The sequence below is a fragment of the Gracilinanus agilis genome, chromosome 1, assembly GCF_016433145.1.
Source record: "Gracilinanus agilis isolate LMUSP501 chromosome 1, AgileGrace, whole genome shotgun sequence".
Classification (NCBI taxonomy): domain Eukaryota; kingdom Metazoa; phylum Chordata; class Mammalia; order Didelphimorphia; family Didelphidae; genus Gracilinanus; species Gracilinanus agilis.
Window position 1 is genome coordinate 390740288 of NC_058130.1, and position 119380 is coordinate 390859667.

Below are 119380 nucleotides of genomic sequence, written 5' to 3' on the forward strand. Positions count from 1 at the left end.
ATTTATTGCCATATAATTGGGCAAAATAGTTTTTAATGATTGCCTTAATTTCCCCTTCATTAGAGGTGAGGTCTCCCTTTTCATCTTTGATACTATCAATTTGGTTTCATATGGGGATTTTAATAAAGTGCAAGATTAATATGAATTGAGAGAGCTATATAGCATGTAAAATAACTAATTTGACCTCGGTGCTCATGAAGTTACTCTCATGAACTTGTGCTTCTCTTAAATATAATCTAAGATTCTCATAAACTTGGGATAGATTAGCTTATCCAATTATGGTGTCCAAGGAGCTGTAGCATGCACAGTGGCCACACTCTAGTAAAATCATCTAGACAGATGCGTTGAAGGTAATCCATAGGTTTCAAACCCATTAATGAGTTAGAGGGATATCTACACCAAACATGTGAACACTTCCTCTGGAAGAACAGGCAGATGAGAACAATGTGTTTAATGTGTTTCAAAGGCCATGATGGAGGCTGAAGCAGGTACTAGGGAGTGCTTAGAGGTTGGTCAGACATTGAAGATTGTTGTTTTTAAAAATGATGATGGCAGATATTAAAAGGGAGAATAGTATTTTAATAAAAGCCATGCTGATAGAGATAAATCATTAGACCACGCACCTGTAAGTATTCAAACTCCCGCCTCAGCCATTTTACCTTTTCATACCTTCGCACACCCAGGTAGCTAAAGAGCAAGTGAGCGAGCCCATCCTCACTGCAGGAGTCTTATCCCCTCTCTTACATCATTACACTTCCTGTCTGCCGTGAGGAATCATGGGAAATGTAGTTTCAAGGTCCCCCACAGGTCCACAGAAGTTTGTCAAACACTATATTGAGGTTCAATCCTTCCAAATAGAACCCCAGGTGATTTTAACTAACACAAGATTCTAAGGTCATCCATTCCATCCAGGGATATTGCTAATCACCCTAACTTCTGCCCTGCCACTGGACTTTGAAGATCCTGGAAGAGAGAGTGAGGCTGATGGCTTGGTACAACTCTGACTCACTTAAATCCATCTCACTTCCAAGTTGAAACATCACCTCCTGATGTCACAGCTTGTCTCTGAAACATCAAAGGGAGATGGGATTAGTGCTAAAGAGACAGCATTAATGCCAAGCAGACCACCCTCTCCTACAGGCACCAAACCTTAAGGTCAAGCAAGGTTAAAACATGAGTTTACTCAATCTGACTCTGCACCTGTGGCTGACTTTGCACATGTTCATTGCAGGACCCATATTTGGTGGGAAGGGAGTTGGTTATAAAGTTTGAATACTTCTTTCTGCATTGATAGCAATGAGAAGTTTAACTTGAACCTGAAAACTGTATCTCCAAGATTAACAACATTTAAAGGAGCATATAGGTAAAATTCTAGCTCTGTCCCCCTCTCTCTGAGGAGAGAAGAGTGGCCAAGCTTCTGGCCCTAATTTCTTGCTCCTGGCAGGAATAAAAGTCTCTAGTGGAGAAGGGGTGGCGTAAGAAGGTCTATTCTGCATTCCTTTGAGCCACATGAAACTCCCATGCTACATGTGGGAGACATCTTTGAAGCAGAAAGATATAGAAATGCTGGAAGGCATCCAGAACAAATTTTGAAGTAATGCCAGAGGACAAACTGGGGATCTTTGTTTGGAGAAGACTTGAGGGTATTTGAAATGCCAGTCATATGGAAGGAGAATTTGATTGGTCCTATTTATTCCCCTTGGATCAGTGAACAGCAGGTAGAAGAAAATACAGTAGAAAACATTGGTGGAGTCAGAGAATCTGGGTTCAAATTCCTCATTTGGTATATGTTACCTATGTGACCACTTAATCTCCCTTAAAATGCTGTTTTCCTCTTCTGAGGATAACGTGAAAGGAAGACAAAGGAATATGCTGCAAAAGCTATAGAGATTACTATAATCAGTCTCTAAGCCAGTAGTTCCCAAACTTTTTTGGCCTACCGCCCCCTTTCCAGAAAAAAAAATGTTACTTAGCCACCTGGAAATTACTTTTTTTAAAATTTTAATAGCAATTAATAGGAAAGATAAATGCACCGGTGGCCATCACTGCTTCCCTGGATCACTGCAGCACCCACCAGGGGGCAGGAGCTCCACTTTGGCCATCACTGCTTTCTAAGCATTATCCTTTATTCTGCCTTAGTGTGTTTACTCCTTAAACACCCATGAAACACCTAGGCATGTATATTTCTTTGTGTCCATTTGTTCAGGTCAGCTTTGGGAGCAACAATGAAGACAGTGATCTTTCCTAGGGTGGAGCTTTTATTGTCTTTTTTTTTTTTAAACTGGGACCATAATCATGAGCCATTTATATATTTTATAATTACATTCCCAAGGGCAGAATTTAAAAGATTAGATTTTTCAGTCTTCCCCATCAGCTTGAGTCTAACTTTATGTTTTACTGTTTAACTCAAATGCCTGACTCCCTAAGAACAGTGGGATACTGGGGACTTCTGGAGTATGCTGGAGCCAGTTCTAAACAGGAGCCAGTTCATTGTTAAATTTTCAGGGTAATCTTTACTGATCAGGGCTTGATTGTTTAGACTTAAGAAAGTGTTAATAATGCAGATTAAATTTAATAGTGTGCCCTGACATTGCCTGCCTGCCAACTCCAGCCACTGTTAAACATTTATCATCACATCCTTAAATCCCTTCATATACTCAGCTGGAATACAACAGAAGTTTCAGGGAATGACATCATCACCAGACTGGAGATCTGGTGACTGTAGGTTAATAATAACAATAATAATAATAATAATAGTAATAGTAATAGTAATAGTAACTGACATTTATATAGTAATTTAATGCATGCAAAGGGCTTTACATCCATTATTTAATTTAAACCTCACACTATTTGTGAATATAATCTAGTTGCAGTGAGTCATATTGACATGGGCATTGTGCAGAGATGGCAGGGACCCTGTACCCCTTAACTCAGACAGGCTTCCCCCTTCCTGCCCTAGTGACTCCCGAGGCAAAGACCATTATCCTTGGACTTCCTTTAAGTTGAGATAGACAAAAGAGATACACATCTAGTACACATCTGGATAGCCTAAGCCCTGAGCATCTCAGACAGACCTGGCACTCACTCACTGAATGCCTGAGTGCAAGGAGTCACGAAAGGATACAAAAAGGCGAGAACTGAAACACTGGGGTGGGGGGTGTGGGCACCCTCCCAGTGTTGTTCCACTCATGCTGTCTTGCTGGTCATTAATCCTATCTTACTAATAAATCTTTCTTTTTACTTTTAAGCTAAGTTTGGAGTCCTCTCATTCTTGAGAAAAGTTTCCTTCCCGAACCCAGGGGTTCACCATTTGCACCCCTATAACAATATTTGTGCTTGATGTGAGGAAGTAGTTCCCCAAATGTCCAAGAATCACTAAGAATCATTGAGACATTTTCAAGTGTCTGTGAAGTCAAAACTATTTTAAATAATAACATTAAGATGTTATTTGCCTATTAAAATACTCCATTTTCCAACCACATTATGTCTTTGAGATCAGGTTATCCTCATATACTTCAACCAAAACAACGTGTTGCAACAGATTAAATGAAGAAGCATATAAGAATCTTAACTGTTTGGGCTAAGCCAAAATCAAAGATATTTTACAAGATATACAAAATAGTATCAATCACTTTTTTCACTATTAAAAAAAATGAAAACGTAATGGATTTATTATTGTTTTAAATGAATTAATAGATATTTACCCTGGGCAAGTCACTTGACCCCCATTGCCTACCCTTACCACTCTTCTAACTAGGAGCCAATACACAGAAGTTAAGGGTTTAAAATTTTAAAAAAAAAAGTAGATAGGCAAAGAAAAAGCATCAATAAAACATTTTTCAATGTTCAGAAGAAAACCAAAAAGTTTTTAAAGGCACTGACAAATGAGAGTTTTGTTAATACCTTGTTAAATTATATATATATATATATATGCATATATATGGGGGGGAAATGTTATTTACACATATATGGGGGGGGTGGAATGGAGAAGCTAAAACACTATTTATTGGACTCTGAACTGATACAACCATTTTGGACAACAATCTGGAATTTGCTCAGAAATATCTCTATCAGGTTTATTTTCTAAGGGACTAAGGAAAATGGAAAAGAAACTATATATTCTAAAATATTTATAACAGCTCTTTGTGGCAGCAAATAACTGGAAATTGAAGAGATGTCCATCAGTTGGGGAATGGCTATCCAAGTTGTGGTATATGATGGTGACAGAATACTACTGCACCATAAGAAATGACAAACAGGTCAAATTTGGAGTAAACGTGTAAAGACTGACATGAAATTATGAAGAGTGAACCGAGCAGAACCAAGAGAACATTGTATACAGCAACAGAAAGGTGGCTTGAAAAATGACTTGTGTATTTATACTTCCAGAAAAAGAACTGATAAATAAAAATAAGACATAGTTTTACCTATTCATACATCTTTTTGTCAAATGATGCCTTCTCTAAAGGAGGAGGGAAGGGAGAGAGTTAACCGGGGATTTAAATATAACAAACGAATTAATTAAAATTTTAAAACTTCTAACAATTCGAACTATTCAAAAGCGGAATGTTACCTCTGAAATCAGTGAGAGGTCTTCAAACACCTGTGAGATGACTGCCTATTGCAGTTGTGACAGAAATGATGTTTCTTTGACCCTAGAACTAAAAAGCTTCTAAGGTTGTCTGAAGCTGGCTCCCTACACCTTCAGGAAATTCTCTTCTTTGAGGGGTGTGTTCACTCTCCATGTGTCTAAGATCCTCAAAGGGGAAAAGGAAAGAAAAAAAAAAAACCTGAGGAGAAAGGGAAAGATGAAGCCCTCAACCAACATGGCGTCTCTAACGTCATTTGCCCTTCCTTTATCGCCAATAGAATTGTGGTTTGCAAGCCAGAACCCATTACGTTGACCAATTAGGTAATGCATGATGCAAGGAAGGTGATTAGAGCGAATGCCGCAAAGTGGTGTGGAGGTGGTGCTGGGACAGCTGTCACAAGAGGTGACCAGGATGGTTTTGGGTGAGTTTGAGTGGGGAAAAAGGGAGCATCTGGGACCTGGAGGGGAGAGCATCCTTTGCTAGAATCGGAATCTTATGATGAGGCCATGTTCAGGAAATTGGGGAGAGTAATAACCCTTGCTCATTCATTTAATATTTGCACCTACTGTGTGTAAGAATCAGTGAGCTGTATAAAGATAAATGAATTTTATAGTCCTTAAGGGACTATAATAAATAATAAATCACTTTAAAATTTGTAAAGCACTTTGCATGTATAATCCTCTGAGAACCTCACCACACAGCCTTGGTGAGATAAGTGCCATTATTACCTTAATTTTATAGGTCAGGAAACTGAAGCTCTTGAGATTTGCCCTGGTTATCCTGTAATCCATGTCCCTTTTGTTCCAAAACCAGGAAAAAAATATTTCTATAGAAGTACACAACTAAGGAGACTGTAGTAAGTGTCCCCAAAGTGGTACATGCTAAATGCTGGGGAAAATGAGAAGGCAGCCCTGCGCTCTTCATTTAAAGGGTGTAAGAACAGGGCCAGAAAAAGAAAACTGTGCCGGTTCTGGAGGTGATGGGGCTGCTGTGACGCAGGAGTTGTCTATCCTTTCTCCCTTTCTCCTGAGCGTGACAGTGCTGTAGTTTGGAAGATGTCGTTTGGAAGATGAAGTTTGGAAGATGATCTTAGCACATGCATGGCACGGAATAAGCAATTGACACGCTTTATTTTGTCACTTTCAGTTTTGTTTTTTAATTAGTTGCATTTATACTTGTTCTTACTTTGTAACAAAGTAAAACAATGACTTCATTTGAAAGGGAATGCAAACATTTTATATATGTAGCATGCTCCACCTTTCTATAAAAAAATGAACAGAAATCGATTATCTTTCCCTTCCACACTACCCATTTGGGGAAAAGAAAGACAAGAAAAAGTAAATTTCTGGTGACAAATTTTTAACAATCTTTGTTTATTGACTTGTGCGAGGGAGGAGCTGAAGAAGTGATCTTACTTTCCAGCCTTTAAAGGCAAAGACCTTTCGGTATTTGGGCTTTTTTGATTTTGTTTTAATGTTCGTGTTTTTATCTTTTGATGTGGCTCGCTCTCTCTCAACCTCTAGCGGGGTTGCTTGTGCATAAGAGAAACTCATTATTTCCATTCATTCAACTAGAACGTGTTAGGCGACTTGCTGCTTTTGCAGCTGGCCTTGTCCGCTGAGGTCTGTTTCAGTTCCTAGGATCTTGGTTGATTGGCTGGGCCTAGGGGCGATTCTCTCTTCTGCGGAGGAAGGGCGGGGCATCCACCGCAATTCGTGAACTAGGCTATCGGGATGCCCCGACCCCCTTTCCCCTAGTTTCCCAGGAAGGCTTAGTTTTTTCAGTTTCACTCAGCTATCTCCAGAAGACTATGTGGCGGTGAACTGGGAGCGCTTACTGAAAGGGGTCTACAACCTGGATGGGGGGGATGGGAGGGATTAGAGGATTGGGAGAGGGCGGGGCTCCGTTTCTGAGTTCCGGAATTCCCGGAAGTGACCTTTTCCCTGAGCTAACATGGCAGCTTTGGCTTCGGTTGCCATCACCTCTTGTCCAATGGAGCTGGGCTTCAGAGATGAATCACTAGGTGGCCGGGGCGGTGCCAATCTGATGCAACACATGGGAACGGAGATTATCCGGGAAGGAATAATCTCTGTTGCACGCTGTGGGTTGGGTTCGAGACTGGGCTGAAATGGCTCTAGAGGTGACCCACGCGGTGGCCGGGCTTGGGCTGGGTGAGTGCGGTGCCCGGGAGGAGTGGGGATACCATTCTAGGTCTCTGGGGAAGCCGGGCCGGCCCTAACACCTGTTTTCCCGGGACCCTGGGGATCTGGCGGGACTCAAAAGAGGGCTGGGGGTAGGTGGGCGTAATCCAACCTTAGGCCTGAAGGCAACTGCTGGCCCCGAAAGGAATCGGGCCTTGGCCACTCACTGCTGCATGCTCGGGGTCACTTTGATGCACCGCACCTCCCTCCCCCATACCTTCTCTAAGAACCCCCACCCCATTCCCAAGGAGAAATAGGTAATAATTGAAAACTAATTCATCCTGGGCCTCCGGGTGAATTCGTGATCAGTAGTTGAAATTTATTAGTCTTAGTGAGGTTTTTGTCTTTATAACATGGTCACATTTGTACCTGAAATGTATTTTGGGTCAGTGAGTGTACTCCTTTATGTTGTTGGTTGGCTTTAGGATTTAAACTTGGAAAGAATTGCAAAGAAGTTCTTGTTCAGTGCACATGATCTTAACTTTTTTGGTCTCATGGACACGTCTGGTCCATGGATCCCTTCTCAGAATAACTTTTTTTTAACGCATATAGCAAAATACATAAAATTGCAAAGGAAACCAGTTATTGAAGTACAGTGATCAAGATATAAAAAATAAACCAATTATATTGAAATAGTTATCAGGATGAAAAAGAGCAATTTCATGAACCTCAGGTTAAGAATCCTTGATCTAATACCCTGTTTTATTTTTTTCCCCTATTTTTCAATTAACAGGAATTTTAACTGATTTCCCTCACTCCCCCTGCCTCTTTAAAAGAAAAAAAAAAGAAAGAAAAGGAAAGCCCTTGTAACAAATATGCAGTCAAGCAAAACTGGTTTGTTCCATGTCCAAAAGTGTTATGTCTCATTCTACATTTATAGTCCATAACTTCTTTGTTAGGAGATGGGTAGCCTGGTTCATCATCTGTCCTCTGAAGTCATGGTTTTATCATTGCACTGATTTGAATTCCTAAGTCATTCAAGGTTGTTTGTCTATACAATATACAATAAAATATTTTTCTAGTTTGTTTCCCCTCTCTGTATATCAATTCAGACAATTCTTCTTAAATTCCCCTGAATATTTCTCAGTAATACTTCATTGAGTTAATATATAGTGGGTATTTTTTTAGTCATTTCCCAATTGATAGGTACCCCTTTGGTTTCCGTTTCTTTAAATGTTTCTCATTTTAAAGATTTGGGAGGGATTCCTAGAAAGGTTGTCACTTGTCAGTGACTTTAAATCAGAGAACTTGTAAGGAACAAATTGTCAGAATTTGAACCCAAGACCTTTGATTCCACATCCAATATTCTTCCCACTACATCAGGATGCAGGTAATATTGAAATATAAAGATTTTGTTAAAGAGGAGTGGTTTGAGGTAGTTATCATTGTAAATATTGTGCCTTTTCCCAATTAGTACTGTACTTATAAATGACAGCATATCTATTAAATTCATAAAGACGAAAGAGGATAATATAGTTGGAATAAGTACTTCATATCTGAAAGAACCATTGACAAGACAATTCTTTTCTCTTTTTTTAATTAACAGCAGAACTTTATGTCTCAGATCGAGAGGGAAGTGATGCAACTGGTGATGGAACAAAAGATAAACCTTTTAAAACAGGTTTAAAGGTATACTTTCTTTTCTCACTTAAAGTTGAATGATAGGGGCAACTAGGTGTCTCAGTGGACTGTGAGCCAGGTCTAGAGACAGGAGGTTCTAGGTTCAAATCTGGCCTCATACACTTCCTAGCTGTGTGACCCTGGACAAGTCACTTAACCCCCATTGCCTAGGCCTTACTACTCTTCTACCTTAGAACTCATACATAGTATTGATTCTAAGATGGAAGGTAAGGGTTTAAAAAAAAAAAAAGTTGAGTGATACCTGACACAATATTACAGTGGAAAGAAGAAGTGGACTGGACTTGAAGTCAGGAGAGTCCTGGATTCAGATCCTACCTCCAGCACTTGGCTGGTTGCATGACCTTTGTCAAATGTCTTAATCTCTCAAAACCTCAATTTCACAAGGTCTTTTTCAGAATCAAATGAATCAAAAGCTCTTCATGCTTTCTGTAAACTTGTTTCACCTTCCATTACTTCTTTTTTTTCCCTCTCTCTTTAAAGTTTGCATTACCTATAATCTGCTACTTTTTGATAAACTTTTTGGATGTAGCAATCCCTGAAAAGAGGACATATGTAATTATAAATTAATAATAACAATGACAACTCACAAGTTCACAAATAAACTTTGAAACAATCCTATGAAGTAATTTTGAAAGTATTAAGTTTGCAGTTCCCATTTTGCCATTACCAGTTTTTGATGTAATCTTGAGGTCTTATGCCAATTACTTTTTTTTTTTTTTAACCTTTACCTTCTGTCTTAGAATCAGTAATATGTGCTGCTTCCAAGACAGAAGAGCAGTAAGGACTAGGCAATTGGGGTTAAATGACTTGCCCAAGGTCACACAACTAGGAAGTATCTAAGGACAGTTTTGAACTCGGGACCTCCCATCTCTAGGCCTTTGAGCCATTAAGCCACCTAGCTGCCCCCTTCAATTACTCTTAAATCTGATTTTTAAAAAAGACTTAATGTATTATTGATTAAAGCGTAAAGGAATCTTAAAAGACATCTAGACTAATCTCATTTTTACAAATGAGAAGACTGAGTCTCAGAAGTTAAATGATTTGTGCATACTTATGCAACTTATTGGGGCAGCTAAGTTGTGAAGTGGATAGAATGCCTGCTCTAAAGTCAGATGGCCTCAGATGCTTAGTAACTGTGTGATTCTGGGCAGGAGGAGCTTAGACAAACAGGGTTAAGTGTTTTTCCTAGGGCTACACAGCTAATAAATGTCTGAGACTGGATTTAAACTCAGGAAGATGAGTTTTCCTGACTTTTGGCCAGGCATTCTATCCATTGTGCTGCCTAGCTATTTGGGGGGGGGAAATCATTAAAGTTAAATATTTTTTCCACACTGTTAGTATTTGGTCATTTAGTTAACGCCTCAATGCCCTTGTGAATATATCACCTGCAACATAAATCTTCTCTCTCATATATATATATACACATATGCGTGTGTATGTGTGTGTGTGTGTATAGTCTTACTGCATTGCTTATCTCTGTTCACTTACTTTAGTGCTATTTTTACTCTCTTTAATCATTTCAAGTTTTCTGATGTAAGGCCCAAATGTGATGGTTTCACCATCTTGATGAGAGAAATTAGTCAATCAGCAAGCATTTCTTCAGCACATTCTATGCCAGCCTCCAGGCAAGCTACTAGGAAGGAAAGTTCAAAGAAAATGATCCATATTTACAAGGAGATTAAATTTTAATGGGAGATCACAGTTGAAATAGTTTTTGCAAATCTTGCTTTTTTTTGTTTGTAGTCCTATTTCTGTTTTTTCCTCAAATGCCTTGGCATGTATTTGCTTAATAGGACATCTTACCAAGTTTTCCTTAGACTAATTTAACCCTCTGCTGTTTCTCTTTACTTTATGAGAGTATATTACTCATAATCATTTATCATCTTTCTTTTTGAGTTCTTACAGATGAATTTATCTCTAAACCTGGCATTGTCTCTCTACATTTGCCAAGTGAGTCAGATGTTTTCTGACCAAGATACTCTCTGGACTCATTTGGTCTTGTAATAAATATTTTAAATTAGTTTAACTTTTGGATAAAATTATAATAGTGTTTATAGCATTTTGTCAGTCATTTCCTGGTTTAAATTTTCAGTAGCTTTAGATAACTCAGGGTTAAATCACTTCCATTGTACAGCATTTTCTTTATAATTGTTCTTGTTTATCAACTCTAAGACAGAATTACAGAAAGGAGTAAGCAGTTGGGGTTAAGTGACTTGCCCAGGGTCAAATAGCTAAGAAGTTTTTGAGGCCAAATCTGAACCCAAGTCTTTTCAATTCCAGTCTTGGTGCTCTATCAACTCTGCTAACTAGTTGCCCCTTTCTCATATATTTCTCTTCATCCTTATCTCTTCCTACCTTTGAATTTAACTCACCAAAAGTCAAATTAAATGTTGATTTGATTTGGAGTGTCTTACCAAGTTCTTCATTAAATTTCTCTACCACTCTATCTCTAGCAACTGATACTGTTATATAACTTGGTAATTATTTTAATGTTGGTCTTTTTTGTAAATAGTTCTCCTTGGTACTGCAATATGTTGTGCCCAATATCCCATGAAATCATATTTCTTATAGTTTGGGGATATACAATAAAAGCCATTTTGCCACCTCAGCCCCTTTCTTTCTGTCTCCAAGTACCTTTAAGCCATCTTGCAATGTCCTTCTTTCCTGTTTTTATTTATAGTAAAGATGTCAGAATTGAGAGGATTCAACTCTTTTAGTAATCACATTAATTATTGGAAAAAATACTTCATTCAGAATACCAGCAGTCAAATTAAAGTGAATTGACTATGTGATTCTAAGCATCTGCTGCCCCTTTTCCCTCCACTCTTATCACTGTAACTACTGAAAAGGAAGAGTGCCAATCAGGACCTAAGGCCATTTTGTATTTTTTCATAATTTTTTGAGTTGCCACCGCCAAAATAGTTTCGTCACAAGGTGGTCACCTTACTGCTGACATACCCCAAACTGATGGTTTTCAAGAAAATCTCAACTTCAGGGATTTCTTCTATCCCAGTAGAACAGCTTCACCTTTTAAGTGTCTCATTAGTGAGAAGAGTTGAGTTCTCATGTAATATACCTAGTACAGAAATTATGTAGAGCAAGCACTCCTCAAACCACCTAGAATTGATTCGATAGATTCCTGTCATAGTAGCTTTTCTAATTGTGCCAATTAGTGGTCTCTTTCAAGGCTTTATGTGCATTCCAGACTAAAAAGAGAGTGTTGGCTTTATTTAAAACTCGCATCTCCTAAGTGGTATGGACAGTTAGCTGCTAGTCAGATCTGGGTAAGTCGTGTCAGAGAACTTTAGCCATAATGTACATTATAATCTAGCCATAATGCTCTGCTTTTAAAATTACCTCTTTATAACCTCTTACTTCCCAGAGCTCCCAATGCTCTGAGACATTATATTTGTCTGATGGACACGACTTAAGACTAGGCCTGACTTAGCATCTGAGTGTCCTTACTATCTAAGAGAGGCAAGCAGGTCTTAATTGGATAAGGCCAACACTGAATTTTTAGGCTGCCATCTGCATAAAGACTATTAGAAAAAGCACTGTCCTTAGAACAGGAGCTTATTGATTCCTTCCCAAACCATTTCCCTGAAGGATTGAAAAGAATTTCCAGGAGACAGAGAATTTAGCTAGAATTAAACACATATTAGGTGCAAAACATTGTACTAGATGCCAATGATAAAGAAAAAAACCAAAGCAATCTTGGCCCCCAAGGATAGAAATTAGACCTGTGATTTTATTGGTACAAATGAAGAAAATCCCTGTAACAACATAGGTTGGCATCTAATCTGCAAATTAGAGTCTTAGAGAGTTGCCTAGAGCACTAAATAGATAAATGACTTACTCAAAATCATATACTCAGGAGGTGTCAGAAACAAGACTTCTTGGCTCTAAGGCCAGTTCTCTATCCATTATACCACACTCTGTGCTTTCCAAAGTATATACATTTATTTTAAGATAGAGAATAATGGAAGCAAAGGAGAGATCCCTGATCAAAGTTTTTGGGGAATAATAGGGAACAAATTCACTTTGACCTGGAGGTATACAGAAGGGTAGGTGGAACATTTGGCACCTAAGCTTAGCCTTGGAGGAGGAAAAGAGATAGAAAAATAAAGATTAGGGAGAGCCTGAAGAGGTTGTTTCACTTCCTGGGAATAACCTGGGCATGGAGGTGATATATTGAGAGAAGAACTCATAGTCCTGCTTGATTGAAACATGGTTGTATAGGAGTGCCAGATGGGGGGCAGGTAGTGTGAAATATGCCTGGAAAAGGAGCAGCTAGATAAGTCTGGGCCTAGCTGTTTGATCCTGGATAAGTCACTTACCCCCAATTGCTCTGGAACCAATACTTAGTATTTATTCTAAGACAAAAGGTAAGGGTTAAAACTTGAAAATGAAAGGGAGAGAAAGACAGAGAGAGAATATGAGATGAATGACTGGAAATGTCATCCATGCTTTAGAAAGGTTATTTTGAAAGCTTTATGAATGCAAGATTGTTAAAAGGAGAACAATTAAAAGAGTCACACTCCAAGTGAGTACAATAAGGGTCTGAACCAAAGTTGCGTGGCAGCTGAGGGTCAGAGGAATGGAGGGAAAAGATGTTTTGGATCTTTGGAACTTGGGACCTGATTAGATATAATAACAGGGAAAGAAAAAAGAAATCAAAGATAACCCCAAGGTTTCAAACTTAATGGTCATTTTTGAACTTACAATTTTTAGAAGGAAGGCTCTTAATATTTCTTGATTAAATTAAGCAGTTATTTAAGAGTTTTCACAAATAATAAAATCTGTCTTCCAGGTAGTTGAGGTTGCTGGTTGAAGCATCTTTTAGAAAATGAGATGTTTATGTAGTTCTTAATAGGGAGGCAGTATGGTAGAGCAGAAAGAGTGCTGACAGGAATCCTCAGGGTTTTAATCCTGTGAGTCCATTGTCATTTAACCTTTATGAGCCAGAAGTTGTTGGTTTTTTTTCCTGGAATACTAATAACCATAGTATAGGGCTGTTTTTAGAATAAATAGAGATGATATAAATAACAGTTTGCAACTTTAACAGTTTGTAAATCTTTAAACTTCTATATAAAAATCAACTGGTATCAATTCTATAAACATGTCATGAATATTATTTCTAATATGATAGACCTCTCTTCTTTTTTTAAGGCTTTGATGACAGCAGGAAAGGAGCCATTTCCTACCATTTATGTGGATTCACAAAAAGAAAATGAGGTTGAGTATTTTAACATTCTGTCAAGTTTTTTCTTTTTAAAAAATTAGACTCCTAATGGACCTTCAAAATGTGCTTGTGCTTGTGCTTGTTTATCTACTTTTTAGAGATGGGACGTTATTTCCAAATCACAGCTGAAGAACATTAAAAAAATATGGCACAGGGAACGAATGAAGAATGAATCCCGAGAGCAAAAAGAGGTAAATAAAAAATGGGATGTCTTTCTTTCTGAAGCTTGGCAGTTAGAAGCTGTTTTCTAACAAGATGCTTTGTCTTTAACATTAGGCAGAAGACAATTTAAGAAGAGAAAGAAACCTAGAAGAAGCAAAGAAAATTACCATTAAACAGGATCCAAGTCTTCCAGAGGCAAAATGTGTAAGCAAAGTCAGATTGTTTCAAGTCTTTGGGGATCAGAAACACAAAGCTTCTTGTGCAACAAATGAATTTTTGTATGTTGAGTATCTTGAAGGGAAATGTAATTGATGAATATATTCCTTTTTAACTGTTTTCTTCATTGGCTTTTTAAATATGGGAGGAGATAGGTTTTTGAGTTAAAAAATAATTTTATCATTTAATAACCAGCATGCCTGATTTTGGAGGTGCACAGAATCAAATTGCTTTGATTCTTTTGATTCCTTCATTTCTGCTCTACTTATAGTGAAACAGCCCTCTCCAAGACTGCTAATGACCTCATTATTACTAAATCCAAAGACCTCTTTTCAATCGATTCTGAGTTCTGTAGAAAGCAAATAAGCTTATTTAGCTAGAACATAAGAGTATGTGAAGGGGGGGTAATTTAAAAAAAAAAATCCTAAACCTGGATAGGTGGGATGGAACCCTGATTATGGGGGCTTTAAATGCCTGACTTAGGAGTTGGCAGTTTGTCTAAGAAGCAGTAGGAAGCCACTGAAAATTTTTGATTAGGAATATCTTTGTGGTGATGTAAAGAATGAATTGGAGAGTAGATACCCAGGAGACAGATTGACCAATAAGGAGGCTATAGCAGTGGTTGTTGTAAGAAGTCACAAGGATTTGGGGGAGGTGAGGAAGGGGGGGAATTTGTGATTGCCTACAAGGGAATGGATGAGAGAGATGTTGGAGAGGTAGAAGTGACAACTCAGCAGCTGGTGGGAGATTTGGAGTGCTGGGAAGGGAACAAATCTAGGGTGATTCTGAGGTGGGAATCTCACATGAACCAGTATCTAGACAGAAGATAATGAGTTTCATTTTGAATATGTCGATTTTGAGGTTCTGATGGGACATCTGGGTGGGGAGGAGTATTTCTCACCTCTTTTCCGATCCCTTCTGTTCGACCTAAACAATTATAATAGCCTCCTATTGTTCTGGTCTCTTTCTCTCTCCTTTCATCCTTAAGACATTCAGCCAAGTTATCTTCTTATATGTTGTTTGATCATATTCTCCACCTAAAATTCTTCACTGGCTTTTTTCATTGCTTACTGAATGTTATTCCGGCATTCAAGGCTAGCCATATTGTAGCCATATTATTCCCCTACCATACTCTTATATTACAAACAAATTGGATTACCTACACACTTGTGTTATTGTTCTTGATTCTTTTTCTGTATCTTTATTCATGCCATGATCTATACCTGGAGTGAAATTCTGTTCAACCTTTTCTTCCACTCTAATCTCTTTCTGTTGAAATCATTCCCTTTTTTAAAGGTCATATATTTTTCTTTAAAAAAATTTTTCAATTACATGTAGAAACAATTTTTGACCATTGGTTTCTGACATTTTGCTATTCAGATTCTCTTCCTCCCTACCCCCATTCCTGAAAAAGTAAATAATCTGATATAGGTTATATCAGTGTTTTTATATAATCATATTTCCCATATTGTGACTAAAGATATATACCACACTTAAAATAAAAAACTCATGAAAGAAATAATGGCCTACTTTGATCTGCAGTCAAATTCTAAACAGTTCCTTCTTTGGTTGTGTATAACATTTAAAAAAAAAATTATTGCATCCCTTGAGGTTATCTTGGAACCTTGTCTTGCTGATGATATTTTAGTCCTTCACAATTTATCATCATACAATATTTCTGTTTCTGTATATTCTATTCTCCTGGTTCTACTCATTTCACTTTGCATCAATTTAAATAAGTCTTTCCAGGTTTTTCAGAACTCAACCTGTTCATCATTTCTTTTGGCACAGTGGTTTTCTGTTACAACCATATACTACAGCTTGTTCAGCCATTTCCCAGTTGATGGACACTTCCTCAGTTTCCAGTTCTTTGCAAGGCCATATCTTTTTCGTGAAGATTTCTCTGAGTATTCCATCTTCCTAAGCTGAAAGTGATCTTTTCCCTGCTGAAATTTTTATAGAATTTATTCTCCCTTGTATTATAGCTAATTGCATATGAAACTTTTTCCTTATGTTCTTTGAAAACTGAAATATGTTTTATTTCATCTTGGTGTTCCTGTTCCCTAGCACCTTCCCTTTCACACAGTGGGTATCTTATGGAATTTCATTGAATTACTCTGTGCTTGTTATATAATAGATTTTAACATAGTGGGCTGAAGGAATGTGTGTAACTAAGTAGTTTTCTTTTAATTTTTTTCTTGTTAGCAATTGAAGCATCTCTACCCACTCACCTCCTTAGTCCACCCCCCCCCATTTTTTCCTTGCCTTTTCATAAATTAAGAATCTCATATCTTTGTATACACTTTACCTCTACCATCTCCCCTATTGACAATCCTTGTACATAAGGTTCTAGCTGCCTAGTTGCTCATTTCCGTGTCTTGGAATCTATTTGTCATAATAATTAGCTCAGTGATATCAAAGAAAAAGTGCTATTCTGACCAAGGATTAATATTTTTGGTGCTTCATTAAACAAGTTCCTCTCTTATAATTTCAGGGAAGAAAAGTAATACTGAAACATTTTTAATATTTAGTCAATACAGAGAGGCCAGGGAAGAAACTTACATGTTTTAGGGATCTCTTGCAAATATGATCCATGTGACTAAAATTCCCAGATGGCTTTGATTTTGTTCCTTATTCTGGATTAGAAATCAAGAGAGCTAACTTGCAGTCTTACTTTTGCCACAAATAACTTTCTAAATTTTTTTTTAATTCTTTTTTTTTAAACCCTTACTTTCTATCTTGGAATCAATACTGCATATTGATTCCAAGGTTAAGTGACTTGCCCAGGGTCACACAGCTGGGAAGTGTCTGAGGTCAAATTTGAACCCAGGACCTCCCATCTCTAAGTCTGGTTCTCAATCCACTGAGTCACCCAGCTGCCCCCAATAACTTTAATCAATATTTTTTATCTTTTTCAGCTCTCAGTTTCTTCATCTGTAAAATAGGGATACTTGTTTTGTCTTCCTTTTTGCTGGTCTTAGAAGGATTGTAATGTGTTTCAACTTTATAGACTGAATTTCTGTGTTGTCATTTTCTTTGCTCTTTTCCACCCTCTCTCCCTTTTCTATCTATTTCTCTCTACTTTAATGAAATAGTTTTGAATATCATTTCTATTTTCTGACATCCCAGTAATTCTTGGATTTTATATTGCTTGTGGATTTTGTGATTCCATGGTTTGAATTGTTTGGTGGAAATTTGGGTTGTTATAAATTATGCATTTTCGTAATAAATTATAATTCTTTCTTGATAGGTAAAGATTTGTGCTTTAGAAGCACATCGAGGCCAACGTGTGAAGGTGTTTGGTTGGGTCCACAGGTTACGTAGGCAAGGTAAGTTGGAATACCTTGGCTTTTTAAAATTTTAAATCTTTGTACAAGGCTTATATCAGAGTAAAGAACATCTCAAAATTAACTTATGAACAATAGTAATAAACCTAGTACAGTGAGCTTTAGCTTGTCCCTTGTTACAAAAGGGTGTGATCTTGGACAAATTATAACTTCACTAAGCTTCAGTGTCCTCACCTGCAAAATGAGAAGGTTGGACTAGGTCAGGGGGTGTTTACGTGGAGTCCAGAGATAAATGCCTATTTTTTAAAATTGGACAACTATTTTAATATAATGGAATTTCCTTGTAAGCTTATATATTTTGCTCATTTAAAAACCTTATTCTGAGAAGGGATCTAGGCTTTCCTAGGCTGCATGATGCAAAAAAAGGTTATAATCTCCTGGACTAAAAGGTGGCCAAGTTCCCTTCCATTTGTAGAATTCTTTAAAATTGGCTTGATGTGTAACCTGAACCACATTTGCCTTCATTTATGAATCTGCCAGCTGTGAATGATAATTCTGACCTATTTAATCATACTTAATTACGAGTTTAATTTTGTTTTTAATAAGTATCACATAACATAAAAGATGTAAAAATGCTTTGAAAACATTGAAAACACTAATGTAAATGCAGTATGATGATATAGAAATGAATGGTTATTTATCCAAATGAAAGATGGGGAAAGTATGGTGACTCAGAAAGACCTGGGTTTATAAACTGCTACATAAAAAATGAACTATAAAGGTCTTAATAACATCTCTAAGGGAAAAAATTACTTTTCTTTTTTGTTTTTAGGGAAGAATTTAATGTTTCTTATATTAAGAGATGGTACAGGATATCTTCAATGTGTCTTGTCAGATGAACTGGTAATTTTTTTTATTCAATTTTTTATTAGCATAGAAAGAAATCTTAACAGTTATTTTAATCCTCTACTCGACCACTTACAATTTGCATTTTATGACTTTCAAGGTGATCTGTAGATTATTTTCTCTTTTATAAAAAATTACCTATCTTTAAAATATCTAACATTTTGTGTGGCAACTAGGGAAAGAATAGCTTTCAGCTTTTTAGAAAATTTTTTAAAAACCTACAAACTTGGAAGGAAAAGTTGAATTACACTTTGTTAAGAAATTGTTTCGGATTTATGAGAAAGAAAACTAGCCACATTCAGAGGAAGAACTGTGGGAGTAAAAACACAGAAGAAAAATAACTGCTTGAACACATGGGCTGATGGGGATATTACTGGGGATGTAGATGCTAAACGATAACTCTAGTCCAACTATCAATAGTATGGAATTAGGTCTTAATCAATGATACATGTAAAACCCAGTGGAATTGTGCATCGGCTACAAGGGGTTGGGGGAGAGGGAAAGAACATGAAATATGTAACTATGGGAAAATATTCAAAATAAAAATAAAGAAATTATTTTGAATAATGGGTGAAGTATCAGTTTTCCCTAAAAGCAGGGGTCGGCAACCTTTTTGGTCATGAGCGCCATAAACGCCACATTTTTTAAAATGTAATTTCATGAGAACCGTACAGTGCTCACAGTGCGCTCCTGTAACAGTGCCGGAAAAAAAATTGACTTTATGGCTCCTGCAGAAAGAGCCATATGTTGCCGACCCCTGCCTTAAAGAAAGGTTAATTATTCTCATTATTGGGTTTTTTTAGTACTTTAATTTTCCCAATTACACACAATAACAACTTTCAACATACAGTCTCTGAAATTACAAGATACAAATTGTCCCCCCCCCACCTTGGCAATGATAAGCAATTTGATCTGGGTTATGCATGTATTATCATGCAAAACTTCCATATTTGGCCATTGTTGTAAGAGAATACTCATATAAGACTAAAACCCAAAATAAAAATACAGAGCATTCCAACTCCAACAATTTCTCTGGAGGTGGATGGCATTCTTTTTCATAAATCCTTAAGAATTGTCCTGGATCACTAGATCATTACTGAGTGTAGCTGTCTTTCACAGTTTGATCATTGTACAATATTGTGGTTACTGTGTACAGTGTTCTCCTGGTTCTGCTTATTTTATTCTGTTCATGTAGATCTTTTCAGCTTTTCTGAAATCATCCTGCTCATTATTTCTTATAGCACAATAGTATTCCATCATCATATACCACAGTTTGTTCATCCATTCCCCAACTGGTGGATATTCCCACAATTTCCAATTCTTTGCCAACACAAAGAGCTGCTATAAATATTTTTGAACAAGTAGGACCTTTCTCCTTTTTTATAATCTCTTTGGAATACAGATCTAGTAGGTATTACTGGATTACAGGTTATGCACAATTTTATTGCCTTTTGGGCATAGTTCCAAATTGCCTTCCAGAATGGTTGGATCAGTTCACAACTTCACCAACAATGTATTAGTGTCCCAGTACTGCCATTTCCCCTCCAACATTTATCATTTTCCTTTACTGTCGTATTGGCCAGTTTGATAGCTGTGAGGCAGTACTTCAGAGTTGTTTTAATTTGCATTTCCCTAATTAAAAGGGATTTATAACATTTTTTAATTCTCATTATTTAAGATATTGTACTGTTGCTTTTGCATGTGAATTTAAGTACTCTAATTTGTCACAGTTTCTAGTCATATACATCCTCACATCGTTCCGATAATATAGATGCGACTCCACTCCATTTCCTCTAAAACAATAAACCATTTCTCTTAACATGAAAAATTTTTGCCTAACATTAAGAGTTAAGACACTGGCTGTTTTGTTCTGAATTTGAAAGAATTAGATTTGTTCCATAGAAAAGTAAATTGTTCATAAATAATACCTCTATATTCTTTATATGGTTATCTAGTTAAGTATGAGTAGAAGAATCTACTAAAAATGACTTTTCTTTTATAGTGTCAGTGTTACAATGGAGTGGTTTTGTCTACAGAAAGTAGTGTTGCAGTGTATGGAACACTCAATCTTACACCTGAAGGCAAGCAGGTAAGTGTGGAATTATTTATTGAAAACACCTTAAATAATTTTTAATTTAAAAAAACCTTCAAATATAATGATTAGATTTTAGTGTTTATTTTATAGTTAGACACATTAACAGCATTTAATTAGTTGACAATTGATAGAATAAAGCTTTTGGTGAGGGGAAAAAAATGTGGTTGATCAGCCACCAGAGGGAGCTCAGAGTCATAGATATTGGCAAGAAATATTTGAGAGAAGCAATTACATTTGTGTGGAAGATTGAATTTAAGGCATTAACATTTCTTTGCCAGGAGTATGATTGAAAAACAGTGGGCATTAGGATTTTTGTCCCAGTAACTATTTTCTTGCCTAATCATCTACACATTCACTTCCTTATTCCTTGTTCAGCTACTTTATAAAAGGGAGCACTTGCTTCTCTTAATGATTAGTAGGGGACTGATTTTTCATCATTTGTTTTGCATTGCAAACTATTTAAATATCTACATTTAAATTGTCTTTTCCAATTTTGTTGAATTTTAATGATTTTTTAAAACTATTATCCACAATGTGAAATGTTGTATGTAATCATCCTCAGAGTCAGGAAATCTTGACTTCAAATCACTGTCACATCTTGGCTTTTTGACCATGGAAAAGTCAGATGACTCTAAGACTATACGTTTAAAAAGAACATTGATAAAGGGGCAGCTAGGTGACTTGGTGGATTGAGAGCCAAGCCCAGAGACAGGAGGTTCTACATTCAAATATGACCTCAGACAAGTCCTAACTAACTATGTGACCCTTGGCAAGTCATTTAACCCCCATTGCTTATCCCTTACACTTGGAACAGATACTTGGTATTGATTTGGAGACAGAAGGTAAGAGTTTAAAAAAAAAGAAAGAAAGAAAGAACCTTGAATAGAGGGCATTACCTTTCTGGGAATTCCCCTTACTTCTGAAGTTGCAGGTTTGGGTCAACACCTTAATGAAAAATTTCCAAAATATTCACTAATAACCTAAATTAGGATTGTTGAATGGTCCAACATCTGTTTTGTTTTATAATTCTTTTCATTCTTTCCACCCCTGTATTCAAAATACACTTAAGGCACCAGGAGGCCATGAATTAAGCTGTGACTATTGGGAATTGATTGGCTTGGCCCCTGCTGGAGGAGCTGATAATCTGATAAATGAAGAGTCTGATGTAGATGTTCAGCTTAACAATAGGCATATGATGATCCGAGGAGAGAACATGTCCAAAATATTGAAAGTGCGTTCAGTAGTCACCGGATGCTTTAGAGATCACTTTTTTGATAGGGGATACTATGAAGTAAGTATAATATGCTTTTCTGTTGCATAAACTTCTGTTCTTAGAACATTTCAAGCTAGTTGTCATTTTAAATGGTTTTTTCAATGTCCGTTTTGCCTTTTTTTTTTTTTTTAACAGATCACTCCTCCAACATTAGTACAAACACAGGTGGAAGGTGGTTCCACACTTTTCAAACTTGACTATTTTGGAGAAGATGCATTTTTAACTCAGTCATCACAGCTATATTTGGAAACTTGTCTCCCAGCTTTAGGAGATGTCTTTTGTATTGCTCAATCATACAGAGCAGAACAGTCCAGGACACGAAGACACCTAGCAGAGTATGGGAATGCCATTTTCTTCTTTTTTATCTTTTCACAGGGAAAGGATTTTGCATGATATCTTTGTAGCGAGGCTAATATATAAAGGTTTATAATTTTAAATGGGAAATTTATGAAATTTTACTTACGATAGGAAAACATCAATTATGATACTCAGAGGTAGAATAGAAATGTATCCATTTGTTCACTATGACTTTATTCTCTAAGTTTTATAAAGAATAAGCAAGAGAAACAGGTAGACAGCATAGTGGTTATAGTGTTGATCTTTGGAGTTAGGAGGGCTTGGTTTTTAATCTGGCCTCAGATTCATCCTAGCTTTGTGACCCTGGACAAGTCACTTAACCCTGACTGCCTAGCCCTTTCTGGTCTTCTGGCTTAGAATTAATACTAAGATAGGAAGTAAGGGTTTTAAAAGAAGCAGCAGCAAGAAATTGCTTAGTTTAAGAAATCACAATATTAGAATTGAATAGTATGGTCACTGCTATTGAGATGTTACCTTCCTAGACAGTTTTCCATTAAAATTCCTTGGGTTAGAGAAAAATTTAAGTCAAAAGCCTAGTGGCCATGAAATCCTCTGGTGTCATCTTTTTCCTCAGATACACTCACATTGAAGCTGAGTGCCCTTTCCTGACTTTTGATGATCTCCTAAACCGTTTGGAAGACTTGGTTTGTGATGTAGTAGACAGGATCTTGAAATCACCTGCAGCAAGCTTATTATATGACCTCAATCCGGTATGCATTCTAGTGAAAGTAAATACTCAAAATTCTTTGTGTAGTAAATGTGTTTTGTGACATCTTATGTAGATAGATTGTTATGAGCTCAAACAGTTAAAGAATGAAATATTTTTAAGAACAAAAGGTAAAATTTTTTTGTGATAATTTGGTTTATATGAGTGTTCTTGAAATTTTATCCATCATGTATTTACCTGTTAGGTATTTATAACTGTTCTGTGAGCTATTAAATGTTTTAGAATTGTGGTGTGTGGGTTTTTTTTTTTAATAGCTTTAAGCAGTGCACAGATGCTACCTTTGCAGTTCTTCACATCTTTTAGCAATAGATTTACAACATCATTTTAAACCTAGATAATACCTGGAGACCTTCAGTAGTACTATTTGTCATTAGTAGGAAATCCTTACCCCTTTTTTTAGAATACATAGATGAATGTTACCAGCAAACTTGTAACAAGAGGCTCTTGTCAGTTTGCTTAACATGTTGACAACTGATTCTAGATTATTAGGAACCAACATGCCTTAATGGCTAATATCGAACTTCCCTAACTGCTCTGACTTGCTATCTTTGAACCAAGTAGCCTAGTTGGCTGGAGCATTAGACCAATTAGATTTGCTCAGAGGAAGGAACTTTTCCTTTGGCACAGATGGTCTCTGAGAGATGCACTTTTGTTCAGAATAAATCCACCTCTTTAGAACTCTGCTTTCATCCTTCATAAAATGAGTTGACCATTTAGGATCTCTGAAGTTCCTTCCTACATTAATGATCTTTGGCTGGGAACAATGGTTTTAGAAATTATTTTAAAATACTATGTGTTTTGTTTTTTCATTATAGACCTTCACCCCCCCCAAAAGACCTTTCAAACGGATGAACTATTCAGATGCTATTGTGTGGTTAAAGGAACATGATGTAAAGAAAGAGGATGGTACCTATTATGAATTTGGAGAGGTAAGAAATACTTTCCAGTCTCAAAACATCAGTGAATGAGAAGCATCTGCCTGGCTTTATCTTTTAAATTTTTTATCAGTGCTTCTGTCTTCTTTGTTCTTTTCTTCCTTTACATCAGCAGTATTTCCCTAGGACTTGATTCAGCCACTACCCATGATTCTCTGGGCTAAATGTAATAGCATTTGACCAATGTTCTTGTTTATTCGTTTCCTGAATTGTGAGGAAGAAAGAATAGGGTAGCTGCTGAACATGCAATGTGATGAGATGGTTATGAATAAGAGGCAAGAAATAGTAAGGACTTTTAAAATGAAAAGCCTGAGGAGGGGAGAAGAGATCAAATGGGGGAAGTGTCTGAGTCCCAGTGTCATGATTTTATCTAGAATCAGTCCTGGTCATATTGCTTAACATCATACCTTAAAGTTACTACCCCTACTCTGGCACCCTCCTCATCTAGCTTCATTTCTGCTCCTCACTTATCATCTTTAAAATAATTTATCTTTTAAGTTTACCAGGTGGTACATAAAAAGCCCCTGTTGTGTAGGGTTGACTTTTAAAATTTAATTTTTGAAATGCTCTCTTTATTATATTCTAGTTACAAATTTACACATAAGTTTTCCATGGTTCCATGATTCATTTTCTCTTCTTCCCCTCTTCTCTCCCGCCTCCTGGAGTTGACAAACAATTCCACTGGGTTATACATGTATTATCACCCAAAACCTGTTTCCATATTATTTATTTTTATAAGTAGGGTTGACTGTTTTAGATGAGATTTAATACTGTGTTTCATATCAACATCTAAATGACCTGACAGTTTCTTGTTGATTGTTAATCAAGGGTTAGCGGGGAAAGCTAAAAGTTCTAATGATTATATCACATATGCAGTATCATATATACATGGTAGTAACTGTTCTGCCAAGTCTTTACCAACATTAGCTACAGTTTCTTATTACAATTTGAATGTTTATATATCATGCACTGAAATACATATTCACATAACACAAAAGGATATATGTGAAAACTGATTAACATGTTTTATTATCATGTTTTTTTAGCCAGTTGTCTCATGTGTACTTTGTGCTTGTAAATATGCCACTTTGGATTACATGCTTTTTGGATGCCTCTTATTGCCAGCCAAAATGATACAAGTAAAGAGATGCAAATAACCATAAATGTTTACAGGTGCTTGTTTTTAATAATACACTTTCATATAAAGCAGTGATGTCCTGAGACCTTCACTGATTACTTAAGGCTCATGAAACTAATGAAACACTTTTACTTCAAAGCCAGATAAATTGGTCAACTCAATAATAACTGATATATCCATCCTCACTGGTTCCTAGTTTCTTGTCATATCGGGTTATATATATATAAACATACATATGAACATTTTTTTTCCTATTTCCCTGACTTCAGCAATATAGTGTCTGAATTCCTTTATAAATCGGGGAGGCAGATGTCTTCTTATTGTTTGATCAACTACTTCTTGAAGAATTTTGGAATATGTTAAAATTGCTTGCTTTGCAAGTGAGACTAACCCTTCCCTACTTTTTGTGACTTAGTATGTTGCATCAGTAGGACAAAGGCCTGGTGCAGAGGGAGAGAGCTCCTGGTGTCTTGTTGCATTTCTAGTTGTAAATGTTAATGAAGTCTTGTTTAACCTCAGGATATCCCAGAAGCCCCTGAGAGACTGATGACAGACACCATTAATGAACCAATCTTGCTGTGTCGATTTCCTGTAGAGATCAAGTCCTTCTATATGCAGCGATGTCCTGAGGATTCCCAGCTTACTGAATCTGTCAGTTGGTGATTCAAGTAGTATTAAGAGCCTTCTTTTTTAAAGGGGTGGGGACCACTATTTGGAATGCTATATAGCTTATTGTTTAAAACCACAAATATTTTATTCCCAACGTGAAATGATAAAATTGTTTCTGAAATTGTTTTTCTTAGCCATGGGGAAGTGATTTGTTTAATTTTAGGCCAGGAATGATCAAAATTAGCTTTAGAGGTGCTTTTTTTTTTTTAAACCCTTACCTTCCATCTTGGAGTCAATACTGTGTATTGGCTCCAAGGCAGAAGAGTGGTAAGGGTAGGCAATGGGGGTCAAGTGACTTGCCCAGGGTCACACAGCTGGGAAGTGTCTGAGGTCAGATTTGAACCTAGGACCTCCCATCTCTAGGCCTGACTCATTTCACTGAGCTACCCAGCTGCCCCCCTTTAGAGGTGCTTCTTAGGGGAATGTAGTTCTCGTTTTCATTTAAACTATAGATTAATACCAACTTTTTTTTAATTGTTAAGAAAATAATTTTAGTTTGCTTGCCTGGTAGCAGTAGACTTATGCAACTTCTTGTCCTTGGGGGTTTTTCTAGGTAGATGTGTTGATGCCAAATGTTGGTGAGATTGTGGGAGGTTCCATGCGTATCTGGGATAGTGAAGAACTGCTAAAGGGATATAAAAGAGAAGGCATTGATTCTACTCCCTACTACTGGTACACTGACCAGGTAGGTACACTTTTTAAAATTGTTTTATTTTTGTATCTTTTAACAAGAGTTCAGCGTAGCAAATTTATTTGATAGTTACCACAACTTGGTCAGCTTCCTTTTTTTTGGTCATATTTTATAAAATTGAACTTAGTGAAAGGTTTTATGTTTAGCTTAGGCATTTTCTACTTTCTAATTTATGATTTAGTATCTCTGTTATTGATGATGGCAAAGTGTTACCTCATATTTGAGCTTTGTTGGAATCATCAGGCTAGAAGTTACTTTTTTGATGAGGATAATTTACTTCCCCAAAATTACTGAAACCATTAGATTGGGATTTTTAAGATAGTTCACAAAGCCTTCATCTTTCTGTCGGTGGGCCTATTACATTCTTTCTCAATCTCTATAAAAATAATTCTTAATCTCTTACCTCTCTCTTCACAACAACTTTATGAGCTCCAGATAAAAACTTTTAGCTGCTTCTCTATCTATTCCTAGATTTCCTTCTGGCACCTCAACAACTTTTAAATTCTATTCTTCATCTTTGCCTGCAAAACTCACTGCTTTTCTGGACTTTGCTGTTTTTCTTAGTGTCACCTCTATACTTCTAACCCTAACTCCTCTGCATTCTTAAGACCTCAGAGTCATCTTCTGATTCCTCCTATTCTCCTGGCTGTTAATTCTATCTTTGCAAGTATCTATTGCATCTGTCCTCTTTTTGCCATTTCCAATATGACTCTACTCCGGGTCAGATCTTTGTTACTTCTCCCAAGACTAATTTAATGGCCTTGTAATTGTTTTATGTGCCTCTACCCTTCCCTTCTAAATGAACTTTCACACCACTCCTGGATTAATTTTAATGCATAAGGTTCTGACCAAATCACTGCATTCCTAAAAATTACCATTGGCTTCCTGTCATCCAAAAGACAAGGGCTAAGCCCTTTTATAACCTAGTTCCAGTTTATCTTTGTCTTTCTTCCATCTTCATCCAGCCAAATGAGACTTAGCTTCTTGAACACTTAAACTGTGCTTACCAGGTAGAACATGAAATGCCTCTGTTATATAGGGTTACATCATGCAGTATCCCATGCCTAGAATGGTCGTCATCTTTCCCTCATTTCCAAATATTTGAAATTCTAGCTATTCTTTTCCCTTTTTTAAAAACCCTTACCTTCAGTCCTAGCAACAACTTTAGGACAGAAGGGCAAGGGCTAGGCAAACCAGGTTAAATGACTTGTCCAGGGTCCCACAGCTAAGGAAGTGTCTGAGGTCAGTTTTGAAGCCAGATCCTCCTGACTCAGGCCTGGCACTCTATCCACTGAGCCACCTAGCTGCCCCTCCAGCTGTTCTTTAAAGCACATTTCAAATGCTACTTCTTCCATTGAAAACTCCCTGTTCTAAACCAGAAGTGAGCTTTCCTTCATGAACAGTCATAATCTCTGTAGAACAAACATAAGATTTGGAGTTATAGTTGGATTTGAGTCCAGGCCCAGTAATTTTCCAGCTGAATTATCTTGGACAAGTATTTCATTTCTCTGGGCTTTAGTTCCTCATCTCTACAATGAGATCCCTTCTAGCTCTAAATTCATGATCTTACATTCTTTTATGTACTTATAAAATACTGTGTTACAGCAATTTGTGCATATGTCTTCTCTACTAAATTAAAAGTTTTTTTTGAACATAGGTGCATGTCTTGGCTTTGTATCTCCTTCAGCACCTGACAATGTCTGTCTTTCACTTAGTCTTTATGAACATTTGCTATTTGTTGAATAAGATGAAATTAGAAAATTAACATTTAACTTTTTTCTTTTTTCTTTCTTTTTTTTAAATTTGTTTTTTTGACAGAGAAAATATGGTACATGCCCTCATGGAGGATATGGCTTGGGCTTGGAACGATTCTTAACTTGGATTTTGAACAGATACCACATCCGAGATGTGTGCCTGTACCCACGCTTCGTACAGCGCTGTAAGCCCTAACTGTCCAATGAATGACAGTAATAGGGAAGGGTATAGATGGCTTAATGAAAAAACATGACTGTCCATAAGGAAATGATCCATTTATTTTTTTGTCCCATTAGATTGTCACTGCTTCTGTGGTCTATTCTCATTGCCCTAAAATGGTCATAATTATTTGGGATATCCCAAAACCTCAAGTGATATTTATGTTGTCATTTTTAGAAAAATAATTGCCACAATTTACAAAATACAATTTACAAAAATTATTGTATTAGGAGAGAGATATTGTGGCATATTAGTATGCAGTTACTAATGTATTTCAGCCCTGATTATGGACTGTACAGGACCGTGTGTCTCATATACCATTTACCACTGACACCTGGTATTTCTATTTTATCCTAGTAACTTGAAGGTTTTTTTATATATTTTTTTTCTTTGCTACTGAAATTCTATGTTTTGTGATTTATGGCATCTTATTCTTTCAGTGGGTTAAGAACCAAAAGCTTGGAATAAAATTGATATCTAATTAGATTAACTAGATTGCTTTAATATAAATGTCATTCAGCTGTAGATACTGAAATAAAATGAGTCATTTTCTTCAGCTATGTATCCCCTTTATTATTGTCAGATAAGCATTCCAGAGTTTACATGCATTTAAACAATTTTATGTACTACAGAAATGAAAATATTTGCAGGATTTATCAAATTGTTTAGTAGAGGTCAAAAGGGAGAAAACAGTATGAACGCTATTTTGGGGATAGTTAAACAATTGGCAGGGTTTCTGTTCTTTTGTTCTGCTGAAGAGTCAGGCTGCTTCTCTTCTGGCATTTCCATAAATCATATGGAATAAATGAGTTCCCAAAGAATCTGAAGCCAGGATAGCAATATAGTAATTAACAATTAATAGAAATAGTTGCTTGAACTTTCTCATTATGTCTTGGATTCTAATCTGGGCCATCTTCTTCATTCACAGTGTACTTATTACTTCAGTTCAAATTTGGTCAATTAAAAATGCATGTCATATACACTCAGTTAACTGTAATCTTGGAAATCAATAAATGGCAACCCAGAGAAATATTTTGCTTGGATAGTTTTGTTTTTTTACACCTGAAAATCTCTTGCATTACCAGTATGCTGCTTGCATTTTGCTATTTTTCCCAAAGATGTCTTACATTTAATTTAGAGTATTAAAATGACAATATTGGCATTATTGGGAAAGGATAAATACCTAAAATGATGTGCTTCTAATTGCTTCTTTTTGTTATATGAATTGATTTAGATCTAATTTGTTGGTGTGATTTAGATACTAATTAAGCTTTATTTAATTTTGCAACTAAAAATAAAATTACTTGTGATGTTTTTGTAGTTCAAGAATTGAGATACTTTTTTAAACTTTTGTCTTGTATCTTGGTATCAATTCTAAAATAGAAGAGTGGCAAGGCTAGGCAATTGGTAGGTCACTTTTTGAGGGTCACACATCTAGGAAGTGAGAGGCCAAATTTGAAGCCAGATTCTCCTAACTCCAGGCCTGCTGCTGCTCTATCCACTGTGCTACCTTGCTGCCACAAGAATAGAAATACTTGTAATGATATAAATAACTTCTAGTGGATATTACTTTATTAGGGAATTCGTTTGAGTAATATTTAACTTGAAGAAGTGAGACCCAAATAGTGGATGTATACTTATGTTTTGGGTTTCATGAATCTAGCACAATATAAATAAGTGCTTAATAAATGTTTATTGAATTGAATTTAATGAATGAAACGAAAACAGAATTCGAATAACAGTCATGACATAATGGTTATGCTGGAGTCAGCAATACCCAATCCCATTCTGGAGTATTGTAACTAGGGCATGAATATAGGAAATAACAGGTCAGTGGCGAAGAGAGTTTGCCAGAGCAGCAGAAGGGGCCTTGGTTGCTCTTTCAAGAAGTAAAGACTGTAAAAATGGAAATTTTGAACCTTGGACTTCATCCCCCATAAATCCCTTATTCTTCCCAAAATTCCCTTTAATCTCTCCTGTGCCTCCACATTTGCATGATCACATTATTGTTTTATAGTTGGCTATAACTCCTCCCCCTTTCTCTTTGGTTCCTGGGAGGGAGCTGGTTAGTACCTTTTAGTTAGTCTCTTTTGTTAGTTTATTATTAATAAAATATTTATAAATATATTTAGTATTTTGCATATTAATTTTAATCTCCACAAAGCTATGGGATTAGACATAGGGCAAAGAGATAGAAGTGGGCAGCCAAGCCCAGGAATTAGTCATAAGGTCACTGATTGGTGGTAGAGCTTCACACTTTTAATAGTATACATGCTGATGTCAAATTGCTCTCCCTACCTCCTCCCTTCTTTCCTCATTGTCTTACTTGTCTTCCCCTTCACTTTGCCCTCAGTCCACTTTTCTGCCCTATTTTCCTCTCTCTGCTTCCTTTCTCTCCCAGAATCCCCTGGATGATTGCATGGTCAGTTCAGGCTTAAAAGTTTTTTTCATGATGAATGACATCATCATTTCATGGTGCCTTACTACTGATGAAGCCTCAAAATTAACTGGGACAGGATTGATTTGGCTATATCTGACTCCTAGATTCTGAGAGAAATAAAAAGGAACTGTATTTAAATTTTTGATGCTTCTTCTGGGTCCTCCATTATAAAAATTGTGCTATGTAACCTGGAGAGTGTTTGCATGTATAGTTTACTTCTACATTAACCAATGTGTTTGAGACAGGTGATTTGGGACAAGTTTGAGACTTTAGGCGTTAAAAAAAAGTTCAAAGAAATTCATTGTTGAACTTGGTTTTCTTAACACTACTAATCAGCTAGGTGACAAGAAGAGTGCCGGACCTAGAATCGGGAAGACCTGAGTTCAAGCCTAGCCTCAGATATTCACTAGCTATGTGACCTTGGGCAAGTGTAGGGTTAATGAAATTAAAAGATCTTCCAAATTTCCTGTGTATAGCCTCAAAGTGGACCAGGTAATCTTCCCTCAGGACATTAGCTGTGTTCCCAATGGAATAGGGAAGTATGTGATTATCTGGCAATTCTGGCCACATTCCCAGGAGGGGCAAAAGAAGCCCAGATTGTTGTAGGTCTGGAAAACGATATTGGAGCTAGAAAGCACAGATATTTTGCTGCCTCGAACCAGGCCAACTCCAGGTGGTAAGGTCTGATGCTGACTAGCTAAATGGTCATGCAAAGACTTGACTTCATGCCTTTTTTGTTCTGTTAAGATTAAAAATGATAAAGACATATAGTATAAGAGAAATTAGTAGTTTAATTAAAGCCATGGCCATGCTGGTAAAATATATATGACCACGCCTGACTATCTTTTAAATTTACCGCCGGAGCTCATCCTCACTCTCATAGGCCAGCCAGCCATCCAGGAAACCAAGAGGCCTTCTCTAGGCCCTCCTCTGAATTTAAACTGCCCCATACATGGAGGACGTCTGAAGTCCCCCCACCCAAAACCGGAAACCAGAAAACCCATTGGATCATGGAAATGTAGTCTCATAGTCCCCACGTGTCCATAGGAAATCTGCAACATACTTTTAAGTGGCATCTCCCTGAATTTAAAACAAACAGTTCTGAGGTCAATAAGCTAGCCCCTTCTACTGGCTCATGGGAGTCTCACCCGAGGAGAGACCAAATGGAATACCCGCAGCTGAAGTGAAGGGACTCTCCAGCTAGAAAAAACAGATATAGATGGTTCCTAAATTTGCTGATGGATTGTTAGATTCTTATGTAGCACTATATTTCTATTTTCCTATTGCACTCCTTGTCCCTCTCTCTCAATAAATCAATTAAGTCTCTTAGCTTAGTCTGAGTGTGCTTATTACACTATGCCAATCTGAACCAAAATTTAGCAGCTACAAACCTAAGTATTCCCCTTAGGAATACAGCAAGTCATTTAACCTCTACCTCGGTTTTCTCATCTGTAAAATGGTGATAATAGTAACTACCTACCAGGGCTGTTATGAGGAAAAATGAGATAATATTTGTAAAGTGCTTTGCAAACTTCAGAGCACTATAAATAAGCTAGTTATTACTATTACTTCCATTGCATAATAAAATTCAGCATGGCTAGAGCAGTGCATAAACACTAATTTGTAGTTTTCATGACTTGTCATGGCTCGTCTATACCTCTATCATTTCAAGGCATTGGCTAGATGGTCCTTCCTGAAGAATAGATAATGATGGTCTGGCATTTCTTGTTGCTGTGGAGATAGAGGAATATGGGTGGGCCCTTAGACTTGAGATATGAAGGATTTGAAGAGGGTCCTCAGAGCTCTAGGAAAGGAGAAAAACCAAAGAAGCAACCCTGACCTTCTGAAGATCTCATGACTATAAGAACTGGGTTATTTAATGTTTGGTATGATAATACATGTATAATCCAGATCAAATCTGCCAGCACCGGGAAGGGGAAAGGAAGGGAGGGAGGAAGATGAGTTCAATCATATAACTTGTGTGGAAGTTTGTTATTACTTGTAATTGCTAAAAAATAAAAAAAAATTTTTAACTTAAAAAAAAAAGAATTGAGTTATTTAACCTGGAAAGAATTTGCCTGTTTAGGCACTTCCTATAATTTGTACCCTGGAGAAGAATCTGGATAAAATGATCAGACAGCAGCATGAAGTCTGTGGAGAGGGAAATGGTTCAATCAGCTTCTACCTCTTACTAGCTGTGTGATGCAGGCCAAATCATTGAATATGCTTGCACCTCAATTTTCCCCATCTGTGAAATGTGGGTAATAGCACTTGTCTTAACTTACTGGGTATAGTATAGCATTGAACAACTCCAACTTTTTAAACAAGTAAGAAGGACTGGAGTGGGAAATATTCCTCTTCTAATTTCAGAAGAACTTCCTGGCATAAAAACACCTCCACAAAGAATGTTGTGGATAATCTGAAAGTTTGGGGAGTGTGTGAGATGGATATGCTCCAGGAAATACCTTAATGTGAAGTTTAGACAAATAACCTCTGTACCCCTAACCTGACTAGCTTGCATGTGAACTCAGGACTTGGGGTAACTGGGTAAGAGGATGGCTATGGCTACATACAATCTTTCCTCACTGTGATATGGATTCTGAAGCATCCCTGCCTTAACAAAGTTAAGTTTGCATTTTGGAGCTGTGGATCAGGTGATGAAGGCATGCAAATTACTTCTGCTTTACATGGCTACAGCTTCTTTTGCACTAAATTTTATCCCTTTTTCTGATTAAGGAGGATACAGCTGAGTAATCTAAATTTAGTTTGTGCAGCTCAGAGGTGCCAATCATGACAAGTAATGATTTCAGTTCCCCCCTCTCCCAAGGCACTGAGCTGAAACCAACAAATTCATTTTATTTAGGTCTGTGAGCTAAACTCACACACTGGGCCCTATCTGTGACAGGCAAGTGCTTTATCCACTAATTAAGTCACCCAGCCTCAGATAAATCCTCTGCTCTGCTGGGCTGCTTATCTGGAACTGCCCAGAGGCTCCTTTCATTCATATACATTTCTGTGTAGAAAGTGTATGTTTCTGCATAAATACTCCTAGGTAAATTTGGAAAATAGAAGTAAAACAATTATCCACTCTTTTAAAGAAGATCCTCACTAGAGTGTTTCAGGAACCTTAGAAGGATGAGTCTTAGTGAGTGTGGTGGTTGTTTTTTTTTTTTTTTTTAATTTCGCCTATATCTCAATGCACATTGCAGCTTATTTTCTCTGGAATTATCTCATTTATATACACACACACACACACACACACACACACAGTAGTGTAGTGTGGTGTGGTGTTGCAGTCAGAATCTGGGTTCAGATTCAGCCAGCTTACTGCCTGTTTGACATTGGGAAGCCATTTAAACTGTGGGGGTCAGTTTGATTTTCTTCAGTTGGGTCCAACCCTTCTTGACCCCACTTGGGGTTTTCTTGGCAAAGATCCTGGGGTGGTTTGACCTTTCCTTTTCTACTTCATTTGACAGTTGAGGAAATTGAGGCAAATAGGTGCCTTCCCTTGAGTCACACAACTACAAAGTGTCTGAGGCCAGATTTGAACCTAGGAAGATGAGTCCTCTTGACTCTTGGCCTAGAGCAGGGGTCGGCAACATATGGCTCGAGAGCCATATCTGGCTCTTTCTGCAGGAGCCATAAAGCCAATTTTTTTTCACGTGCTGTTACAGGAGCGCACTGTGAGCACTGTAAGGCTCTCAGGAAATTACATTTTAAAAAATGTGGTGTTTATGGTTCTCATGGCCAAAAAGGTTGCTGACCCCTGGCCTAGAGCTTTAACTATGACACCACTTAGCTGCCAGCACCTGGGTTCCCTCATCTGTGAAACAAAAGGTATCCCTTTCTTCTCTAAAGCCTTTGTAGTTCTAAATCTAGGAATATGCGTGTTTTGGCATTTTTTTAGCTTTTTATCATTCTGCTCTTCTCAATGCTATCATTATCTATTATTTATAGACTACAGAGTTGCTGTTAGTTTTCTAAAGAAACTGATTTTACTCTTAGGAATGGAAAGTTACTTATTACTAAGCTGATCTGACACTTAGCACAATGTCTGGCATAGAATAGGCACTTAATATTATGTTTATTTTACTGACAAATTCATCCATATGGTGGTATGAACTTCCTATATTTGTACCCTTAAGATGAGACATATGTAAGGAAAAGCACACATTTAGATATATATCGAAATTTTGCACAGGTCAAGTATAAAGAAATGCAGTGAATAGAGTGCTGGGCCTGGAGTCAAGAAGACTTGAGTTCAAATTTGGCTGTGTGACTGGCCAAGTTACTTGCCTCTTTGCCTCAGTTTCCTCCTCTGCAAAAGGAGCTGGAAAAGCAAATGGCAAACCATTCCAGAATCTTTGTCAAGAAAACCCCAAATGGGATCATGAAGAGTCAGACCCAACTGAGACCCCTGAAAACAACTTGGTAGCCCGATGAGCTAATTAAAATAGATGGGTTTGAGGAGCATCCGTGATCTTATTTGATCCTTATACCAATGCTATGGGGTTAGGTAGTGCAGCCATTGCTATTCCCCAGCCCATATGTCCGGGTGAGGAGGCAGGCTCAGGCTAAAGGACCTTCATGGCGGGTCTGGCCCACCACCCCAGCCAGGCTTTCCTGGCTCCCAGGGTACTTCTCCTCCCCTCCTCCCCCCCATTAGTGACTGCCTTCTCCTAAGGGCAAAGCACCTTTCTGTGAGAGGAGAGGTGTGTCTTCTAGGTGAAAAGGAATGAATTCATTTCCACATGTCACATAGCCGTCCTCATGTGTCACGCTATCAACATCTTGATGGATGGAAATAACGACTCAATTCTCAGCACAGCTGTCATGCCCATATTCCTTAAGCCCAGTGCTGACCATGCCGCCCCCTGCCCCAAAAACCCCAGCGGCTCGGGCTCTGGGATAAAATACGAAACCTCCTTTGGAATGGGAAGCCCTCGGCAATTGGCTTCCAACCCATCTTTTCGGAAATTCCGGCCAAACCGGCCCATTTGCCGTCCCTTCCGTCTCCATACTGCTGGACAGCCTTGGAATGGGGTTTTCTGATTCCAAGTTCTCCCTCTTTGTCGCACACCTTCTTATAGAAAGCCTTGTTTGACCTACTTGTTAGTTCGCATTCCCTTCTTACTGCCTTTATGTAAGTTTTATATTTTCCTCTGGACCCCTAGCCCTCCGGGAGAATGACTTTGAGGGGAGGAAGTGTGTTTTAGTGGGGGGTGGGGAGGGCGGGGTTGTTTGGAGGAGTGTGCGCGCTCGCGTATGCGTGCGCTCGCTCGCTCGCACACGTGTTAGTGTATTAATGTGGGTTTTATTTGCGTGTGCGTGCGCGCGCTCGCACGCGTGTTAGTGTATTAATGTGGGTTTTATTTGCGTGTGCGTGCACGCGCTCTCGTGTGTTACTGTTAGTATATTAGTGTGTTTTGCTTATGAGTGTGTGAGTGTGAATGTGTGTGTGTGTTCCTAGCACTTTGCCCTTAAATTCTTGTTGAATTAAAGGTTGGGATTTAAAATGAATAAAAACGAAAGCATATCAACAAAATCCACAGAAAGAGTAATGTAATTTATAAATATAAGTGCTAAATGAATAAATTTAAGCTTTCAGTGAATTCATATTCATTTTTTTAAATGGGGGATTTAGGGGATGGAGAGCCAAGCCTAGAGAAAGGAGGTCCTGGGTTTAAATCTGATCTCAAACACTTCCCAGCTATGTGACCGGGGGCATTGCTAGCTCTTATCCTTCTTCTGCCTTGGAACAAACACACAGTATTGATTCTAAGAGGGAAGGGATGGTTTTAAAAACAAATAAATTAATAAACAAACAAATAAATAAGTGCATGAAATAATGAGAAATGAAATGAGCAGAACCAATTGAATTTTGTATATGATAACATCAATATTGTCCAGAATAAATATGAATGACTAAGCTATTCTTAGTTATATGAATATTCAAATAACTAGAAACGACCTAAGAAAGAAGAGGCTCTTTCTAGAGAAATAATCGATATATAAAACTATGTACAGTATTATAGAGTTTCTCATATATATCTGTGTCAAATGTTGGCCTTCTCTAGTGGTGGGGGTGAGAGGGAGGGAGAGAAAGAAGGAAATAGTTTGTAACTCAAATGTAATAAAATAAATATTAACAAAAAAGAATATGAAAGTAATTTATTTTAAAAATTCAATACAATTTTTTAAAAGTTCTCCCTAAAAAAGTTCTTAATTTCTTTTCTCTTAATGTTGACTGAAAGTTTTTAGCATATATTAGCCTTTCCCGCTTCATTATTAACTTGATAAAAAAAAACAAGCCTAAAATGCAAGCAAACCACTGAGTTCCACTGAAATTTTCCTCAATTTTTGCATACTCACCGATCATTATGGCATCTGTGTGATAGATAGTCAAAAGACAAGCATTATCTTCCCTTGACAGGAAGGGGAATGTAGCCAAAGATAGAATATTCAACTTATCCAGGACCTTCCAGATGTGGCTAAATGAAGAGAGAATTTAGACTCTCAATTTCCTCTTACTCTCTAATTTTCTGGCTTTAGACATATTGCTTCTTCTGATGCTGAATCTGAAAATAGGTAAAAGATTTCATAGCAAGAAAACACATCCCTCATACTAGAAAAACTATGAAAGAACAATAAAAAAAATTAGTTGAATCTTAGCTAACAGATGTAGTTTTGGTAATGAAATATAGGAAAACTGAATTTTTTGAAAATAATTATCATTCTCCATTTCTCAGAGCAACAATCCTATAGAATTTCTATTTGATTGTACCCTTAGATAATGACAAAGACTTGCCCTTTTATTTGGGGCTCCCACTGGAGCAGAAATAATCATTTTTAGAAAACTGAATAATTTGATCAGCACTTCAGCTATTTAAGTACAGAACAGAATACACATACACACATCTATATTGGGAGTGATCTTAGAGGGACACAATAGCATTGAGGAGGACTGGGAAAAACTAGAAAGGTGGGATTTTAGCTGAGACTTTAAAGAATAATATAGAATAATTAAGGGAGCAATGAGACATCACAGTGTACCAGGAAGACTTACTTACCTGAGAGGGAGCATAGCTGGGGGAAATCAGGAAAGGCTTTGCAGCAAGGGATATTGTTGGAGCTGAACCTTGAAAGAAGACCAATCCTCTGAGAAGCAGAGATGAGAAAGGCATTGCAGGGAAGGCAATTTATCCAAAGGCACAAAGGAAGAAGATGACATGTCAGATCTAGAAAGCAGCTAGTCAATCTAGTTTGGTTGGAAAGTAGAATGTGTGAAGAATGGCATTTAATCATATCTTGGTATGTAACCTTGAGCTTAGTGGAATCTGTCAGTTTTCAGCTGGTTAGTATGATTTTTAAGAGCCCAGGATCATCTGCATACTAAGATGAGGCATTAGATTAGGACTTGGTTGATTAATCAGCAAGCATTTATTAAGCATTTCCTATGAGTCAGGAAAAGGCAGCCTAGGGTAGCACAGTGCATAGAGTGCCAGGCCTTGAGTCAGGAAGACTTATTTTCCTGAGTTCAACTCTGGCCCTAGATACTTACTGGCCATGTGACCTTGGGCAAGTCACTTAACTCTGCCTGTAAAATGAGCTAGAGAAGAAAATGGCAAACCAGTCCAGTATCTTTGCCAAGGGGGGGAAAAAAAAAATACCTGGGTCCCAAAGAATCAGACACAACTGAAAACAACTGAAAAAAAATCAGACAAAACTGAAAACACTACAAATAGGTACAAAGTTAAAAATGAAAGTCTCATGTAGAACAAGTGTTCTTACCCTGAGATCTATAGATCCTCAGGGAGAATGGTCAGGGGCCACATGGACTTGGGGGAGAAATACATCTAATCCTTTGTATTTTACTGGGGTAGCGAGGTGGTTCAGTGGATAGAGCACTGGTCTTAAAGTCAGGAATATATCCGAGTTCAAATCCAGTCTCAGACACATATTAGCTGTCTGACTCTGGGCAAGTCACTCAATCCCTCTTTGCCTCAGTTCCTCAAAAATAAAATGGGGGCATCCTGAAGAAGGAAATGGCAAAACAATCTTGCCAAGAAAATTCCATAGACTTTTGTCACATATTTTTGTCATAGTCAAAAATGACTGAACAGCAAAATGTATGTTTTTATATGTATCCAAAAATTATTCTGAAAAGGAGTCTATAGGCTTTACCATAGCCGTAAAGGTCCAGGACTCTAAAGACAGTTAAGAACTTCCGACATAGAAGATGGTACTTGAGTTGGACTTTGAAGGAAACTAGGGATTCTCAGGGGGTATTGAACATTCTAGGCATGGGTGACAGCAGGGTGCAATGACCCAAATTTAGGATGAGGGGTGCCATTTGTGAGGAATAGTAACAAAGCCAGTTTGGCTGAACTAAAGAGTTTTGGTAGAGGAGTTATGTATTGTTTCCACCTTTAAGTAATAGCCACTGGAGTTAAGTAATGGATATGAGACCAAACAAAAGTGATAAGTGAGTCACAGATTGAGAGTTCTTTAGTGATTCCCCCTTCTTCCCAAAGTCAAAGGAGATTTCAGTACACAATGTAGATAGTCTAACAGGATTTATGGGCAGATATCAATAAGGTTTATGCAGGCTGAGGAAGCATGTGGTTGAACTGCTGATTAATGATATTTCACCTGTGAGTACAGTTCAGTCCTCTAGCCATTTGGATATAATACCCAAAGATGCCATCCTGGGATTTGCCATTGACTGATGGCTTCAACTTTTGAGTTCAGCTGCTGTTGTTCAACAAAATGTAACTTGAACTGTTTGTTCATCCTATGATTGATCAGCATTCACTTCAGCATGGACTCGGAGTATTTTTAATTCATGCAAAGTATGGTGGATTGAGGCAATTATCTAGATCTTAGGCAAAAATACCTCTTTTACTGAATGTATATCCAAGTAATGGAAACAATAGCATTCTGAGGGTTTTTTTTTTTTTTGGATATTTGCCCCAGTTTTCTATTTCTCCTTCACACCATACTGTTTATAATCTGTGTGCTTGAAGAGAAGAATCTAGGCAAAACAATCATACAATATGAGGAGCTCTTCAAAGAGGAATGATTGATTGCTGCCTCTTCCATTTACTAATTGTGTGACTGAGGCAGATTACTTAATATCTCTGAGCCTTGGTTTCCTCATTAGCAAAATGAGGGTGATAATTGTCCACTATACTACTGGCTATTTTGATATCATTTTATGATAATGCATTTAAGAGGCTTTGCAAATGTCAGCTATTATTCTAGCTGTTAATATTTGCCAGAGACCTTAAAATCAAAAGAACCTAATAATTATTTTCTTTTTTTGCAGTTTAAAAAGGTATTTAATCAAAACTGTTATATGAGGTAGGCAGTACAAATATTAATAATAACGGCCAATGTTTATATAACTTTTTAAGGTTTACAAAGCACCTTACAAATATCACATTTGATCCTCATTACAACTTTGCAAGTTAGATGTTATTATTAGCCCCTTTTTACAGAGGAGGAAACTGAGGTAGGCAATATTTAAGCGATTTGCCCAGTGTGACATAGCTGTGTCTGAGTGTTTGAGGCTGTCACATAGTGTCTGAGGTTGATTTGAATTCAGATCTTTCTGACTCCAAGTACATCACTCAGTGTATTATGCCATATAGCTGCCTTAGTATTTTTCTTTTCATTTCTCTCTTTTTTTGTTGTTGTTACATGTAGAAACAATTTTTGCCAAATGTTTTCTGACATTTCAGGATTCAGGTTTTCTCCCTCTCTCCCTTTCTTCATGCCCATTAAATAGTCTGATATAGAATATACTAGTGTTTTCATTTAACACACATGTCATATCTCATTGTTCACGTCATGCTAGAAGACACATGTCACATATATAAAAAATTCATGAAGGAAATAAAGTGTAAGATGGTGTGCTTTGGTCTGCAATGAGACTCTAACAGTTCTTTTTTGGCTGGGGGTAGCATTTTTTGTCCTAGGTCCCTTTTGGCTATCACAGGAACTTGTTTTCCTGATAGTGGTTTAGACTTTCACAGTTGATCATTGTATAATATTTATGTTACTAGAGACATTGTTCTCCTGGTTCTGCTCACTTTACATCAGTTCATATAATCTTTCCATGTCTTTCTGAACTTGGTCTGTTCATCATTTCTTATGGAGCAATTGTATTCCATTACAGCCATATGCTACACTTGTTCACCCATTCTCCAAATGATAGACAACCCTTCAATTTTCAATTCTTTTAAATTATAAAGAGAGTTCCAAAAAATATTTTGGTATGGGTAGGTCCTTTCCCCTTGTCTCTGATATCTTTGGGATACAAATCCAGTAGTGGCATTGCTGGGTCAAAGGATATGGATAGTTTTGTGAACCGCTGAGCCTAGTTCCATATTGCTTTCAAGGATGGTTATATCAGTTCACAGCTCCACCAACAGTGTATCAGTGTCCGGATCTTCTCACACTCCCTCCCCCCATTTATTGGTTTCCTTTTTTTTTTTTTGGTCTTGTTAGCTAATCTGGTAGGCGTGAGGCAGTACCTCAGAGTTGTTTTAATTTGCATTTCTCTAATCAGTGGTGATTTGGAACATTTTTCATGTAACTATAGTTTTAATTTCTTCCTCTGAGAACTTCCTGTTCATATTCTTTGACCATTTTTCTCTTAAGTCCCTCAGGATCGTCCTGGATCACTGCATTGCTGTCAATAGCAAAGTCAGTAACATTTGATTAACATCCCACAATGTTTCAGTTACTGTGTATGATGTTCTCTTGGTTCTGCTCATTTCGCTCTGCAATCAGTCCACACAGGTCTTTCCAGGTCTTTAGAACCTTGAAATTATTGATGTTTGAGAGTGCAAAGAGAATGAGCTCTTAGGTCAAAGGATTTTTGTTTAAACACTGCCTCTATTGCATAGGAATTATGTGATATTGGGTAAGTCAATCTCTCCGATCCTCAGTTTCTTCAAGTATTAAATGAAAAAGTGAGAACAGATACCTAGACGGTGTTTTGGAAAAAAGGCTAGATCTGGAGGTGGGAAGACCCCAGTTCGAATTTTGCCGGAGACACTTATCAGCTGACGTCCTGGGCAAGTCACATAACCTATGTTTTCCTCATCTATAAAATGGTAATAATAATAGCATCTACTTCTCAGAGCTGTGAGACTTCTTAGCTAGGTGACGCTGGGAAAATCACTTAACCTGTTTGTCTCAGTTTTCCTTATCAGTAAAATGGTAATAATGACACTTACCTCCAGGGTAATTGTAAGGATCAAAGGTATCCGACTGGCAGTACCTGGTGTAAATGTTTGTTGTTGTTGTTGTTGTTGTTGTTGTTGTTGTTGTTGTTGTTGTTNCTGGTGTAAATTGTTGTTGTTGTTGTTGTTGTTGTTGTTGTTGTTGTTGTTGTTGTTGTTCTTGTTATTATTATTATTATTATTATTGCCTTTGAGGCACTTCCCAGCTCTCAATCTATAATTGGTGATTTTATTGAATAATAAAGTATGCCTAGACCTTTATCGGAGTCAACAACGCGGGGAGAGACTGGCTTTGGAGTCAGAGGGCCCGAGTTCAAACTTGTATGATCTTTGCTAATTTATTTAACTCAATTCCTTAACTGTAAAATGAGGGCGTCGGACTGGCTACCCTCTGGGGTCCTTTAAAACCGTTAGATACCTAACGCGATCCGGGAAATGCAATCTTATCTTTCCAGCTCTACTACTTCGCGTTCTCCGCAGGCAGATGTAAAAGGGGTGGATCCTGGAGCTGTCCCCGCCCCCAGCTTCCTTCGGCCCCACCCCTCCTCGGGACCCAGGGCAGATTTGGGGCAGTTTCCTCTCCTGTGTAGCAGAGTGCGCCGCATCTCAGCAGGGTGTCTAGCGGAGCGAGCCAGAGTCCGGGGCTGGGAGGGCCGAACGCGCGTGCGCACAGGAGCCGCCCGGGGAACGGGGCGCTGTGTGGGCTCTGCTGAACGACGAAAAGCTTCCACTTAGCACCAATATGGCCGCTGCCGCCCGCTTCTTGGGTCCGCGTAAGTGCATCTCGGGCCGCGTCGCCCTGGTCGTGGCTGTAGTCACGAGTCGCGAGTATCGTGATAGCAGGAAGGGAGGATCTTGAACGTCTCCTAAGGCTCCGCTTGTGGGGAGGGTAGCCCTGGGACGGAAGTCTTGGGGTTCAGGGGGCGGGCGTAGTCCAGGTTCTGGGGTTCCCATCCGGAATATCGATGAGATAGCGCTGCGCAGTGAGCGCGGGCTCAGGATACGTGGTTCTGGGTTCGAGTTCTGCCTGTAACGCTTAACTCCTGGGAAACCGGGAAAGGCTTTCACTCTAGCTGGGCCTTGGTTTCCTCTACAAAATGAAAATAGTGTTGCATTCCTGCCAGATCGCGCTGTCATCCTGGGGCAACCTTGGCTGAAGCTCAGATTCAACTCCTCCCCTAACAAACAGGCATAGATTTAACGTCTATTGGCGCTACTTACACAGAAAAGGGCAAAAACTCGGACTCTCCTCATGGAGCTTGCAGTCTAAAAAAAAGGAACAGCATGTACAGGAAAGAGAAATGACAGCCCCAGTAGAGATGAAGAACAATCATATTGGGGAAGGCATAGCTTGTAGGGAATTTGATTTTAGTCATTAAGGAAGACAGGGGAATTCCCGGAGGTGGTGAAGAGGAAGATCATTGCCTCTGGCTAGGGGCACAGCTGGGGAAAAGGCTGGGAGATGGGAGATGGAGTATTATATGAGCAAGCAGCCCAGGATGGGTGTGTTTTTTGTGTGGTGAGGAGAGAGGAATAAAAAACAAGGTACAAAACTTCCAGAATAGTAAAAAGAGGCCTGGTCATAAAGGAGAGAGAAAACTTGATGTTTGTGGGAGCCAGTGGGGTTTATTGAAGCCTTATCTATAGAAATAAGGGCTTCTACCTTTTGGGGAGGAAATCCAGAGAAAAATGCAAGTGGTGTGATGCAAGGGGCTGACTCCACATTCCAGACTGGTTCCTGGCACACCTCTGACTTAAAGCCTTTGTAAACTATTTGCTTCACTTGTGTGGATCTCTTTTTATTTACACTATATTTATATACATATATTTATTATATATTACATATATTCATATTGCAAATATTTAATATTTATTTATACAAGGAAGGGGTTACTAGATAGCCTTCAAGGTGACTTTCAGCTCTAAATTTTAGGATCCTATTAACAGAGGACTTCTTACTTTAGGTTACTGGTAAAGAATGATTAAGGGGGGAAAAAAAGGAGTGATTAAGGACTTTGTTGTTTTGGGATAACAGTAGTCAGCATGTTATGAAACTCCGTTTGTTTGCAGAGAGTGCTTGATTCAATTTGTAGCAAATCGTCCCCACTGACTGCTTGATTGTAGCCAACGTTTCTCCTGACAGCTGGGTGCCAAGCATTGAAGCTTCTTACATTTTGCCTGTTGTGTTACTGGTTATTGATAGGAGCTTAGAAGTCTCTTGGAGGCTCTGCCATGACCTTTGTGAGTTTCCCAAGTGCCCTTTCTATCACTGAATCACATTTGTGGTTTTTCCAGCCAAGAAATACGAAGTTCTTGTTACTCATCAAGTGAGAGGCAGCATGGTGCAGCAGCTAGCGATTCTTTTGGGGAGTCAGCAAGAACTGAGTTTGAATTTCTCTGAACCTCAATGCCCTCATCCATATTCTGAAGTTAATAACAGCTTCTATCCACTTCAATGTTTATTATGGGGGAGGGTGTCAAATGAAATAATGTATAAGTGCACTGCAAGTCTTAAAACTGTATAAATGTGTTATTATTACCATAGGTACGCTACTAAGATTATAAATTTCATATTGGAATTTCCAAAGTGGATGAAATCATGTCATATCTCCCCATCCTTTCACTCTGATCTCCCTTTTCCTGTGAAGGACAACAGACAACTCCACGTGCTGGATATATAAAAGGGAGGCAGATCCTACCTTTTTCTTTTTATCCTGATCATCTGACTCAGTGCCTTGAACATTGCAAGTGATTAATAAATGTTTGTTGTGTTTAATTGAATGACCAACAATCCCTAAACTGCTAAATTGAATGAATGGTCATTTCTCAGTTCTCTGTAGTCGGCTAACTATCCTCTCTGCCTGGATACTCTCTACTCCCTTGGTTTCTGTAACATTGACATCTCACCTCTCTGCCCCTTCTCAGTATTATCTACCCTTTGGTGTGGGTGTCCCCTCCAGTTGTATCCTGAGCCCTTTTTTCTCTTTGGACCATACTTTCTTCTTTGGACATTAGTGCTGCTCCTGATGGGTTAAAATAGCACCTCGATGCAGTGAAATCTCAAATCTCTGTGTTCAATCCTCTCTCTTGAATGTCATCAGTTTCTTGCTAGACATCTCCTGAATTTTCCATTTTGGTCTCAAATGCAACACATCCAAAAACAGAGCTCATTTTATTTCTTAACCTTGACCCTCCCACCTTTTTGTTTCTGTTGAGAATTCTATTAGATTCCCACATGGGAAAGACCAAGACACAAAAAATATCTGTTGCCCAGATTTCAAAATGTATTTGATTGAACACCTTAGAGAGCTTGGCCATCAGTATATTTATCAGGGACTCTTGTTCAGATGGACTCTTGGTTGGGTCTGGAGTTGAACAGAGCAAGAAAAACTGGTTGGATTGGCTTTAAGAAATTTCACAACTTTTTTCCTGTTTCCCATAAAGGGAAAGGCCCAACTTTTTAATGCTAACATTTCCCTGGTATGGCAATGAGACATGGAACCACACCTACCTTAGAAGAATAAAAAATGAACATCACCTAGAAAACCATAGGCACATGAGAGGGTCAGCAGATTGAGCACATAAGGAGGAAGAAGGGAGGAGAAGAGGTTGGCAAGGAATTCTATGTTAGGAAGTGAATATGGACCTGTGACAGAGGGTGAGCACTGATGAGTGGACAGACAGAGTGCTCCATTGGTGCCCTTCCCGTGTTAGGAGAAAGTGAGGAAGCCCTTCAACCCATTAGGTGCAAAACTTAGGGGAGCAAATGGATTAGAGTTATACAGGATAGATAGGTGTGGATACCTTGTGATCTGCATCATTGGAGATGTGCAGGTGGAAAATTTGCCACACCTGAGCTACATTCCCAGCATCCTTTTAAGTACGTCCTCATTTGATGTACAAAGGCTTGGGAGATAAATTTGGCTGAGACCCACACTGCAGGGCTCTTTTTGGGCTTTGCTTTGGTTAAAGGGTGGCAGGTGTGGATCTCTGGCTCTGTCCTCTGCTCATTTGGCTGAAGGAATCCCTTTCCCTCTCATTTTTTTGTTATTATTAAATCCTTTCATTTAAAATATCAGGAGTATTCCGTTTTTACTCCTACAGAGAGAAGAAGCTTCCAAACGAATAATATAACAGACCTTTTGATTATCTCATACTCATTTGTGTGCATGTTTTATCCCCCAGGATGATATTCTCTTTTTGTTTGTTTAAAATCCTTGTCTTCCGTCTTAGAATTAATACTGTGTATTGGTTCCAAGACAGAAGAACCATAAGGGCTAGCCAACATAGGTTAAGTGATTTGCCCAGAGATACACAGCTAGGAAGTATCTGAGGCTATATTTGAACCCAGGAGCTCCTGTCTTTAGGCCTGGCTCTCAATCCACTGAGTTACGTATTACTCCCACTATACTCTTTTAAGGCAGGAACACAAACACAGGGCCAGATATGGCTCTTTCTGCAGGAGCCATAAAGTCAATTTTTTTTCAGGTGCTGTTACAGGAGCCCGCACTGTGAGCACTGTACGGCTCTCACGAAATTACATTTTAAAAAATGCGGCGTTTATGGCTCTCACAGCCAAAAAGGTTGCCGACCCCTGGCCTAGCCCATAGAAGGTGCTTAATAGTGTCATAGATTTAGTTTTGGAAAGGCTCTTAGAGCCCATAGACTCCAACCTCCTAATTTGACAGATGAAGAAAATGAGGCATAGAGACATTGAATAATTTACTCAGGTCCCACAGTAGTAAATACATGAGGTGAGATTTTAACCCAGGTCTTTTTGACTCCAAATCCCACTTTATACCCCCTACTCTGCTGCTTCCCTTACCAAATGGTTGTTGATTGACTCAATGACAATGCTAGTTATACATGTAATCAACACTTTGCCTCCTTAAGATGTTATTTTTTTGATCTGTATCAGTTTCTTCCCTCAGATTACATTCTCTTAGAGGACAGGAACCATACCTTTATAAGAATGTCATGTACAAGAAAATGTTTCATAAATATTTCTAGCCAATATTCTCTTTCTGTCTCTTAGAAATGCAAACAGATATAGATGACTTAACAAAGGACATTGGGGAATAACGTGATGCTCATTTCAGGATAGGCACATAGACTCAGTAATTTTGTCGAGGGTTAGTAATATTGAATTAACTTTTTTTCCTCTTAACAAATTTCTGATCACAAATAAAACCATAAAAGCCTTTAAATTATGTCAAGTGATATAGTATGCTACGAATTCTCTTGTCCAGGCTGCTATACTTACACAGAATGTCCACACATAAAAGCAATAAAGGCTTTTTTGTGCTAAAGGTCATAGGGGTTAAAGCTAGAAAGAAATGGTCAAATATTTATTTCAGAGATGAGGAAAATGGCCGAAAGAAGGGGGATGTAAATTGTCTTAACTTCGCATAGTTAGTGAGTAGTAGCAGGGCCACAATTTGAACCCAGTCCCTATCAATGCTTTTTCTACTTGGTCTGACTTAGAATTGATTTTAAATACTGGTTCCAAGGCAGAAGACTGGTAAAACATAGGCATTTGGGATTAATTGACTTGCCCAGGGTCACACAGCTCAGAAGTGTATGGGGCCAAATTTGAATCCAGGATCTCCTGTCTCTGGGTCTGGCTCTAACCATGAGCCACCTTGCTGCTGCCCCATGCCTCCCAATTATATAAATAATAAAATAATGAAGTTGACTGTGCCAAAAAGAATACCAGTCTCTTGAAAGTCAGGATATTATAACATTTGAAAAATAATCAATTTCTCAAATTTTTATTATGATCCTTTAAATATCATCGAGATCATGTGGATGTTCCATAGATATCTTAAATTCAGCATGTCCAAAATTGAACTCATCATCTTTCCTCCTCAAACTTCACCCCTGCAGACTATTTCTGTTTACTCTGTCACCATTCTCCCAGGCTCATCGCCTTTCAACCTAGGTGCCATCCTGGACTCCTCACTGTCTCTCACTCTTCAAAACCAGTCTGTTGTCAAAGCTTATAAGTTTCACCTTTGTAGCAGCTCTTGAACATTCTATCCTCTATCCTGTGACACTGCTACCACCCTGGTACAGCCCTTCATCTCATACCTAGACTATTGCAGTAGCCGGATGGTTAGTCTGCCACAAGTCTCTCTCCCTGTTCTAGTCAGTCCTCCTTTCAGCTGCTAAAGTGGCTCTCTTAAAGCTCAGGCCCAACCTTGTTGTGCCCCCTTACTCAAACTCCAGTGGCTCCCTCCCTATTTCCTTCAGTGTTAAATACGAAATCCTCTGTATGGCATTCAAAGCCTTTCTTTTTATTTATTTATTTGTTTATTAAATTTAAACATTTATTAATATTCATTTTTAACATGGTTACATGATTCATGCTCCTACTTTCCCCTTCACCCCCTTCACTCTCCCCACCCATGGCCGATGCACATTTCCACTGGTTTTGTCATGTGTCCTTGATCAAGACCTATTTCCAAATTGTTGGTAGTTGCATTGGTGTGGTAGTTTCGAGTCCACATCCTTAATCATGTCCACCCCGACCCATGCGTTCAAGCAATTGTTTTTCTTATATGTTTCCTCTCCTGCAGTTCTTCCTCTGAATGTAGGTAGCGTTCTTTACCGTAATCAAAGCCTTTCTTAATAAAGTCTCCTGGTACCTTGACCCTTACTCTTTAAGTGATCCAGTGACACTGGTTGTCTTCTTCCTCTTCCCTGAAGAAGACACTCCCATCTCTCTGCTCTGAGCATTCTCCCTAGCCGTCTCCCCAGCCCTGGAAGCTTCTCCCTCCTTATCTCTGCTTCTTGGCTTCCCTGACTTCCTTAAAGTTCCAGCTAAAAGCTCATCTCCAGGAATCCTTTCCAGTCCCTATTCATTCTAATGCCTCTCCTCTATTGATTATTTCTTATTTCCTATAAATGATTGTTTGTACATATTTGTTGCATGTTGTTTTTCCTCATTAGCTTTGGGCTCCTTGAAAGTGGGTACTGACTTGCTTTTTCTTGCATCCCTGATACTTGGCAAAATTTTTGACGCGGAAGATGCTTAATGAAATTGACTATATAAAAAATCTGGACACTTTATTTAGAATGGTAGATTAAATTTCATTCAGTGAAATTAAATAGAGAAAAATATAAAGTCCCCAAATCCTAAAAATGTAAAATTTAAAAATTAACTTAATAAGTATAAAATGTAGGAAATATAGTTATATGGCAGTTCATTTAGGAAAGAATTGATGGTTGTGGAGGACCAAAAATACAATACGAATTAGCAGTGGGACCTGGTAGTCCAAAAAGTGTGGAACTTGGCCTGTGAGGATCAGCTGAAGAAGAGAGTGATAATTTTATTTGAAGGATTGTCACTTGGAAGAGAAATTTAACTTGTTCTGTTTGGTCCTATCCTTTATCACTTATCCTTACACTAGGGACAGTGGAATGGAATATATAGATAGATTTTTGGCTTTGGTCAAAGAGAGGACTTCTTAACCTTCTTTTGTATTGTGGACCTCTTTGGCAGTCTGGTAAAGTCTGTGGATTCCTTCTTAAAATTATATTTTTAAATGCATAAAATAAAAAAAGGAGAAAATAAGGATGTAGGGAAATAAAGATGTAGAGAAATAAAGATGTAGAAAAAGCTTCTTGATAATCAGAGCTACCAGAAGTGAAGTGGCCTGCTTTGGAAGGTAATAAGTTCTCCTTTCTAGATAGAGGTTTTCAAGCTAAGCCAGATTGCCATTTGTTAGGGATATTGTTGAGGGGATACCTGTTCAAGTACAGGTTGGCTTGGATGGTCTGTGAGACCCTGTGATTCTGTATTAAGGTGTTGTTAATTCAATCTCATAGCACCTCATGTTTCTGTTAGTTTTTGAACCTGGTCTTGTAATTTTCTTTTTAAATTCCTACTTTCTGACTTAGTAATGAATTTCAAGACAGAAGGGCAAGGGCTTGGCAATCAGGGTTAAGTGACTTACCCAGGGTCATACAAGTAGGAAGTGTCTGAGGCCAGATTTGAACCCAAGCTTTTCTGACTTTAGGCCTAGTGCTCTATGCCACCTAGATGACCTAAAGTTTAGTAATTTTACCTAGGCAGGTATATGAAATTTTGTATGAAGGGTTGTAAAAATGGCTTTCAGTTGAACAAGAGGAGTATATTTACCCTCCCCACTTGCCTCCCTTCCCTTGAAGGGAAAAGCAAATTATCTATACCATTAAAATTATTTGTGTATTTGTAGAACTAGTATAGGTCACATGAATGAGCAAAGTTTTCCCTTGGAAACTTAAAGTTAAGTGATTTACCCACTGTTCCTGCACGAGTTTCTGCAGATTGTGCTCTTTTTTCTCTTCACTTTCACTAACATACATCTGTTACTTATTTCTGTTATTGCTTAAAAAGACAGACCCATATTCCATTACCATAAACAAGATCAGATTTATAATCCCTGGGACAACTGAGAAAAGTGACTAGAGAATTTAACTCAATATATTCCCTTGGACCGTTTGATAGAACATTTGTTGGCTATTTATATATTCAGATATAAATTGTCATTTGTTCTAAATGAGTTGAGATGATTTTAAACTCTGTTCACTGATTTCTATGACCTTTTTTTTGAAGAAAATCTACTTTTCCTTTCTCTAAAGTCCTGACATAATTGGACCAGAAGAAGAAAAATGAAATATACATTTATATTGTACTTTAAAGTTCACAGAAGTGCTTTGAGTTGAATTCAATCCTAGGTACCCTGATTGCAAATCTACTCTCTTTTCACTCCATCATGTTGCCTTCACTAATAGTGAGGTTGCTGAGAGGTAAAATGTGAGGCCTCATGGTTCAGAGTTTGTAACCTTTTTATCAGGGAACCCTTTGACAGAATGGTGAAGTCTATGAATCCTTCTCAAAATAAAAATCATTAGAAAAGGAATCACTCACTATAGTAGATACATATTATATTGAATATACATTCTAAAATAACTATATTGGAAGTATAATTATAAAGCACTTTAAAATCCTCACATTTAAGAACCCCTGGTATAATAGTGCTAGTTTTGAAATGATCAATGTCAGACACTTAATAGTTTGTATGGCCATCATCAAGTTGCTTAATTTCTTTGCCCATTTCCTAAAATGGGAATACTCATTTTTAGATACTTGACTTAGAGAGTTGTTGTGAGGATACCTACTCCAGAAACTTCAGGGAAGATACTATTTAATTTAGGTGCTATTGTTATTAAGTAACTTCCTGGGCAGAGTCAGGAAGGATGCCGATGCTGACCATGTCTGTTTCCCCACTGGACTTTTTTAAAATTTTTATTTTAAACCCTTAACTTCTGTGTATTGGCTCCTAGTTAGAAGAGTGGTAAGGGTAGGCAATGGGGGTCAAGTGACTTGCCCAGGGTCACACAGCTGGGAAGTGTCTGAGGCCGGATTTGAACCTAGGACCTCCTATCTCTAGACCTGACTCTCAATCTACTGAGCTACCCAGCTGCCCCCACCCCACTAGACTCTTAGTAAGCCATGGAGATGGGAATATAATTGAGAGAAGAGCACGGGGATCCCCGCCTTTGAGAAAGAGAGGAATATTCTTTTAGTACTAACTCAAATTAACCAGTACCAAAATAATTTGCCCCAACTCAAACCAGCCATACCTCCAAGTATACACTGATTTAATTCATTTAGAGGTCTTTGTGGCTATGACATCACTGAGAATTTGGTCAAACCACCTTGTATATTTTAAAGGGTGCTTTGTCTAAAAATCAGCTGGTAGCTGTATGTACTATATTGAGAATTGTGTCAGGCACTGTGACCTGAGTTGATATTCCTCACGCCCATATATATTCTTCCATGCTTATGTAATGAGTGTTATACAATACAATCTCATACTTTTGGATCTTTTGGCACTGAGCATGATTTTTATGATCTAAATAGCTCAGATATGGCTTTCTCCCATAGTTTACATATTTTAGTTACAAAACTGAATGGTTCGTGGGCCCTATCTTTTAAAAGTTCACAAATGAATTTAGGGAGCCATTCTATTTTAGTGTGAATAGTTATTTACTTGCTTCTGCACTAGAAAATAGAGGTGAGCCACCTTTTAAAATATTTTCTTAACCCCTTTCCTTCGCATGCACACAGTATCTAGAAGCTGATGATTAGTTCCCAACACTGCCTCTCAAGTAAAGGTTAGCATGGGAGGGGATTGAGCTGACCTCCATTGTATCAGCTGGAAGGCAGGTAGGAAGGGGCCGTGATGACAAGTCAGTTTCATGGCACATCACATGTGCCATGAACCTGCTCTAGGACTTAAAATTTTAACTTCATTATAAATTCCAGGGGTTTAGTACTCTTTTGAGAGTCAGTGATAGAAAAACATAATGTATACAAGACACTTCAGCAGTAGCTTGTCTGGTTGAGCAGATCTATAATTTTATTTTTAGAGGCTGATAGATAAGCAGAAATGGGATAACTGACTGAAATAAATGATCTCCTAATTTTCAATGCCTTTTAAAATTCTTTTGTTTCCTGCAAAGAGACAGTGAGAAAATGAACTGACTCTCCAAATCTCCACATTTATATAAATCCAGGAACTATGCTCTTAGTATGCCTTTTCAAAGCAATTACTTTGCAACCAGATTTCACACTAAATTTATTTTAATTTTGTTGCAGTGGTAAAAAGCAGCAGGGGCAGTCACGCAAGAATCCATAGACTATGGAAGTGTCAGTCTGGTGCAGCAGCAACAGCAGCAACAACCACAAACACACAAAGAATAAAACCTCAAGTTCAACCAGAGAGGAGGTATGAATTTTAACTTTTATAGCTAAAGAAGGCTTCTCTTGATTTAGATGAAGGAATATCAGTGAGCATAAGCTTATCCAATAGGAAGCTGCTATGTAGATTCATTTAATTAGGAATATTTTCTTCCCTTGGACTTGTTGTCACCAAATGTGAGAATCCATGGAACATATTAGGTGAGACATACACAAGCACGAGGCTTTTACTGGGAAAAAAAGAATTCAACCATGAGCTCTATTTACTGCCCTCTCCTGCCCCCAAGACACCCTTCCTTCACAGGGAAGAAAAAGGAATATAGAAAGAAAGCCTTTTCATCTTGGCAGAGTGGAAAAGGGAATGCCATTCTTGTCTGCCCTCCATTGACCCTTTTCTAGCCATCACAGCCTCAGAGGGTGACCTCTAGTGAATGCCACACAGAAGTGGAAATGTTATCAGTAATTTGGGGGTTGAAATTGATTCTGGAAAATTATATTGTCACATTTGACATAAACTAGAAGGCCTCGTTCTATGTATAAATGTGGAATTGGAGAAGCTGTAGGGTTTTAATGTCTTATAGTTTACAGTGCTATTTCTCAGATTTTTTTTGTGAAGAAGAAAAGGTTATCAGTTCATTTTAAAACTTTTTTTGTTGTTGTGATTAATAGCAAAATACATTGACCATACTTCATTATTAACTATTATAGTAGTAAACATTTACGTTGGCAAAATTTTATAGTTTATGAGATAACGAATATGTAAGATATCATAAATGTTAAGACATACAGATTGATGAGGTCACAAATATAAATAATTGTGTTGCTTTTTCTTGATATAAATCATTCACATAAAACAGTTGTATCTTTTTTTCCTTTTTTGAACACAGACTAACATATAAGCATCATATGTTTTAGGTAGGTAATTCAAAGGAAAACTTTAAAATTGAGAAAAATGACACAAAAGGTGAAAACTTTTCAGTAAGATGTTTTCAGTGATTTGTATTTTTCCCTAAATTTACATAAATGTTTAAAGAAAGTGAACCTTTTAAGTTCTGATGATAGACATGGCATCTTTTTCTCTTGGGGAGAAGACTGGTCTTTGATGGAAGCTTTATACTTCACAAAGCCAGTAATGTGTGAGAAGTTACTAATGCACCATTCATCATTCACAACACTGTTTGGAATTAAGTGCAGTGGGGTTTAAATATTTTCAAATCCTTACTTCTCTTTCATGTACCAGATTGAATGTGGGTTTTCAAAAATGCAAGTAAGGCAGAGTAATGTCCCCATTCAAACCTTAATGGTTAGTATTCTTCTCTGAGCTCAGGTGGTGTAGATGAAAAGTAGAGTTCTAAATCCAGATTGAATGCTGATACCCTCTGTGGCTTTAGATAAGTCATTTGGCCTCGGATTTTCCACCTCCTAATTTATGAACTGGCATCTATCCCTGGAAAAGTGTATTATAATTTATTATTAGTCACAGTCTTCAGGAGTGAAACTAGGGGGACACTTAAACTAGGAAAGAAGAAGAAGAGAGGGAGCATACTAAAGGAACATGGTGATTACACATAAGAACATATTGAATTTTCAGGTGACAGAAAACTTTCTTTCTCTATAATTTCTTATAGACACTGGTACAGCTTTTTCCAGCTTGAGTGTTTGGAGAGCTTATGGAACATTTCCCTAACTTCTAAATTTTAGTTTCTTAGGCAAATTCAGGTAATAACACCCTCCTTTAAGAAGACATATGAAAATTTCTTTAGTAAATACTTAACATGGGCTACAAAATGGTCACATTTCTAAAATCAGAAAGAAAACTGGTGCAGATGTCAGAAGACCTGGATTCTAATCCTACCTCTGTTGCTTACATCCTCCCAAGAAACTTTGGATAAATCTTTTAACCTCCCTGGGTCTTAGTGGGGTGGACTAGGTCGCCTCTGAGGTTCCTTCAAGCTCTAGATCTTTGTTCCTTTGTTTCCTGTTTTCTGTGAGTTGGATTTTGTTTTTAAAATTAAGATGAAGAATTGAGACTCTGACTTGGTCATTTATCTACTGGGGACCTGCTCAAGAGAGACTTTCTCCTCTATAAGTTTAGTATTATAATCTACTTTAAAAAAAAAAACCTTATCTTTTATAATAGTCAATACTGTGTATTGGTTCCAAGGCAGAAGAGCAATAAGGACTAGACAACCAGGGTGAAGTGACTTGCCCAGGGTCACAAAGCTAGGAAGTGTTTGGGTTCAGATTTGAACCCAAGACTTCCTGCCTCTGGGCTCAGTTCTATCCACTAAGCCATCTAGCTGCCCTTATAATCTACTTGTTAATAAAGCTTTGACAGGCACTTTATTTTAAAATTATAATTTAAATGACCTAAGTTTTGCTATAACATCATTAACTGGGCAGAGAGAAAAGGGAGAACTTGGTGAAAGATCTGTCTTGCAGCCCAAGTGGATTTAGTTCTTGAATTGTCAACAGCAACTCATTGAAATCTAGGAGATAGATCCCCAATTAGCACTTGAGAAGTGAGGTGAAGCAGCTTTTAATGTGAAAAACCTCTTGCCCTGTAATTTTGCCTCCTTTTAACAAATATTCTGGTACAGCATATATTCTTCTGAGTGACTTTAGGAATAATTAGATTTTTTTGTCTGGCAAGGAATGGAAAGCAGAGGCATTGATTTTCCTAGTCAGACCTTTATTCAATTAAAAAAAAATCACAGTCAGTAAACATTTGTTAAGCACCTATTATGTGTTAGGTATTGTGCTAAGCCACTGGAGATGCAAAAAGAGGTAAAAGATAGTCTTTGCCTTCAGGGTGTTCACTGTCTGATTGGAGAGACAGCAAACAAACAATTATGTACAAACAAGCTACATACAGGATCTACAAGAAATAATTAAATAAGGTGCTAGAATTAAGAGGACTTAAGAAAGCCTCCCTCTGAGAAGGTGTTTATAAGAGGGAGTTAGGTAGCACTGTGGATACAAAGTTGGGTCTGGAGTTGGAAGGATCTGGGTTCCTATGGAAAAGCAATACATTCCCAGATGGTAAATATAAAGAACTTTCAAGAGGTAGACAACACTGACAGCTGTGGAATCAGGAAGGGCCTTGGGTAGGGGACAACATTCTCTCTGTGCTTTAAAGAGATGAAGAAGTGCATTATTGGGCTTACCATTTCTGTTGGAAGTTTTTGACTGGCATCTCAGACTCAGCATGTCTAAATCAGAATTCATTAACTTCTTCCACCCAAGCACACACTTTTTCTGAACATTCTGCTTTCTTTCAAGGACACAACTAGCCTTCCATTTCCTGAGGTTCCCATATATCCAGCCAGTTGTTAAATCTTGTTGATTTTTCCTTTTTACAACACCTCTTTCAGGCTGTCTTTTATTCTCATCCTCATCTACCTTCTCAGCCATAGTCTTTTATTCACCTCTTTTGTAGACTATTATAATAGTTTCCTAATTGATCGCCTTGCCTCAATGTTCTGACCTCTCTAAACATAAGCACAGTGGCAAAAACGAAATTTCTAAAACACAGGTCTCACTGTCTTGCTTCTCTTCTTGATTATCTCTGGTAGTTCCCTTTGAGTTCTAGGCTTAGATACAAATTCCTTAGGTATTTAAAGCTATTAATAACCTAGCTCCGAGCTACCTTTTGAAGGTTATTATGCTTTGCTATCCTTCACAAAGTATTTGGTCCAGCCAAACTGTCCTTCTTGCTTTCTGTCATATGTGAGTGACACTTCATCTTGTTGTCTCCGTGCTTTATTGTGTCTGTCCTCTCTGCCTAGGAAGTATTCCCTCCCCAATTCCAATTTTTAGAATTTCTAGTTTATGTCAAAATTTAGCTCAAGTGCCAGCTTCAACAGGAGGTCTTTCTTAATCCCCTTAGCAATTGATGTCTTTGCCATGCAAAATTGCCTTGAAATTAGTGTGTGTGTTCTACCACATTTAGAACATAATTAATGCTTAATAAATATTTGTTGATTGATTGATTCTAGACAAAGGGGCAATTTATGCAAAGTTACTGAGGATTAAAATCTTATTTCTAAGAGTTATAAGGAACAGATTCAAATTTTTAACAGTAACAGCCATTCCTCAGTTGATAAATGGACCAACAGTGTAATTGGTCAGTTTTCAAAGCCGTCATTAGCCATTTGAGAAGAAAAAAATGCTCTAAATAACGAATAATTACAGAAATAAAAATTGAAGTAACTCTGAAGTTCTACTTCATGTCCCTCACATTAGCAAAGTTCATGAAAAGGGAAATGACAAATACTGGAAAAACTGTGAGAAAACTGGCCCATAGAGGCATCTAATAGAGCTGTGTAATTTGGAGCTAGGACCCCCTAAATCACTAACTTATGCATACTTTTTGACCCAGCAATGCCATTACTAGGCCTTTACCTTAGAGATCAGTGAAAGAGAAAAAAATTCACATGTACAAAAACATTTATAGTAGTTCTTTTTGTGGTAGCAAAACACTTGAAACTATCATTCCCCTATCAATTGGGGGATGGCTGAACAAATTATGAAATTATGAATTGTAAGAGGGAAATTTAGGGTAATTTATAGATATATATAAAACGTGGCCGCCAGGAATCAACAGTTCAGATTGATTCCATAATTAAATCAGACCCAAGTCAGCATCAGGTTGAGATAAGTTTATTTACAATCAGGAAGGTAAAAGTATAGGAATAAAGAGAAAGGGGGCTAAATAAATGAAGCTGCAAGCCACAAGGCCTAACAACCAGAAAGGCAGAGTTTGGAAGCAGCCTAGGTAGGCCAAGGAAGTCAGCCTAACTTACCCACATGACCATTCAGAGTGGAAGCTGTCTATGGTCTCAGGAGATCCTTCAGCACCAAGTTCAAGGCGGGAACTACCTCAACAGGAAGTAACCAACATACTTGAAGAGATAGTGTCTCTGGTCACTTCCTGTGGGTCCACTTCTAATTCAAGTGGGCAAATGACAGTCTCTACATTGATTTGGACTGCCCAAAGGGCAGTCCCTTATTCTTGATTTGTTACTTGTTGTCACGTGTGGGTAACTCATCTCCCCTCCCCACTAAGGAAGGTGAGGGTGACATCATTTCTAGGCCTGGGATGAGTAGATTTTTTACTATGAATGGGCTAGTTAATTCTATTTACACAGAATGTAATAGAATTGTGTAGTATAATAAGAAATGATGAAAGGGATGGTTTCAGTGAAACTTGGGGTACTATTTATGAAATAAAGTAGAGTGAAGTGAGTAGAACCAGGAGAATGATTCATATGATAACTGTAAAAAGAAACAAACTTTGAAAGAACTGTAACTAACACAGTGACCAGCTATGATACTAGAGGACCAGTGATAAAACTTTGCTACTTCCCTTCCAACAGAACTGATGGAATCAGAATGTTGAATGGGATTTTTTTACATGATCAATGTGGGAATTTGCTCTACTTAATTATGAATATTTATTACACAAGTTTTGGTTTTATTTTATTTTTCAATAGAGGAAAGATGAGGAAGATTGAAAATTGATTTTTTGTTTATTGAAAAAAATAAATTTAATAAAAAAAACCTTTCATATACAGTGGGAAATAAAGTAGTGATCTGGAAAACAATAGGTAGGCCAGTTTGACTAAAGGAGAATCCATGAAGTAAAGTGCAATAATAAGAAATCAGACTAGAAAGATAAATTCGAGTCAGTTTGTCAAGGGCTTTAGGTGCTAGACTGAGGAGTTGGTCCTTTTTTCTGTTTTTTGTTTTTTTAACTTTTACCTTCCACATTAGAATTAATACTATGTATTGGCTCCAAGGCAGAAGAGCGATAAGGGTTAGGCACTGGGAGTTAAGTGACTTGCTCAGGGTCACATAGCTAGGAAGTGTCTGAGGCCAGATTTGAACCTAGGACCTCCCATCTCCAGTCCTGGCTCTCAATCCACTGAGTCACCTAACTGTCCCCTGGTCTTTTTTTTTCTAGATGAAAGAGAAAGCCCCTGATTTTTTAGTAGGTGAGTGATATAGTCAGATATATCTTAAGAATGACAATTTGATAATTGTGTGGAGAATGGATTGCAGAGAGGGAGAGACTAGAAGCAGGAAGATGAAAATTAGGAAATTGTTTCAATAATCACTTTGAGATATCATGAAGTCTCGAATTAGGATATAAGCTGGGTGAGTAGAAAGAAAGGGAGAGAGAGTTCCAAGAGAATTTGCAGTTGTGGCATTACTAATATTCACCAACAGATTGTATATTTAGTGTAAGGGAGAGGGAAGAATCAGGAATAACTCCAAGGTTGAGAACCAGAGTAACTAGAAGTTTCCTCAACAGAATCAGATAACTTTAGAGGAATGGTAGATTTTGAGAAAAATACAATATCCATTTTGGACATGTTAAGTTTGAGGTTCCAGTGGGAGAGAGAGAGATGCCTAGCAGACATTTTATGATGCAGATCTCTGAGCTCAGGAGAGAGATTAGGGCTGGATATACAGATTTGGGAACTGTCTGCATAGAAATGTTAATTGAACCAATGCAAACTGATGACTTCACCACCAGAATTGGTGTGTAAAGAAAGAGAAGAATCCAAACAAATTTGAGATTAGTGGATTACAGCAGAACAATGATTCAGCAAAGAACACTAAAAAGGAATAGGCAGAGGAGAAACAAGAAGAATCAGTATTAACCTTTTTATGGAATATTGGGTAATAGGTACTGATTCAGAGTGAAATTGGTATAACCAGGAGAAAAATGTTTATAAGGACAACAACACTGTAAAGTAAAATACCTTTGAAGGACTTAAGAACTCTGACCAATGCAGTAACTGACCATGTCTTCAGAAGAGATGTTGAAACATGTTAAAGATGATTGGTTATGTTAGGTGTAAAAACACTGTGCAGATTCCTTTTGCTTGGTTATACCTAAGTGATACAAGACATTCTCCCCCCCCACCCCCCCCCCATTTCAGTTTTCTAATTGGGTACTAGGTTAGGGAGGCAGGGGTAGCAATACTGAAGCCTTCCCCTATAAAGGGGCCATCAAACCATTTTTTTAATGCACAGAAGAGAACAGAAGTTCATTTCAGAAGGAAGCACAAACAAGCAGGACAGTTTTAGAAGTAATGTGTAGAATTATTATATACTTAAAGAAACAGATGGTATGTGATAAAGGCTCAGAGTTTTATATAGTTGTTTTTTTTTATATTCTATCATTTTGCTTGGTATGTAAACTCAAAAAATAAAATTTGAAAACAAAAAATATTTGACTAAAGAAAACATACAGTGAAAGAATAGGGAAAACATTAAGAAAGGCATGTATAAATCTGGTAGAACTTGGAACTGGAATTAATTACTCTGATTTACATGGAGGGTATTTGGCAAACATTTTGCAGGAAGAAATTTTATAGCTAGAGTCCTTTGCAAAAAGGATGACTTGGAAAAAAATTAGCTAAATTTTGAGGTTTCATTTAGTTATCTTCTATTATGAGATTGGAATCTTGAATTGTAGTAAAGACAAAGATTGATTAGTAGATCTCCAAGATGAATTCATCTTTACATGAAACTTCTAACTTCTACTTAATTTTATCTTTTTTGACTTGACTCTCAACCTCACAAAGAACTGAGTTCATTTCAGTTTCAAGACCGAAAGTTATGAGAATTTGGTTTGTTATTATATTCACTCTATATATCTATAATTTTTTATATTCAACCTGGCTGAAGGCCAGGACCTCACTGTCAATGAAATTCATGATAAAGAAAGTGTGGAGTTGGGAAAAATTAGTGACAGGAAGTGATGGGAATTAGGTATGTATTAATTAACATGAATGGATATGGTAAATGAATATTTATATTTTAACTCTTTCATATGTGTTATTAAGAGAAATTTATTATAATATTAAAGAAATAAAATATTAATATTTTAATAATAAAATAAAACATTAAAGAGAAATTTAGTATAATAGTGATAGCTAAAATATATTTAAGCTCTAAAAAGATAAGAAAAATTTTATAACAATTTTTATATTACTTATATAGGAAGCCTAAAACTGGAATATTAATGCTAAACATGGGAGGTCCAGAGACATTGGGAGATGTTCATGACTTCCTATTGAGGCTTTTCCTGGACAAAGACCTAATGTCACTTCCTGTACAAAAGTAAGATATTTATCTTTCTGTAGTTGTTATCTCTGTGTTTTTGAAACTTTGAAGAATTTCCTTTTAATCTTTAAACAAGTCAATGTTTGCTAATGAAAACACATTACTTTTATCATGATTATTTGTTAATTTTTTCTTTTGGAATTTCTTTTGGAAAGAGATGGAAATATTGGTAGGGCTGTTTTATTATCTAAGTTGGTAGAACATGATATGGGAAGAGTTCCATATAAAAAGAATGAATTATCCATATTACTTCTTGTCTGATGCTTTCCTCCACAGAGAGGATGTGACCTGTTTAAATAAATAGTTCCAGAAACCTAAAACCAAATTGCCTTGTAAATATCAGTAATTCACTTCATATCAGTTTAAGAAATATTGAGTGTCTACTCTGCATGAGGTATTGTGTTTATACTAGCATACCTGCTCTACTTGGTTCTGTGAAAGCACATTCTGTGAAACATTACAAGGAGCCACTGCTTAACAGGAGCAATATTACGAATGGATACTCTTTCAAGGGGTTTTGTCAGAATTTATGAACAAGATTGTGAAATAATGTTGGTTGGACCATTGTTAAGTGGGGTATACCTTTGTGTAATAGTTCCTTGCTAAACATTTAGTAAAGCTGTGGTTGCTGCTCATTTATATTGTGAATATATAGGTTTTTTAAAGTTTGTACAAAGGGCATGTACATAGGGTTTTTCCCTCCATTTTTTTAGCTTTTGGTATTTTAAAGAATCAAAAGAATCAATCCTCTAAATTGATCAGTTGATTAGTATCTATAATCAGGTGTGATTTCAGGGTATGTTGACAGAATGGCCAGTACAGCCTGGATGGAGCAGATGATTGTCAGAAATATCTGGCTCTAAGGGGTACCTATGTATTGTATAGATTTGCAATCCAGGGCTAAAGATGAGGGTGTGTGTGGTCCTGGATTCAAATTTGACTTCAGACACTTCTTAGCTGTATGACCTTGGGCAAGTGACTTAACCCCTTTACCACTCTTCTGCTTTGGAATCAATACACAATATTGATTCTGAGACAGAAGGTAAAGGTTAAAAAAAAAAGAAAAAAGAAATATCTGGCTCTGCTTTACTTCTCTGGGCTAAAAAAACTAACTTTTTGAAGTGATCTGGCTATTGGATTTTTCAACTATATCTGGTCAGTCTCTTCTTTTTTTGGTTTGTTTGCTTTCTTTCTTGGGTGACAAATGTTTCTCAGCCTGCTAAGATGGAGTAAAGTCAACTTACCTGAATGTTGAATGATTTAGCAAACTGGCCCCATTCATCGCCAAGCGTCGCACACCCAAAATTCAGGAGCAGTACCGTAAGATTGGAGGTGGTTCACCAATCAAAATGTGGACTGCCAAGCAAGGAGAAGGCATGGTAAAGCTTCTGGATGAGCTTTCTCCACACACAGGTACCATTTTAATGAAATATATATAAAATATTTATTTCAGGAAGGTTAAAAATTAAATAACAAATTTAATGCAGGGTGGGGAGGTGGGACAGGGGGGCAGTAATTACCACACATGTAAATACAAATCTTATAATGTGTCTTGGCCCCGGAGAGAGTATTGAAGGCCTGAACTCTGTTCTTTATAAAGTTAATGCATACCTTTTTCTCTTTGAATTCCTACATTATAATTTTTTTAAATGCCTGGATTTTTGGTTTTAGAAGGAAATTCTAAGACTGTCTCAAAATAAGCTGTCTCATAGGGAAAAATTTCAGCTTCTATAAATAGTGGATTCTTTGTAAAGGCAAAAAATTTCCTTTGTAAGAAATAAATAGGATCTGTGTTGACAGTTGCTTTCTTATTTAACTTACTACCTTTTCCTTCCAAGTATGCTACTAAAATTTAATGTTTGGAGCCAAGTTACTTTGGTAACATTTAAACCATGACATTGCTAGTGAACTAGTACTTCCAGAATTAGGTGATTAGGTGAATTAAAGCATTAATTAAGTTGTAATTGTACAATCCACTGTAGTAAATGCTGTATGGAGAATATATATCTGGTGTCTGCTCTGTATTGCTTGCCTGGGCCATTTAATACTGACACAGATATACATATACAGGACAATAGACATTTCATCAAGTCATGAATAAGAAGTAAATACATCAGATGCAGGTCAAAGATAAATGCATTTTAGGAAGGGAGGGCAAAAATAATTTCATAATGAGAGATTCTAGCCAGGAAAGATTGAGGAAAAAGGTCAACTCTTCTTGCATCAACCTGAGAAGGCGTCAGTCAGCTTCATTAGCCATGACACTTTGAGAAACTGTTTTTTCCCATTGTGTCCAGAGCAGTGGACCCTGGCATATCAGCTAACTTGGAAAATTGTTCAGTTACTTTTCTGGATGTTAGGTGTGTTTCTTGGCTTTAGCTGTAGCTCAAGGGCATTTCTTACACAGTTCTGTTTCACATGCCACAATGCATCTTCTTAAATGTTGGTGAGGGAGGTTTGGCTGACCTCCACTCACATCTAGTAGATTGGGAACGAACTCTGCAGTCATTAACAGTTTATCACTGATAAAAGGTTTAACACAAATTAGATCTGCAATTACTATACTGTCTTTAGAGGAAAGTAGAAGCATAAAGTGCCATTTTTATCTGTTTATGTGTTACTATAGCACCCAACACCATAATAGGCTCAAATAAAGTTGTCAGGTATGAGCAAAGAGGTCAGGGTTGAATATAGATGAGAGAAAAAGGCCTTCTCCCTTACCATGAGGGCAAAATGACTAGACATCCCAGATTAGACAGGACAATTTTAGATTTCAATTTTCTGTCCTTTATTAAAGTGTCTCAGAAAATGCCCTGCATTATAGTCACCTAATCTGGGATGGCTAATCATTTTAACCCATGTGCATTAATGTACAGAAAAAATTACAGCCTTGCAGATTAGAGGATTAAGTCAGTACTATTGGCTCTTTTGGGGAACATTCTACCCTGGTTGAGGATGTTCATGCTAGCATCACAATAATTACTGTAAAGATGTTTGGAAAATACTATAAAATATCATTTATTATCTCTAAATCCTTATTTTTGTTTTATTTAGTTTTTTGAGATAGATGGAGGTAAGAGATTATTTTTATACTGATCAATCACAAAGCTGTTAAGTGAATTGCTAGTCTTGAAACAAGTTGTTAGTGGAACTAGGAAAACTTAGTACAGTTTTGTCTAGACCAGAAGTGAAGCTTTTTGGGTCTGGAGGAGTAGGAAAAATGATGAACTCAAGAGTCAAAACGTCAGAGTTTGAGTTAGGTTTTGCCCCTTTACTAGGTGTGTGGTCTTGGGCAATTCACTTAACATCTTCTGAGCTTCAGTCTTGTTTCCTCATTGGTGAAATGAAGATAATGAGATTTCTATCACTTACCTGATGAGGTTGTTTGGAGGAATAAATAATATTATAAATAAGAAAAGAATTTATAAACATAAAGGGCTCTATAAATACAATGTATTGATGATGATGATGATCACATAAGCCTGTAATGCCTAATGAGTGGAAAATGCTTTAAAATCCGAGGAGAAAGGTAGTATATTCCTTGTACATTTGGGAAATGGAAATCTTAGTAAGTATCTGTGTCCACCAATATTACTTATATAATCTTGGAGATTTTCCTGGGATACTGAGCATTTCAGTGTCTTGGTCATGGTTCTAAGGATGTTCTGTACCAGAAGCAGGACCTGCCCAGATCTCCTTGGCTGGCCATCTGTCTTCACTATTGTGCTGCCTGTGTATCTTGTACATAATTGATGTTTAATGAGTATTTGTTGAATTGCATTGAATTACACAATGTATATGCTAGATCTAATAATAACAGTGATGGGATCATCTTAGCATTGTTTCAGGTGAGTAAAATAGTCTTTTAAGTTGTATCGCTTCATTCAGAACAGAACTTCTAGAGGAAGCTTAAAAAGTATTGTCAATTATTATGAAGCCTTAGGTGATAACTTGAAGACTAAAGGGGCACAAGCTGTGCTTTCCTCACCATTGCCCAAAGAAAGGAAGAGATGCAGAAGAGGAAATTAATTTGGGAAGTGATAGCTATCTAAAAAGGTTACTGAGGATTTCATTTGGATAGTGACTTAAATAAAGGATTGATAGACTTCTCACCAGAGTTGGAGGACACCTAACAAAATTTGGTACAAATGTATTTTCCAGGTATCTTGCACATCTAATCAAAAGAACTTTAAACTAAAAATGTTGAAGACTACCTGTCTATATTCCCTGTTAGTTGCTATACAGAATAGCCAGAAAGAATAAAAAGCAAATAGCAGCTAAGACACCTAGAAATTAGAAGGAAATAAAATACTAGAAAGGAGATAATAGTAAAATCTGTGACTTCAAGTGCCTCTATACAAATTTATGTCTAAAGTTTAGGTAATAGTCAAGGGGATCTAGAGGTAGGACAGCTAGGTGGTTCAGTGGATTGAGAGCCAGGCCTATAGATGGGAGGTCCTAGGTTCAAATGTGTCTTCAGATACTTCCTAGCTGTGTCACCCTGGAAGAGTCTTTTAACCTCAGTTGCTGAGTCTTTTACTGCTCATCTGCCTTGGAACTGATACTTACTTTAGTATCAATTCTAAGACAGAAGGTAAGGTTTTTTTTTTGTGTGTGTTTTTTTTTATAAAGGGATTAGGTATCTAATGAGGCAAATTGACTTCTTACATGTCACTTGTCAGACTTGGTGGGATGAATAGTCCATGATTGAGCTATTGCTCTGAATAAAGGTATACTTTTTTCAAAAGAGACAGTATAGGTAAAAGACAGATGGGGTGGCATTGTATATTAAGATGGTCTATTCCTATGAAGAACTAGAATGGGGAAATGTGTTGGAGAGTATTTAGGTAAAGACCAAAAGAGGAAGAAATCAAAGTAGTTCTGTCATTTGAGTAAACTATATACCACTTAGTCAGAAAGAAGTTATTAATGAGCTTGAGAAGCAGTTTTCAAATATAACACAGAGACATGATGAAATAGTGAGGGGAGATTTCAGTTATGCACACAACTGCTAGAGCTGTCTCTCTCTGCCAGAAGTAGAACATTTAGTAATGCCACAATTTATTTAATGATTGTATCATTCTTTAAAAGGTAGAGGAATAAACATGGGGAAGTTCTGTTCTGGATCCAATTCTTACTAACAGGATAGGACTGATTATTAATGTAAAAATAATGGGAACCCTGACAAAAGTGACCACTCCTTTTTAGAATTTGTGATAGAGAAAAAGGAAATCTGGGCGTTATTTGACATACCCTAGATTTTGGCAAAGGAGGTTTCAAAGAGTTAGTAGAAAAAATTAGTTAAGATCATTTGGAGTAGAATGCTTCAGCAGAATCATAGGTAGAGATGGAAGATACTCAAGAATGACATTATGATACATAAGGGGAAATAATTCCCTTGAGGAGTAAAGATGGAATTTATCTAAAGAGACCGATATGTATTCACAGGGAATTCACCAACCACTTTAGGCTAAAAAAATGTGTAGAAGATTGAAGCAAGACCAAGTGAAAGAAGATGAATATAAAAGCATAATGTGGTCCTATAAAAATGGTTTGACAAGAAGCATTTATTGTCAGGCACTATGCTAAGAAGTAGACAAAAAAACAGTTTGAATGGGGAGACAACATCCAAACAACCATGTACATGCACGATATATAGAGGGTAAGTGGCTATAATCTCAGAAGGAAGGCATTAGCATTGAAAGGGACTGGGAAAGGCTTCTTCTAGAAAGTAAGATTTGATTTGAGGTTGAAAAAAGCCAGAAGTGGACATGAGGAAGAAAAAGTATCCCAGGCATGGGGCAGGGACAACCAGTAAAAAGGAATGGAGTAGGACAAGAGTATCAAGAAACAACCAAGATGTCTTTTTCACTGGATCATGTGGAGGGAGTAAAGTGCAAGAGAACTGGAAAGACAGGAAGAGACCCAAGTTATGAAGGATTTCAAAAGCCAACTGAGGATTTTATATTTGATCTTGGAGGTATTAAGGCATTACTGTAGTTTATTGAGTAGGGGAATGACATAGTCATTCTTATGCTTTAAAAGACCACTTTGATAGCGGAGTGCAGGATAGACTAGAGAGGGGCAGCAGCTGTGTCAGAAGAGAGAAGGGAAATGTATCTGAAAAACATTGGAAAGAAGGAAGAAATGACAGGATTCGGCAGCAGATTAGCTACATGGTGTCTGTGAGAGTGAGGAGTCAAGGATATTGTGGGGTGATTGGGAGGGAAATGGTGCCCTCATTAATTGGAAAATTCACATCAGGAGGGTTTGAAGGGAAATATGATGAGTTCCTTAATGCTAAATAAATAAAGCTCCAGATGAGCTACTATCTAGTGAGGGAAACTGAAGACAACAAAAAGGAATAATAAGTTTTGTTTGTTTGCTTGTTTTGTTTTTGTTTTGCTTTTAGCTATATTGGGAGAAAGAAGGAGGATCAAAAAAGAGATGGGACCTTTACTTGAGCTGGTTGGGATGATGATAAACTGATGATAGAGAAAAGAAAGAGCTTTTTAGTTCTTTATTTTTGTTTTCTTTGCAAAAGAATACACTGGAAATGATAGAATACATAATAGAGTTTATCTATAATGTAAGTAGAGAGATAGTAAGAGGGCAACTAGGTATCCTTGTTTGATGAATTTAACTTACCTGTTCCAGATAAACACCCTCGAATCCTGAAAAATCAGCGAATGGGTTGGCTAATAATTAACACTTTATATTACTATCTCATTTATAATTACTATCTCCTTACAACCCTGGGTGCTATTATTATCCCCATTTTATAGATGAGGAAACAGGCAAACAGAGGAGCTAACAGTGGTTAAGAGAAGATGAATTAGATTAGAAATGATGGAAGGGCAATATCTGATGATTGGCTGAAGGAAGTAGGAATGTTTAGGGCAGAGAAGAGTCAGGGGAGACATGATTGTTGTCTTGAAGGACTACTTCAAGTTGCTCTTTGAAAGACTGTCATGTTCTGTTTGATTCCAGAGAATAAGCAGTGAGTACAAGTTACAAAGAGGCACATTTAGCTTCAATGTCAGGAAAACTTCCTAGCAATTAGAGCTCTCCAAAACTGGAATGGCCTTCTGCAAGAGGATGTGGTTTTCTCTCTCCTAAGAAGCTTGGGTATGTGATTACAAGGATTCGTTTCATGTCTGGGTTGGATTAGACGGCCATTGAGAATACCCTTCCAACTCTCAAATTCTATTTTTCTAAAGTGCTTAATGGAAAGGTGTTACTGCTTTTATGTGTAGTAGTAAAATTAGGACTCTGGTCTTTAGAATTTAATAAAGCTTATTAAAATTACTTGGATAGGTAAAAGATTAGAAATAGGTAGAAAGATAGAGTAAAGTAGCCTAATCTAGCTTCCACGTGGCAAGTTCAGCATTACCTCCAGCAGCAGCTTCCTTGGCAGGACACCAGAGACAGAGAGAGCAAACACTTCCCCATTTACCCCTTTTAATCTCTCTTTTATATCTGGTTCAAATTCAGAGTCATGTCAAGTTCAAGTTTAGAGTCATGTAGCCTCTACATAGGACATAGGGATGCAGGAATGTAGGGATGCAGGCAGGGCAACATCCATGCGCAACCCCAGGAGAGAGGTGTATAAATTCCCTTTACACATATGATTATATTTGATTTCTCCTTTATAGCAAGATCACAAGGTAAAAAATTAGTGCTTTATGGAAAATATTCCAAAGCTAATTTCTTTTTCCTTTAAAAAAATTCTACTAAATTATGAAGATGATTTTTTTTAAGTAATACTTTCTAAGCTCCCAGGAAATTTTGGAGTTTAGTGTTTTAGTTTAATTTGGGACAAGTTTTAGTGGTTTATATGAGGTTTTATGAGTTACTATATAGAGAACATATTATAAACCAGTGTATTGAATGTCAGCTCATTATGGTGAGAGATGAATCCAATATGAAGAATACTAACTAGTACTAATATTTTAAGTATATATATATTCCTACTATTAATAGTTAATAGCTGATAGCTACCGTGGGTATTTTCAGATTTATCCTAAATCTTTAGAATAAAATGTTTGCATATCATTAATAGGTCAACAAATGAATGAATAAAAAAGCATTTATTAAATACTATGAGCAAAGCACTGTGCTAAGTGCTGGGGCTACAAATGGAAAGCAGAGACAGTCTCTGTGCTTAAGGATCTCATATTCTGATAGATAAGACATAAACACACATACATATATGTAAATATATATGTAACAATTATATTTATGTGAGATATATATACACACACACACGTAGTTTCAGCTGTAAGTCAAATGGAAATATCCTATAATCCTTAGGTTGCAGTGACAACAGAACAGAGAATAATACTCCTTTAAAGTTATTTCCATTGATAAAAATCTATCTGTTTTTTTGTTTTTGACCTATTTCATAGTGCCAGGGACTTTGGTATCAAGACCTTTATTTTCTGTTTCTTCAGGAGCTATAGTTGTTGTTGGTGGGGTGGATCTGGGAGGGGAGGTTAGCATTTGCAGAAATAGTTTCTAGGCCTCATTTCCATAGAAGTTGCGTAATAGGATGATGATTTTAGGAGTTGAGCCTGAAGCAGGGATAAGGGTCTGGGAAGCACTGTTTTTCTCAGGGCTCTTGGGTTCAGGATCCTGGGATGTCAGTATTCAAGGTGTGTTGACTTTCCTGGTGCATGCCACCTTCTGGTTCTTCCTCAGAATGTCTTGCTAGTTTAAGTGTAAGGGAAAAGAGGAACGTTCAAATAAAGTGCTAATAAGAAAAGGAAGAAAATTCAGTAAAAAAGCTATTATTTTGGGGGCAGCTGGGTAGCTCAGTGGATTGAGAGTCAGGCCTGGAGACGGGAGGTCCGAGGTTCAAATCCGACCTCAGACACTTCCCAGCTGTGTGACCCTGGGCAAGTCAGTTGGCCCCCATTGCCCACCCTTACTACTCTTCCACCTAGCAGCCAATACACAGAAGTTAAGGGTTTAAAAATGTAAATTAAAAAAAAAAAGCTATTATTTTATAATGGGTTTATTTGGTATAATATATATGTTAAACATAAAATAACAAATTATGCTACTTGTAGTTTTTTACTCAAACAAGTATACTGTTTGAATTGTTATAAATTACAAAACAAAATAAAAATTAATAGTTTTATTATGTAAAAAATCCAGTTTCTTTATTTGCATTTTATTGCCTAGTCATAGTTATGATCAAATAGTTTGAAGGTTGGATTTTTACTTGGCACTTGACTGATATTATATTTTGTAGTTATATATTCATTAATATTTATGAACTTTATAACATTTTCTTCCTGCTTCCCTTAGAAATATCCACAAAGTTAAGCCAGTACATGTTGTTCAGGATCTGTAATTATATTTGATCAACACTATAATTTTCTTAGAGTAGCCCAATCTAGGAGATCTTGGAGTAACTTTTTCAAAAATAGGTTTTCAGGGGCTATCTTTAAATTGATGATTCAGGAAGCATTATCTATTCTTTCCAGGGAATTTGGCCCTCTCTAACTTCAATATGTGGTTACCCACCCTGCCTTTATCTGTCAGTGCAGCTTCCACACCTCATTTAGCCTGCATCATTTCGGGGAACTCCCTGACCTCTCAGATATTTAGTTGACAATTTTCAGATGCTAGGCAGGTGAAAAGAAAATGTTAGCAAATGGTTAATGACCTGCAACATTCTGAGACTTTGCAAAGTCAAACTGATTATTGTATTGTCTCAAAACAGATTAGAAAGCAAATCCCACATAAATCTGGGCTATAACATTTCAAATCATCTAGAGTAACCGAAAAATAGGAACTTAATGTTATTTTTAAAGGACAGTTAGCACTTTCCTCATTAACTATGTGGTATCAGAACAATCATTCATTTGTATTTCATCTTACAGTGCACTTTCTCCTGGCATAACTGGATAAGAGCTCACTGTAGCTTCTGACTGAAAAAAATTATTGCAACTTATATTATTTCTTGGTGATAATGCACACTGCATTCTTTCATTTCATCCATACAACTACCTTCTGAAGTAGATTGTACAAATATAGTCATTTTATAGGTAAGAAAGCTTGGGGTCATAGAAAGTAAGTGACTTAGATCTGATCATTACTGTTAGTCATTTACTAACTGAGGCCCTAAACTTGAACTCAGACAGTCTCTGCTACACCCAACTTTCTATTAGATATATACAACTGGCCAGAGCCCCTAAATGATTTATTTATTTATTTTACTTACACTCTTTCCAGCTCATCACTATCTATTCCTTCAATGCAGTGGGTGATTCTTGAAAATCTATAAAGAATGAGATTCTGCATGTACCCAGGGTTTTAGAAGATTTTTGATTAAGCAAGACAAGATTATTGTTTCCCAAGGTCTCACTTTAATGCTCACTGTTGTAATCTGATTACTTATTGTTTTGTTTTTAAATACTTTTTTTGCTTAACCAGTTGAAAAGTAATCTTTTTAATAATGTATTCCTTGAAATTTGCACATATAAGCTTAAAACGAGCACTAAGAAAGCTTTATTTGTATTCCAGTAGAAAAGAATGAGGAAGAAGGCAGCAAAAAGGGGTAGTAAAAAGGGGGTGATGGAGGGCAGCTGGGTAGCTCAGTGGATTGAGAGCCAGGCCTAGAGACGGGAGGTCCTAGGTTCAAATCCGGCCTCAGACACTTCCCAGCTGTGTGACCCTGGGCAAGTCACTTGACCCCCATTGCCCACCCTTACCACTCTTCCACCTATAAGTCAATACACAGAAGTTAAGGGTTTAAAATTTAAAAAAAAATTATAAAAAAAAAAGGGGGTGATGGAGAGAGAATAAAAAGAGATAATAGAGTGCCAAGAATATTGGCTTTAGACATCACAGTCATTGATATCAAGCCATTGGTACTTTGATCTGGGACATGTCACCTTACCACAGTGGGAATATATTTATTTGCTTTTTATATTGCAACAATGATTCATTTTTTAAGTTAAAATTTTTTTTTTTGCATTTTAAGTTTTTATTTTTTTAAGACATTTTTTCATGTTTACATGATAACATTTTTTCCCTCTCTTATACCTTCCCCCTTCCCAGAGCCTACCAGCAATTCCATTGGGTTATACAAATGTTATCACTTTATACATATTTCCCTATTGGGATTTTTTTTGTAACTTTTTTTGTACTAGAGCAATCTTTTAAAACCAAAACTCCAAATCATACATCCATATAAACAATTGATAAGTCATATATTTTTCTTCTGTGTTTCTAACTCCCCATAGTTCTTTCTTTCAATGTGGATAGCATTCTTTCTCATAAGTCCTCAGGATTGTCCTGGATCATTGTATTGCTACTAGTAGAGAAGCCTATCTCATTGGATAGTTCCACAGTGTTTCACTTTCTGTGTATAACGTTCCCTTGGTTCCGCTAATTTCACTCTGCATCAGTTCCTAGAGGTTCTTCCAGTTCACATAGAAATCTTCCAGTTTATCATTCCTTACAGCAAAATAGTATTTCATCACCATCATATACCACAATTTGTTCAGCCATTCCCCAGACAATGGACATCCTCTCATTTTCCAATTTTTTGCCACCACGAGGAGCACGGCTATGAATATTTTTGTATAACCCTTTTTTGTTATCTCTTTGGGGTAGAAACTCAGTAATGGTATTGCTGAATCAAAGGGCATGAAATCTTTTAAAGCTCTTTGGGCATAATTTCAAATGCAACAATGATTCTAATCAGTTATTATCATTTGACATTGACCAAGGAATTTGACATCTTATTTTTGTGTTTATATAAACTGATCTGTTTGTAGTAGGAGATAGCTCTTGAGTTGTCTCAGCTAATATCAGGCAAGCAACTAAAAATTTAGATTTAAATAGCTATTATTGAAATTAATTTTATTTCTAGAAAGTACAAATCAATTAACTAGATAAGTACCAGGGAATATTATAATACCTTAGAAAGTTCAGCATCACAAAAATCATATTAATCTTTTAAAAATTATGATAATTGCATTCTGGATAGAGTAACATGAAAAAGTCTAAGGAAATTATTTTTTCTCTCTTTCCTCTCCCTTTGTACTTCTTACTAGCTCCTCACAAATATTACATTGGATTTCGGTATGTCCATCCTTTAACAGAAGAAGCAATTGAAGAGATGGAGGAAGATGGTCTTGATAGGGCTATTGCTTTTACACAGTATCCACAATACAGCTGCTCTACCACAGGTGAGGGCATCTCTTTTTAAATGGGAGACTAAATATTTCCCAATCAAAATAATATGAGGTACCCTGTGAGCCAGAATTCCAAAGGTAAGGAAAAATAATTTAAAATTTGAATGGCAAATCCAACTTGTCTCCTTTAAAGAGTTCAGGTCAATCTATTTGAAACCTCATGGTTCATCTCTCACTTGAGTTATTGCTTGGTCTGTTGAGATTTACAAGTGGTGAACAGAAAGTAGTAACTGAGAGTATTCCAGTGCAGCTCTATACTAAAGTAGTAATGAACCCAAAGTCTCTTTCAATAGTTGTGTAATAACCCCCACTTTTATGATTTCTTTACATTTTCAACTTTGTAGAAGAGACAAAAAACATGGTCATTTAAATAACTGTTTTCAAGGAAAAGATGTCCACATTTGGCATTGTTCCTGATTTTAGAAAGTAATGCTGCTTCATGTTGCCCAAGCTTGTGACTGTGGTGACAGAGACTGATACATATTTGGAAATCCCTAACTCACTAATTGTGGGTGAGTTTTGGATCTTCCATAGCCATTACTCACATGGACAGTGAAAGCTTGCATCTTGTTTCATTGTCTTGTGATCACCTGGTTGGTTTTTGCTGTTAAACTACTACTGGACATGAAAACTCTAAATTGATTCCCTGTTTTAAATAGACTCTATCTGCCACTGCATTTGAACTATCTCTCTAAAGCACTAATCATTAAAAAAATACCTAGGTCCTCAGAAACAAATGTTAGATAAACAATTGGGTTGAATTTTAGTTTCTTTGGAAAATTTCCCTGATGGAACATCATTGGGGAAATAGCTCAAATCTCATAGGGGAGTAATTTATATCGTGCTCATTTACTCAACAAAAATATGTGTTTTTCTAAGAAAACTCAATATATAAAAATCTAGACTTATAAAGCAAGTAAATTTAGGGGCTGGTTAGTTAAATTATGATTCCTTTTACAGATTTCCCTTAAATAACTATATTTTTAGTGCATGTGCAAAAATTTAATATTTTTATAGCAAATTTATCACATGAAGCATGCATGTACTTCTAAAATGTAAGGTGCTCAGGAGGTGCATTAATTCTCTTAGGCCATTTGAGTATTGTTCACTCACGTTACCTTTTAAATGTTCCTTGTTGTGGCAGAACCATAATTTCTTAATTCCTAACGTATTGACCAAAAGCAGCTCTTTCAGTTATGTCTTCACCTTCTTCAAAGAGTTCATTTGGTCCACTAAATGGTGCTGATCTAGGAGAGCTAACACAACTATTTATTCATGCTCAAACTAACATACACCTGTAAGTTTGGTTTGAAGTGTACTTGTAATAACTGCCAGATGATATTTCAGGAGATGGTGTCCCTTACACTAGATCCATTAGTTTAAATTAGGTAGTTCTGTTTAATTGTACCCTGCTTTCATGTATTAAGCTCATTTTTTGTGGGCTACTTTCTGGCCCGAGTAAATTCTAATTAAAATATGACACTGCCATGTCTAGCATTTTAAATTGGATACCTTTCCTTTTCTTGTAGTTTATTATTTAGAATAATCAATAGATTGGTGATGTGAGACATCTTAAGGTCACAATACAAGTATCACATCAGAGTTGGGGGTGAGATTCTGAAGTCATTCAGTCATATGTGTTTAACGTTTGGCCCTGTTGCCTATCCACTTAGACTAAGGAAGAATCGTTTTAAACCATAGCTTTACAATTTGAGAGCAGGGAGAAGAATTCTGACACAAACATGATGCCAATGCATAAAATATACGAACTACTTCATGTTAGGGTACCTGTACAAGAATTGGACTGTTTTGACTTACTCCAGGGTTCAGTGTTTCCTCTTCTTCTTCTTTTTTTTCTCTTCTCTCTTAGTAAATTGACTTTCACAAACACTAGTATGCTTTCTCAGAAAATAATTTAATTTCAGGAAAATAACTAAGCCCTGACAATGGTCTTTTTCACTGGGAGAGACCACAAATATGAACTTCTACTATAGAGGACACAAATCTGTTGTAATTGAGCATTTTTATTTATCTTCATTTCCACATTGTTTAATCTAGGTGCATTTTAAAGTATTTAAATGATTATAATTATACCAATATAATATTGGTATTGAACTTGTATATTACTGACCCTACAAACCACTTATTTGTTCTTATTATGAGAATGCATTTATTAAGCACCTACTTATATGTTTTAGGCAGTAGCTTAAATGCTATTTATCGATACTATAATAAAGTTGGGAAGAAACCAAAGATGAAGTGGAGTACTATTGACAGATGGCCAACCCATCCTCTCTTCATTCAGGTAAAGTGGAAGATTGCTTGCATTGTTTGTAGCTTTAGTTGTTGGTATTAAAAAAATTTTTATCCTTAACTTGCTTTATGTAAGCTTCTCTTTGAGTTTTAACTCCCTAAATTATGATATTTTGGACTTTTTGCTCATTAGTTTAGCTTTTTGTGTTAATCTGTGGGGAAATTTATATACTGAAATGTTCAGACTTTTTATCTTAAAAACTTAAGTCACAAATAAATTTATTTATTTATTAGATTGTGAGTGCTTCTAGGGCAAGGACTATATCTTGCCTTTTTTTTAACTCCAGTGCTTAGCACAGTACTGGGCACACAGTAGGTACTTAATAAGTGTTCATTAACTGACTAATTTGTTTAGTGATGTCTCATTGGTGTGGAACTTCATCATCTTTGAGCAGCATGGCCAAATATAGATATGTATATATGCATGTATACATATATATATATATAAATCATTAACTAGAAAGCCTTAAGAAAATTTCATTAAATTATATTTTAATACTTTTTTGTCTAAAGAACATAACATGATAAATCTATATATGTGTTGGTGATTCAGTTAGAATTATTTCCTGGTTTTCATTCTATATTACATATTATATTCCTGACAGTAGTAAGATTTATTTAAGCCAACATCTTTGAATCCTTTGTGGGTTAGCATATTTTGCTCAACTTTATTTGCATATAATGCTGTTGATAATGATTATTGAACATCATCCAAGAGTGTTCTCTTTTCTTCCATAAATGGAAGCTATTGCCTTTTTAAAAGTTTACTAGCTTTTGGGAGAATGCCCATTTAATATTTTCAAGGCTTCCTATTTAAAATCCATAACCACTAGATGGTGCTCAGCATCATTGTGAAATTGGGTTAAGCTCCTTAGAGAGTCAGTCTATTATACCCCTTAGGTCATGTTGTAGGTGATGTAATAGGTTAATATAATAATACTTCATATCTAGAAACTAGCGCGTGATTACCATTTTAAGAAGTGAAGTGAGAGGAATGAAACTGATTTTTGTCACAGGGACTTTTTTGTTCCTCTGTTTTCCTGACTGTATGAACTGTGTTGTGTTCAGCTTGAACATGAACCTGAACCCTGACCGTCTCCTTTGCCTTTCCTCTGGAGAGGCTTTTGAGTTTGAAAGTAGGGGTGTTTCAGGTCAATACTGACATGTGGTAGCAAAGCTGAACAGAGAGATCTGCACAGCATCTGCTTGCTCGCAGTCATCTTGTGAGTAATTAGATTTGCATTAAAATTCAGCTCTTTGAAAAAGGGGGAAGTAGAAAGAGGGAAAGGTCTCTTGACTGAGGAAGTCTCTGTACATAAAATGAAAGGGAGTTTCAGAGTCATTTAGCCACCTTACTGCATGGTGTGATTGAAGACTAAGGGCAACCTTTTCTCTTTCTTTGTGCAATTGGATTGCATATAGAAAATGCTGCCAAAGGAATTTTTTAGGTGATTGGAATAGCACTTGTATTTGTCTGTTGCTCGTTAGTTTTTGAATTTGTCATAGATAATCTTAAAATATGATAAAGTTGTATTTATCACTTGCTGTTTCATAAGTGGCATAAGGGAGATGATTTTGAAATTCTCATTCATAATAGACTCTAGCCTTAGTAATAAAATCATTCAGCAGAAGAGAAAAAAAAACCAACTCAACAAGCTGAATGAATAAAAAAGACATCATGCTATAACATATGCTGGAAAAAACCAAAACCCATTTTCTTGTTTTGCATGTACCTAATTGGTTTTTACTCCAAAAATAACAAAATACAATGATAATTTTACTAGTTTCACTAATAATATGGCTTAATCTATCGGAGTCAGTAGTATCAATGCCAGTTTGAAGCATCAAAGAGAATTTTGCCAAGGACCCCCTCCCTAGCCCTCTGATCACAGAGCTTACCTGGGCTGCCTGAATCCTAAAGACTGAAAAGGGGGTTTTCTGTTTTACTGCTTTTGGCAGGTTCTGCCTTATGATAAAACTTTTTAAAGGAGGTAATTGAGCCTTGAGCTATGGGGCAGATATATCAGTTACACAAATGTATACTGTTTTGGTAAATTGGCATTTCCAACTTAAGAAATGGGACAAATAAATGATAAAAGAATATTTTTATTAAAGTGAATAAGAAAGGTATACTTTTTTATTGAAAATTGGAATGGTGAACAGAACTTTAGGCTTGAAGTCAAGAGGCTAATATTGTGGCCTTGATACTGATTAGATGACCTTGTATCAGTTGGCAGATTTCTCTGTACCTTGTTTTCCTCTGATGTTTGCGATAGGATTGATACTAACTTCTTATTAAGAGATTGACTTTTGTCTTGAAAGATGTCATAAAAATAGAACAGCATTTTCTTACTTTTTCCTACTCTTATTTCTATCTAATGTATTTTGGTTTAATGTGATGTGCCTGAAAGCCGAACTAAGGAAGTTTTAGAAAGACCTAGTAAGCTGTTTTCCTGCTAACTGTGCAAATGAGTGATCTTAAAACAACTTCTCTTCCCCATATGTGTTTCCTCTCCATCTGGAAGTGTGCCCTATGCCTCCCGAGGGGAAGGAGACACAGAACATACATTTTCAGTGAGCCATTAGCAAGCTTTAGAAGTTTCCCATCAAATTCCCCTGGCCCCTAAAACTGTTGTTATCCATTTTGATGATGAACTAGAGGAGGAAATATTGTACCTTGGACTTTCAGAGAAATAACCTTTTTTTGTTGTTTTAGTGTTACCCTCAGAACATTCTTGCATAACTTACTTATTTCCAAAGTTTGCTTCCTTCTTCTCCTGACTTTCCTACCCATTTCTTTTTAAATTTGTATTTATACAGTGCTTTGTAGATCACATACAAAGAGAACTGGACCAATTTCCACCAGAGAAGAGAGGAGATGTGGTCATTCTTTTCTCTGCACACTCACTGCCAATGTCTGTAAGTCATAAAAGAAAATTTTTTTGGAAGATCAAGGGGAAGTTTATATGTAATATGTCTCCTTTTTGTGATCAGGAATTTGCTTCCATTTTATCAATTTATAAAATCAATTTATCCTTAGTAGCCCCTATATTTATGGGCAAAGAATGATACCCAAAACAATCTTATCTGTTGGTGCTAAATTAAATTCTTTTTCAGTGTCAGCAACCAGATTGGTTAATTCGTATCATCCATGACTAGGTATATTCCTTATATGTACTCATATATGATAAAAGCATCATTTATTGAAAATTAGAAGCCTAAATCAACAAATTCCATTGCCTTTTGACTCTTTGTTGAGAGACAGTCAGGCATCAAGTTAGAGTGCTGAGACTTGTGAGTAAGATTGGACTGGTTAAAGCTGAATGGTAGAGCCTAAAATGGAGCCGTTTGATTACTCTTCTTTCACTTTCAGATTTATTTAAGGAGTTATTTATTATTCACAAAGTCTTCAGTGTCCTTTTCCTTTTAGAGATTCTTGTGATTTTCATCACACGTGTTGTTGTCTAGTTGATTCCTTATTTATCAGAACATCTTTTTTTGAGGAAATAGTATATCTTAATAAACCTGTTTTAGAAAAAATAAGTTGAACAGACCAAAAATGAACTTCCTAAGAAAAAAGCATCAGGACCAGATGAATTTACAAGTGATTTTACCAAACATTGCAGTATTAAATAAATTATTTGAAATAATAGGTAAAGAAACTCCTCTTATGAAACAAATATGGTGCTGATACCTAATCCAGGAAGAGCAAAAACAGAGAAAGAAAATTATAGACCAGTTTCATTAATGAATATGAATATAGGAATCCTAAGTATAATACTAGCTAAGAGACTAGGATAATACATCACAAAGATTATACATTGTGACCAAACAGGATTCATACCAGGAATGCATGGATGTGTTTTTTATATATTGGGGAGCTAAAGTTCCATATTTCAATGTTACTTTTAGAATATTCCATCAGTCTATACATTTAAAAATTAACCAATATAATTTTTCTTCTTAAAATATTAATTTACATATTCTTTTGCTTTCTAGAAAGTCATGTTTGCCCTGAAAAAATATTTGTATGGAAAATTATTAATATAGCTAATTCTTCCACTAACAAAAGCAACAAAAATTTTATGTAATATCAGTAGATGCAGAAAAAAACTTTTGATAAAAAACAACACTCATTCCTATTAAAAACACTTGAGGGATGGGGGCAGCTGGGTAGCTCAGTGGATTGAGAGCCAAGCCTAGAGACGGGAGGTCCTGGGTTCAAATCTGGCCTCAGACACGTCCCAGCCGTGTGACCCTGGGCAAGTCACTTGACCCCCATTGCCTACCCTTACCACTCTTCTGGCTTGGAGCCAATACACAGTATTGACTCCAAGACAGAAGGTGAGGGTTTAATAAAAGAAAACAAAACAAAAAAAAAAAACACTTGAGGGGGTAGCTAAATACCTCAGTGGATTGAGAAACAGACCCAGAGATGGGAGGTCCTTGGTTTCTGGGCAAGTCACTTGACCCCCATTGCCTAGCCCTTACCTCTCTTCTGCCTTGGAACCAATACACAGTATTGATTCTAAGATGGAAGGTTTATTTAAAAAAAACCAAACACACACTTGAAACTATGGGTATAAATGGATTTTTCTGTAAAACGATAAAACAGCATTTAAAACCCTATTAAGCATTATTTGTAATGGGAATAAGCTAGAAGCCTTCCCAATAAGATCAGGAGTGAAACAAGGATGTCCATTATCACCAGTATTATTCAGTATTTTATTAGAAATGCTAGCAAGAGCAAAAAGAGAAGAAAAAGAAATTGAAAGAATCACAATGGGCAAAGAGGTAATAAAACTTATCTTCTGTTTACAGATGATATGATGGTATATTTGGAAAAGCCTAGAGATTCAACTATAAAATTAGTTGGAACTATCAATAATTTTCCAAAGTAGCAGGATATAAAATAAATCCACATAAGTATAAATCATCAGCATTTCTATTGATCAGTAAAAAAGCCCTGCAAGAAGAGATAAAGATACCCCATTTAAAATAACCATAGACAGAATATATACATGCTAAAACAAACCGAAGAACTACATGAACATAATTATAAATACTTTACATAAAATGTCAGATTTAAATAATTTAAAAAATATTAATTTTTCATGGTTGGGCAGAGCCAGTATAATAAAAAGTACAATCCTCCCTAAACTTGTCTACTTATTCAGTGCCATCCCAGTTGTCACCAAAAATATATTGAGCTAGAAAAAATAACATTAATTTGGAAGAACAAAAGGTCAAGAATATTGAAGGAGTTAATGGGGAAAAAAGGTAAAAGAGATTTTTAATTGTATTATAAAGCAGTAATTATCAAAACTATCCTACAGTGGTTAAGAAATAGAAATGTTGATCAGTAGAACAGAACAAACATACAACAAACAGTAAAGATTCAAACTTTTGGAGTAAGAATTTAATATTTGGTAAAAATTGTTGAGGAAACTGGAAAGCAGTCTAACAGAAACTATATATAGACCACAATATATCACACAATTTACCAAGATAAGATCAAAATGGATACGTGACCTAGACATATCATAAGCAAATTTGAAGAATGTGAACCATATTTCCTATCAGATTTGAAGAATTTATGAATAAACAAGAACTAGAGAGCATTGTAAAATGTAAAATGGACAATTTTGATTACATTGAAAATAAAAAGAGTTTATACAAATAAAACAAATGTAGCCAGAAAGGAAAGCAGAAAATTGGGAGATAAATTTTATGGAAAGTTTATAGACAATTTTTATAGCTAGATAGAGGTCTCATATCTCAAATATATAAAGAACTTTGTCCCATTTATAAGAATGAGCCTTTCCTCAATTGATAAATGATCAAAAGATATGAACAAACAGTTTTTGGATGAAGAAATCAAAGCATATATACATGAAAAAATGCTCTAAATCATTACTGATCAGAGAAATGCAGAACAACTCTGACATATCCTCTCATACTTATCAGATTGACTAAAATGACAGATGTTGGGGGTGATGTGGAAAAAAGGGGACACTAGTTCACTGATGGTGAAACTATGAACTGATCCAATCATTTTGGAGGGCAGTCTGGAATTATGCCCAAAGAGTTAATAAAATTTTTGAATGTACCCCTTTACCCAGCTATGCCATAGTAAGCCTGTTTCTCAAGATGATCAGGGAAAAAGGGAAAAAAAATATTTATAGCAGCTTCTCTTTGTGGTATCACAGAACTGGAAATTGAGTGGCTATCCTTTAATTGAGGAATAGCTAAACAAGTTGAGGCTTGGTTTTGAAAAAACATGGAAAGACCTACATGAAATTATGAAGCGTAAAATGAGTAGAACCAAGAGACAGTATGTGTAGCAATAAAAATTTGTTTGAAGAGTGATTTGTGCATGTCTACTTCCAGAGTAAGAACTGACAAAAAGCATGCATTGTTTTTATATACACATGAATATGCACATATGTGTAATCACAATATACATATGTTTTTTGTTGTTTTTTTTTTTTTTTGCTGTCAAATGATGCCTTCTCTAGTGTGGGAAGGGAAGGAATGAGGGAACTTTATCTAATAAACAAACAATAAATTAAAAAACCAACATATTTAAAAAGAACATGCTTCTGGTTCCAGAGATTCCAATGTTCATGTAGTGTTGGGCTTTGAATAATTAAGATAGTTGGACAATATAAAATTACCTATGACAAGCAAATATCATGCCGTTAAAACCACAGTTTTAGAAAGGAGACCTGACACAAAGATTAGCTAACTCAAATTTCATTATCTCACATGTGTAGCTGGTGTTAAAATATAACCAGTTTGCTTCGTGCTTCAATATTTTGCTCCTATACCTTCTCAGCTGGGAATGGCACAGATCATGTACTAGTTACCAGTTTCTTCCATTTGTTATTGAATGATTTCAGTCATGTCTTCCTCTCTTTGTGACTCCATTTGGAGTTTTCTTGGAGAAGATACTGGAGCAAACGGTTTGCCACTTCCTTCTCCAGTTCATTTTACAGGGGAGGAAATGGAGGTAACAGGGTTGTAAGTGATTTGCTCAGGATCACAGTAAAGAAGTGTCTGAGGCCAGATTTGAACTTGGGAAGATGAGTGTTCCAGACACCAGGCCTAGTGCTCTATCCACTGTGCCAAGTTTTTCCCTAAGGGGAGGGAAAAAAAATCTCTTTAAAGCAGATATACACAGTAATATGACTTCTGACCTTAATAATGTTAGGTCGATTTTTAAAAAACTTGTCATAACAAACAGAAGGTAAGGTAAGCAAGAGCTTTTAAAAAGAATTCATTATTAGCAAGTGATTGTAGGTTCAGAGCTGGAAGGGAGCTCAGAGGCCATCTTATTCAATCTTGTCCACATTTTACAGTTCAGAAAACAGAAGCCAAGAGAGATCAGCTGACTTGCCCAAGGTCACACAGGCAGTAGATGGCAGAGATTTGAATCTAGGTTTTCTGACTTCAAATCTAGTTCTCCCCCTACTCCTTTGTTTCCTCAATTAATTGTAATTCTGATTTTTAGTGTCATTTTTCTTGAAGCAACAACTGTTGGAGACATAGTAAAAAGAGAACATTAGACTGGGAGTTAGTCCATTAATGGATGCATGACTTTGGACAAGTCACTTTACTTTTCTAAGACTTAGTTTCTTCTTTTGTAGAATGAGGGGGTTAGATTAAGCATTCTCTGAAGTCTCTTTAAATCTTAGATACTCATAACCATGGAAAGAATCATTGTTGTCACTTTGATAAGAGAGAAGGACTAGACTATGTTTTTATGAGCTGATAATCATTTTATTGAGATGATGGGTTTAAAAAAATCTGTTAATGTGTCCTCAAGTTTCTTTTCAGTGTCTGTTTTACTTCATAGCAAATTTTTATGTTTCATTTTTAAACAAAGGAGAATTTGCTTGCATTTCATTTTTTAAATGATCTTACCTGAACAATCCTGTACCATAGGTACTGAAAGCAAAACAGGCATTCTTGGCTTGACCTGTTGGTAACATGGCTCATATGGCATTAAAGCAAATACGATATAATGGATGCAAAAAAAAGAATAAAACGGGTAAAGGAGAAGAATATCTATAGAATCTGTTGAAGTCCATTTCACTATCTTAGAACTTGGCATTCTGTACTAAAAGCCTGTCCATTGAAGCCTAAAAGATGGCATATTTTCCCTTTCAAAAGTATAATAAAACCCCATCCATCCTGTGATTGTTTTTTCTTTTGTTGAAGTTGTCAGACTTGAGATAAAGGCTGGGGGACAGGGAACTGGGCTCAGGGAGGCTGGGGTGACTTTTTATGGGTATTTACTGCCATCTGCTGGTCAAGAGCATGGAACCCTGTGCTGCTTCTTTGCTCTGACCATCAGTTTAGGACAAGTGGGACCATAGAGAGAAGATCCTGATATGAAAGTCTTTTTACTCAACAGTGAACAACAGGGTTAGGAGCTCATTCTGATTTTTTGGAGTTGGAGACCCTCTCCATAAAGGTGTAAAACATAAGTACAAGATAGTCCTTTTTCCTAAGTTTATAATCTAGGCTTTTGATATCCTTTTCTCCTCTATTTTATTCACTTTATTGCATCTCCTTTTACTTACTCTGTCACTATCTGCTCTAGGCCTTCTTCTATACTACCTTAATTAAATTAGTATCTTAATTCTCATTTAATAATCTTATCTCTTTTCACACTCCTTCTTGCATCACATGGTATATTTGTTGGACATTCACATACTTTTACACCAAACTGATCCTTTCCATCTTTCTTTTCTATACAATGTACTTTTTCCCCACATGTATGACAGGCAAGTTTAATAATTCTGATAATGGTAGAATTTTGATTATTAGAACATTTATGTCATTTTAGAGGAAAGACACCAAATTGTACTTTGGCCATCCCCCATGACTATCTTGCCTGACTGTTCTTCATGTGATTGGGGCCTGAGAGCATAATCTTTCTTGATGACAGGCAGTCAATCGAGGTGATCCTTATCCACAAGAGGTAGGAGCTACGGTCCAAACAGTAATGGAGAAGCTGGGATACTCCAACTCTTACAGACTTGTCTGGCAGTCCAAGGTATGTGTTAGAATCCAAGAAGTCATTTCTCTAACTAAATGCTAAAAACATTGATCATGATATCATATATCAGCACATATATAGGCTTGATCATTTTGAAATCTGGATATGGACCATGGAAACACAAATAACTGTGGAGCCGAATAAGAGGGAAGAGAAAAGAAAGTGATCTGAAAATAATATGGTTGTTGATTTAGAGATTCATTATTGTAACCAAAATTTGATTCAACAAATACTTAGCAAATATTTATTTTAGGAAAAATCCTCTGAGAGGATTCTTAGAAAAAAATGTCTCTGCCATCAAGGAAGCACAGGAAGCAAATATAATCTATGGAAAAATGAATACGTGAGTAAGTGGAAAGTATTATGCTAAGTACTAGTAATGTGCGAAACACTGATCTAAGTGCTGCAGGCACAAAGTGGTAAGTGAGGCAGTGCTTACTCTCAAGAAAGTCATGTTCTGATTAGGAAAAAGTGTGAAGAAATGTCAGGGGGCATGGGATCCTAGACCTAGAGCTGAAAGGGACCTCAGGGGCCATCTAGTCTAAGCTTATTATATAGAAAACTGAGGCAGCTGGTGGTGCCACAGTGCATAGAGCACTGGGCCTACAGGCAGGAAGACCTGAGCTGAGATGCAGCCTCAAGTGTTTAACTAGCTATGTGTCCTTGGGTTAGTCACCTAACCTTTCTCTGCCTCTATAAAATGGTGATACACTAGAATCTATTTGACAGAGTTGTTGTGGCGATCAAACAAGATAATATTTGTGAAGTGCCTAAAATTTTGCACGGTGTCTGGTACATAGTAAACACTTAATAAATGCTTGCTCCCTTCCTCTTATTTCTTCAAACAAGTAATAAGCATCAGATGTAGAATTTGAAACTAAGTCCTCTGATTCCTAGGCTCTTTTCACTGTACTGGGTGAATGAGGACTAGTTAATAGCTCTTAATAGAGGCTTGTTGAATTGAATTTTTGTACAAAAACAAAACAAAAATCCTTCAATTAATGAAACTTAACATTTCTAGTTTATCAGTTCCTTGTTTCCATCTTCCTCCTCCTGCCTTCAGTTACCAGTGCCTCCATGGTGAATATTTAGATTTCAAAATGATAAGTTCTGTGTAAGGCCCATCAGGGGATGTTTATGTTGTCATTAATATTTTATTTTCATAGGTTGGTCCAATGCCATGGTTGGGTCCACAGACAGATGAAACTATCAAGGGACTTTGTGAGAGGGGCAGGAAGAATATCCTTTTAGTTCCAATAGCATTTACCAGTGATCATATTGAAACCTTGTATGAACTAGACATCGAGTACTCTCAAAAATTAGCAAATGAGGTAAGATACTTTTAATTTTCATCACTACAGAACATTGCTATGTACATGTGTATTTCTAACTTCCTAAGGGTGATGATTATACATTTGTTTATATGAAAAAGATCACTATCTTCAGAGGTTTGAGTGATTTTTTTTTGGTAGAAGATAGAGTAAACTTACTTTTATTGACCCCTAGAAGACAGAAATAGAAATCTTCCAGGAGGAAAAAAGAACTTTGGAATAATTAAAGGTGTTAAAAAACAAAATGAATGGTCTTATTAGATAGTGAGTTTCCCTTTATGGAAGGTCTTTAGGCAGAAGCATTGTGACTTCTCATCAGTGACATTTTATTTTTATTGCTTTTTATTTTAATAATAAATTTCCACATACTTTTTCCAAAATTGTATGATCCAAATTGTCTTCCTCCCTTCTTCTCTCCTCCCTCCCAGAGTTGATAAGCAATTCAATCTGGTTTTTACATGTATTATCATGCAAAACACATTTCCATATTATTCATTTTTGTAAGTGAATAATCTTATAGAACCAAAACCCCCAAACATATAACCAAATAAACAAGTGACAAATCATATATGTTTTCACTTGCATTTCTACTCCAACAATTCTTTTTCAGGAGGTAGATACCATTCTTTTAATAAGTCCTCAGAATTGTCCTGGATTGTTATATTGCTATTAGTAGCAAAGTATCACATTGGATTGTTCCACAGTATTTCAGTTACTATGTATAATGTTCTCTTGGTTCTGCTTATTTCACTCTGTATCAGTTCATGTAGATCTTAACAGCTCTTTTTGAAATCACCCCATTCATTATTCCATATAGCACATTAGTGACATTTTAGAGAGAATTCATGATTCAGTTAGACATTGTCAGGCTTTTGGAGATGACTTCTTTTTTTTTTTTAATATATACTGTTTATTATTTTGAGGAAAGGTCCTTTTATTTATTTATTTGTTTGTTTTTGGGGACCTCTTCCAAGACTAAGATCTCATGATTTTATGACTCCATCTGAATCCCAATAATTCAGAGTCTGTAGTGATTTTAAATGAGATTGAGTTGATATCTACCCCAGTTCTTTATGAAGTCTCTTCTTTATATAGTAATTTCATAGTGTGAAAAAACATTGAAGGGGGAAATGCTTAAAAATAATTAAGAATATTTTAAAGTATCATTTAGAATCATTAACAAATGAAAAATATTCATTCATTAAAGCAGGTGGCTTAATGATCACTATTAGATAACACCTTTTAGCTTAGTTTGAATAATCTATACTATGTGAAACTGCCCTGTTTTTCAAGTCAGTAATTCAGACATTTCATTAATCCTGTCCAGTGTCTTTTCATTAATTTGAATTAGTCAGGTTTTATTTATATTGTAATTCCTTTTCTCCTTGATACTGGCACTTAATTTGGGTTTTTTATAAAATGTGTTTTTCTGTTATGTGTTACAAGGCAATAAGGTTTTTAAAATTGCATGTTTTTTTCTGAAATATGAGAATAAACATAGAGTCATGTGCTAGTAATTTTCTTGACCTCTTTTATGTACTGACTTAATTAGCTATTTGCCACTGTGGTGATCAATCTGATTATTGAAATAACAAATACCATTGTTAGCATCTTGTAAGATGAATGTGAATTGTCATTCATTATGGAGAAAAACTATAGTTCAGCTATGTTATGAGTTAAATAAGCTTTTGTGGGCTAGTTGAGGAAACCTAACCACCATTTATAACATTTAGCCTATGGGAAAATGCATTATGCATTTATGGAGAGAGGGGAGCACAGCAATGGGAACACATAGCCTTCTACTGTGGTCACTAGCCATCCATTGCACAGTGAGAAGGGAACACAGTGGCTTCTTGCTTTTAAGGAATTCCACGTGGAATACCTATTCCTGGTATGGTACTGAATGGGACAGCCTCTGTGTAAGGTGGATGCTGTGTGTACAGAATGCACATATGTTGAAGAGTGCATGGACTATTGCTTTGTTGGAAGGCTTTCAAGGAAAGTTGTAATTAGCTAAAATGACATTTGTAGATGATTTTTTCCTTGTTTAACCATACCATCCCTGTCCAACTATTACTAATGCAGTTTATACCAAGAATTTATTTGAGAAAATTTTTTTCTATATTGAGTGATATTTCGCATCCATCTTAATATTGGTATTTGCTATTTCAGTAATTAGATTGATCACATTAGTAGCAATTGACTAATTAAGTTAGTCCATAAAAGGGAACAAAGAAACCATCTCACCAACATTTATAATGTTGTTTCTATGGTAATATGTGTTACCAGTTTCAAGCTACTGAAAAATGAACTTTTAAGTCTCTCTAAATCAAGGACTATCTGTAGCATTGACTGCTATGAATTCTAGCAATTCCCCTTCCCCTCCAACCTACTGATGCTAGAGCTAATTAATGGTGATAGAAAGGTAGGTTACCAAAGGGAGAAAGAAGAAAGGTAGGTGTTCTAAAATATCTTTTACGAATTGGATGATTAGCTTCCAAATAAACAGCAGTCACTGTATTGTTGTTTTGAGGGTAGATCAACCAAATGTGTTAAATATTATATAAATATCTTCTTTGTTTTGCAAGAGTACCTACACAGAAAAACCCACTCAACTCTGAATTGTATTGGGTTTAGGTCTAGGAAAACACTATATATTCAGTAAATTTACTCATTCATTTTGATACTTTAAGGAAAAGATAGTTCAATCTGAATCATTGATACTCAGTTTTATGACATATTTATAATTTGTGGCATCCTGGGTATATTCTAATCTTGAAAGTATTATTGATGTATTAATATTGTAACCTATGTGGTCATGTACCTGACTCATAGTCATATTATTTCTTAATCACTGTATTTAATTGACACTCTATTAATTCTGACCACTCTCCAAACTTACAGTCCAAAGGTCAGGAGAATTCCTGGACAGGGCATTAGTTACCACAGGGTCCTAGCTCCTCCCTTGTCAGACCAGATTCCCTACCAGGTCATATGTTTGATTAACCTCCTCATCTTTGATCTTGTGGCTGTCAGTTGAGCCAGTGTTAAATAATATGCCATGTCACATGTCCATTAGCTATTTCCCATTCTCCATTCTTTGATTCTCCAATAAAAGATTGGGGACACATGTAACTCTCTTTCTTTCTTTGTTGTGTTCTCTCTCTCTCTCTCTCTCTCTCCCCTTTACCCATTTTCCCTCGGTTTCTAACTTTCCTTCTCAGGTGTCCACCCACGAATATATTAATTTGTGGCTGCAGGCGGTCACATAATTAGTCAAAAAAATTATGGTTCTGTTTGTCATTGTTGAGATACAGAAATGGGCAATCTTGAAATAATATGAAACAGGTTAATATGAAAGAGACATGTTTTGGGAACCATTGTCTATCATTACTGAAAATGAGATTTTATGTTGGCTCTGAGGAGTCACTCTCCAGGGTGCTGCTGCATATTATAGAATGATACCAGTATTTTCTGGAACAGGGAAGCAAGTTAATTAACACTGGAAACCAAAATGGAAATGGCAATAAGTTCTTTTTTTTTTTTCTGACTGGTGAATATTTTCAGAATTCTTTGTGACATTTAGTATTTTTCTTATTTTCCACTTGTAGTATATCCTCCCATACCTATCTAAAAAATGATTGGCTTACAGGCCTGTTTTAGGGCTCCCAAGAGCCAATACAGTGTGGTAGCTAGATAGCCAGCCTCAAAGCCAGGAAGACTTGGGTTCAAATCTCACCACTGACACATACTAACTATGGGGAAGTTTACTTAGTCCCTTGAAGCTTTAGACAGCCCTCCAAGATTTGAAGTTTCAGAAAAGGCCTTAACCTGTATATTCTTCACCCAGAATTCCCTGTGCCACTGAAATCTCAGGTCCTTTCCCTCATCCTTATTACTCATGATATCATTTTTATATTCTTGACTACTTCATCTCTTGTTAAGAGGATCTTCCACCAATAAAGATAATTTAAATAACACCTATAAATTGGAGAAGAGGCTACAGTAGGTAATTTTTAGAAACATTTAGAAATGAACTCCCAAACTTTATCATTGTTAGACAATTCAATGAATATTTTAACCAGACCTGGGGTGCTGAATGTGTATTTCATATAAATAATGAAGAAAGACATGAAGAAGGACATGCTTACTAGGAAGATGCTGTTAGAAGTGTGCATTAAAAATCTGTCTAGTTTGTTATTTTTCTGGAGAGAAAAGAATGAAGCACAAATTTAAGTGAAGAAAGAGTTATATACTTAGGATAACTTTTAAGTAGATTAGAAATATATAATGCTTGGGAGGGATAAGAATAGTATGGAGAAATTGACGAGGCATTTATACTAGCAGAGATGAACATAACTTTTAGTGCAGGTCTAATATTTTTAATGAACAGTTAACAGCTGCCTGTAGACACTTTTGAACCAGTACTCTGGGTTGTGGTTTTGTTTGTTTGCTTGTTTTTAGTTGTAGCAGATCTTTTAAAAAAAGCTTTAAGAAATAAAAACGTATGTGTTTTTTTTCTTCTCATTTGATTCAGTGTGGAGTTGAAAACATCAGAAGAGCAGAATCTCTTAATGGAAATCCATTGTTCTCTAAGGTATCCACAATGTTGCTGCTGTCTTAGTAGAACATATAGTAGAGCAGTCCTCTGAGAAACTCGAACAGAATATTGGCTTTCTCACATATTAAAACATTTTGAGTTCCAATTAATTACAAAAAATAAAAATTGAATCTCCTATACTTAAAATTTCCGCCCTTTATCCCCAGTTTTTCTATTTGTGCCTCTGTGTACTTAAGGCTAATTTATTAGGGCCATTGATGAGAGTATTTAATTTCCAAAAACCCTGGTCTTAACCTTCTTTGAGCTGAGGTTTTCTAGAAAAGGAAGCTTTGTAGTCTTTAGTTAATAAAATTTATGAATAAATGTTAAAAGAAAACCCCCAAACAAAAACATTCTGGTGATGATCCAGGCAAACACAACAGGAAAAATTAACTGAGGACAGAATACACTTTTTTAGTTTTGGTTAATCTTTGTTTCTTATCATCTGTTTTTCAGGCACTGGCTGATTTGGTTCATTCACATATCAAATCAAATGAAATGTGCTCCAAGCAGTTAACTCTAAGCTGTCCGCTCTGTGTAAATCCTGTCTGCAGGGAGACAAAATCCTTCTTCAGTAATCAACAGCTGTGACACATGGTCTGAGAAGCCAGTTGGATTAGTTAGGAAAAACACTTCCGGGGGTGACCCCAAAACACCCCAAAGACCTCACATTTGGGGGGAAAATATTAGAAGAAATAAAGGAACTAAATTACGTTGCAATATCAACAGATCTTTGGGTATGCTTTGCTTGATAGTATGTAGAGAATGATTCAAAAGATCCCTCTAGAAGGAATTCTATTTTTATGTACTTAATATGCTGTGAACATTCACATTTTATTCTTCCAAGTGTAGTGATGTGCTTTAAGTATTGTTAACACGATGGCCAGTTGGCTGTTTTATTTAAATCATAAACAGATGGATTTTTAAAGATTTCTTGGATTCTAGAGACCCATTTGAAATACAGATTTTGGTTTCATCACCAAAGAAATTTTGCAGCAGTACAGATGAGGCCATTCCACATGGACTATCGGGTGACTGAGCTTTGTTTACATTTTCATTCATCTTTGTTTCATCAAAAATGTATCTCACTATGAAAAACCTAAATTGAAGGTTACCTCTGAGGCCTAGCAGTTGCATTGACCATGATGTCATTGGGAGTGAGCTTTGGTACCTGTATCCACCAATGATTTGCCAGCAGTTTGCCAGGAAGCTGGTCTTTTCACTTCTTTGCATATTGTTTTTTCATTAGTAATTGTGAAATGTATTGATTTTTTTAAATCCCCTGAGATCCCATTGGGTAAAGATTGCTAACAACATAAAAATATTTTGTCTATTATGAATAACTGTGGAAATTTATGATGGCATGAAGAATGCTCATGGTCTTTCCTGCTGGCCTTTGGAAGTTTGTGTTCTTGAGAAATGATGTTACTGAGAAATTTTGATAACTGATTCCTTTATTTTTAATTTTTTCCCCCAAACCCCAGTGACCATCTTGGTGCAAATTCTCTCTGTCTGGGATGAATTTTTCCATACTACATAGGTTTATTTTGAAAATTATTTTTTGATGCAAATATTTTGTAATTTTGAGGTCTCAGGTAAAAATTCCCCACCAAATGCAACAATGATGTCAGATAATCAGATCTCACATATTTTGATTTAAATGGATTGAAATTCACTGTCAGTCACATACACAGTAGAATTTGTAACGATCTCTATTTTCCTTCTTTCTTCCAAAGCCTAACACTTCATGTTCTTCAAAAGAGATTTTCTCTGTTTGATTTTTTAAAAAAGTTCAGAAAATAGGAGTAATCTTTAGAGGATTTATAGATCTTCTATATTCAGGATTTTCTGGGTTAATAAATATTACGACATAAGTGAAGTTTCTTTGGAGGTACATATATGATATTGAACCAGTTTAATTCATGTTGTCTAAAGTCAAAGTGATATAATAGGAGGAAATTACTGCAAGGCACATAAAAAAGTCTCACACTTTTGCTTTTCTAGTAGTAGTCCTATCCATAACTTAGAATCAGTATTAATTACATTGGTTAAAAAAAGGGGGAGCGGAAGGAAGAAAAGGAGGAGCTGAATTTCAATCGTTTGGCAAAAAAGAAAAGAAATTGACTTTTTTTTACTAGGGGATTGTTTTTGTAGTTTAACTTGATTCTGAATAGAAGCACATGATTAGACCCTGGTTGTAGGATGTTATAAAGAACTATTTATTGTTGACAGCACTTCTTTTGAGCTTTAATTTGGAATCTGGTGCTATACTGAGTGTCACGTCATAAAGAATGAGTAATGTCCAATTCATTTTACCCCCCCAAAACTGGTCCAAGTCTTTTAGTTAGTGACTCTGGTCTAGTCCTTAGGTATCCTTAATTGAGAGAATTTAAAGAATGATTCAGACTAGCTAGGTCGGTAGAACTTTAGACACTCAGGGTGGAAGCAGAGCCACTTAATAGATTCTCTGCAGCAAAGATCTGTACTTGCTCTTCCACCCTCTGACTTTCATTCTCATGTCCAGTTTGTCCCTGAAGTCTAGCCATTGATCAAGGAACTTTAGGCATTAGTCTGGACCAAGATTCTTGGTGCTGATTTGGAACTAGGCCAGCTTCCAATATTAAGGCATTGGGGTGACGTTTATTTGGATCTTTGCCCATAGTATTGGGTAAATTTTACATGTTAATCTTGATTGCTGTTGAATTACTGCATGTTAAGTCCAGTGTTTGGTAGGATCGAATTATTCATAGGCCTTTTTGGGGCAATAATAGCTAGACTGAGAAGAGTGTTTACTTGGTTGTCAACTTCAGGATTACAGATGTCTGCCTTGGATAATTAGCACTATAATATTGCCAGCTTTCCTCAGACTAAGCCCCCGTGTAGTACTGACTTGAAAATGATGAAGCAACTGCTTATAAAGTTTGAAAGAGCTGTGGGTTATTAGGCAATTTGGCTTGCCCAGATTAGTGTAAGCTTCAGAACCTCCTTTATATACTATTCCTTAGGGATGAAACCATTTAAAGATTATACAGCCTCACTGCCACCATCCACCTCTTTATTACTTCTAGTCCTGAAAGTCAGCTCACTTTTTATAACATTTGAGAAAAACTTGCCTTTGAAAATCTTTTATGCTTTTCCCCTTAGCAGAGTATTTGCTAATAAGACCTTCTGGCATACTGTTGCTGTTCATTTAAGGAGATAATTAATAACAATAATTTTCTCTGATAACTTCCATGTCCTAAACATCTCCCACAACCCGTTGTTAGTGTACAGCACTAAAATAAGTTAGACAGTTTAATAACTCCCAGAATACATTGTCCTGCCCTTTTCTGAGATGCCTTCTGTATGTTGTCCTGTATGTAGCATTGTGATGGTGAAGAGACAAGAAAGGATAGAATGTTTAACGCCATGTTGCCAAAGCTTTGGCTCAAAGGTGACACTGTACATAAAGCACTGTAACATCATATTCTCTTTACACACAGAATTCAGTGACACATTTTTTATTTTGTTCTTAAAGCCCTACTTTTCATTTTAGTAACAACTCTTAAGATAGTAGGGCAAGGGCTAGGCACATGAGGTGAAGACTTCCCCAGGGTCACATAGCTAGGAAGTACCTGAGGCCAAATTTGAATCCAGGTCTTTCCATTTCCAGGCCTGGTACTCTATCTACTATGCCACCTAACTGCCTGTAGGAGTCATTGATATATAATGAAAAGTAGGACATAATGTTTCATGAAAGTTTTCACCTGGCTCTCAAATACATATTTTCCTTCTCTTCTTTTTCTGAGTAAATTTGCTGATTTAATGTGAGCTAGGACAGATAGGGCAAGGCTACCATTTTGGAAGTGGGGTGAGAAGGAAGTAGAACTAAAGCAGTAGTTTGGTCCAGGAGCCTAAGATAAAAACTATTTTCATGACAGTATTAAATTTTAATTTTGAATATGATAAATAGCAATAGATATAATCCACCTAAGAAAAGCTTTTTTGGGGTGAGGGTCCTCAATTTTTTTTAACTCATACCTTCTGTCTTAGAACTGATACTAAGAACTGGTTTGAAGGCAGAAGAGTGGTAAGGGCTAGGCAGTTGGAGTTGTGACTTGACCAGGGTCGCAAAGCTAGGAAGTGTCTGAAGTTACATTTGAATCCAGGACCTTCTGTCTCCAGATCTGACTATCCACTGAGCCACCTTGCTGCTTTCCTTAGTAAGTTGTAAGACTGGAAAGAAAGTCTCGAGACAAAAAAGTTTGAGAACTACTGTTCTAGACAATATAGGTCACTTCGATATATATTGTTTTTATAAATTTGTGTGTGGCATTCAAGAAACCATAATTGAAATGCTTAACTAGGTGGTTTATGCAGCCAGCTGCAGATGTATTTAGATATTCAAGACCTGACACATTTAAAATGTGTGAAGAATTATTCAGCCAAGAGGATAGGAAGATCAGAATGAATACCAGTGAGTAGGGGCAGGTTGAGACCCTCATCCATCCCAGAGTTCTAAATAACCACATGGCCCCTGCAGGCAAGGGAAGCTCTTCTCCATTCTGCTCTTCCCTCCTCCCAAGGGTGGTTGCTTTGGCGGAAAGCCAGATTACTAGGGATAAGCTGCAGCTGGGGACAGGGAAAAATTAGGAGCTGTACCTTAAAATTGAGAACATCTGGTAGTTTTAACAACCAAAATATGTTTGTGTGTGCACATGAATGTTCATGTTAAGAGAATCCTCCAAGAGACTTCAACCTTGGTGGTTAGTAGATTGTTACAGGTATTCAAAGCCAGGATCAATTTGGCATTTTTGTTTCTGTGGATCTTGTATTCAACTCATTTTCCTTGAAAGTGCTTCCTGAAAAGCCCTGACCCTGAAAATGCACGGTAGTTGGGGAAAAGAATTCAACTGAGCCCATTTAAGAACCTGAAAACAGAATTAAAATTAATGATGGCTTCAGAGACTCTCAATGAAAATTAATTTCTCAGTTCTCATCAGAAAGATATGAACTCCTCAACATTTTGAACTATTAAACAATGGCTTATTTTCTGTTTTTATTCACATGGTATCTGCACATTTAAAAGGTAATTTTAAACACACTATCTACCTTAGAGACTGCTTTGAAAACACAACTCTAAAGCTTTACTGTAATTGTCTTGTAGATGAGAAAACTTTAGAGCTCATCAGTATTCTAAATATTTAAACCAACAGAAATTAAATTACTTTCCCAAGATTGTGTAACATGTGTTAGTTGTAGAACCAGAATTGAACTCCATTTTCCTGTCTGCTCTTCCCCACTATTCCAAAATCCCAGTCTAGGAAATGTTTTAGTGCATTTCTGTGTACACATTTCAGTTTTATTTCATAAAATAAGTTTAAATGGACAGATTTTTGTCATGAACCAGAATTCTACTTTAGCCACGGCCATTAAAAAATCTTATTTAACAATAAGTCTCTAAATCTCAATTATTATTATATTGTTAATGTTGAAATTGAATGTTCTTTTATAGTATTGCTAGTTAAATAAAAACAATTGTACTTGACAGTTTTTTGAATTTGTTAAGTTTCTCTTTCTGTCATGTGTACATATGAGAGCATATGTAGCATAACATTTTTTCCCTATTTGATTGCTTTAAAGGTTGCTTTTCTTAAGATAGAAAATAAAGTTTTTAACCTAGAATCATTGATCTTCATTTTAATGAAATGCTGTTTGCTAAATGAATTCTATCAGTTGTCACTGAAATGGATGTTGGAATCAAAAACATTTTTTTGGGGAAAAGAAACTTCATGTTTGGTCTGTGATATTTATTGTTTAAAAAAAGAAAGTATAGAAAGGCTGCATTTCATTTGTTGCCTACCACTCCCTTGGTGACAATTGCCATTTGAGGTTTTCCTTTCCAAAATGCAACATATTTTCTTACAACAGCAAATATACAAGCTGATCCAGAGGACCCTGTCATCTGAGGATGTATAGTCTCCCCTATCGTAGACATTCAAGTGAAATATGAGGAAAAGAGCTCAATTTTTAAGACACAAAAACTAGGACTAGATATGCAAATTTGTGCAATGTTCTAAGATTTTTATCTCTCCTTTTGTTAGGTTCAGTCAAATATTTTTAAAATTCCTCTAGTCCTGATGATGAGTGAATATTTGCAATTGACCTCTTGATTATGCACTTTTTTTTTAGTTTTCACAAATATATATGTATGTGTGTATGTATATATATAGCCTCGCCCCAAAGTACTACCCAAGTGACCCACTGTAATGGAGAGGTTACCCTGGGTTCTTAAAGACTGTGCCAGTAAGGACTGTAAAGGCTTAGTGAAGACCTAGTGGGGGACAGTATGCCATTTGAGGCTTTGCCCAGCCAAATTTTTGGAGAGACTCATCACCAGAAGGTTGGCCACCAGATAGTGAATGGGGGAGGTGGGAGGTGGGAAGGAGTAACAATTCACAGAATCATAGACTGAGCCATGGAAAGATTGTGGCCTCTTTTGGTAGAGGGAGCACCCACATTAAAGAAATTATAAATCTTTGAAGAGTAATTCAAGATGCCTCATTGTCCCAGTTAATATAAAAAGCAGAAGACAAGCATCATATCTTCATTTGCTTCCCCCTCCCCCCAAAGCATTCAGCAATACATAAATAAGTCTTAATTTGAACACTACTCTGAAAGGTCTGTTAGGAAGCCCTGAAAAGAAAATATGCTTGCCTTCTTGCCAGTACCTCCCACTACAGGGCTTGGAAAAAAAGGAGTCCACTCCACTTTCTCCCTCTAGAGATTTTAACATGGGAGGACGTCACACAATGTGACACCCTTTGGGGTTGGTCTGTTTTTGTTTTTTCAAATATTTACTTCATTGGTGCCATTTCCACAGAGACGACTTTGGCAGAGGCAAAGGCAAACCTTGTGATTTACATGATTGCCTGAGGAAACGAGGCACAGAACTGACCAGGGTGATGGAACTTCAGCTCATTTCTGAATGCAGCCCATTGTTCTGATTATCATCACAGCCTCTTTCACATTGGAGTGGCGTCATCGTATCCCACTGCCTCCCATTTCATGGTTTCTGTTTTTTCCTGAAGCAAAGCCATTTTTTCTCAAGGTTGCTTGTCCATAGACAAGCATTCTCTTATTGGTGCTTTTCTCAAGTCAATTGGATGGCTGAAATGGATGTTCTTGCCTAAAACAGTTTTAACCATGTTTCAAGCACATACCTCAGCCTCATTACCCATGTAGTATATTTTTACTAAAATATAGAAACACACACTTTTGCAGCTACTTTAAACTTCTAGCAGATCCCAAGGCCTTGTCTGTTCCTCATGCTATTTCTCTAGTCAATTCATAGTGTTTATAGCTTTTTCTTTTGTTTCCAAGTCATAGCATTACCCTTTGCTACAATCCTTTCATCCTTAAGAGATCTTTTCTATCTCCTCTAAAGGGCGAGTACCAGGTTGAACCATGGTGGTATCCAAAAGAAGGGACTACACTACCCACCAGTACATCAAAATTTTTTTTACCTTCCATCTTGGAATCAATACTGTGTATTGGTTCCAAGACAGAAGAGCAATAAAGACTAGACAATGGGAGTTAAGTGACTTGCCCAGGTTCACACAGCTAGGAAATGTGTCGAGACTAGATTTGAACCCAGGACTTCCTTTCTCTAGGGCCACTAGAGAATCAATCCACTGAGCCACCCAGCTGCTTCCCCCACCATTACGTTTTTGAGAGCTGGCTGTCTCTCTGGGAGCATCAAAGACATCTTGTTGAACCTGTGTAGGATGCACTGTAGCATCTCTAAACTATATATGGAAGCTTGGTTACTGTTACACTGTTAGAAATAAATAAATGGATGCCCCACTCTAAGGATATGTTCGTTTGAAGGCTTCTAACTGTTATTTCTGTCTGCATTAGCACCATCTGGACCAAATTATTCCCAGATCAGGTTTCACTGACAGCTGACTGGTTTGCCATCAAATGCAGTAAGAAGCAGAGATTAGGCTCAAGGAGATAACAGCAATCCTGTGGAGGAGGTCTCATGACTGGGGTGGCAAAGAGACTTCTAGATAGGGATACAGAAAAGGGAATTATCCTTTAAGAGGGGAAATTGTTACAGGCGCTTCTACAGGGACACCATTACCTGAGTGATTAAAGTACCTGAGTCACTGAATTTACTAAAGTAAAAATTCAGCTTTGGGGAGACAGGAATATATGATCCCTGTGATTTTTAAAAAAAAATATTTGTAGCCACTAAATTTCTGGTTTTTTAAAGTAAAAGTATTTAGGATAATTTCGATCTTTTCAGAGTAAAGAGAAAGTGGAATTGAGTTTAAATGTCAATAATGTGTATTGGGAACAATTTGACCTTTATTTTTAGCTTTGACCTGATTTTACATCTTAATGCTGCTATAAAAGACCCATAAAAACTGGATCAAGTTTCTGTGGAATGTGGTGGAATTTTCATTTTCTATAGATTACTTTTTTTAAAAAAACTACATACAAAGCAGGATCGGTAAGTCATCTTAGATTGTGAAGGTGTCATTCCTGAGACAGAGTGTTGGACAATTTGGCCTTGCTTGGTCTTATTTAAGACTAGAATTCTGTCCCTTTCAGTATGATGAAACTTCATTTCCCTTCCTTTCTTGGGAAGTATATTTTGCAAGGGAAAGCAGTCCCTATTAGGGAGAAAAAACTAAAAAAGAAATGAGGCAAATTACTTCTCAGACAAAGGCAAAAGAGTGATTAGTTGGAGCTACATCCCTTCAGCCATGGAGATAACAGTTTGGGGGAATAAATGTCTGTTGGATGGCAGCCAGGGCAAACTGTGTTCCTCTGAGAAGCATGTGTTCTGTCTGCCTAAATGTTCACAGGGAAAGCTTCAGGTGGCTGCACAGCAGATAGTGGGTCTCAGAATGCAGCTTATTTGGCCCCAAGTGGCCTTACCTTCTTGTGAGAAATGAGACCACTGCACTGCCATAGTTGGCATAATAGTTTCCTTCAGAGATACTGACTTGGATTTAAAGAGTCCTAAGTGCTATTTTTTTAGATGGTAGGCAGTGCCTTTGGCAGAAGGAGTTGGTGGCATTAAGGATAGACTGTTAGATGTGGGGGTCAGAATGACCTAAATTCAAATTCTACTTTAGACACTGTGACCCAAGGTAAGTCACTTAATCTCCCCATGCCTCAGTTTCCTCATCTGTAAATAATGAGATTAGGTTCGATGATCTTTTAGCTATAAATCTGTCATCCTGTAGTATTCATTCCTCCTTCCCCTCAGTTCCAAGAGGCTCAAATCCAATGCTTAAGAACCTTTGGAATTTGCAGTTCCCAGTCTCACACTTTCCTCACCATGTTTTTCCCTCCATGTAATCAATGAATATTGAGGTCCTGATATGTATGAGAGTCTGAGCATCTGCAGGAAGCATATACAACATAAAGCTCAGAACCTAGGAACTTCCCTCTAACACTCATACTTTTTCTTCTCAATATTAAAATAAAGGAAATATCAAAATTAAAATAAAAAAATAAAAGACTTGGAAAGCCTTCCTGGCATATTTCCCAGAACAGCTAAAGAAATTATGGCTGGTAGACTGGGGCCTTAGAAGCATCAGCCTGATTTCTTTCTGCATCAGTGGTCTATAGCTGGAATATCATGGTTTTGAAACCTAGATATGGCACAGCTTTCTAGATGGAGAAATTCAGTATAGTAAGAGGAGGTTTTACATGTTCATGTTCTGATCCATTGACACCGGTTTTCTTGCTGTTCCAGGAACACAGCTTTCCATCTTTTAGAACTGGGTATTTTCACTGCCTGTTCCCCATATCCAGCACACTCTCCTTTCTCATCTCCATCTCCTGGCTGCCCTGGATTCTTTCAAATTTCATTTAAAATCCCACCTTCTGTAAGAAACCTTTCCTAATTATCTTTAATGGTAGTGACTTCCCCTGAGGATTTCTCCAATTTATCCTCTATCTGTTTCACATGTACATATTTATTTGCATGTTGTCTCTACCTCTAGACCAGTGATTCCCAAAGTGGGTGCTGCAGCAATCCAAGGGAGTGGTGATGGCCACAGGTGCATTTGGGGGCAGTGATAGTATGTGACAGGGTGCGCTAAGTAATATTTTTTCTGGAAAGAGGGTGGTAGGCCAAAAAAGTTTGGGAACCATTGCTCTAGACTGTGAGTTGTTGAGAGCAGGGATTGTTTTTGTGTTTCTTCTTCATACTCCCAGTTTTCTTACCATAGTCTTGCATGTAATAGTTGCTTTATAAAGAGTTGTTAAGAAGTTTATATCCTATATGAAGGGAATGAATTTCTGGAAGTACAGAAAGAACTCATGGCTTCTCTTATATGAGGGTTTCCATGTGTGGACGTCAAGGATATTTTTATAAGGAGCCCTCAGTGGTTTTTTTGCCCTTCTAATCAGGTTCTGAGAACCATGAAAGAAAGCCACTATTTCATCTTAAAATTGTGAGAGATAAATATGAGAAGGGCTTGGTGTAGGCAGATGAGCATTTTAGATGTATCTTTTCTAGCAGAGCCTAGTGGCACACATCTATAATTCCAGCTGCCTTGGAGGCAGCTGACATTGGCTGGTCTCTTGATCTTGGGAATTCTGAGCTGTGGCAGACTGTACCGATTGGGTGTCTGCACTAAGTATGGCAACAATATGGTGGGTCCTTGGGAGCAGAGGATCATTTGGTTGTCTAGGAAGGGGCAAGCCTGTCTAGCTTGGAAATGGAGCAGATCAAAGCCTAAGAGTAGCCCCTGCACTTCCACGCTGGGCAAGATGAACAGATCTAATAATGAAAAAAACCAAAACGTTCTCTCTGTCTTCTTGTTGCTCTCAATAATACCATTTGCCAGCCAAAGTTGTAAGGAGAAAATGAGATTATGTATATGAAAATTCCTTGAAAAGAAAAACAAGTATTTTTTTTTTGCATTTTAAATTTTATTTTTTAGAAAAAATTTCCATGGTTCCATGATTCATGTTCTTACTTTCCTCTTTACCCCGACCCCCCCCCCCAATAGCCAATGAGCATTTCCACTGGTTTTAACATGTGTCTTCAATCAAGACCTATTTCCATATTATTGATATTTGCATTGGTGTGGTCGTTTCGAATCCATATCCCCAATCATGTCAAAAACAAGTATTTTTGAAATAGCAAGTATTATTTTTTTTAAATTTCAGGCTTGGAGGGGCAGCTAGGTGGTTCAGTGGATAGAGAGCCATCTCTGGAGATGCGAGTCCTAGAGACAAGAGGTTCGAATCTGGTCTTAGACACTTCCTAGCTATGTCATCCTGGGCAAATCATTTAAACCCCGGTTGTCTACCCCTTACCAATTTTCTGCCTTGCAATCAGTAGTATAGGTTCTAAGTCATTAGGTAATGGTTCAAAAAAAATCAGTTTTAGGATTCTCAGTGGCATCCTGGTATATACCAAGATATAAGCAAGCATTCCTTGGAAAGATTGACTATTTGCTAGGAAGTTTCTTATTATACATTGGAAGAAATGGGTTAGATATTGGAGGTGATAGATCCACAAGTTTTATTCAGCTCCTACTCTGTGCCAGGCTGGGAAGCTAAGTGGCACAGCGGATAGAGTGCTGAGCCTGAAGTCAGGAAGATTCATCTTCTTGAGTTCAAATTTGGCTACAGACATTTATTATTAGCTTTGTGACCCTGGGCAAATCAGCTACCCCTGTTTGCCTCAGTTCCTCATCTATGAAATGAGCTAGAGAAGGAAATGGCAAATACTTCAGTTTCCTTTCTAAGAACCCCAAATGGGGTCAGAAAGAGTTGGACAAGATTGAACAACAAAAGCCTGCCTGGCAAATGCTGGCTCTTGGGGACACAAATACAAAAGTGAGGCAGTTCCTGCCCTCAGGGAGTTTACATGGACCACCCAATGAATCTGAAAGTTCAGAGAAAGCTCCTAGAATACTCTCTATACCAAATTAGATATCTGGGAAATTAATGATCAGTGCTTTGTGGCTTGCGGTCTGGTAATTCACTTTGTGACTCCTTCAGAGCTCTTATTTTACCTTCGCTCCCTCTTTACTGTCTCTTTCAATTCAACACACATTTATTAAGGACCTACAATGTAGAAGGCTAATTACCACCTTGACAGAGAGTGAACAGGTAAAGAGTGAGGAAACAGGCTCAGATAGACGATCCTCTACTTGCAACTAAGTCTGGTAAGAGGTCGAGATTGTATCAGGGAAGAGGTGGAGATTATAGATTTGAGTCGGTTGGGGGATGACCAGTGGATTCTGCTGATTCCTGCTGCCCTTGCAGGTTACGTTACTGTGGGGAACTGAGAGATGATTGCACATCTATGGTCATCGTCTATATGCCTTGCTGTCCTGAATGATACCTTGGAGGTCAGTCCCTCTCAGGGGCATAGAGCTCTCTCTAAAAGCTGGGGTAGTCTCCAGCTTAAGTACCTGCTGTAGCTCTACACAATCGTTCCTTTAAGGAGGGGTCAGCAGGGGATGCTCTCCTTTCTCTTTCTCTTGCTCATGTCCACTCTAACCCATTGAGAGCCTGGGCCAATGCCAAGTTGCCTATCAATATTTCAAAGTAGTGATGGTATAAAATTTATGGACGATGAACAAAGGACAATTCCCTGAAGTGATGATCCTGCTGAGAAGTAATATTGGCTGAAAGGAGATTTCCCACTTTGAGACAGTGTGAAATCAAGTGCCCACCTGAAGAAGTCCTTTATACTCTCCAGGCTCTGAGCTCAGTGGAGAGAGAAATTTGACCTGGTTTCAAATCCCACCTACAACTGTTAATTTATTTGGTTATCTATTAACAGTCTCCTGGCAGCTTACTTTTATGTTTAAAATTAAGTGCATGATTGATTAGTTTTGAGAACAGTGATGGGATGTTGTTCTATACTTGAGCCAATCCATTAGTGGGCTCTCTCATTACTGATCTCTTTTCCCCCTACTTTTCTTGGTGCATTGTGCGTGCATGTGTGTGTGTGTGCGTGCGTGTGTGTGTGTGTGTGTGTAGGAGTGCATGGGAACATGTGCTTATACTTCAAAGGAAAGAAGTTGGAGGACAGGAAAATAAATTTCTCCATGAAAACAGAGTAATAATAGAATTCTGTTGCTCCCTGAATCCTGTAATAAGAAATCTACCTAGAAGGATTTTCTTTAAAAAAATTTTTTTTTAATTTTTAGGAAATTATTTTTCATTTTGAATTTAAACATAAAATAAATAAAACCAAAGGACATTTCCAAAAGTACAGAATGCAAAAGAGGACTGTTTATGAAACTATGTCTCCATTTTATACTGTTTTGTTTTAAAGAAACTGTAAATTCCTCATATTTCCTTTTTAATCTTTAAAATTTTCTTTCCAAATGGGTATCTCCCTTAATTCCTTTCCACACTCCCCCACTAAATAAGCAAGAAAACAAAACCATTATTTCAGACATATATAGATAAGACATTCTTACATTGTTCCTGTCATATATGTGTATTTGTGTGTGCATGTGTATGTGTTTATAAATGTACATGTATATAGATATGTTTAAATTGTGTATATTTAGGGTTATATATATTTCAATTTGTACTGTCAATATATTGCCTCTTTATCGAGAAGTGGGTAGTATGTTCTTTCATAAGTTCTCTGGAATCCTGGTCATTGATCAGTATTCATAAGTCTTTAAATATTGTTTGTCTTTACAAAATTTCCATTATTGAATGAATTGTTCTGTTTCTTCTCACTTCCTTCTGCATCAGATTTTACAAGTCTTCCCAGGTTCCTCTTGTAATCATATAACATAACTTGTTTAGTCACTCTCCAAATTATGGACACCCCATCAGTTTCTAATTCTTTGCTATTAGAAACAGAGCTGCTATAAATATTTTATTTAGGTGGCACAGTGGATACAGTGCTGGACCTTGCATCTAGAAAACTCATCTTCGTGAGTTCAAATCTGATGCATACTAGTCCTGTGACCCTGGGGAAATCACATCATCCTATTTGCCTTAGTTTCCTCTTCTGTAAAATGATTTGGAGAAGGAAATGACAAATCACTTTAGTGCTTTGCCAAGAAGATCCCAAATAGCATCAGGAAGAATTGGCCATGACTGAAATGACTGAAAACAAAAAATAAATATTTTGATACATATGGATTTTTTCCCTCTTTCTTTGATTTCTTTGAGGTAGAGACTTCATAGTGTTATTCCTAGGGCTAAGAGTTAATTTTAAACCAGTTTAGTTACTTTAGAGTCAATTCCAAATTACTTTCTAGAATGTCTGCAACAATTCATAGCTCCCACTAACAGTATATTAATGTATATGTTTTCACACAGTTCCTCCAACATTTGCAATTATGTTTTATTTTGGTCAACTTTGTCTGTTTGAAGGGTGTGAGGTAGAACATCAGAGTTGTTTTAATTTGCATTTCTCTAATTGTTAGTGATTTAGAGCATTTTTATATGACTACTGATAGCTTGGATTTCTTCTAAAAACTGGCTGCTCTTGTCCTTTGGCCATTTACCAGTTGGGGAATGGCTCTCATTTTTATAATTTTGAATCATTTCCCTATATCTTAGAAATGGAGATTTTATCAGAGAAACTTGCTACAAAGATTTGTGCAAATTTAAAAAAGCTTATGCAATCAAAATTATCCATTTTACCATCTTCTCTGTGTCTAGTTCGGTTATAAACTCTCCTCATAGCTATAGATTTTATAAGTAATTTCTTTCTTACTTATCTGATTTGTTTATGTCCAAGTCATGTACCAATTCAGAGCCTGGTACTTTTTAAAGTGTTTAATTACATATGTTTATTAACTTTCAAACTTTCCTCATACAAGGCCATAAAAATTCTCTGTTTTCATGACACATACTTCTTTCTACACAGTTACAATGAATGGCATATATGTATATTCTTTCTCTTAGTTATTTAATTGGAGGGAAGTTAGAGAGAATAGGAAGGGCTGATAATGCTGATCTAGACCTCCTTCAAAGTTTTTTTCCCCCTTTACAGTGTTGTTGCTTTTGTATAATCTCCTGGTTCCTACTTATTTCATTCTATATTCCACTCAGGATTCTCTACATTGGTCTCCTTTTGTATTTCTTTCAGAACAACAATATTACATTACATTCATCTATCACAATTCGTTTAGCCATTCCCTTCACCTCTTTAGATTCTACTTCTTTCTTCTGGCTCTGTTTTGCTTTGATTTTTTCTTCAGCATTAGGGAGTTGATTTTGCTTATAACTTTTCCTTCCCAGGTATCTTCTCTTTTCTGTTACCCCTCTTTCATTCCTGCTTATTTCCCTTATGAGTTTGGTGGGCTTGTCCAACAAATTGCGTAGGTGTGTATAATCACATTTCAGATAATGGTAAGGTTCATCTAATGCCCATTTCACCCATTCTTTTTCTATTCTTCTCATACTACCTAAATTTGAGATAATAGCAAGTTCTACCTTCTTTTTCCTCTTTCCTAGGTTAGTGTATTCTTTTTACTCTCCCATCTCTTCCTTTTTAAGAATCCTTAGAATTGGACCAATCTATTCCAGCTCCTCTATTTCTAATACTCTCTTAATAATCTTTTTTTTGTCTGTCATATGCTATCAACACTCTTTTAATCCTCAAATACTTATTAAGAATTAGAACACTGTGCTAGGAGCTGGGCATGGCACAAAGATTGGAGAACATATGGTCCCTAGCCTCGTGGAGCTGACAATTTAATAGCAAGATAAGACACAAAGCACAGATAATGATAATTAGTGGTAAATGTATTAAAGATCTTGAAGGCAGAAGAAACAGAAGAGTCAAGAAAATCTAGAAAGGTAGATTTATTTGAGCAACCAGAAGGGGCTATTTGATGCTCAATGACTAACATTCTGATTTGTAGGAAGAAGCAAGTGGGTTCCTTCAGGATATTAATATCTTCTTATAGAATTTGAAGTTTAAATTGAGTTTTTGAGGGAGTCAAGGAAACTAAAAGGCAAGGGAGAAGAGCATTTTGGGCAGGGGACACATGGAAATGCAAGGATACAGTGAAGAGGAATTGTGTTGAGGAACAGCAAATAGTATAATTGAATTTTAGGGTATGTAAAGGGGAGTTTTAAAAATAGTTTACTTATAATTTATCACATTAAAACAGAAGAGTTTTGATGTGTTATATACAAAAGCCACATTATGGAGAGCCACTTGATTGCAGTTTTAACCTATCCTCTACACCTTGGCTGAAAGGATTTTCTTTAAGTGCATATCTGACCGTGTCACTTCTCTGCTCAGTGAATTCAGTGATCTCTAAGATAAAATATTAATTCCTCTGTTTGGTGACATTCAGTTGTTTCAGTCATGTCTGACTTTTCATGACCCCATTTGGGGTTTTCTTAGCAAAGATACTAGGATGGTTTGCCATTTCCTTCTCCAGTTCATTTTCAGATGAGGAAATTGAGGCAAATAGGGTCAAGTGACTTGCCCAGAGTCAGTCACATAGCTAGTAAACTTCTAAGGCTAGATTTGAATTCAGGAAGTTGTTCCAGGCTGGTAAGATCCTAATGGGAAGCTGCACTTGATAATATTACAGTCCCCAAAGGTTTAACAGATGAAGGTGCTCACTGCACCACCTAGCTGCTCTCCTCTCTTTGGGTACATTCTTCCCCTTTTTGAGCACTATGGTTCAGTCAAACCAGCCTTCTCCCATTCCTCCCATCACCCTCTCCATCTTGTCTCTCTGCCTTTGTATGATTTCTCACTCATGTTTGGAATCTACTCTCTCCTCAGCTTAGCTTCCCAGAAGTAGTCTCTTCCTTTAAGATGCCTCTCAGGCACCACCTTTTATGGAAAGAAAGCCTTTCCTGATGTCCTGTAACTGCTAAGTGCCAGGATCCACATACAAGTAAATATTTCCCAGCCTTAGCATATTAAAGATTCACTTTGAAAATTAAGAAAACAAAAAATAAAACAAGAAGCTTCAGGAGTTCTGAGTGTTCCTGGCAATTAAGAAATTGGCCCGACTTTTGCCGTGTACACCATGTGTTCCAGGTAATGATACCTTTCGAAGAATAATATTCCTGGTATTAGAATGACATGTGGTATATATGGGTATGTGATTTGGGGTTTAGGCCTTTAAAAAATCGCTCTATAGCAAAAATGAATAATATGGAAATAGGTATCAAGTGACAACATTTGTATAACCCTGTGGAATTGCCTGTGGGCTATGGGAAGGGGGAGGGAATCATGTAAACATGGAAAAATATTTTTAAAATTAATTATTTAAAAATTTTTAAAAGGGACGTGTTCAGAAGGACATTTTCTTTTTGTGGTGGAAGCCAGATACTGGGAATTGCATTATAAGTCTTCATCTTGACTTCTGCCTGTGTATGCCCCTTCTCTCCACTTCCCACCACATCTGAGAGTCAGGCCAGAGAATCAGAAGTATCTTCTGTTCATAGAAAAGATATTATGCCTAAAGCAAAAAGGCATCTCTGTCTTTGATGGATGATGAGCACCTGTCCATCATGGACTTGGCAATTGTTTAACCTTTGAAAAGGCCTGATTTTCAAATGATGGCATAGCCTTAAATGCAATTCGACTCAATAAACATTTAGTAATGTGTAAGTGCTTAATAAATATTTGTTGAATTGAACAAAGGGGAAGTAACCAATTTATAAATCCTTCTATTCTCCCTGGGTTCTACCCTTCCCTCCTTTGCTTGTTGCATCAAGAGATTTCATTTAACCATTGGGAGAAGCAGGGGGGGTTGGGATTCTCATTTCTTTCTCCATCTCTTTGGATTTAGCAGGGAACCCCATGAAAATGGCAGGTGATTTGCATGTTCTGACTTGATTGACTGACATTCTTTCTATGAACATCTTGAGATGGATTGTCTCTCTGGGCCTCATCCTCTTTTGTCCTACAGAGTTCAGAGGTTACATCAAAAACCTCCCTGCCTGCTGCCTGATGTGACATTTGAACTCTAGGGCCAGGGGATCAGCAGGCCACAAAATAAGGCAAAACCACTAAAGGTGTCACTCTTATTATTCTCAGAGGACAGGAGTTTAAAGCTTGATCATGGGATCACCAAAGAGGAAATGTTGGGAGGATGAAGAAGGTGGTATGTCCAGATTCCCACTTGGGAAATTTGAATAGTTTGTAAATTGACTTCTGGGTGTTCTCAGTGTACAAACTGCTAAAAATGATGGCTTTCTGTTTCAGTATTAGTCTTGGGTATGACCATTTTCCCCTTCTCCCAAGCAGAATTCACCTACTTGCCTGAATGACAACAAAAGGTGATTTGATACAAGCTTCTACATAAGAAGGCAGGACTCTCTTTCTATGGACTGCCTCCCCCTGAGTAGGGTTCAGAAGAAGGGGGAAGTGTCCCCAAGAGGAGGGATGCCACTCGTGGCAACAATCTCTAGCAAAGGACAATGAAAGGAAACACTGAAACTGGAGAAGCAATGGAGCTCAAGGCTTCAAGGGGAAAACACTCTATTAGTTGTTGGTTTTTTAAAAGTGGAAGAAGCCCTGGCGCAGATTCAAACCTCCAAATAGTATGTCATTAGGAAGGGGAAAAATCTATTTGGAATAATGACAAAGGTCTTCTTGCGGCTGACTAGTATTACAGGGCAGGACAAAATAAACATGAAAGGTTAAAAAGGGAGGAGGGAGCCCAGAAGCAGGCAGGCAGGCAGGCAGGCAGGTTTACTTGTAAAGACAGCCCTTGGAAAGGGGAGTCTCTGACCCTGAATCTTGACACAAAATGAATTATCCAGAATATTCTAAAACCATAAATGAACTTCTGATTTATGCAAAGGTCTGCAAGGTCTTTCAAAAATGCATAGGAGGAGGCATTTACACTCCCTAGTGGTATGGGAAAAGGTTCCAGAGCCACAGAAAAGGGAAATAGAAATAGAGTGGGGCTAAGAGCAAATGGCCACAAATAAACTGCTGCCTCTTAAAAAATGGCCCCATAAATAGATTCCTAGGTCTCCAGAGCCGAAGGGACCTTTGGAGTCTTTTAGTCCTACTCCTTTATTTTATAAATGGGGAGACTGAGGTCCAGAGAAGGGTCGTGATTTGGAGACATCTAGCCCCAAACAGTATTCTCGAATGAGCACTCTGAAGGTACTTGGAGGGATATGCTGAGGGGGAATCTTAACTCCACCAGCTGGACTCAAACTTCGGAGCCAAACTCTATTTTTGAAGGATAAATGGAACAGTGGTAATCTGAGCTCTTGCCTAAGGGCAAGGAAAGGACAGTGAGCTGAACTGGAAATTGAAGAGGGGCTTGTGGGTTTGAAGGCACTAAAAAGTGCAGGCGGATACTTGAGAGAATCAGACTGCATCCTGGGAAGCAAGGAGACTGCATCTTAGATGGGTGAGGGGTAAGAGCCTGGGGGGAAGGACGGAGACTGGACCACTGGATGAATCTAACCTGGAGATGGCCCAGAGAAGGTGCTCCTTTCCTAAATGTGGAAAAGAGAAGGGGATTTGCAAAATACAGAAGCAGAAACGGAGAGGCCTTTTCTCAAGAGGAGCTGCAGCTTTTATAACTGCATCAGCCCTTGGCTTCTCGGGGATTAGGCACTGAGGAGATCTGAACAGCTGCAGGGAAGCTTTTGTCTGTTTTCAAGTTCTCCAAGTGTTACTTTGATGGTGGGGACCCTGGAACAGTTAAAAGTCGAGGGTTTTAATGTGAATTAAACTGCTACAGGATGATTTCTTGGGCTAGTTTTGACCCTTTTAATGTGTGCCTTTGGAAAGAGAGAATCTGCCCTGGGGTGAGAGCCCCTCCTGCTCCTCTAATCACCCTTCTTTTCTCTCTGACAACCTCCCTGTCACTTCTGTCCAGTGGGGGTCAGAGGGCTCCACCTGAGTCCTTAAGCTGCCTTTGAATTGTAATTTAAGCCTCAGAATTTCCCTGGCTCAGCTTTCTCTGGTTACCCCATCCCTCCCTTCCTCTCCCTTTCCATCTCCAGAGGGATTGAAGCCACCCTGACTCTAGGGATAAGGCAGAGACCCTGAGGCTGTAGTAAGCATAATGGAAGAAAATTTAGTAGAGCATTTGAGGGCTGCTACCTTGGGGGCCAGGAGACTGAGAGGGTGGGGGTCATACAGAGCAGAGAATGAGTTCAGGGAAGAGGATAGTTCCTTTTTGTCGAGTGTGTACAGGCCACATTGTCCTCCTGTTCCCCTAATAGGGCTTGTCCATTCTGGAATCTCACTTTGCTCATGGTGTTCTGCCTAGAATGTCCTAGGGATCACGACAGGACCTCAGAGGTCATCTAGTCCAATCCTTACATTTGGCAGATGCGTCCCTGCCCACGATCACTGTTTCTTAGGAAGCTCTGACTATACAGCTCACTTCATTCCTAGCTTCTCTCATTCTCTTTCCTTTTCTTTTTTTCTAGCTCCTCTTTTTTTTAGTGTTTTTTTTTCTTCCTCTATTAGAATGTAAGCTCCTTGAGAGTAGGGACTATCTTGTTTTCTTGTATTTCTATCCTTAATACTTAGCATCATGCTCAGAAAGCAGTAAACATTTAAATGTTTGAGTATTAATTTATCACTTAATGAATCTATCTATCTATCTATCTATCTATCTATCTATCTATCTATCTATCTATCTATCTATCTATCTATCTGTCTGTCTGTCAGTTTGTCTCTCTATTATCTACCTAACTGTCTATCTGTCCATTTAGAAAATAAGACAAAGAGAAGGTCAGTGAACCATTGTGGCTGACAATGGCAAGTCAATAAACTTTTAGCAAGTGCCTGCTAAGTGCCAGGCATTGTGCTAAGTGCTGGGGGTATAAAGAAAGGCAAAAAGGAAGCCCAAGGAGCTCATAATCTAACAGGGAAGACACCAAAGGCATAAAAATGTACAAACTACATTCTGGATAAACAGGAAACATAAGTAGTAGTAGGAAAAATAGGATAGATGATGGCTGCATTAAAATTGTCTGAAAACATGTGCAATGTATAACACCTATGGACCTCCCACCCCTATAAGGGATTAGGTCAGGAGTGTCTTCTCATATTTCTTTATTCAAACCCCACTTGATCATTATAATTTTGCTGCTTCTACTTTTTTTTGGTGTTTTATTGTTCTTTCCATTTCCATTATAGTTTCTGTGTATGTTATTTTTTTGGCTATACTCTACATCAGTTTGTATAGATTTTTCCCTGCTTCACTGTATTCATCATGCGCCTACTTTCTTATAGCACAGTAATATTCCACTGCATTAATATATCATGATTTGTTTAGCCTTTCCCCAATTGATGGGCATTTACTTTGTTTCTAATTCTTAGCTATCACAAAAAGTGCTGCTATAAATATTTCTGAGTATATGGGAACTTTTTTCTTACTAATAGTGTTCTGGGAATAAAATTTCAGTAAGAATGAAATCTCTGGTTCAAAAAATATGGGCATTTTAATCTCTTTATTTGCATGATTCTAAATTGCTTTCCAAAATAGTTGCACTGTGTTGCTCCACCAACAATGTATTAGTGTGCCTATCTTTCTGCAACCCCTCCAACATGGAATGTTGTCATTTTTGCCATTTTGGGGGGTCAGTTTACAGGGTGTGAGGTGAAAATGTAGAGTTGTTTTGATTTGCATTTCTCTTATTAGAGATTTAGAGTGTTCCCCCACCCCATGTGGTTGTGAATATTTTGCAATTCTTCTCTTGAGAATTTTTTGTTCATATTCTTTGACCACTTATCTATTGGGAAATGGCTATTATTCTTAAATATATTTATTAATTGTTTTTATATCTTGGATACCAAACCCTTATCAGCCCTCTATCTGTCTCTAAAGTCCTAATGTATTCATGCTGATGTTGAGATAGCTACAGATCATTTGCTTCCTTAAGAGGTGGGGATAGGAAGAATGTTTAGACAAATGAGTGAAACTCCTACCAGGGAGAGGGGAAAACAAGGTTGTGTGTTGGATAGGATTGTGCCAAGGACACATTTTTCCTTCTTTTCAATTCTGCCAACGACTGGTCAAACACTATGAATCCAGTGGTTTGAATTAGAAAACAATAGAAGGAGCAAAGTCAGCTCAGTCCACTGCTTGGTCTCATCTGAAGAAGGTCTTCTTGGGATACCGCTGAGACCCCTGAGATATAAATCAACACCCGATTCAGCCACAGTCAGTCCCAGCAATCCAGCCCCATGTGATGAATGCCCCATCATCTTCTTGCACATTCCCTCATTTAATACAAGCTGGACACCTGGCAATTACAGTGGAATAATAGAAAGGACATGTCATGTGACTCTTTGAAAAATAGACCACCAGATAAAAGATTTGGGTCCCTGAAGAGAATGCACAAACACAGTCTTCCTGCAGCTGAGGATAGGAGTCTTTCCCTCAGGGGGTTTGCAAAAAGAATAGGTGCTCTGGCATTTGTCAATACAGATCCCATCACCCACTCCCAGCTTGCTTTCCAGGAGATAGATGCTTGACTCTGGAAAACAGTGATCCTTCCACAGTAGTAACTGAGGGATACTGAAAAACTTCACTCAAGTTCATTAGAACCTGTCAATGAATTGTGGGAAAAGGAGGGAAATGTTGACTGGGGCACAATTAATGATGCTCAGATCTCCAGTGATGGATGGATAGATCTAAGAGAACATTAATCTACTCTCACAAGCACTAAGGATACCATTTTTTTTAACAGATTGTGTGCATCACCCATCCCCAGAAGCTGACCAGATGACAGACCAGGAATAATAAGACCCAGCGTTGCTGAAGGAGAAAAGCTAACTAGATTTCAAAACCCTGAAAGATCAGTATTGTGAAAGATTCATTTAAATGCTTTCTCCAGTTCTTGAATTAAATACAAGACAGGGGTAAACTTTTAATCAATCCAGTTCAGCCACTGTATTCAGCCATGACCCAAGTGAAAATAAAGGTCACTAGAGAAGGCCAGGCAAGAAAATTTGACAATCTATAGAGATGAACAGGGTTATGTCAATTGGCCTGAGACATGGAAAACATTTAGTTCATTTTGAAATGGGGTTGGCAGCCTTTCAGTGGTGGATGCCAAAATGCTGACCCCTATTTTTTTTTGTTTTTGTTTTTGTTTTTGCTTGTATGTGTGTGTGCTGAGTGTGGATAAGGTAGAGGAGTAGAAGAATCGCCAAGGCTAAAAGGAAGGGATCCCACATATATACCATCAGTTAGAGATGCACACGGGGGAGTCAGCCTTTCTTTTAAAATGCAACTACTCCCTAGGAGGGACAAACCTGTTATTTGTACCTTAGTGTGAATCACTAGAAAGCTGGACATGGTCTTAGGAGATCTGGATGCAAGACTCAACTTTACCAATTTGTAGCTCTGTGACTTTGGAGCCAGTTAATTTTCTTTTTCGAGCTTGTGTCAAGAAATTATATCATCTGAACTTGTGACTTTAAGACCAGTCCTCTTCATAGGCCACTCAACCTCTCAGTGCCCCTGAAAATTCTCCGACACTAAATTACAGATAGATTGCAAAATTGCTTGGTAGAGAGAGATTCCACAAAAAATTTTAAAACATAGGCCTATAGATGTATGGCCAGACAAACCTTAAAGATGCTCTAGTCCAGTCCCCTCATTTTACAGATGAGGAGACTGAGGCCAAAGGAACATAAGTGACTCATACAACCTTACACAGGTAGTAAAGGAAATCATGGGTTTAGACCAATAAGTATATAAATAAATAATGCCTGCCTTACCTATATCACAGGGTTGTTGTGAAGAAAGTTCAGTTTGGAGCCTTAAACAGTCAAAATAAACAGTGATTATACAGAAGTCACTTTGAGATTATCTGGAGGAGGAATTGTAGACTGAAGTTGGTGGAACTCTTAAGCTTAGGAGTTCTGACCTTTAGTCGGGCTAAAACAGAAGGGATATCTTTGCTAAGTCTTGCACCAATAAAGAAAACTCCTAGGAATGAAGGGTCACAGTCATGTCGAAGGAGGGAAGAACTAACCCAGGTCAGAAATGGAGTAGATTAGTTTTCATAGGGATTAGCAGTGGGATCGGACCCAGGAGTGACTCCTTTCAGCCTTGTTGAGATAGGGAAGACCAATGTCAAATAGTAGGGCAGCTAGGTGGATAGAGTGCCAGACCTGGAGTCAGGAAGACTCATCTTTGAGTTCAAATCTGGCCTCAGATTAGTTATGTGACTCTGGACAAGTCATTTAACCCTGTTTGCTTTAGCTTTGTCATCTGTAAAATGAGCTAGAGAAGGAAATGGCAAAGTACTCCAGTGTCTTTGCCAAGAAAACCCAAAACGGTGTCATGAAAATAGAGATACAATTGAAAACAACTCTACAAAAAATATCAAACACACACATAGATATATGTATATGCATATGTGTGAATATATTGCATATTATAGTATTTGTATGTATAGTACACATGTAGAATAAATGTATACCATAAAGTAGCATATATTCAGAAAATGTATTTATGTGTGTGTATGTGTATAAAATCTAGGATAACCACTTAGTGTTGTATATTATTCAAGCACTTTGTTTTTCCTTTCCTTTTTGTTTATTTCCTGCCTTATTAATAATAGAAGAGAAAGGTGAAGCACAACATTGGGCAATTTGTTCTTAGCTCTTATAGAGATAAGATAGTAGAAGAGATTGAAATTATCAACTAAAACGAGGTGTGGGAATTCCCAGTGGATTGCAATTATTCAAGCTATTATCTGTGGTCTCTCATTTCCACAGAGAACTGAGAGGTAGTTATTCAATTCATAGAGATGGAAGGAAACTAAAGAGGCATTCTAATTTAGCCATCTCATTTTATACATGAAGAAACTGAAACAGAAATAAAATAACTTTTATTAAGGTCACATGACTAATAAAGGGCAGACTTTGGATCTGAAACAAGGACTATCATCCCACATTATGCTATATGACAACAACAAAAAGAGAAGATGGGCAAACCACTGACTGACATTTCTCTGTGAAACAACTAGGAAATAATCAAGATCAAAAATGATTGTACTGAAATGTGCTAACTGGCTTTAGTGTCTAAAAATGGAGAAAACAACAAATCTATAAAGAAAAGAAACCCTTCCTCTCTCCTCTAGTCAAAAAAGAGTAACAGAATTACAGGATTTCAAAGATGGAGGAGACCTCAGCATCTCTCTAGTCTAACATAGCCATGCAATAATCCCCATCACAATATACTGGACATTTGGTCATCTAGCCTTTGCTTGAAGACCTTTAGGAAGGGGAAACCCACTACTTCTCGACTCTTGAGATTGGTCATTCAAGCAGGTGCAAAGCCAACTGATAATTGTACTAAATTCTAGCTGAGTGGTTTCCAAATGACCATGACCTAACTTTAAGAAGTATGTGATTAACCAATGATGAGGAAGGAGGATTGCAGCCTATCCTCCTTGCAATAGCTAATCGTGGTCTTCTTTCCCCTATCAGATCCTTCATCCCTTATAGCTCAATTCTAATACCATTGGTACCATTCTCAATACCATTTCTCCCCCTTCCATGACTGGCTGGACATTAGTCCTTGAAGATGATAATGACCGAATCCAGATCCAGGTGTCTGAAGCAGCTGAACAAGCAAAATTCCTCTCCACTCAAGCATTCTCATCCCTCGTCCTCAGAACACCCTGTGGCTACTGCAGAGGCTCGTTGATGGGCAAACTCACCACTCTAGGCTTGTAACACTAGTCCACACATTTAATTTTTATGGGAAAAAGAGAGTAGCATAGAATAGAGAGGCAAAGATAGCTTATAATCTGCATCTCAGAAGTGATGACATTATCTATTCTTCAAAATCCCTCTTCTCAGCTTTCCTGATATCATTGAAGGAAATTATTGCTGGGCAATTTGGAAAAGATTCTGGCAGAAATGAGACTTAAACTAACACCTATACCATATTTCATAATATATTCAAAATGTATACATGTACTTAATATTAAGATCATATTATAAAAAATAAAGTAAATCACAAATATACATATTATATATACATATTATAAAATATAAAAATATATATAAAATATATATATATTTGTGATTTACTTTATATATATATATATATGCATATATATATATAGCAAGACTATGAATAGGAGATCTCTCTTAAACCAACCAAGGGTTGGAGGCAATTATAGAAGCCAAAATAGATAACTTTGCTTACAAAAAACTGAAAAGTTTCTGCAAAATCAAAATTCATGCCCCTAAGATAAGAATGGAAGTGGTCAAATGGGGGAAAATCTTTGTATCTTGGGTTTGGCATTCTAAATATGGATGTGTATATGTATGTCTAAATATATATAAAAGACACCCAGGAATATATTTGTATATAGACACATGCTTGTCATCATATGCATATAAATACAATGCCTGCATATGTGCATATTTATTATTATGTACATATACATACATTTGTGTGTATGTATAGACCCAGGTATATATTTTTCTTACCTACATATTATTTTAATGTATACACATTATGTATACACATTTTATGTATGTATACATACATACATATTTTATGTATACAAATATTTAATGTATACACATAATAATATCTTATTAGCATATAAATATATATATACAATTTTTTTACACATTTTATAGTTATTTGGGATGGGATTTCCCTTTTTACTATAACCTCTTGGTATTTATTATTTTATGGAAATGCTATTGCTATCTAAGGACTTCCTGTATAGCTTGCAACTTTGCTAAAATTATTAATCATCACAAATAATATCTTTGCTGATTCCTGAGGATTTTCTTTTTTTTCTTTTTGTTTTTAAACCCTTACCTTCCATCTTGGAGTCAATACTGTGTATTGGCTCCAAGACAGAAGAGTGGTAAGGGTAAGCAATGGGGGTTAAGTGACTTACCCAAGGTCACATAACTGGGAAGTGGCTGAGGCCAGATTTGAACCTAGGACCTCCTGTCTCTAGGCCTGGCTCTCAATCCACTGAGCTACCCAGCTGTCCCCAGATTTTCTAAATAAAATACACATCATCAAAAAATCCAGATTGTTTTATCTCCTCTTTACTTAACTTTATTTTCATTTCTTTTTCTTCTTTTGTTGCTATAGCTAATACTTTTAGAACTATATCAAATAATAGTGGAGAAAATAGACATTCTTGCTTTGCTCCTCTATTTCTTGGGAAAACTTCTAGTATTTCCCCTTTGCATATGATGTGCAGTATATCCATCAAGAACTTTCTTCCAGTCATGGGTCTCACACCATCAGTCTTTATTTTTTTTTTAAATCCTTAGCTTCCATCTTAGAATCAAGATTCTATCATAATCTATCATAATACCTATATTATGTATTGATTCTAAGACAGAAGAATGGTAAGAACTTGGCAATTGGGGTTAAATGATTTGTCCAGGGTCACACAGCTAGAAAGTGTCTGAGGCTAAATTTGAACCCAGGACCTCCCATCTCTGGGCCTGGCTCTCAATCCACTGAGCCACCTAACTGCCCCCACATGTCATTAATTTTAGTAATAAATGCCTACTACATGTCAATACTACCTGGAGATACAAAGAAAAAATGAAATGGTTCCTGTTCTCAATGAGCTTACATTTTATTGGGAGAGACAATATGAACAACACATATGCACACATAAAATAAACAGAAAGAAATTTATGGAACAGACTTGAATTATGAGGTCAGATTTTCCTCTTGGCCTTAGGAGTTCCAGTTTATCTTACTTGTTATCCAAACTTTGTGCATTTATTTTTAGGCAACTGAAGTCATTGGTTGTATTTTTCACCTTGTTGTGTTCCTAGATTTTGTTTCCCTTGAACTTTTAGTTATCTCATCTGTTCTTCTCCCTTCATTGTTGGTAAACTCTACCGAATCTAGCTTGGTGGTGAGATCATATAGGTATCTTTTTCAGTTGAAAGTCTTCTTAAATTTTATTTGCAAGATAATTTCCACAACATGAGAAATATGGAAATATTTATTTTTTGATAATGTATGATCAACATGTAATATATTACCTGACTTCTTGAGGCAGAGTGTGTTGGGGGGAAGAATTAGATGTAAAATTTTGGACATAGCTAATGTGAGAATTTGTTTCTCTTTGATAAGCATGTTTATTATAATTTATTACATACTTATAACAAACTGTATGTATTATATTATTGTTATGTTACATATTATGTTATGTTCTATATTTTTAAAAGGTAACCAAAAAAAGTGCCTGTTATCTGTACTTTATCCCCATTTAGGAAACTGTTATTGATTCCTAAATTTAAAGCTGTGGTTTGAAAATCCAAAAGCCATTCTTTCCTTTTCCAAACAAAGGGAGGAAATGCAATCAAATCCTTTGCTCTGGGATTATTAAACAGGCATCTTCTCCTCCCTCCTCTTTCCCTCCTCGACTGCCTCCCCCACCAACCCCAGGACAATGGCAAAAAATCATATATCCACTGAACAGCCCTGGCTAATTTTCCCCCCTGTCATCTTTAAGGATGATCCACAATGTGTGAACATCACCCACAATTGAGGCCTAATTATGATTCTCCAGTGAGCAGGCTGCATTTCAGAGGAAGTATTAATCGAGCACTTAAGCAGTAATGCTCCTGAGTATACCACTGTGGATTTTAAGAAGAGCTTTGTATCCTGAAGGCTGAGTTCTGCTAGGACCTGGCTACTCCCACAAGTACTTTTATCACCAAATTATTAGGCCATTATGGTCTACGATTGTCTTTTATCGCCTCTGATTTTTTTTCTGTTGTCAGACACTAGGAAAATGCTATGTAATCTGATCTCAAATGCTCTTGTTTGTTTTAATTTACTGTTTTAATATATTATGGCTTCCTGACATCATGCTTCTCTCAGCTGGGCCCTAGAGTCTTTGAAGAAAGTTCTAAGAATGGAATGGCCAGGACACTTTGGGTTGTTGGTTGTAAAGGTGGGCATTGCCCACCTCCTCTTTCAAGAGATTTGGTGCTGGTGTGCTCTTTGTGGTGGCAAAAAATTGGAAAACAAGGGGATGCTCTTTAATTGGGGAATGGCTGAACAAATTGTGGTATCTGATTGTGATGGAATACTATTGTGCTCAAAGGAGGAATTCCATGTGAACTGGAACAACCTCTAGGAATTGATGCAGAATGAAAGGAGCAGAACCAGAAGAACATTGTACACAGAGACAGATACACTGTGGTAAAATCTAATGTAATGGACTTCTCTACTAGCAG

The 119380-nt window shown here is 37.0% G+C and overlaps 2 protein-coding genes across 4 annotated transcripts; both read left to right on the top strand.

Annotated features, from left to right (window-relative positions):
• Positions 1-4946: 4946 nt before the first annotated feature.
• NARS1 (asparaginyl-tRNA synthetase 1) lies at positions 4947-28596 on the top strand. 3 transcript variants are annotated; one of them, XM_044657798.1, is made up of 15 exons: positions 4947-5013; positions 8340-8422; positions 13604-13669; positions 13775-13867; positions 13953-14042; positions 17305-17383; positions 18174-18244; positions 20250-20336; positions 21412-21633; positions 21751-21950; positions 22547-22682; positions 23515-23628; positions 25292-25423; positions 25995-26126; positions 27951-28596. In XM_044657798.1, exons 1-15 carry the CDS (start codon positions 4947-4949, stop codon positions 28080-28082), a joined length of 1704 nt encoding a protein of 567 aa, XP_044513733.1. In that variant the 3' UTR covers positions 28083-28596. The 3 variants fall into 3 exon arrangements, with proteins under 3 accessions (XP_044513733.1, XP_044513734.1, XP_044513735.1); XM_044657799.1 differs by lacking the exon at positions 4947-5013 and adding an exon at positions 6659-6763; XM_044657800.1 differs by lacking the exon at positions 4947-5013 and adding an exon at positions 6659-6763 and having other exon boundaries at positions 8343-8422.
• A 13855-nt stretch (positions 28597-42451) lies between these two features.
• On the top strand, positions 42452-90997 carry FECH (ferrochelatase). The gene is made up of 11 exons (XM_044657801.1): positions 42452-42571; positions 52447-52576; positions 60565-60684; positions 61952-62100; positions 72759-72893; positions 75098-75204; positions 78033-78131; positions 84169-84276; positions 85446-85610; positions 90148-90207; positions 90667-90997. Exons 1-11 carry the CDS (start codon positions 42541-42543, stop codon positions 90799-90801), a joined length of 1239 nt encoding a protein of 412 aa, XP_044513736.1. The 5' UTR covers positions 42452-42540; the 3' UTR covers positions 90802-90997.
• Positions 90998-119380: the final 28383 nt, after the last annotated feature.

Excerpts from the sequence above, each read along its gene's own strand:
- NARS1 (XM_044657798.1), top strand. The coding sequence starts at position 4,947 with ATGCCGCAAAGTGGTGTGGAGGTGGTGCTGGGACAGCTGTCACAAGAG. Across the intron at positions 13,670-13,774 it reads ATTCACAAAAAGAAAATGAG|AGATGGGACGTTATTTCCAA; the intron begins GTTGAGTATTTT and ends TCTACTTTTTAG. Across the intron at positions 17,384-18,173 it reads CCACAGGTTACGTAGGCAAG|GGAAGAATTTAATGTTTCTT; the intron begins GTAAGTTGGAAT and ends TTTTGTTTTTAG.
- FECH (XM_044657801.1), top strand. The coding sequence starts at position 42,541 with ATGGCCGCTGCCGCCCGCTTCTTGGGTCCGC. Across the intron at positions 72,894-75,097 it reads ATACAGCTGCTCTACCACAG|GCAGTAGCTTAAATGCTATT; the intron begins GTGAGGGCATCT and ends TATATGTTTTAG. Across the intron at positions 75,205-78,032 it reads CCCATCCTCTCTTCATTCAG|TGCTTTGTAGATCACATACA; the intron begins GTAAAGTGGAAG and ends GTATTTATACAG.